We start from the raw sequence: 127,051 nt of genomic DNA, 5'->3' as shown, positions 1-127,051 counted from the left end.
GATTGCATCATTCACATGTAAACAAAGTACTTTATATGAGCATAAGAAATCACATGTTGATGAATTAATGAAAGAAAATGAAGCGCTTAAAAAGAAGAGCAATGAATTAAATGAGATTATCTTAAAATTTACAAATGGACAAAAGATGTTGGATAACTTTATTAATTCACAAAAACGTATGTTTGATAAAGGAGGACTTGGCTATAAGCCAAACTTGAAACCAAAGTATTATATGAACTACTTTGTAAAGAGTACATCTATTAACAATAAAGTTGTATGTCATTATTGCAATCAAAACGGTCACATGAAGCTTGGTTGTCCTGTTAAAAGAAAAGTATATTATGGAGTAAAATGTGTTTGGGTTCCAAAAGGAACCATTGCTAACACTCAAGGACCCAAGAATATTTGGGTACCAAGAAGCACAACTTGAAATGATGGAGAGTTTCTTGATGAAAGCTTGTGAAAATAATCATTCGATCATTATCTAAGAGTAAATGATGAGCAAGATAATTTAATTGCTTTGGTAACAATTCTTGCCATATTATTGTGTGTAATCATGATGCGTGGTTATATGTATATATATATGATGATAGCTTGTCAACTTATCATGATGGATTTGTTTGATTTTAATGATTATGAAATGCCTAAGCATGATAAATGAGTGATATGCTTGAATTCTCAATCTTTAAATGCTTACATATTTCATGATTGTATGATGTATATGCATGATAGATGAGTTATATGTTTGTTCTTGTATGCATTTATGTTTCATGTATTAAATAGCTTATTGAAAAGTTTTGAATCTCAAAATGGTTTAAAATTGATCAAATTTTTAAGTAAAAAATAAATTGGTGTGAATAATACAAGTCTAAGAGTTAACCAAATTTCAAAACTGTTTTCCAAAGCTTAACCGGTATATTACATCTACTCAACTAGTCAACTGGTTATGAAATTTGGAAAATCGGATTCAATTTGATGCTTGTTGGATAGAACCGGGCATCTAGTTATGAAATTCAGAAACCCTGATTTGGTTTTGGTATTTGCTAGAACGAACCAGTCTTCCGGTTATGGAATCCGGATAACCAGATTCACATTTGCTCTTCATTGGATTCAACCAAATAACTGGTTATGTAGATTTGGAAATCCATATTCAAGTTGCACACTTACTGGAATGCAACCGGATAACCAGTTAGGCACATTCGGATAGCCGGATTCGTATGTTTATAAGCTATTCATATTTTCTTCTTCATTTTTCACATATTCTTTCTCTTTCCAAAGTCGTGAGCTGCTCTCCTCTATTTTCATTCAATTTATCTTCATTTCTCACCCATTTTTATGCCAAAATCAATGATTCAAACTAATACCCATGCATTTCACTATCATTAAACACTTCCCAATCATTATTTCTTCACTTGTTCTTCATTATTTTATAATCATCTCTCACGTGTGAATAGTGCTTCTCCATTTTTCTCTCAAATTTCTTCATCTTCCACTCATTTTCTTATTAAAATCAATCATTCAAATCATTATTCATCCATTACTCCTTCAATTTTCACTCTCAAAACAACATTTCATCAACTCTCCACATAAAACCCAAAATCAAAAACCTAACTATACTCGTTTCTCTCTCTTCATTTTCAAGCTTCCTTTAGCCCATTTTTGATCTAATCTACATCATCTATTAGCTTCATTCATCTCTAGGATTGGTTTTTTTTGGCTCAAATACATCCATTTCACTCGAATTTTTAAAAACCCGAAATTGCATATTCAAGCTTGCTTTTATTTCAATAATGGTGGGTGGTGACTAGTCCAAGGGGAAACAAACGGCCAAGAAGTGCAAGGAAGATTATGGCGATTATTCGGAGTTTACATTGTCTCATTTTCCACGTTCCCTGCTTCGGAAACGATTTCTCGACAATTTCATGTCAATGTCGGTCATTCCTCCATATTTTGTCAATCTTAGTAATTTGGCATGAACTTGGGATGATGAAATTTATTAATATCTCTAATCATGTTATTAATAATATTAAAATTGATTTCTTGATGATTTTGATGATTAATGATTATATGTGTGTTGCTTGATGAATTGATGGAGTTGTTGGTTTGTTATAATTGTTTAAGTTTATATGGAAGTGTTTTTAACCATGTTGTGTATTTGAGGATTTGTTCATTTTTAAGGGGAAACTCTGCTGAAATGTATTTTGGGTAATATCTTCATCAAATTTTTTTTGATGATCTTGTTTCAATTGCTTCTATCTATCTTTTTTTAATGATAAAGAAGGAGATAAATATGATATTTTTTTTTTTGGATAAAATCATTTTGGTTAAAATTTTCAATTGGCCATATATTTAGGGGGAGCATACAATATGATTTTGGATAATATGCATTTTGAACATTTTTATTGTCCAAAGGAAGAGACAACGTAATATAGCATTTCAATGTTGTCAAAAGGAGGAGAAAAATATGCTTTTTGAGCATTTTTTTTATGGTTGATATGTGATGATGGTGATGATTTTGAGATATGATGATGATTTGATTACATGGTTTTTATATGATGATTTTATGTTATGAGTTGTTGATTTAGTAATTGATGAAATGATGGTTTATGATCTTTTTATGGTTAATTGGATGTTTGGTTATTATATGTTTCTTGATTAACCATTAACATATTATCAGTCTTAGCATGAGTTTCTAGTAATTTTGATGATGAAGGGGGAGAGATCATTTTTTTTTTAATACAGACTCATTTAATACGTAATTTGATCTTGAAGTATTTGTGCATGGTTTTGAAATATTAAGGGAGAGCTTACAAATTGATATAGACCATATATTTTGAGGGAGTTTTTACTCTTTTTGATGATGAAGGGGGAGATATGGTACATATGATTGTTATGAAAAATATTTATATGTATTTATGCACGGGGAGTCTTTTAAATCATTTTCAAATTAATTTTTAATCTTGCATTGATTAAAGGGGAGCTTTTCATAACTAAATCAAATTTTTATAATGTGCGTTGTCATCATCAAAAAGGGGGAGACTGTTAGCCTATAAGGCTATAAATGTTGATTTTGATGATAATAAACCACATGTTTTGGTTTAACAAAAATTTATGTATTGTGCTTTTATAATAAGAAAAGGATTTTATGGAGTTAAGTTGTTTTCAAGTTGTGGACTAAAATGAAAGAATTTTACAATCTTTGATTTTAATAAATATTATTTTCAATTTTAGATTTGGACATATTTGAAAATATTTAAATATTTTAGGCCTTTCTATAATTTCACATAGTTTGGGCGATATCATAATTTCAAAAAGTTTTGGGATTAACAAATATTACTTAGAAATTCCAAAATTAGACTTATCTGAAAAGATTCATAACATTTTGGGCCATAATACAGTTATACAAAGTTTTAGGGTCAAACTATAATTTTAAAAAAATAGTTCACTATAGCAGTAACTGTAACATCCGGCTAATCGAATTTGACAATTGGTAGACCGGATTCAGGCAATAAGCTTTTGGAACATAAATGGCTATCCGGATTTCAAAAGCGGCATACCGGATCTTCAAAATTCAAATATATTCTGTAACGGTAACATAAAAGCGGCTAACCGGATTCCATAAACGGTAAGCCAGTTATCACCAAAATGTGCATAATGGCTAGTTTTTGAGCTCAAACTATATAAACTCAAATTCAATTCATTTTTAGTAATCTTTGCAAGCATAAACAAGTGCACACAACATAGATTGAGCTTCAATTTTGTAGATCATTATTTATTGAATCATCTTTGTTCTTTAATTTGTATATCTACTCTTTGAGAGAGTTTTTGTTGTAATTTTCAATTTCTCATCAAATTTGTGAGTGTATAAGTGTGTGAGACACTTGAGTAAAGAGATTGGGAGATAATCTCTTTATTGTAAAGGTTCATTGACAACTTGAAAGTCAATTGTAAGCTTTTGAAGCCTTGGAAAGTTTAGATAGTGAAATCCTCAAGCTTGGGTTGCTTGGAGGTGTGGACGTAGGCGGGGGATAGCCGAACAACGTAAAAATCTTTGAGTTTGTTTTCTCTTCCCCTACTCATTTATTATTGTGCTTTTATTGAATTTATTGTTTTCGAATTTATTAAGGCATTAGATTGGATTGTGGTGTGATTTGATTAGGATAAGTTTTAAAAATCCAATTCACCCCCCTCTTAGGTTGCAAAACTTGTATTTCAATCCTAAGTTAAATTCTTCGGATTGCATAACATTCAAGAAGAGAAGCTTCACCTGGACTACTATATAAGACTCTAGGAAATCACTTCAACACTCTTCATAGTTCTATTTTGGTCTATAACACAATGATCATATTAAAAACTTAAAGTTTCTCCCACTTATGCTGAATTGTGGAGTTACAAATATGAAAATTGTTTTTCATTTTTTTACTTGGTAAATCCTGAATCAATATATATAGAAATTAAAGATTAAACTAAGTTTAATTGAATGAGTTGGGATGCATGACCATGAGCATTATGTGATTATTATGTAATTAAATAATCTTGCAAATATTTTCTTCATCTTTGCATAATGAGGTCTTAACCTTCCCAAGCACCAAGAACTGATGATTAATACTTTGATCAACCATGGGAAACAAAAGAAAAATGCTACAAAGTAGTATTTTTGAAAGGATCCAAAGTCATGCGATAGTATAAGAGTCAACAATTCAAGTTACAAAATGAGTGCATATATTGATAAAAAATAATTGATATAATTTTAAATTAAATATAACAAGAACTTATGATACCAACTCCAGAATCCAGAGAAAATTAATAATTACCCACAACAATGACAAAAAGAATCAAATCCAGAAAGAAAAAAATTGATTGTGGAACAATTTAAAAAATCAAACCCAAATATTAACCGGTTGATTGATGATTCGGTGGCAAAGTACAAGTGCACTAGTAGTGGAGCAGATGAGCCAAACATGTCCTATAGGTGCGCTTGTGCTTTGTATTGCATTATAATGTGACTATAATATAATGAACTGAAATGTATTGTATTATATTAAGAGGGTATTCAAATTAGTGCATCACTATGCTTGTATAACATGGACTGTAATACATTTGATTACTTTATATTATTATTTTATTCTTAAATGAATTAAGAATTTTAGTTATTATTAAGAAAATTAAAATCTGACAACCAACAACTAAAATTCATAGTCTACTGGCACCGACCATCACCCATCGGAGTCCATTGAACTCAAATTTAGTTTGCTAGAAAAAGTGTTATGAATTGTTGGCTGTTATTTATCTCCATATTTAAATAGCGGTGATATAAAAGTTGTTGTCACCATCATCCTCTTTAGTGTCCTTCACTCATCTTTCTGGTAGTGTTGATGTTTTTTAACTCGTCGTAGTTAAACAAAGGCAAGATATGGAAGCCAATAGATTTTTTACTTTTTCCAGTGAGTGAAATTTTTTTCAAGATAATACTTGTACACTTTTATAGATTTAGCAATGAAGATGCTAAGAGTACCAGATTTGTTCAATGAACTTTCATAATTGGTAGCTAGTGATTAGTACCCTAAAGGGTGTTTGGCTTTCACTACAAGAAAAAGTGCCTACTATGACAGTCCTTTGTGTGACGGTTTTTGGTCTGAAGGCCTGCAACAATAGAATCGTGATATATTTATTTTCTGTCATACACATATGAGATAATTGTGATAGAAATATCATTTATCAATAGATTATGATATATTAGTGATATAAATATCATATATAAAAAAAACTATGATAGACTAGTGATAAATTATTTAGCTATCAAGAATGAAAGACTGATTTTCTATGTTGACTTTAATTGCGCGGGTTTGAGTTAATTTTTAAAAATATTTTATTACTAAAAAAAGAAGTGAAACGATGTCGTTTCCGTTAAAGTAACAAATTTAAATTAAAAAACATTGTGTTTTGCAAGTGTTTGAGAAAAACCAGAAACGTAAATAACCAATAATAATAATAATAATAAAACGTTGTGTTTTGTAATGGGGGGAAACATTTTTGTGAATAAAGAGGCAAAATTTTTTCTAAGTGTTTAGAAAATTTTCAAGCGTCATTGTGGAATCTCAAAATCGATTAGCACACTTGCAGCAAACCCTCAAAGGCCGCTATAGCAAACTAACGACACCCAAACACCCATCATTTCAAAATTGTTCTGGTTGTTTCACTCAATCGTCTCTCTTAGCTGCGGTTGTCACTGAATATTGTCTCTCTTTGTTGGGATGAAGTCAGTGCCAATCGAAACCCAAATTGGAATGAGAACAACAGTCATGGTACCTTTATTGACTGAAATAAACCCAATCGCTTATCGTGAAAAAAGACTCAAATCGTTGATGCGGAAGTTAAAACCCTAGCCTTGACGGTAAATTGAAGCTTTACACTCACTGGTGAGTCATTGCTGCATTTGCATGTATTTAATTTTGACTATTCATTCTACTTTATGTAAAGTAGTAAATAATTTCTAAAAAATTGAAATGTATTTGCATGAATTGCATATATTTCGGTAATCAATTTACTAAACAATTTCCCACGAAGATAGTCTTTAAAAGTATTTTGAATTCTGTTTTGAGTTGTAATCGTGCATTGCATAATGTTGTTAATTTTTTTTATTCTCGGTAATTCTGATTTATATTCATGTCTATGTGTGGATTTTTTTTTCTAGCTAATTCTGATATTGAAGCTTCGTTAAGTTAAATGAGTGTTAGTGTATGAATTTTAGAGATAATCTGCAACTTATATATCTTTATGTTCTGATAATCGATTCTTTAAATATTGGCCTAAATTGTATATAACAAAACCTAAGGAGAGATTCTTAGTAAATGATTATGTTATGTAAAATTGAGAGATTCTCACCTCTCGTTGCCATCTACCTATGCATATGGTGTTGCGGTTATTTTGCATTTGCTGGTGCTGTTGTTGTTACTGTTGTTGTCTTCAGTTGTAACATTTTCTTGTCAAATATAAATAATTGCGATTGCTACATAAATGTGACAGTTCAGTGTTCTTGATTTGTTGAAGGCATTGTATTAAGGTACTTGAAGCTTTTCTTTGTGTTTGCTTTTATTTTTGTTCTACTGATGTATATTAGTTGAAGTTGTAGTTTATTATTTCTTCCTAGGCTTACTCATATGATTAATGTAATTTCTTGGTACTTTTTTAGCCCTCTTGAATCCAAGTTTTGGAATTCTATCAACTGATCATTCAAAATATATTTCAGTAATAAATATTTTTACTGGATTTGTACCTAGAATTAGATATAGCAGCAAATTGTTGTGTTTAATCTGGTAAATTCCATTTCTTATCCTCTATTATTTGACTTTTTGAAGTTGTTATACACTTTCTTAAAATTTACATATCTTTAAATTTATAATTATGATACTATGTAATGTGTTTGTTGTGGGGCTTTCTTATTTATTATATTTATATTATAATAGGAGAGTGGACTTTTGAAAAGTATGAGTTTCGGTTTATCAACTTTCTTGGTTGCTATATTTGTAATTTTTAAATTTGTTTATGGACCATGACTATACTTTTCTGTAAAGTTTGTTGTTTCTTTAATATAAAAAAGAAAACTATATGGGCCAAATCGTGTTTAATTTGAATGGCCTCATGTAGGTTTAACTTTGTTTATTTCACATGGTGCTGTAACATTAGACAAATATTCTAAGTATGTACGTTCTTTCTTTGCTTTATATATATGCCAGGAACATTAATTGTTAAACCAGAAATGGATAAATCTTGGATTCAATGTAATCGACTGTCGACAGAATATGAAGAGAGTGTCGAGAAATTTATAAATTTTGCTATAAAAAATGCTAGAGACAGTAGTGTCATTAGGTGTCCATGCCTTGATTGTGGAAATTTATCATTTAAAACACCTACAACTGTAAAAGATAATTTATATATGCATGGTTTTGATGTGAAATATGACAATTGGTTTTGGCACGGGGAAGAGATTCGTAAGAGTCATTTTCCTCGAAGAGAAAACCATTTTCAGTGACAAAATATAGAGTTTAACAATGGTAATGAGTTAGAAATGGTTAATGATGCTTATAAGGGTTGTTGTGGGGACCCTAAGACATTTAAAGAGTTGCTATAACAAGCTGAGAAACCCTTATACCTAGGATGCACAAAATTTACTAAGTTAGTTTTTTTAGTGAAATTGTTCAATGTGAATGGTAGATTTGGGTGGTCTGACAGTAGCTTTTCTGCATTGTTGAGTATTTTAGCAGATGGTTTCCTTCAAAATAACAAAATTTCAACCTTTATGTATGAGGCCAAAAAGACAATGTCAGCTTTGGGCTTAGAATATGTTAAAATTCATGCTTACCTAAATGATTGCATATTCTACAGAAAAGAGTATGGAGGTCTTTTTGAATGTCCTACTCGTAGTTTGAGATTTCTTCACTCGAGCAATCTGATGCCCATTTCGATGAGTTTTTAGATGAACAAAATGATGGATTTGTGGTGAGAAATCAGAGTATCATGAGGCACTTATCCGCTAAGGATATGATCCTGGAATGCCCCTGGCCGATCATGTCCCTGATCTTGATGAGTTTGGAGATGGTAATGAGGATGAACCTAAGAGAAGTAAGCAAAGCAGAGGTGGCACTGTTGGGTCAGAACAAAACAAGAAGAGAAAAAGAAGTGGAAAGTTTGTGGTCAAATACAACAGCCTTGGTGTTCCAGTTGGTGAAAAAACCATTGAGCTGGCTACGTATATTAGTGTTTTGGCTCGCACGTCAATTCCAATCATATACAACGATTGGCGTAGGGTTCCAGATGATACAAAGGAGCATCTATAAGAGTCTGTTGAGGTATAAAATAAAAAATTAAGAGGATATGTTTAGTTTTATTGTTGCTGGAAAAATTTGAAATTTGAAATAAACTTTATTTCATGATTGTAAATATTCCTCATTCTCACATTTTCATTTTGAAACTTGAAGGTGTAATTCGTTGTTCATCCTCAAAGTAGGAAGCAGGTACTACAAGCCATTAGAGTTGCATTTCAGAACTTTAAGTACACTCTAATGAGGAACTATGTTTTACCATTTGTTAATGACCGTAAAAGGCTTTTCAAGCCACCAGCACGGTACAACACTATTTATAAGGAAAGTTGGGTTAAGTTTGTGAAGGAAAGACTATCTGAAAAATTTCAAGTGAGTGTGTCTAATTCAAGTATTGATAATATATCAATGTTTATGACATTTTTCCTTATGTGTTTATCCACTGTTTGTTTGGTTGTTTTAAGTAGAAATTTAGTGATGTCAATAAACTTAGGGGGGCACAAAACAAGTTTAATCATTGCCTAAGTAGAAACGTTTACATTAGGTTAATGCAAGAAGTGGTATGTACAGTGAGTTAGTTGCTTACATTTTACTGTTGTTTATTAAAATTGTTTGGTTAATGTAAATAATGATTGTTACTAACATTTTATTTTGTGATTCACATTTGACAGTGGTCAGAAACATGCCTTACTGAAGAAAAAGTGGACAGGAGTATTCTTTGGAAAAGAGCTTGGTAAATGAAAAACAGAGGATACCACCCGATGTTGAACTAGTTATTAAAAAAATCGTAAAATTTTTTTTTGCTTACTACTGTAATTCTAGTTGTGATTACTTATACTTTGATAACATTAGCTTACTCAATTCGTTTATATGGTAGGATAAATTGGAGATGGAAGCTAAGAAAAGGAAGATGCGGTCATCTGAAAAAAATGATATTCTCGCACAATCTTTGGGAAAAACTCTAAGATGTGGTCATTTGCAAGGAGTGGGCAAGTTTGTAACCCCGTCTATGTATTTTCAAACTTTCTAGAGGCTTGCTGATAGAGAAAGGGAAAGAGAAGACCGTCTATAGAGGGAATCAATTAACAGTTGGTTGAAAGAAATGAGAAATGAACTGAGAAAAACACCTCACCATTTAGATATAGCAAGTTCCAGCTACCCTCGCATACCTGTTGAAAACAATAATACTGTTGGAGATGATGGCATAGACTCTGTTAAAGCTGAAGCAACTACTGAAACACCAAAGGTCAATTTGTTTAGTATTTTTACTTACTATTTTTTTATTTAGTTTTTTGCAATTTTATTTCTTCTACTTAACTGTATATACTTGTTGTTGCTGGATAAGGGTTGTTGTAGTTTAACTGTTCTTACATGTTGTTTGTAGATTTAGTTTGTTGTAAGTTTACTATTTATACATATGTTGTTTATGGATTTTCTTTGATATTGTTCACTACTTTGTAAGATAAATTTAGAGTATTTAGGATTTATTTATGCCAATCACACTGAACAATTATGTTTGCAACAACCTGATCGTTTGAAAAAAAAAAAAAAGCAAAGGACACCTAAAAACACAATATGAAGGAACCTGCCAATACAAAACTGTAAAAAAGAGACAGACATAGCAAACAAAAACAAGGATACACCTGCCAAAAGACTCTCTGTCATTCCAAGAAAGAGTCCAATATTGAACCCAACTGAAATCCCAATGGAAATGCCTGATGATTTGTTACAAAGAAAAAAAAGCATTCTTAAACATCAAGGCACAAAAAAACATTTGAACTTTGAATCAGCAAAACAACATAATGATATAATAGAGATAAGACATACAGAAGTTGTAAAACAGACCAAGGATGAGGGCAAAAAAGTTGCAGTGAAGCCTCTACCAGCAAGGAGGAACACAAGGCATGCAGAGGGGTACAACGGAATGGGATTTTGTTGCTGCAGTTGTTTGGCACAATGTGTGAAGCTAAGATATCAGACCAAGAATGGATTCCATATCTAATGAATGATAGTGTTTTCCAAATCGAAGAGATTAGAGCTCATATTGGGCGACATGATTGCAGTGCGGTTCTGTCAATGGATGCTATAGGAGTAAATGTAATCGAAGTCTATATTGCGTAAGTGATTTATAATTATTCTAGTTTTATGTGTACTTTTTATGGGAGTTCCAATTGATGGATTGTAACATTGTTTGTCTATTGTTTATCAGGATGTTGTATGCTTCCATTCTCCCTGGGAAAAGAGGTGTCAAACCATTTGGATTCGTTCGTTCGAGTCTGGTTTCACTAGGCAAAGAATGTAATCCTACTGCATCATTTGACCTTAGGGCACATGGAGTTTGAGATCGATTAAAAAAAGCAAAGAAGGGACAATTCATCTTTATGCCTTATAATCCACAGTATGCTCTTTTAATACTTTTCAACTCATATTAATTTCCCTTCTTGCCTTAATTTATTGAAATTGCTACCTTAATGTTCTTTCTTTTATTATAGTCATCATTGAGTGCTAGTCATCTTTGATGTGTTGAAAAAAGAAGTTTATTATCTTGATTCTTATGGGGGAAGTCCTGATAATGATTTAAAAGAGCTCACTAAAGTATATGTTCATTTTCTTTGATTACCATTATCAATATAAAATTACTTTTACATAGTTTACAAATACTTTGTTATAATTTATTTTTGTATACAGCTCTATGACAATGTTTATAGCACAAGAGGGTAAGGAGAAATGGAATTATAATAAGATGGTCATATTTGTAAAAGTATGAACTATTACCTTAACTATAATTATATATTGCCATGCTTAATCATTATTATAATGAACTGTGCAATTGCTAATTGTGAATATGTCTAATAGTGTCGTTAGGGTGTACCAAATTTAAAATCTTACTACTAATATAAATAACTAGTACAGAGCGAGTAAGGATCGATCCCACGAAGACTCTGCTAGTTGTATTTATTATCAACTCTAAGGCATGATTTAAAATAAAATAATAGTAGTAATAATAATATAAATTAATTTAACTAAAGAAAATGCCAATTATAAATAAAAATGGGGTTTTATGAATTTTTAAATAAATAGTAAAAATAAAGAAATTAAAAACTACCAATAATAATTTAATAAAAACTCTAATTAAAGGAGAAAGAAATAATAAGGATGAAAACCTTGGTTAAAGGATTATTTGCCACCACCAAACATGCACATAATATATCAATTCTATCACCAATTGTTATTGAAACTATCAACCGTAGACAACAATAAGCTCTGTTACTCTCAATCTTTCCTTAGTGTGTCGTTAGGCAAAATAAACTCTTCACCTAATATCTAACCATTAATAATTTAAAGCAAGCTCTTTAAATTTAAGATAATTGAAGTTTTAAGTAGAGAAAGATATTAGGTTGATCTAGGCAATAAACACACAAGCACATATTATTTAACCTAGGTTATGTTCTCCAATTGAAACCACTGATTCTAACCTACTACTAATGATTAAAATATCAAGACAATTACGAATCAAGAATTTTTATCTAGCAATAGAATTTAATCAAGTCCTATCTAATTGGCCACTCAAATAAAACAAGAATAAAATCATAAACATTAATTATAGAAGAACATAAACAATCTCAATTAAATAAATTGAATGATAGAAATTGAACAGTAATCATATGACATGTTTGGGGTTTTGAATTCACCCTCAACTAAATAGAAAATCTAGCCTAAGATAATTGAATTGGGAATAAAAGAGTTAATAAAACCAGTCATGGAGATTAATTCAAGAGGCTAACTCTGCGTCAATTCCTTTTGGCTTCTTCTTTCTTTTTCTTTTTCTTGCGGCTGCTCTCTTTTGAATCCCTCTTGGTTGCCGATTGTCCCCAAATCAAAAACCAGAAGTTGGCTTTTATAGTGCTTAAGATTGGCCGAATCCTTATTGGAGTTTCTTTCCAATTGAAAGGCAATTGATTTCCTTCCCTTAATTGCCATGCACATGCCGTCCACTTTGACAATTTCTTTTTTGTTCAATTTGCTCTCCATAATTAAATCCCATGCACGTGAACTTAAGCTTTGGCCAGACATACCTGCAATCTCTTTAAATTGGTCAAGTGAATCTTGCATGCACTTATAAAAACATGCACATTAAACAAGTTTTCATTTGATGCATGCTTGTTCCCAAAGTCTTTATTAATCTCCATGAAATTTCATATGCTTCCGAATGTGTATCAATTAATTAATTGGCTTCCAAAAATCTTCAGTTATTTCATTTTCTAATTCCTTCAAGTAGATTTCTTCTTAAATACTCCGATTTAATTTCTCTTTAATCCCATAATATACCTAAAATAACAAAAAAAAACTAAGATAAAAATTAACACAATAAAATATAATTTACTAAATTAAAAATTAACTAAAATAGCTAAAATATTTAAGACCAAAATAAGAAAGATATGGAGAAATTAATAGCAAAATATATGAAAAATATGCACTTATCAAATTCCCCCACACTTGCCCTTTGCTCATCCTCAAGTAAACCTAGAACCAAAATAAAAAATATATATAAACTAGTCCACTTTCGTAGGAAATCACGATTGTATTTAGCGTATGCAACAAGCCTTTAAACCCCTAGGCGGCCCTAGTGGACGAATTATAGTCTCGTGGGGCTTCAACGATGATACCCATAAACATCATTTCATTTTTTTTTCAGAAAAAGAACAAAAGAATTTAAAATAAAACTAGCCTCAAAGATTGCATACGTCATATAGCTCAAAGAAAATTTCAAATATTATTGAAGTTCTAACTTTAATTCAATAGTCAATCTCATCTCTCTTTTTATTCTAATAGTGTGTGTGTGAATCAATTCAATCAAAATCCATTCCTAAAATCCTCAATATCAATAGTCTTTGCCTTGAACAAAGAAAAGAGTAGGTCAAACTAATTTGATTATCTTGATCTCCAATTTCTTTTTTCACTCACAGGCATTTGTGTTCATTTTCTTTTGATTTTTCTCTTTTCTTTTTTTTCTTTTTTTTTCTTTTTTTCTTTTTTTTTTGTCTATACTCAGGAGCTTTCACTCTATCCTTTAAGGTAGCCTTCTTCTCATGGTAGATTATCATCTATATACTGGTGATATATAGGCCCAAATTACTCAAGGATAGCTTCGCTTTTAAGGGTTATAGGTAGCTATTTTTTACTATGGTGCCCGTGTATACTACACTGTATTGTGGAGATAAGAATCAGGACAAATAGTCATTTACTCAATTTAAAATTCTCAACTAAGGTTGCATCAATCTCAAATTTTAAGCCAAAACTATGAAAGAATTGATATTAGTGCTCATGGTTTAAAAAATCTCCATTAAGAGGAAATCAACACAAGAATCATGTATAAACTAAGGTAATATTCAACCATTTCTAAGAACCATAGTCATTGTCAATCAAATTCTTATCATTGGCTAATATTCAAAACAATGTTTTTTTTTGTTTTTTTTTGGGAAAAAGAAAAAGACAAAGCAACAAAAACTAAGTTCGAAATCCATCCCCCCACACTTAATTCTTACATTGTCCTCAATGTAAGCCTAAGCTAATAAAAGAAAGAATTAAACATAGGGAAATGAGACAAGGCACACAGACAAAAACAAACAAAATTCAATATAGGTGGATAAAGTAAATAAGAATGAGAGGGAGAAAGATCAAATCTGTTATGGCGTGCTCTCAAATTCTTTTCTCTAGCCATTGGGTTGCCTTCCAATAAACGCTTGGTTTATTGTCCTCAACCTGACATGGTTCTCAAGTTTCACTCATCAACGTACGCAGGTTCATAAAGTGGAGCCTCATCTACATTGAGTGTCTGAAAGTTTCATAGTAAGACTTCAACCTATGACCATTAACCTTGAAATCTATACCTGTCCTTAAGCTTTTAATCTCAACTGCACCATGAGGAAAAACATTAATAACAACAAAAAGTCCAACCCATTGAGAACGTAACTTACTTGGAAACAACTTAAGGCAAGAATGGAATAACAAAACTTTCTATCCGACTTCAAAATTCTTTCTCAAGGTCTGCTTATCATGAAAAGCCTTAGTCTTTTCCTTATAGATTTGTGAATTCTCATAGGCATCATTTCGAATTTCCTCTAATTCTTGCAATTGGAGCTTTTTGTGTTGGCTGGAAGATGACAAGTGTCATGTTACATTGTTTCACCGCCCACCATACTTTATGTTCAAGTTCCACTGGAAGATGATAAGTCTTACCATATACCAACCTGTAGGGTGACATACCAATAGGCGTTTTGTATGCGGTCCTATATGCCCAAAGTGCATCATCAAGTTCTAGGCTCCAGTCCTTTCTATTCGGATTAACTGTCTTTTCAAGGATTAATTTCACTTCCCTATTAGACACCTCAGCTTGCCCACTAGTTTGTGGACGGTAGGATGTAGACACCTTGTGAGTGATGTTGTATTTTTTAAAGAGGGCTTCTACTAACCTGTTACAAAAGCGAGTGCTTCTGTCGCTGATAATTGCTTTTGGTGTTCCAAACCTTGCAAAGATGTTACACTTTATAAAATCTACCACAATCTTAGAATTGTCAATTCGGGTGGCTTTTGCTTCCACCCATTTTGAAACATAATCAACCGCAAGAACAATATAGAGATTACCAACCAATGAAGGAAATAGCTCCTTGAAATCAATGCCCCAAATATAAAAAATCTCAACTATAAGAATGAGAGAATGTGGCATTTGATTTCTAGGCCCCAAATTACATGTTCTCTAATAACGATCACAAGATTTGCAAAACAAATATGCATTCTTAAATAGTAATGGCCAATAAAAATCACTCGCAAGTACTTTAAGGGCTGTTCTCTTTGGTCCAAAATGTCCTCCACAAGCTAGAGTATGACAAAAGGTGAGAATAAAAGTAAATTCAGTTTTGAGTACGCACCTTCTAATAACTTGATCATAACAATGCTTCTACAAGTATGGCTTATCCCACACATAGTACTTGGCATCACTCTTGATCTTAGCTTATTGTGCACGGGTTAGCTCTTCCGGTATTATCCTGGTAACCAAGTAATTTACAATATCTGCATACCAATGAGTAATTGTACCTACCTGTAATAACTGCTCATCTAGAAAGTTCTCATGCAGTGGAAGTGCATCTTCGTTATAGGTAAGTCAACTCAAGTGATCTGCTACCAAATTCTCAGAACCTCTCTTATCTAGAATTTCTAAGTCAAATTCTTGTAATAGAAGTATCCATCGAATAAGGCGTGGTTTGGCATCCTTTTTGGTGAGTAAGTGCCTAATAGCTACATGGTCAGAGCAAACAATAACCTTAGGTCCAATTAAATAAAAACAAAATTTCTCTAAGGCAAAGACAACTGCTAAAAGTTCTTTCTCTATGGTGGAGTAATTAAGTTGTGCATCATTCAATGTACGAGAGGCATAGTAGATGACATGAGAAGCTTGCCCACATACTGGCCCAATGCGGTTCCAACAACATAGTCACTGGCATCGCATATGATCTTAAATGGTAAATCCCAGTTCGGTGGTTGAATCATAAGAGCCGATGTCAAAACCTCTTTTAACTTCTCAAAGGCTCTTTGGCACTCTTCATTAAAGTCAAAAGTTGCATCCTTTTGAAGTAAGTTGCAGAGGGGTAATGTTATCTTGGAGAAGTCTTTGATAAACCTGCGATAAAAATTTACATGACCAAGAAAAGAACGAACATCCCTTACATTAATAGGAGGTGGTAAGGATCGAATAACATCTATCTTAGATTTATCAACTTCAATCCCCCTTTCAGTAATAACATGGCCTAGCACAATACCTTGATTAACCATAAAATGACATTTTTCTCAATTAAGCACAAGGTTAGCGTCAATGCATTGTTTAAGCACAAGTGTAAGATTATCTAAACATCTATCGAAAAAATCACCATAAACTGTAAAATTATCAATAAATACCTCAATGATGTCCTCCATATAATCAGAAAAAATAATCATCATACACCTTTGGAAGGTGGCAGGAGCGTTACAGAGACCAAATGGCATGCGTCGGTAAGCAAATGTGCCAAAGGGGCATGTGAAGGTTTTTTTCTCTTGGTCTTCCGGAGCGATAACGATCCGATTATAATCTAAATAACCATTAAGAAAACAATAATGAGAGTGACCATTTAACCTTTCAAGTATTTAATCAATGAATGGTAAAGGAAAATGATCCTTACGAGTGGTTGCATGCAGTTTACGATAATCAATGCAAACTCTCCACCCAGTTTGAACTCTAGCTGGCATAAACTCGTTTTCTTCATTCTTGACCATTGCAATGCCTGACTTTTTTAGAATTACCTGCACAAGACTCACCCATTTCTATCAGAAATCGGATAGATAACCCCCACATCAAGGAGTTTTAGTATATCCTTTTTTACGACTTCCATCATTGGTGGATTAAGGCGGTGTTGTGCATCTCTTGTTGGTTTAGACCCTTCCTCTAGCAAAATGTGATGCGTACACATGAAAGGACTAATTCCCTTACTGTCGGTAATGGTCCAACTGTTGTGCAAATTTTAATGTACTCGCAAGCGCACGAATCTATTGTAGTATAGACTAATGGTGATGAGTGTCGATCCCACGAGGAGGTGGATTTTAATTATATATAGAATTAATTTTGTAAATGGGTAGTTGGATTTATGGTGGAAATGATTTGGAATATGCTAATACTTAAATTAAAATGGCGAGAATAAATTCTAAAATTGGAATTGCAATGGAGAGAATAAATTGAAGAGAAAATCTATTAAATTGACGTACTTGGGTATCTGGATCCGTATCAACATGCATCATGGGCTAAATAATCCGTATTAATGCCAATTAAATCATGAGGGGGGAATCCACACCTCATGAACCACGCTCTAATCAATATGGTGCTAAGGGCTTATCGTGCCAAATAATAATAACCTTATACTAGAGAGCCGGTGTAACCAAGGCGGTATCTAGACAAGACTATTATTATTTGTCGACGAGAAGTCAAAACATCCACAAAACTTAAAGGGGAAGAGAAAATAAATTTACCAAATTAAGCCCATGACACATGTTGAGACTTCACCTTCAACCCAAGCTTGAAAGAAAATTAGCCACTCATAGTTGAACTAGGGGCAAAATGGGAATTTATTAAAATACGAAGAAAATACAAGATGGAGAGGGAATTACAGAAAATGGATCCCAAAAATGGATTCAGATATCAAATTAGGGGGGGGAGGCCCCCTTTTTATAGATACATGGAGTAAATCATGGCCATCGGATTAAAAACAGTTTGGACGCTCAGGATTGCGCCACGTCATCAGTCAACAGTCCACGGTTTGACCACGCGGATGAACAGTAACACGGTTTGACCCGACTTTGAACAGTAACGCGGTTTGACCCGGATGAACAGTAACGCGGTTTGGTTGAAAATAATCCTGTGTGATGCATGCACCGTACGCGAGATTTTTCGTCCACTGATATGCTGCCACGTCACCATCAACAGTGCATAAGAATTTTAGTCCAACAGGATCGTGACACCTCATCAGTCAATGCCACATCATCGGTCAATGCCACGTCATCATCCGTTTATGTGAACAGTGTCGTGAACAGTAACGTATACAGTACCGTACACGTGAATAGTACCGTACATGTGAATAGTGCCATTTTTCCTTTTATGCTCCTCCTAAGGTTTTCGACCGTCCTGAGTTCAAAAGTGATGTCCGTTTTGCCGTCTGATCTCTCCTTTATTGTGAAATGACTATAATGCCCCTAAAATACATAAAATACTTAATTAAAATAAAACACATGTAATTAAATCACAAGAAGGTTAAATATATAACAGTAAGGGTTGTTAGTAAGACTTAAAATGTAAAATGACGGTTTTCTCCTTTATAAATATGCATTTTCTAACACTCAACACACCCCCCAACCAGCTTATTGCTAGTCCCTAGCAAATAAAGCGAAAATAAAATTCAAATTCAAAATATATATATATATATATATTTTTAATAGAAACACTCGTATTTATTCCATCAGATTAATGATAGCAATCAAATAAAAGTATAAGCATTATCTCCAGTCTAAAGCAACATCACACCCACATCAACCATCCACATGAATTAGCCCAGTAGACTTTGTTTTAGCTACTCTCAAGAATGACATGTCAAACCCCAAAATCTCACTGGAAGTAGTGACACTTTCACAAATAAATTAATCCCAATAAAAATAGTCACTCCAATGAATGGTAATTGAGAGAGAAAATAATAAAGAAGTGATATCACATGCTCTCACCAAGATGAAATAAATATGCCCTCAGCTTAGAAATAATACGATCTCAAGTCAAATAAAATGTTAGTCAACCCACTTTATTTATCTTTTTTTTTTTTTTAATTATGCATCACTACATCTTTTTAGCCCATATAACTAGCTTCTACTTCGGACTATAGTTCCCTAAAATCAAGAAGGACTTTTATTAGGACGTAACGTAGGCTAGGGACATGGTTAACAAAGAAGGGAAATAAGGAAAACAAAGTGTATGTTTGAGAAAAATGCAGAGAATTTTTTTTTTTTTTTTTTTGGAAGTTGCAAGGTGGATTTCACCTATTTTTATTCTTTTGAAACAACAACTTTTGTTTTTGTTTTTTTTTTTTTTTTTTTTTTGCTTTTATTTGGCATAACTTCACTGAACAAAATAATTATTTACATTTTCTCAAACATAAATAGGTGATGGAACTTATAAGACATCGGGTAATACTCCAAATCGGAGTGGGTCAAGATGATAAGTTGACAAAGAAAATGTTTTTTTTTTTTTTTTAAAGGCTCAAAAGGGTTAACTATGGATATTTAATAAAAGGGATGGCTAGAAAGGCTCAAACGGATCAAAGATGGCCTTTCCATCGTCTTTTAGGGCTCTGAATAACCTTCCATATCTACTAGTTAGATGGGCCTCCAAATGTAGCAACACACTTTTTTTTTTTTTTATTAAGGGTTAACTCAAAAGAAATTTAGAGATCGTGTATACAATAATAAACTGTTAAGCTGTATAAAGAATGGGCAAAAGGGTTACTCTCCAAGAAAAATGATAGGCTCAAAAACTCACTTGGTACTTATTATGACATGTTCATTCCTTCAAGCAACTCATATATGTCTCCAAGATCAACATGTAGAGTAGCAAACATAATGTAACATCACTTAAGACCAAAGATAATACAAATACTAAAATTTAAATTAATCATGTCACCCAATGTTAAAACAAATCAAAAATTTTTTTTTTTTTAAAACATTCTACCCCCCAACCTATTCTAAACATAAAAAAAAAAAAATATATACATGCAGAAATGTGAAAATGATGTAGAAAAATTAATTTAGAAAAGTTACATTTAAAATGATAGAAAAGAAAATGATTTTTTTATTATTTTTTTTAAAGAAGATGCGTTTCTAGAGGAACTACACTCCATATTCAGCCATCTTCGACTCAAAAGTTGGAAAATGCATTTTTATAGAGGATAAATTAAAAAGAAGAAAAATAAACATAAACACATAATAAAGAAAAAAGAAAATGTCTTAAATTTTTTTTTTAAGTTTTTTTTTTTAATTTTTTTTTTAAACTATGAAGATGCGTTTCTAGAGTCACTACACTCCATATTCAGCCATCTTCAACACAAAAAGTTAGCAACAGTTAGTTTCTACAACAAAAAATTAGTAAAAACTTAACCAAAATTTCATAATTGTCGACTATTCCCTCCCCCCAACCAGAACGAAACATTGTCCTCAATGTTTGAAATGAAAGAAGTAGAGTTTAGAAGACATCACCTGGGTGGTGCAACACAGAAGAAAATATTTACAGGCGGAGAGTTAAATCTAATTTGTACTTCTTACTGCTGCTACTGTTACCATCATTATTTGGGCGCTCCAACACAAAGGTCCAGGGGTCTGGCTCCGGTTTATACGCTTGTAACAGATCAAGTAGCTCATTAGCAGTGTGAGCACAAATAAAGAGTTTTTTCACATTAGCGGGAATGAAATAGTTTTTTATTGCATGGTTAAGAAATGCGATAAAGCCATCATAAAAGTTATTGACATTTAACAAACCGATGGGTTTTTGGTGGATGTGCAGATGGGCCCAAGATGCTAGCGTGATAAGTGCCTCTAGTGTTGCAAGATCTCCTGGAAGGAAAATAAAAGCATCAGCATGATTAAGCATTTCAGTTATTCTTTCTTGCATACCTGAGACAACTAACTCTTCTCCAGTTGATGAGTCAGACGAACTGCCCAATGGTTTTAAGACTCTTGGGATGATGCCTAACACTTGACTTCCTCTGATAAAAGCTGCTTCTGAGACCATTTTTGATAACCCTCGATTACCTCCTCCATACACCAAGTGTAATTTTCTCGCTGCTATGCTTCGACCAAGATCTATGGCTGCCTCAACGAACTCTTTATGTTTGCCATAGGTAAATCCAGAAAGCACACAAATGTTCTTGAATTGTCTATTGGGAGTAGCTGCCATTGTGATACTTCTCGAAAACAATTTGTGAGTGCTTGACAAAAAAGAAATCACATTTAAGAGTCTTGGTGATAGTGGGTCATGGTTGTGTATGAGGTAATATGTCAGTGTCAAATAACGCGTAAAGCACGTGGCTCGCAAGTCAAAAAGAAAACAGTAAAAAGGAAAAAGCAAACAGTAATAAAATTATTAAAGACAATAATGCAAACAATAAGACAATAGTGAAATAAAATAACAATAAAGTAAAAGGATATTTACAGGTAGTTGCGACTGTGGCTCACATCTTCCTCTGGTTTTACGTCCAGAAACGGCTTGAACGCCCTCTATGGGTCGAGGATAGGCTTCCTATCCAGTTTTCTTATAAACTGGCAAACAGGGTCGTTTATAGTCAGATTCCCGAGACTATATCGTGCATGCTCTTTCTGGAATAACGGCCATAACTGGAGAATCGCTCCTTGCACATATCCACTGGGATGCGTTTCAAGAGACAAAAGGATATCATCCAATGACTCCTTATTCAAGCCATCCCTAATGAATTGAATCTTATCTTCCCTGTTATCAGACACCATTCCTAAAGAACATGGGTTTTTATTGCAACTCATTCTGGCACACTTATGACAAGCAACAGAAATTCTTCGAGCTTGTCGTTTTCTTGCATAATTTCCTTTACCACAACCAGGCATGTATGCAATAAATTTTGGAGGTAACTCACCTGCCGATCGTACTTTAGCCTCGATTAACCAACGGATGTCAGCAGGTATGTTATTCCTCATGAGTAATCGCATGCGTTCGGACCGAGCTTTATAGATCGTAAGGAGGGCATTCTGAGGAAGTGAAGGGAATCGCTTGTGAAGCTTCGCTAGAATCTCGTTTCTGTCCATACCTTCGCCTCAGAATATCAGTTATTATGGGAAACTGAAGTAACCGACTTGATTGTCACGGAGTACCGTTATCCGCCATTTCACCGGGGTAACAAACTAAAGCACACAAATAGAAAAACAAATTAAAACACACAAAGAAAATTAAAATCGTCCTCTTATTGAATTTACCTCAAGCTCCAACTGGATGTCGTAAACACTTCTCTCAATGTCTCTGAGTTGGTGTTCTAAACCCTCAACATAGGCTACTAACTCTGGTGGTTGTAGAGCCCAAATGCGATGTGTTTTACAAAATTGAATCTGTCTTTTGAGATGAGTTTTGACACGTTGAAGTGGTTTAAGAATGTTCAGGAGGAACGGTCTAAGTATGAGACTCATGATTAAAAATGATAAGAGAAAACTTAATGGTAAAATAAACACACTTATGCAAAAACAATTTCAATTAGCAAAAGAATAATAATAATAAGAAAGAAAGAAAAATCAAATCAACGAAAAGAAAAAAAAATCAATTCAAATTTGGTGGGTCACTCAAATTTATTTCGGTGTCTTCTTCATGTGGTTGGTACTCTAGATATGGCTTTAATCTTTGACCATTAACTTTAAACGTGACACCGTTCTTTGGGTCTTTAATTTCAATTGCCCCATGTGGAAAAACAGTATGAACAATAAATGGGCCAGACCATCGAGAGCGTAACTTACCTGGGAATAGGTGCAAGCGAGAATTGAATAAAAGCACTTTCTGACCTGGGGTGAAAGATTTTCTCATAATTTGCTTGTCATGGAAGACTTTCATTCGTTGCTTGTAAATCTTGGCATTTTCGTACGCGTCATTGCGAATTTCTTCAAGTTCTGCCAGCTGTAATCTTCTTTCTGAGCTGGCTTGCTGCATGTCAAAATTGAATTTCTTGATGGCCCAATACGCACGATGCTCGAGTTCCACAGGTAGGTGGCAAGCTTTTCCATACACTAGCCTGTAGGGTGACATCCCAATCGGGGTCTTGAAAGCCGTTCTATATGCCCATAATGCATCATCAAGTCTTAATGACCAATCTTTTCTGTCTGGCCTCACCGTTTTTTCTAATATGTGCTTTATTTCTCGATTGGAGATCTCAACTTGGCCACTGGTTTGCGGATGATACGGGGTCGCCACTTTGTGTGTGATTGAATACTTTGTCAAAAGAGCTTTGAATGCTTTGTTACAAAAGTGGGCACCACCATCACTGATTATTGCTCGAGGGAATCCAAAGCGTGAAACAATGTTGCTTTTCAAAAATGCTATCACCACCTTGTGATCATTGGTCCTACATGGAATTGCTTCTACCCATTTTGATACGTAGTCAACAGCAACCAATATGTATTGATGGCCAAAAGAAGGGGGAAAGGGTCCCATGAAGTCGATACCCCATACGTCAAAAATCTCAACCACTAAAATTGGATTTAGTGGCATCATGTTCCTTCGTGTAATGCTTCCCATTCGTTGACACCTATCACATGAAGAACAGAAAGTGTAAGCGTCTCGAAATATAGATGGCCAATAGAAACCACATTGTAAAACTTTAGTCGCTGTCTTCTTAGCACTGAAATGGCCTCCACAAGCTTGTTCATGGCAGAATGAAAGGATATTCTGAATTTCACTTTCTGGGACACATCGTCTAACAATTTGATCCGCACAATACTTGAACAAATACGGGTCATCCCAAAAGAAATTCTTTATCTCTGCAAAGAATTTAGCCTTGTCTTGCTTGGTCCAATGCTCTGGAAGTTTACCTGTAACAAGATAATTAACTATATCAGCATACCAAGGTAATACTTCCACACTCATTAATTGTTCATCTGGAAATGACTCATTTAATGGTAATTGTTCTATAATTGTGTCAAAATGGAGACGAGAGAGGTGGTCCGCCACAACATTTTCTATCCCTTTTTTATCTTTGAATTCCAAGTCAAATTCCTGCAAAAGTAACACCCAACGAATTAGTCTGGCTTTTGCATCTTTCTTTGTGAGAAGATATTTAAGAGCAGCATGATCTGTGAATATAATTATTTTACAACCAATGAGATATGATCGAAATTTTTCTAATGCAAACACTACTGCTAGCATTTCTTTTTCAGTAGTTGAATAGTTCAACTGTGCATCATTTAATGTCATACTAGCATAGTAAATAACATGGGGAATTCGATCAACTCTTTGTCCTAATACTGCTCCTACTGCATAATCAGATGCATCACACATTAGCTCAAATGGTAAGCTCCAGTTTGGGGCCTGAATGATGGGTGATGATGTCAACAAATACTTTAATTTTTCAAATGCCACAAGACATGAATCATTAAAGATAAAAGGTACATCCTTAGCAAGTAAATTGCATAAGGGTCTAGAAACTTTGCTAAAATCTTTAATGAAACGTCTATAGAAACCAGCATGCCCAAGGAAAGATCTTACTTCTCTGACTGTTTTGGGTGAAGGAAGATTAGAAATGAGATCCACCTTGGCTTTGTCCACCTCAATACCTTTGCTCGAAATGATGTGACCGAGGACAATACCTTGTTTTACCATAAAATGGCACTTCTCCCAATTTAAGACCAAATTCTTCTCGATACATCTCTGCAGAACTAGCGTTAGATGATGTAAACATTGATCAAACGAGTCACCAAAGACAGAAAAGTCATCCATAAAGACTTCAAGGAATCGTTCAACCATATCTGAAAAAATGATCAACATGCATCGTTGAAATATAGCAGGTGCATTACATAATCCAAATGGCATTCTCCTATATGCAAATGTGCCAAAAGGGCAAGTGAAAGTAGTTTTCTCTTGATCTTTTGGTGCTATGGGAATCTGATTATATCCTGAGTAACCATCTAGAAAGCAATAAAATTCGTGGCCTGCTAATCTATCAAGCATTTGATCGATAAATGGTAAAGGAAAATGATCTTTACGTGTGACAGAATTCAATTTTCTATAATCAATGCATACACGCCATCCTGTAGTTACTCTAGTTGGTATCAATTCATTATCAGCATTCGTAACTACTGTGACTCCTGACTTTTTGGGGACAACTTGTACAGGACTGACCCATGAACTATCAGAAATGGGGTAAATGATACCTGCATCTAATAGCTTAAGGACTTCAGTTCTAACCACTTCTTTCATATTAGGATTTAACCGACGTTGCATTTCCCTAGTAGATTTAGCATTTTCATCAAGGTGAATGTAATGCATGCAGTCTACTGGATTTATACCTTTTATGTCTGCTATGGTCCATCCTAATGCTCCTTTGTGCTCTTTTAAAACATCCAACAACTTACCTTTTTGTTCATCATTGAGGGATGATGAGATGATTACCGGCAGAGAACTTTCTTCTCCCAAAAATGCATATTCCAAAGTGTTGGGTAATGGTTTGAGCTCGAGTTTCGGTGGTGATTCTGATGATGGGATGAGTTTCTTCTCTGATGGTGCTAGTTGTTCAACTCTTGACTTCCATTTATTAGTGTCCATAGATGGTGCTGAGTCAAGTAGGGCATTGACCTCATCGACCGATCTGTCAACATCAAAATCCAAACCAAAGTGAGTTAAACATGTTTGTAAAGGATCATCACTAAGGTTTGAAAGAAAAGTATTATCAACTATTGTTTCTATTAAATCCACATCAACAATTCCATCATCTGCACTGTGAGGTTGTTTGGCAATGTTGAAGATGTTCAGCTCCATAGTCATGTTGCCGAAAGACAACTGCATATTTCCAGTCCTGCATTGAATGTGAGCATCCGCAGTTGCCAAGAAAGGTCGGCCTAGAATAATGGGGATGTGCTTCCTTGAATCCTGTATTGGTTGAGTGTCAATTACAATGAAATCAACAGGAAAATAAAACTTGTCTACCTGGATAAGCACGTCCTCCACAATACCACGAGGTATTTTTGTGGACCGATCTGCAAGTTGTAACACCACTGGAGTTGGGTGTAATTCTCCAAGTCCAAGTTTCACGAATACAGAGTAAGGCAAAAGATTTACACTAGCTCCTAAATCCAACAAAGCATTCTCAATTGTGTGGTTCCCTATACTACATGAGATAGTGGGGGAGCCTGGGTCTTTGCATTTTAAAGGAATTTTATGTTGGAGTATAGAACTAACGTTTTCTGTTAAAAATGCCTTCTTTTGAACATGCATGTTTCTCTTTTTAGTACAAAGGTCTTTAAGAAACTTGGCATAAGATGGAACTTATTTAATAGCATCAAGTAAAGGGATGTTAACACTTACCTGTTTGAAGATTTCGAGAATCTCACCTGTGGATTTTCCCTTCTTGCCTTTAGCTAACCTCTGGGGAAATGGAGCTTTCGGAACATATTCTCGTAGGTTAGTTTCTTCTTTCTCCTCCGGTGATGAGTCCTCAACATTCACAGGTACAATTTGATTTTCCTTTGTCACCGGCATTTCTACTTTGTTGTCGACTTCCTTTCCTTTTCGCAAGGTCATTACTGCTTTGACCTCTCCATGCTGCTGTGGTGAACTGGTACTTGCTTCATGTACTCCTTTAGGGTTAGGCACTGGTTGACTTGGAAACTTACCTTTTTCAACGGTCATTGCCAAGGTCTGAACTGAAGAAGCAAGTTGTCCCACCATCTTCTCGAGGCTTGAAACTGATTGGGCTTGTGAATTGAAGCCTGCTCTCAACTCATTTCGTAGTCCATCAATGGTGCGGTTCTGTTGCTCAATCGTGGAGTGAGTAAGATTCTTAAGATTCTGGAATGAATCCTCCCATGGTCTGGGCTGAGAGTAATTCTGGTTCTGATTGTATGGTCTAAATGGTGGCTGAGAGGCTTGAGGAGTTTGAGAAATTTGTTGCATTGGTGGAGCTGGAGCTGCTGGTCCATTCTGTTGGAATCCTTGAGACCATGAAAAATTGGGGTGGTCTCTCCATCCAGGGTTATATGTGTTGGAGTATGGGTTTTAATTTGATGGCTTTCTCATTACACCTATGGCATTGGCTTGATCTGAGTATGAGTCCTGGTCATGTGGTTCTGTTGATTTAGTAGTCGATAACGATGCTATTTGTCGAGCAAGACCTTCAACCATCTCCTTGACTTCTTTGATTCCTGAAGTTGATTCGCCAATTTGAACCTCATTCACTCCTTTAATTCTTCTAGTATTCCTGAGTGATCGACTCCGTTGTTGGGAATTATCCGCTTGTCGCTGAAAGAATTCCCAAATCTCGGATGCACTTTTTGACATTAGCTCTCCTCCACTTGTCGCCATTAGCCATTCTTGCACATTCGGCAATAATCCCTCCAAAAAGTATTGGCATTGGTGCCATTTCTCGTACCCATGATGTGGACACTTCAAGAGTAGCCCATTGAATCGCTCCCAAGTTTCGAAAAATTGCTCGTCTTCTCTCTGGGTAAACTCTGAGATTTCCCTGCGAATAGCATTGGTTTTATGCACTGGGAAATATTTATTCAAAAATTTTGTAACCATTTGTTCCCATGATGCAATGCTATTAGCAGGCAATGTATTAAGCCATGAACGAGCCCTATCCTTTAAAGAAAATGGGAATAGTCTAAGTTTAACATCATCGTCTGAAAAATTTTCATATTTAAAAGTTTGACAAATGGCATGAAAATCGTTCAGATGATTATATGGGTCCTCATTTTCTAGGCCATAAAATGTGGGGAGACAATTTAGCACACTAGGTTTTAATTCAAAACTCCTAGCAGCTACATTTGGGTATCTTATGCATGACGTGCTCAAATTAGCTAAGGGACTAAAATAGTCCTTAAATGGCCTCTCCTGTGGTGCTTGTAAATCCATTTTATTTTTAACGTGTTTGTGTGTGCGAAGTGTTTTTTCTAATTCAAGGTCTATAGGTTCAAGATTAGGTAATAATGACCTACGACCATGCATGCAAAATAAATAAAATAAAAATAAAGATGCAAACAAAACAAAAAACAAAGTGGGAACAAAACAAATAAAAATAAAGAAGAGTGAGAAATTACGATACTAACCTTATTGCGCTATTACAACCTTTCTATAAAAATACACAAAAATAAATACGTGAAAGAAATTAACTAAAAATTAAATTAATAAGATAAACAAAAAAAAATTACAAAGAAAAATAAATGGAAAATTAAATTACAAAATTTTAAAGAAGAGAAAAAGAAAAGAAATACTAACCTTTAAATGTAGATTCACTTTTTTTTCTTTTTTTTTAATAATAAAAAAAAATACAAGAAAACAAATAAAAGAAATTATTCACAAAAATTAATTCTATGAATTAAAATTACTTACCTCCCCGGCAACGGCGCCAAAAACTTGTTGTGCAAATTTTAATGTACTCGCAAGCGCACGAATCTATTGTAGTATAGACTAATGGTGACGAGTGTCGATCCCACGAGGAGGTGGATTTTAATTATATATAGAATTAATTTTGTAAATGGGTAGTTGGATTTATGGTGGAAATGATTTGGAATATGCTAATACTTAAATTAAAATGGCGAGAATAAATTCTAAAATTGGAATTGCAATGGAGAGAATAAATTGAAGAGAAAATCTATTAAATTGACGTACTTGGGTATCTGGATCCGTATCAACATGCATCATGGGCTAAATAATCCGTATTAATGCCAATTAAATCATGAGGGGGGAATCCACACCTCATGAACCACGCTCTAATCAATATGGTGCTAAGGGCTTATCGTGCCAAATAATAATAACCTTATACTAGAGAGCCGGTGTAACCAAGGCGGTATCTAGACAAGACTATTATTATTTGTCGACGAGAAGTCAAAACATCCACAAAACTTAAAGGGGAAGAGAAAATAAATTTACCAAATTAAGCCCATGACACATGTTGAGACTTCACCTTCAACCCAAGCTTGAAAGAAAATTAGCCACTCATAGTTGAACTAGGGGCAAAATGGGAATTTATTAAAATACGAAGAAAATACAAGATGGAGAGGGAATTACAGAAAATGGATCCCAAAAATGGATTCAGATATCAAATTAGGGGGGGGAGGCCCCCTTTTTATAGATACATGGAGTAAATCATGGCCATCGGATTAAAAACAGTTTGGACGCTCAGGATTGCGCCACGTCATCAGTCAACAGTCCACGGTTTGACCACGCGGATGAACAGTAACACGGTTTGACCCGACTTTGAACAGTAACGCGGTTTGACCCGGATGAACAGTAACGCGGTTTGGTTGAAAATAATCCTGTGTGATGCATGCACCGTACGCGAGATTTTTCGTCCACTGATATGCTGCCACGTCACCATCAACAGTGCATAAGAATTTTAGTCCAACAGGATCGTGACACCTCATCAGTCAATGCCACATCATCGGTCAATGCCACGTCATCATCCGTTTATGTGAACAGTGTCGTGAACAGTAATGTATACAGTACCGTACACGTGAATAGTACCGTACATGTGAATAGTGCCATTTTTCCTTTTATGCTCCTCCTAAGGTTTTCGACCGTCCTGAGTTCAAAAGTGATGTCCGTTTTGCCGTCTGATCTCTCCTTTATTGTGAAATGACTATAATGCCCCTAAAATACATAAAATACTTAATTAAAATAAAACACATGTAATTAAATCACAAGAAGGTTAAATATATAACAGTAAGGGTTGTTAGTAAGACTTAAAATGTAAAATGACGGTTTTCTCCTTTATAAATATGCATTTTCTAACACTCAACACCAACCAATCACCGTCTTGTGATCCCGAGCACCTTAATTAACTTTTCTTTTTGCACTAGAGTGAAGGTTTTAACAATTATGACTGGAAGTGTTTCATTTTCACCCAAGTAAATATATTGCAGGTGCTCTGGGAGTGGTTTAAGTTCTAAGGTAGGTGTCTGCATAACTGAAGGTAAAATTTTTTTTTAATAAAGGCAATTCAAAGTAAGAAACATTATACCCATTGGTGCGTAATGGGACTGTTCCATCTACGATAGCCATAGCTTCCTCTACCTCATCATCCAACTTTATCAAATTTACCTGTTCCTTAGAATTATGTTACGTAAGATTTTTGCTTATGGCAATTTCAAAACTGTCATTACCGGATAACTCAAAGAAATCATGCACCAAAGTACTAATATCATATATGAAAAAGACATAATGTACATCACTGGGATACCTCATTGCCTCAAAGATATTAAAACGGACCACTTCACCATCGAATTCCATTGTAAGGGTTCTATCTGAAATATAAGTGTGCAACCCAAGAGGGGGGGTGAATTGGAATTTTTAAAAATTATCCTAGCAAATCCACACAACAAGCAATCTAATGTCTTAATAAAAATTGAAAGCAATAATTTCAATAAAAGTACAATAACTAATGAGTAAGGGAGAAGAGAAACAAACATACAAATTTTTACGTGGTTCGGCAAACCCCGCCTACGTCCACGCCTCCAAGCAATCTAAGCTTGAAGATTTCACTATCCAAGCCTTTCCAAGGCTTCAACCGTTTACAATTGACTTCAAGGTGTCAATAAACCTTTACAATAAAGAGATTACCTCCCAATCTCTTCATTCAAGTGTCTCACACACTCAAACTCTTACAATTGAGATGAAGAAATGAAAGTTACAATGAAACTCACTCAATGAGTAGATATTTAAAAATAAAGAACAAGAAATGATTCAATGTTTTGTGTTTTGCAAGTTGAAGGCTCAAGATATCTAGTGTGCTTTTTGTTTATGCTTGTTGGAGAGCTTGAAAATGAGTTGGATTTTAGTTTATATAGTTTGAGCTAAAAAACTAGCCGTTACGCACATTTTGGTCATAACCGGCTTACCGTTTGTGAGGATCCGGTTAGCCGCTTTCAATTCGGATAGATTCTGCCCAAAATCTGGCTTGCTGGATTTTCACATCCGGTTAGCCGCTTGCTACAGTGACTGCTACAGTGAACTATTTTCTAAAATTATAATTTGACCCCAAAACTTTATAAAATTGTATTATGGCCCAAAATATTATGAAAGTTTGCAAATAGGTCTAATTTCAGAATTTTAAATAATGCTTTGTCAATCCCAAAACTTTCTGAAATTATGATTTCGCTCAAACTATGTTAAATTATAGAATGACCCAAAAATATTTAAATAGTTTCAAATAGGTCCAAATTCGAAATTTAAAATACTATCAAAGATTTTAAAATACTTTAATTTTAGTCCAAAATACTTTGATTTTATAACATCATTTTCTTATTATAAAAGTGCAATTCATAAATCTTTGCTTAATCAATACATGTAGTTTGTTATCATCAAAATCAATATTTATAGCCATATAGGCTAACAATCTCCCACTTTTTGATGATTACAAAATACATTATAAAAAATTTAATCTAGTTATGAAAAGCTCCCCTTTTAATCAATGCAAGGTTAAAAAATTGATTTGAAAATTATTTAAAACATACTCCCCCTGCATACATGCATACTCCCCCTGGATACATGCATATTTTTATAACACTTTTTATAACACATATTAAATTATTCTCCCCCTTCATCATCAAAAAGAATAAAAGAAAAAAAATAAAAGCTCCCCCTATCAATCATCAAAATCGCAATATAAGCACATTAGTTCAAAAATATAAGCATAAGGAAATCCATATAATTCATAACAAACAATCAAAACAAATCCATATTATCCAAAACAAAAACATAATCCAAAAGCATAATAACCATCCATAGAGTCAAAAATAAAATAACATAATGCAGTAAATGAAATGTAGGTGTGTCCAAATACAAGCATAAGAAAACTACTCAGGTGGTGAGGATGGAGGTGAAGGAGATGGATACGGATATGGAATGCCGAAGTGCTCAAAGAGAAGGCGTTGTCCATGAATAAGCTGCTGCTGCTGAAACTCAGTCTGCCACACCGAGAGTGTCCGCACCTCATCCATAAGCTGCTGAAGAGTAACATTTGCAGAGGTAAGAGGCTGTGAAGGTGATGAAACAGATGCAGAGACATCAGGAGCTGAAGCAATCACGGGAGGATCTCGGCGTCTACGCTACCCTCGAAATGAGAGTGAGAAAATGGGTAGCTGATCAGCTGGAACCACAGCATTAAGTGGCCGATCATCACTTAGAGCAAGGAAGGAAAACTTATTTTCAGTGTATTTGACCCAAGTGTCATTTTTCCACTCAAAGCCTAAGTCGAAAATAGCATCATCCCCGCTACCCTTAGACGGTTTACATGATGGTTCTTTAATCGGTACATCAAAAAATTTCAAGATTCAGGTTATGAAATGACCATATGGAAGAGAGCAGGTAATCAACTTAGGTATACTGAGCATGTTTCGGACAATGGTATATCCTAAGTTGACTGGACGATGTCTAAGAATACAATCAAGCAAGGCGACATCCATATGAGAGACCTCATCCAAATGGCTGGATCTAGGAAGGACAATACTCTGAATAAAACGAAGTAATATCCGGGTTTGAAGACAAAGACATTGGGTGCGAAAATGGACAATACAATCTTCATCGGAAAGGTCGACACGACGACATATATTCTTAACAACATCAATATAAACATAGTCATCAATGTCAGGAGGTTTCCTAGGTGAAAAAATTTCTAGGCCATCATCGGAAAATCCTAGGATGGAGTTCAACTCCAAATCATCAAACTCAATCAAAACTCCTCCAACTGTGGTGATTACTCGATTCTCTTTCTCCGCGGAACAATCCATATTCGAGTAAAACACTTTCACCAAGTCAAGATATACATTTTCCTCAACAACAAGTGCATTAAGCCAACCAACATCTTCCAACAATTGCAATAAAGTTCTATTGCTAATACTAAGATGATTTAACCAATCTGGTAAAACAAAAAGGGCTTGGAGTACCTCACGAGTCATGAACTGTTGGTGAAACCGTTTGGCTAGATGTTTCTTGTTCTGAAAGTGTGTGGACTCGAAATTGGATTGATCGGAGGTGCCCCCTGCTTGCCGTGACCGGTTGGTTGGTTGAACCGATTCTTTGTCTTTTCTTCGAACCGGCTAAGAGCTTGACATTGTGATTTGGAGTGATTTGAAGTGAAATGAGGAAATGAAAAGGAATGAAATGAAGATTGAAAGAGATTTTGAGAAGCAATTTGGATTAAAAATGACTTAAGGAGAAGAATGTTAGAGAGAGAAAATGTTCGGTTAAACCCTAGGTTGAGATTCGGATCTAAGGATTTAGATGTTGAAAATGAATTTTGAGTGTGATACCATGATTTTAGGCATAAGAACGGATGGGGATTAGGATTTATGGACTTATTTGCATCAAAACAGAGTTGAACTGGTGGATTTTGGAGTGAAAAATGAGAGAAAGGAACCGGTTTTTAGAGAGAGAACAAGAACCGGATTGCCGAATGAAGAAAGAAGAAGAACAGTGCCCTTTTAACCGCGAATCCGGCTTGCCGGATGTCACTAACCGGCTGACCAGTTAGTATCCAGAAGCTAGAAAGCTGAAAACGACTTGCCGGATGTATTTAACTGGAAATTTGGTTTTGTTCCAGCAAGTCCTTCACGCAAATCTGGTTTTCCGGATATCACGAATCGGCTTGCCGATTGGATCCAGAAAATAGCAAGTGAAAATCGGCTTATCGATTTTCCTTAACCTGTTGGCCGAATGAGTCCAGAATGCTGCCAAAGTGCAGCTCGAATCCGAATTTCTGGATTTACAGAACTGGCTATCCGGTTAAATCCAGTGAAGGCCATACGCGAATCCGGTTTTCCGGATTGATAATCCGGTTATCCGAATATTGACCCGAGAGCAACCAAAGATAATGCGGCTCACCGGTTTGGAAAATCTGGTGATCCGAAATTTGTCCCGAGAGAAATCAATAAGAAAAACAGTTTTTCGGATGAGAGGAAGTGGTATACCGGTTTAGTCATTGGAAATCTATTTGGCTCTAATTGATTTTTGGCAAGCTCTTATACTTGTATTACACACACCATTTTATTTTTGGCTTTAAAAAATGATTAATTTTAAATCATTTTGAGATTTAAAACCTTTTAATAAGCCATTTAATGCATGCAACATAAAATCATAAAATCATAAAATTACAAGCATATCAAGCTATCTAATTCATGAAGCATAAATCTATATAATAAACAGATCAAGCTATGTAGTAAAACATAGATTAAGATTCAACAATCATCATTCCAAGCTCATGTCTTATCTTTATAAAATGTTCTTCGCTAAGAGGTTTTGTAAAGATATCCGCAAGTTGATTTTCAGTGGAAACAAATTTAATTACATCTCCTTTTTGAACATGATCTCTAAGGAAATGATGTCTAATTTCTATATGCTTAGTCCTAGAATGTTGAATGGGATTCTTGGAAAGATTTATAGCACTAGTATTGTCACACAAGATGGGTATTTGATCAAGTTTAATGCCATAGTCTCTAAGGGTTTGTTTCATCCAAAGAATTTGTGCACAACAACTACCTGCGGTAATATATTCTGCCTCGGTGGTTGAAAGCGCAACCGAGTTTTGTTTCTTACTAAACCAAGAGACAAGAGAATGACCTAGGAAGTGACATGTTCCACTAGTACTTTTTCTATCAACCTTATATCCAGCAAAATCAGCATCCGAATAACAAGTTAGATCAATATGAGTTCCCCTAGGATACCAAAGCCCAAGATTAATGGTGCCAATCAAGTATCAAAAAATACATTTAACAGCAAGCATGTGTGACTCTTTAGGACAAGATTGAAATCTAGTACACAAGCATACACTGAACATAATATCAGGCCTACTAGCAGTCAAGTAGAGTAAGGATCCGATCATACCTCGATAAGTCTTGATATCAACTTCCTTACCTTTCTCGTCTTTGTCCAACTTGATGGTAGTACTCATAGGAGTGCTTTTTGCTGTTCCATTATCATAGCCAAATCTTTTGAGTAGATCTTTCACGTACTTGCCTTGATTTATGAAAATTCCTTCCTCGTTTTGTTTCATTTGAAGTCCAAGGAAGTACTTTAACTCTCCCATTATACTCATCTCAAATTCTTTGCTCATACATGATGAAAAATCTTTACATAACAACTTATTAGTAGAACCAAAAATAATATCATCAACATAAATTTGAACAATAAGTATATCTTGGTTCTTATGCTTAACAAATAGAGTTGTGTCCGCTTTTCCCATCGAAAAATCGTTATCCAACAAGAAGTTTTTAAGCCTATCATACCAAGCTCTAGGTGCTTGTTTTAGACTATACAAAGCCTTAGATAACTTATACACATGATCTAGAAATTTTTCATTTTCAAAGCCATGAGGTTGTTTCACATAAACTTCCTCCATAATATAACCATTTAAGAAAGCACTCTTGACATCCATTTGATATAAAATAAAATCCTTATGACATGCATATGCTAACAACATCCTAATGGATTCTAATCTTGCTACAGGCGCAAAAGTTTCATCAAAATCAATTCCTTCTTCTTAGTTGTAACCTTGAGTCACTAATCTAGCTTTATTTCTTACAACCACACCGGATTCATCCATTTTGTTTTTAAATACCCATTTAGTGCCTATAATGGATTGATGTTTTGGATTAGTAACTAATTCCCACACATTGTTTCTCTCAAATTAATTCAACTCCTCTTGCATTGCCATAATCTAAGATTCATCATTTTCCGCATCCGCAAAGGATTTTGGTTCAATTTGAGAAATAAATGCAGCATGCTCACATGTGTTCCTAAGAGATGATCTAGTGATAACACCTCGTGAGGGATCTCCTAAAATTACATCCTTAGGGTGAGAGGAAACATACCTCCACTCCTTGGGGAGTGTTTGAGAAGTACCTTCATTTTGCTCTACATTTGTTTCTTCATGATGTTCCTCTTGAATTCCATGTGGTGCGTCTTCTTGGTTGTCATTTGATGCTTCTTCTTGTTGTTCTTCTTCTGCATTATCATCAACAACGACTTTCTCCATAGAGGAGGGGTTAGACTCATCAAATGTAGCATGCATAGATTCTTCCATAATTAAAGTTCTTTTATTATAAACTCTATAAGCTTTGCTTGAATTTGAATAACCAAGAAAGATACCAACATCAGATTTTGGATCAAATTTACCAAGATTATCTTTTGTGTTCAAAACAAAACATTTGCATCCAAAAACTTTAAAATAACCAATGTTGGGTTTTCTATCTTTCCAAAGCTCATATGGAGTTTTATTAATATTAGGTCTAATCAACACATGATTTAAAACATAACAAGCGGTGTTGACGGCTTCGGCCCAAAAATACTTAGGCAAAGAGTTTTCATTCAACATGGTCCTAGCCATTTTTTGAATAGACCTATTCTTTCTCTCAACTACTCCATTTTGTTGTGGAGTCCTAGGTGATGAAAATTGATGTTCTATGCCAAAGTCGTTACAAAAATTTTCAAATGCATGATTTTCAAATTCTCCACCATGATCACTTCTAATACAAGAAATGGAATAATCTTTTTCATTTTGAACCTTTTTATAGAAAATTCGAAATGCATCAATGGCATCATCCTTATTGGCTAAGAACAATACCCATGTGTACCTAGAATAATCATCTACAATTACAAATGCATAAAATTTGCCACTTAAACTAGCATATCTAGAAGGACCAAACAAATCTCTGTGAAGTAATTGAAGTGGTTTTGAAGTAGAGATATGATTCTTGCTTTTGAAGGAAGTTTTGATTTATTTTCTAAATTGGCATGCTTCACAAATTCTATCTTTTTGAAAACTGATCTTTGGAAGACCTTTAACTAAATCATTTTTCATGATTTTTGAAGTCAAATCCATGCTTGCATGACCTAATCTTCTATGCCATAACCAACCATCATCATGCAATGCGGAGAGACATTTATCATTTGTTGATACACAATCTATATTAATGGTATAGACATTAACACATCTATTTCCTACAAACAAAACTTTCCCATCACATGTATTCTCAATAACACATTTTGATTCATCAAAGATAACTCTACATCCTTTATCACATCATTGACTAATACTAAGCAAGTTGTGTTTCAAGTTTTCAACCAAACACACATTTTCAATGAGAGTAGAGGATACATTACCAACATTTCCAATCCCAATGATTTTTCCTTTTGAATTATCTCCAAACGATACATCTCCACCATTTTCGATCTTAGAAAAACTTGAAAACTAAGAATAATCTCCTGTCATGTGTCTTGAACAACCGCTGTCCAAGTACCACTTATTCTTCTTCTTCTTCTTCTTCTTCAAGCCCTGTAAAGAAAATCTCAAGTTTTAGGTACCCAAACCTTTTTGGGTCCTTGAGAGTTAGCAATGGTTCCTTTCGGAACCCAAACACATTTCACACCATAATATGCATTTCTCTTCACTACACATCTATTTTTCATATGACCATCTTGATTACAATAATGACATACAATTTGATTGTTAATAGATGTATTCTTCACAAAATAACTCTTGTAAAATTTTTGTTTCAAATTTGGTTTATAACCAATGCCACTTTTGTCAAATACACATTTTTGTGAGTTTAGCAAATTGTCCAACATCTTTTACCCATTTGTGAATTTTAGCACAATTTCATTTAGTTCATTGCTCTTCTTTCTAAGCATCTCATTTTCATTTTTCAAGTAATTTATGTGTGACTCTAAGTGCTCATGTGGAGTGCTAGAATTCTCAAATAATGCAATGCTATTATGCAATGTTTTATTTTCTAATTCTAGGCATGTAATCTTTGCACTACATGACTCATTTTCATTTTTAAGCTCTATCATCTTCTTTTTAAGACATATATTCTTTTTACCAATCTTCATCAGCTCATCATGCAAATCCTTAAAGGCATCATGTAATTCATCATATGTAGAAAGAACACTTACCTCATCAAGTTCATCACATGATTCTTCCCTAACGGCCATGAGAGCTAAATTTGTCATTTCTTTTTGCTCATCATCATCACTTGTTTCCTCATCGCTATCATCCCATGTGACCACCATAGCTTTCTTCTTGAGTTTGTTGAGAAGAGGACATTCCGGTCGTATGTGTCCGGGCTTTTTACATTCATAACAAGTGATTGGCTCCATCTTCTCCTTCTTATTCTTGTAGCCTCTGAACTTTCTCTGCTCATTATTCTTTTTGTAGAATTTTCTGAATCTTCTAGCCAACATTGCCAACTCCTCATCATCCATTTCGCTTTCATCATCACTCTCACGTTTTGAAGCCTTGAGAGTAATATTTTTCTTCTTTTCCTCATGCCCTTTTTCAGCTGCCAAATCTTCTTCATATGAAATGAGAGAACCAATTAAATCATCAATAGGTAAAACATTTAAATCTTTATCTTCCTCAATGGCAGTCCTTTTTTGTCTCTATTCCTTAGGTAGCGACCTAATGATTTTCTTAACTTTCTCGCTATTTGAAAAAGGTTTTTCCTAGGGCTCCTAGAGTGTTTACTATGTCCGTAAATCTAGTATGCATAGAGTACACATTCTCATTTTGTTCCATTTTAACAATTCATATTGTTGAGTATACTTACTTATTTTAGATTCTTTCACTTGGTTCGTGCCTTCATAGACAACTTCAAGTTTGTGCCAAATCTCATTAGCACTTTCACAACTAGACACTCTATGAAACTCTTTCTTATCTAGTGCACAAAACAAGGCATTCATAGCCTTGGAATTTAGAGAAGCTTTTCTCTTTTCAAATTCATTCCATTCCCGTGAAGGTTTTGGAATATCTTCCCCGACTTCATTTTTAGTCAAAGGCATGAAAGGACCATCATTAACGATTTCCCAAATTTCATAATCTAAGGCTTGCAAGTAAATTATCATCCTAGTTTTTCAATATGGGTAATCGTTACCATCAAAGTAAGGTGGTCTAGTGGTGGACTGTCCTTCCCTAAATGTGGAATCATTTTGAGTTGTCATTGATCTTTAGCTCTGACAATTAGGTCTAAATAAGAGCACCTCGCTCTGATACCAAATGAAATATAAGTGTGCAACCCAAGAGGGGGGTGAATTGAAATTTTTAAAAATTATCCTAGCAAATCCACACAACAAGCAATCTAATGTCTTAATAAAAATTGAAAGCAATAATTTCAATAAAAGCACAATAACTAATGAGTAAGGGAGAAGAGAAACAAACACACGAATTTTTACGTGGTTCCGCAAACACCGCCTACGTCCACGCCTCCAAGCAATCCAAGCTTGAGGATTTCACTATCCAAGCCTTTCCAAGGCATCAACCGTTTACAATTGACTTCAAGGTGTCAATAAACCTTTACAACAAAGAGATTATCTCCCAATCTCTTCACTCAAGTGTCTCACACACTCAAACTCTTACAATTAAGATGAAGAAATGAAAGTTACAATGAAACTCACTAAATGAGTAGATATTCAAAAATGAAGAACAAGAAAATGATTCAATGTTTTGTGTTTTGTAAGTTGAAGGCTCAAGATATCTCATGTGCTTTTTGTTTATGCTTGTTGGAGAGCTTGAAAATGAGTTGGATTTGAGTTTATATAGTTTGAGCTCAAAAACTAGTCGTTATGCACATTTTGGTCATAACCGGCTTACCGTTTATAGACATCCGGTTAGCCGCTTAATTTTACCGTTATAGCCACAATTTTAAATTTTTGAACATCCGGTATGCCGCTTTGTGAAATTCGGATAGCCGTTTATGCTCCAAAAGCTCACTGCCCAACAACCGGATTACCGTTTGTCCGGATCCGATTAGCCACTTTCAATTCGGATAGATTCTGCCCAAAATCTGGCTTGTCGGATTTTCACATCCGGTTAGCCGCTTGCTACAGTGACTGCTACAGTGAACTATTTTCTAAAATTACAGTTTGACCTCAAAATTTTAGAAAACTGTATTATGGCCCAAAACGTTATGAAAGTTTACAAATATATCCAATTTTAGAATTTTAAATAATGCTTTGTCAATCCCAAAACTTTCTGAAATTATGATTTATCCCAAACTATGTAAAATTATAGAATGACCCAAAAATATTTAAATAGTTTCAAATAGGTCTAAATCTGAAATTTAAAATACTATCAAAGATTTTAAAATACTTTCATTTTAGTACAAAATACTTTAATTCTATAACATCATTTTCTTATTATAAAAGTGCAATTCATAAATCTTTGCTTAATCAATACATGTGGTTTGTTATCATTAAAATCAATATTTATAGCCATATAGGCTAACACTATCATGAACATCAATCTTGGTCCGGACTATCTTAAGGAATGGTCGCCCCAACAGAATAGGAGTGGAAATGGGGAACGACTCATTCTCCTTTTCAAGGATGTAAAAATCAATTGGAAAAACCAATTCGTTGACCTGCACAGGAACATCTTCCACAACCCCCTTCGGATAAGCATTAGATTTATCAGCCAATTGAATAATTGTACTAGTTTCTTCTATTGGACCTAAATTCAAGGAGTTATAAATCGAATATGGCATAACATTAATTGAGGCCCCTAAATCTAGCCTACATCTTTCGAACTGATATTGCCAATAATGCAAGGGATAGTAAACGTACTTGGATGATAGTAAATGTACTTGGATCCTTGCACTTAGGAGGAAGTTTTCTTTGAAGTACAACAGAAATATTTTCTCCTACACTTAACTTTGCGTTACCGCTCAACTTTCGCTTATTGCTGCATAATTCCTTCAAAAATTTTGCATAGTGCGGCAATTGTTTAATAACATTAAGTAAAGGAATATTTACATCTACTTTACGAAAGGTCTCAAGGATCTCCTTTTCTTACTCCTCTTTTTTGGATTGTTTAAACCTACTAGAAAATGGTGGAGGAATAGAAAGAGTCTTAATTCGAGGTAAGGGGGTACTTACTTGGCCAGATAGGTCAATTAGCAATGTAGAGTGGCAATCGTCTTTCCTTATTAAAGGAAGAGCCTCAAGGGAAGGATTGTTCACAGAGGGCAATGATGTTTTGGACACTTTTGATGGCTTAGCTAATAATGGTTCCAACTGCTTTCTGTTGTGCAAATTTTAATGTACTCGCAAGCGCACGAATCTGTTGTAGTATAGATTAATGGTGTTGAGTGTCGATCCCACGAGGAGGTGGATTTTAATTATGCGTATAGAATTAATTTTGTAAATGGGTTGTTGGATTTATGGTGGAAATGATTTGGAATATGCTAAGACTTAAATTAAAATGGCGAGAATAAATTCTAAAATTAGAATTGCAATGGAGAGAATAAATTGAAGAGAAAATCTATTAAATTGACGTACTTGGGTATCTGGATCCGTATCAACATGCATCATGGGCTAAATAATCCGTATTAATGCCAATTAAATCATGAGGGGGGAATCCACACCTCATGAACCACGCTCTAATCAATATGGTGCTAAGGGCTTATCGTGCCAAATAATAATAACCTTATACTAGAGAGCCGGTGTAACCAAAGCGGTATCTAGACAAGACTATTATTATTTGTCGACGAGAAGTCAAAACATCTACAAAAATTAGAGGGGAAGAGAAAATAAATTTACCAAATTAAGCCCATGACACATGTTGAGACTTCACCTTCAACCCAAGCTTGAAAGAAAATTAGCCACTCATAATTGAACTAGGGGCAAAATGGGAATTTATTAAAATATAAAGAAAATACAAGATGGAGAAGGAATTACAGAAAATGGATCCCAAAAATGGATTCAGAGATATCCAATTAGGGGGGAGAGGCCCCCTTTTTATAGATACATGGAGTAAATCATGGCCATCGGATTAAAAACAGTTTGGACACTCAGGATTGCGCCACGTCATCAGTCAACAGTCCACGGTTTGACCACGCGGATGAACAGTAACACGGTTTGACCCGACTTTGAACAGTAACGCTGTTTGACCCGAATGAACAGTAACGCGGTTTGGTTGAAAATAATCTAGTGTGATGCATGCACCGTACGCGAGATTTTTCGTCCACTGATATGCTGCCACGTCACCATCAATAGTACATAAGAATTTTAGTCCAACAGGATCGTGACACCTCATCAGTCAATGCCACATCATCGGTCAATGCCACGTCATCATCCGTCTATGTGAATAGTGTCGTGAACAGTAACGTATACAGTACCGTACACGTGAACAGTACCGTACATGTGAATAGTGCTATTTTTCCTTTTATGCTCCTCCTAAGGTTTTTGACCGTCCTGAGTTCAAAAGTGATGTCCGTTTTGCCGTCTGATTTCTCCTTTATTGTGAAATGACTATAATGCCCCTAAAATACATAAAATACTTAATTAAAATAAAACACATGTAATTAAATCACAAGAAGGTTAAATACATAAAAGTAAGGGTTGTTAGTAAGACTTGAAATGTAAAATGACGATTTTCTCCTTTATAAATATGCATTTTCTAACACTCAACACACCCCCCAACCAGCTTATTGCTAGTTCCTAGCAAATGAAGTGAAAATAAAATTCAAATCCAAAATGATTTTTTTTTTTAAATTCAGAAACACTTGTGTTTATTCAATCAGATTAATGATAGCAATCAAATAAAAGTATAAGCATTATCTCCAGTCTAAAGTAACATCACACCCACATCAACCATCCACATGAATCAACCCAGTAGACTTTGTTATAGCTACTTTCAAGAATGACATGTCAAACCCCAAAATCTCACTGGAAGTAGTGACACTCTCACAAAGAAATTAAACCCAATAAAAATAGTCACTCCAATGAATGATAATTGAGAGAAAATAATGAAGAAGTGATATCACATGCTCTCACCAAGATAAAATAAATATGCCCTCAGCTTAAAAATAATACGATCTCAAGTCAAATAAAAACTGTTAGTCAACCCAATTTATTTATTTATTTTTTTTATATGCACCACTACATCTTTTTAGCCCATATAACTAGCTTCTACTTCAGATTATAGTTCCCTAAAATCAGGAAGGACTTTTATTAGGATGTAACGTAGGCTAGGGACATGGTTAACAAAGAAAGGAAATAAGGAAAACAAAGTGTATGTTTGAGAAAAATGCAGAGAATTTTTTTTTTTTTTTGGAAGTTGCAAGGTGGATTTCACCTATTATTGTTATTTTTATTCTTTTGAAACAACAACTTTTGTTTTTGTTTTTGTTTTGTTTTTTTTTTTTGGCATAACTTCACTGAACAACATAATTATTTACATTTTCTCAAACATAAATAGGTGATGGAACTTATAAGACATCGGGTAATACTCCAAATCGGAGTGGGTCAAGATGATAAGTGAACAAAGAAAATGTTTTTTTTTTTAAAGGCTCAAAAGAGTTAACTATGAATATTTAATAAAAGGGATGGCTAGAAAGGCTCAAACGGATCAAAGATGGCCTTTCCATCGTCTTTTAGGGCTCTGAATAACCTTCCATATCTACTAGTTAGATGGGCCTCCAAATGTAGCAACACACTTTTTTTTTCTTTTTATTTTTATTTTTATTAAGGGTTAACTCAAAAGAAATTTAGAGATCGTGTATACAATAATAAACTGTTAAGCTGTATAAAGAATGGGCAAAAGGGTTACTCTCCAAGAAAAATGATAGGCTCAAAAACTCACTTGGTACTTATTATGACATGTTCATTCCTTCAAGCAACTCATATATGTCTCCGACATCAACATGTAGAGTAGCAAACATAATGTAACATCACTTAAGACCAAAGATAATACAAATACTAAAATTTAAAATTAATCATGTCACCCAATGTTAAAACAAATCACACAAAATTTTTTTTTTTTTTAAACAACATTCTACCCCCCAACCTATTCTAAACATGAAAGGAAAATATGCATGCATAAATGTGAAAATGATGCATAAAAACTAATTTAGAAAAGTTACACATAAAATGATAGAAAACGAAAATAATTTTTTATTTTTTTTAAAGAAGATACGTTTCTAGAGGAACTACACTCCATATTCAGCCATCTTCGACTCAAAAGTTGGAAAATGTATATTGATAGAGGAGAAATTAAAAAGAAGAACAATAAACATAAACACATAATAAAGAAAAAGAAAATGTCTGAAATTTTTTTTTTAGTTTTTTAATTTTTTTTTTTTACGATGAAGATGCGTTTCTAGAGTCACTACACTCCATATTCAGCCATCTTCGACACAAAAAGTTAGCAACAGTTAGTTTCTACAACAAAAATTAGTAAAAACTTAACCAAAATTCCACAATTGTCGACTATTCCCTCCCCCCAACCAGAACGAAACATTGTCCTCAATGTTTGAAAGGAAAGAAGTAGAGTTTAGAAGACATCACCTGGGTGGTGCAACACAGAAAACAATATTTACAAGCGGAGAGTTAAATCTAATTTGTACTTCTTACTGCGGCTACTGTTACCATCATTATTTGGGCGCTCAAACACAAAGGTCCAGGGGTCTGGCTCCGGTTTATAAGCTTGTAACAGATCAAGTAGCTCATTAGCAGTGTGAGCACAAATAAAGAGTTTTTTCACATTAGCGGGAATGAAATAGTTTTTTATTGTATGGTTAAGAAATGCGATAAAGCCATCATAAAAGTTATTGACATTTAACAAACCGATGAGTTTTTGGTGGATGTGCAGATGGGCCCAAGATGCTAGCGTGATAAGTGCCTCTAGTGTTGCAAGATCTCCTGGAAGGAAAATAAAAGCATCAGCATGATTAAGCATTTCAGTTATTCTTTCTTGCATACCTGAGACGACTAACTCTTCTCCAGTTGATGAGTCAGACGAACTGCCCAATGGTTTTAAGACTCTTGGGATGATGCCTAACACTTGACTTCCTCTGATAAAAGCTGCTTCTGAGACCATTTTTGATAACCCTCGATTACCTCCTCCATACACCAAGTGTAATTTTCTCGCTGCTACGCTTCGACCAAGATCTATGGCTGCCTCAACGAACTCTTTATGTTTGCCATATGTAAATCCAGAAAGCACACAAATGTTCTTGAATTGTCTATTGGGAGTAGCTGACATTGTGATACTTCTCAAAAACAATTTGTGAGTGCTTGACAAAAAAGAAATCACATTTAAGAGTCTTGGTGATAGTGGGTCATGGTTGTGTATGAGGTAATATGTCAGTGTCAAATAACGCGTAAAGCACGTGGCTCGCAAGTCAAAAAGAAAACAGTAAAAAGGAAAAAGCAAACAGTAATAAAATTACTAAAGACAATAATGCAAACAATAAGACAATAGTGAAATAAAATAACAATAAAATAAAAGGATATTTACAGGTAGTTGCGACTGTGGCTCACATCTTCTTCTGGTTTTACGTCCAGAAACGGCTTGAACGCCCTCTATGGGTCGAGGATAGGCTTCCTATCCAGTTTTCTTATAAACTGGCAAACAGGGTCGTTTATAGTCAGATTCCCGAGACTATATCGTGCATGCTCTTTCTGGAATAATGGCCATAACTGGAGAATCGCTCCTTGCACATATCCACTGGGATGCGTTTCAAGAGACAAAAGGATATCATCCAATGACTCCTTATTCAAGCCATCCCTAATGAATTGAATCTTATCTTCCCTGTTATTAGACACCATTCCTAAAGAACATGGGTTTTTATTGCAACTCATTCTGGCACACTTATGACAAGCAACAGAAATTCTTCGAGCTCGTCGTTTTCTTGCATAATTTCCTTTACCACAACCAGGCATGAATGCAATAAATTTTGGAGGTAACTCACCTGCCGATCGTACTTTAGCCTCGATTAACCAACGGATGTCAGCAGGTATGTTATTCCTCATGAGTAATCGCATGCGTTCGGACCGAGCTTTATAGATCGTAAGGAGGGCATTCTGAGGAAGTGAAGGGAATCGCTTGTGAAGCTTCGCTAGAATCTCGTTTCTGTCCATACCTTCGCCTCAGAATATCAGTTATTATGGGAAACTGAAGTAACCGACTTGATTGTCACGGAATACCGTTATCCGCCACTTCACCGGGGTAACAAACTAAAGCACACAAATAGAAAAACAAATTAAAACACACAAGAAAATTAAAATCGTCCTCTTATTAAATTTACAAATCGTCCTCTTATTGAATTTACCTCAAGCTCCAACTGGATGTCGTAAACACTTCTCTCAATTTCTCTGAGTTGGCGTTCTAAACCCTCAATATAGGCTACTAACTCTGGTGGTTGTAGAGCCCAAATGCGTTGTGTTTTACAAAATTGAATCTGCATTTTGAGATGAGTTTTGACACGTTGAAGTGGTTTAAGAATGTTCAGGAGGAACGATCTAAGTATGAGACTCATGATTAAAAATGATAAGAGAAAATTTAATGGTAAAATAAACACACTTATGCAAAAACAATTTCAATTAGCAAAAGAATAATAATAAAAAGAAAGAAAGAAAAATCAAATCAACGAAAAGAAAAAAAAAATCAATTCAAATTTGGTGGGTCACTCAAATTTATTTCGGTGTCTTCTTCATGTGGTTGGTACTCTAGATATGGCTTTAATCTTTGACCATTAACTTTAAACGTGACACCATTCTTTGGGTCTTTAATTTCAATTGCCCCATGTGGAAAAACAGTATGAACAATAAATGGGCCAGACCAATGAGAGCGTAACTTACCTGGGAATAGGTGCAAGCGAGAATTGAATAAAAGCACTTTCTGACCTGGAGTGAACGATTTTCTCATAATTTGCTTATCATGGAAGACTTTCATTCGTTGCTTGTAAATCTTGGCATTTTCGTACTCGTCATTGCGAATTTCTTCAAGTTCTGCCAGCTGTAATCTTCTTTCTGAGCTGGCTTGCTGCATGTCAAAATTGAATTTCTTGATGGCCCAATATGCACGATGCTCGAGTTCCACAGGTAGGTGGCAAGCTTTTCCATACACTAGCCTGTAGGGTGACATCCCAATCGGGGTCTTGAAAGCCGTTCTATATGCCCATAAGGCATCATCAAGTCTTAATGACCAATCTTTTCTGTCTGGCCTCACCGTCTTTTCTAATATGTGCTTTATTTCTCGATTGGAGATCTCAACTTGGCCACTGGTTTGCGGATGATACGGGGTCGCCACTTTGTGTGTGATTGAATACTTTGTCAAAAGAGCTTTGAATGCTTTGTTACAAAAGTGGGCACCACCATCACTGATTATTGCTCGAGGGAATCCAAAGCGTGAAACAATGTTGCTTTTTAAAAATGTTATCACCACCTTGTGATCATTGGTCCTACATGGAATTGCTTCTACCCATTTTGATACGTAGTCAACAGCAACCAATATGTATTGATGGCCAAAAGAAGGGGGAAAGGGTCCCATGAAGTCGATACCCCATACGTCAAAAATCTCAACCACTAAAATTGGATTTAGTGGCATCATGTTCCTTCGTGTAATGCTTCCCATTCGTTGACACCTATCACATGAAGAACAGAAAGTGTAAGCATCTCGAAATATAGATGGCCAATAGAAACCACATTGTAAAACTTTAGTCGCTGTTTTCTTAGCGCTGAAATGGCCTCCACAAGCTTGTTCATGGCAGAATGAAAGGATATTCTAAATTTCATTTTCTGGGACACATCGTCTAACAATTTGGTCTGCACAATACTTGAACAAATACGGGTCATCCCAAAAGAAATTCTTTATCTCTGCAAAGAATTTAGCCTTGTCTTGCTTGGTCCAATGCTCTGGAAGTTTACCTGTAACAAGATAATTAACTATATCAGCATACCAAGGTAATACTTCCACACTCATTAATTGTTCATCTGGAAATGACTCATTTAATGGTAATTGTTCTATAATTGTGTCAAAATGGAGACGAGAGAGGTGGTCCGCCACAACATTTTCTGTCCCTTTTTTATCTTTGAATTCCAAGTCAAATTCCTGCAAAAGTAACACCCAACGAATTAGTCTGACTTTTGCATCTTTCTTTGTGAGAAGATATTTAAGAGCAGCATGATCTGTGAATATAATTATTTTACAACCAATGAGATATGATCGAAATTTTTCCAATGCAAACACTACTGCTAGCATTTCTTTTTCAGTAGTTGAATAGTTCAACTGTGCATCATTCAATGTCATACTAGCATAGTAAATAACATGCGGAATTAGATCAACTCTTTGTCCTAATACTGCTCCTACTGCATAGTCAGATGCATCACACATTAGCTCAAATGGTAAGCTCCAGTTTGGGGCCTGAATGATGGGTGATGATGTCAACAAATGCTTTAATTTTTCAAACATAACAAGACATGAATCATCAAAGACAAAAGGTACATCCTTAGCAAGTAGATTGCATAAGGGTCTAGAAACTTTGCTAAAATCTTTAATGAAACGTCTATAAAAACCAGCATGCCCAAGGAAAGATCTTACTTCTCTGATTGTTTTAGGTGGAGGAAGATTAGAAATGAGATCCACCTTGGCTTTGTTAACCTCAATACCATTGCTCGAAATGATGTGACCGAGAACAATACCTTGTTTTACCATAAAATGGCATTTCTCCCAATTTAAGATCAAGTTCTTCTCGATACATCTCTGCAGAACTAGTGTTAGATGATGTAAACATTGATCAAACGAGTCACCAAAGACAGAAAAGTCATCTATAAAGACTTCAAGGAATCGTTCAACCATATCAGAAAAAATGCTCAACATGCATCGTTGAAATGTAGCAGGTGCATTACATAATCCAAATGGCATTCTCCTATATGCAAATGTGCCAAAAGGGCAAGTGAAAGTAGTTTTCTCTTGATTTTTTGGTGCTATGGGAATCTGATTATATCCTGAGTAACCATCTAGAAAGCAATAAAATTCATGGCCTGCTAATCTATCAAGCATTTGATCAATAAATGGTAAAGGAAAATTGTCTTTATGTGTGACAGAATTCAACTTTCTATAATCAATGCATACACGCCATCCTGTAGTTACTCTAGTGGGTATCAATTCATTATCAGCATTGGTAACTACTGTGACTCCTGACTTTTTGGGGACAACTTGTACAGGACTAACCCATGAACTATCAGAAATGGGGTAAATGATACCAGCATCTAATAGCTTAAGGACTTCTGTTCTAACAACTTCTTTCATATTAGGATTTAACCGACGTTGCATTTCCCTAGTAGATTTAGCATTTTCATCAAGGTGAATGTAATGCATGCAGTCTACTGGGTTTATACCTTTGATGTCTGCTATGGTCCATCCTAATGCCCCTTTATGCTCTTTTAAAACATCCAACAACTTACCTTTTTGTTCGTCATTTAGGGATGATGAAATGATTACCGGCAGAGTACTTTCTTCTCCCAAAAATGCATATTCCAATGTGTTGGGCAATGGTTTGAGCTCGAGTTTCGGTGGTGATTCTGATGATGGGATGAGTTTCTTCTCTGATAGTGCTAGTTGTTCAACTCTTGACTTCCATTTATTAGTGTCCATGGATGGTGCTGAGTCAAGTAGGGCGTTGACCTCATCGACCGATCTGTCAATATCAAAATCAAAACCAAAGTGAGTTAAACATGTTTGTAAAGGATCATCACTAAGGTTTGAAACAAAAGTATCATCAACTAATGCTTCAATTAAATCCACATCAACAATTCCATCATCTGCACTGTGAGGTTGTTTGGCAATGTTGAAGATGTTCAGCTCCATAGTCATGTTGCCGAAGGAAAACTGCATATTTCCGGTCCCGCATTGAATGTGAGCATCCGCAGTTGCCAAGAAAGGTCGGCCTAGAATAATGGGGATGTGCTTCCTTGAATCCTGTATTGGTTGAGTGTCAATTACAATGAAATCAACAGGAAAATAAAACTTGTCTACCTGGATAAGCACGTCCTCCACAATACCACGAGGTATTTTCGTGGACCGATCTGCAAGCTGTAACACCACTGGAGTTGGGTGTAATTCTCCCAGTCCAAGTTTCACGAATACAGAGTAAGGCAACAAATTTACACTAGCTCTTAAATCCAACAAAGCATTCTCAATTGTGTGGTTCCCTATACTACATGAGATAGTGGGGGAGCCTGGATCTTTGCATTTTAAAGGAACTTTATGTTGGAGTATAGAACTAACGTTTTCTGTTAAAAATGCCTTCTTTTGAACATGCATATTTCTCTTTTCAGTACAAAGGTCTTTAAGAAACTTGGCATAAGATGGAACTTGTTTAATAGCATCAAGCAAAGGGATGTTAACACTTACCTGTTTGAAGATTTCAAGAATCTCACCTGTGGATTTTCCCTTTTTTCCTTTAGCTAACCTCTGAGGAAATAGAGCTTTGGGAATGTATTCTCGTGGGTTGGTTTCTTGTTTCTCCTCCGGTGATGAGTCGTCAACATTTACAGGTACAATTTGATTTTCTTTTGTCGCCGGCATCTCCACTTTGTTGTCGACTTCTTTTTCTTTTCGCAAGGTCATGACTGCTTTGACTTCTCCATGTTGCTGTGGTGAACTGGTACTTGCTTCATGCACTCCTTTAGGGTTAGGCACTGGTTGACTTGGAAACTTACCTTTCTCAACGGTCATTGCCAAGGTCTGAACTGAAGAAGCAAGTTGTCCCACCATCTTCTCGAGGCTTGAAACTGATTGGGTTTGTGAGATGAAGCCCGCTCTCAACTCATTTCGTAGTCCATCAATGGTGCGGTTCTGTTGTTCAATCGTGGAGTGAGTAACATTCCTGAAATTCTGGAATGCATCCTCCCATGGTCTAGGTTAAGAGTGGTTCTGGTTCTGATTGTATGGTCTAAATAGTGGCTGAGAGGCTTGAGGATTTTGTGGAATTGGTGGAGCTGGAGCTGCTGGTCCGTTCTGTTGGAATCCTTGAGACCATGAAAAATTGGGGTGGTCTCTCCATCCAGGGTTATATGTGTTGGAGTATGGGTTGTAATTCGATGGTTTTCTCATTACACCTATGGTATTGGCTTGATCTGAGTATGAGTTATGGTCATGTGGCTCTGTTGATTTAGCAGTCGATAATGATGCTATTTGTCGAGAGAGACCTTCAATTATCGCTTTGACTTCTTTAATTTCTGAACTTGATTCGCCAATGTGAACCTCATTTACTCCCTTAATTCTTCTAGTATTCCTGAGTGATCGACTCCGTTGTTGGGAATTATCCGCTTGTCGCTGGAAGAATTCCCAAATCTCTGATGCACTTTTTGACATTAGCTCTCCTCCACTTGTTGCCATTAGCCATTCTTGCACATTTGGTAGTAATCCCTCCAAAAAGTATTGACATTGGTGCCATTTCTCGTACCCATGATGTGGACACTTCAAGAGTAGCCCATTGAATCGCTCCCAAGTTTCGAAAAATTGCTCGTCTTCTCTCTGGGTAAACTCTGAGATTTCCCTGCGAATAGCATTGGTTTTATGCACTGGGAAATATTTATTCAAAAATTTCGTTACCATTTGTTCCCATGATGAAATGCTATTGGCAGGCAATGTATTAAGCCATGAACGAGCTCTATCCTTTAAAGAAAATGGGAATAATCTGAGTTTAACATCATCGTCTGAAAATTTTTCATATTTAAAAGTTTGACAAATGGCATGAAAATCATTCAGATGATTATATGGATCCTCATTTTCTAAGCCACAAAATGTGGGGAGACAATTTAGCACACTAGGTTTTAATTCAAAACTCCTAGCAGCTACATTTGGGTATCTTATACATGATGTGCTCAAATTTGCTAAAGGACTGAAATAATCTTTAAATGGCCTCTCCTGTGGTTGCAAATCCATTTTATTTTTTACTTGTTTGTGTGTGCGAAGTGTTTTCTCAAGTTCAAGGTCTATAGGTTCAAGATTGGGTAATAATGACCTTCGACCATGCATGCAAAATAAATAAAATAAAAAAATAAAGATGGGAACAAAATAAATAAAAATAAAGAAGAGGGAGAAATTACGATACTAACCTTATTGCGCTATTAAAACCTTTCTATAAAAATATACAAAAACAAATACGTGAAATAAATTAACTAAAAATAAATTAATAAGATAAACAAAAAAAATTACAAAGAAAAATAAATTGAAAATTAAATTACAGAATTTTAAAGAAGAGAAAGAGAAAAGAAATACTAACCTTTAAATGTAGATTCACTTTTTTTTTTCTTTTTCTTTTTTTTAATAAAAAAATACAAGAAAAAAAATAAAAGAAATTATTCACAAAAATTAATTCTATGAATTAAAATTACTTACCTCCCCGGCAACGGCGCCAAAAACTTGTTGTGCAAATTTTAATGTACTCGCAAGCGCACGAATCTGTTGTAGTATAGATTAATGGTGTTGAGTGTCGATCCCACGAGGAGGTGGATTTTAATTATGCGTATAGAATTAATTTTGTAAATGGGTTGTTGGATTTATGGTGGAAATGATTTGGAATATGCTAAGACTTAAATTAAAATGGCGAGAATAAATTCTAAAATTGGAATTGTAATGGAGAGAATAAATTGAAGAGAAAATCTATTAAATTGACGTACTTGGGTATCTGGATCCGTATCAACATGCATCATGGGCTAAATAATCCGTATTAATGCCAATAAAATCATGAGGGGGGAATCCACACCTCATGAACCACGCTCTAATCAATATGGTGCTAAGGGCTTATCGTGCCAAATAATAATAACCTTATACTAGAGAGCCGGTGTAACCAAGGCGGTATCTAGACAAGACTATTATTATTTGTCGACGAGAAGTCAAAACATCCGCAAAAATTAGAGGGGAAGAGAAAATAAATTTACCAAATTAAGCCCATGACACATGTTGAGACTTCACCTTCAACCCAAGCTTGAAAGAAAATTAGCCACTCATAATTGAACTAGGGGCAAAATGGGAATTTATTAAAATATAAAGAAAATACAAGATGGAGAAGGAATTACAGAAAATGGATCCCAAAAATGGATTCAGAGATATCCAATTAGGGGGGAGAGGCCCCCTTTTTATAGATACATGGAGTAAATCATGGCCATCGGATTAAAAACAGTTTGGACACTCAGGATTGCGCCACGTCATCAGTCAACAGTCCACGGTTTGACCACACGGATGAACAGTAACACAGTTTGACCCGACTTTGAACAGTAACGCTGTTTGACCCGGATGAACAGTAACGCGGTTTGGTTGAAAATAATCCAGTGTGATGCATGCACCGTACGCGAGATTTTTCGTCCACTGATATGCTGCCACGTCACCATCAACAGTGCATAAGAATTTTAGTCCAACAGGATCGTGACACCTCATCAGTCAATGCCACATCATCGGTCAATGCCACGTCATCATCCGTTTATGTGAACAGTGTCGTGAACAGTAACGTATACAGTACCGTACACGTGAATAGTACCGTACATGTGAATAGTGCCATTTTTCCTTTTATGCTCCTCCTAAGGTTTTTGACCGTCCTGAGTTCAAAAGTGATGTCCGTTTTGCCGTCTGATTTCTCCTTTATTGTGAAATGACTATAATGCCCCTAAAATACATAAAATACTTAATTAAAATAAAACACATGTAATTAAATCACAAGAAGGTTAAATACATAAAAGTAAGGGTTGTTAGTAAGACTTGAAATGTAAAATGACGATTTTCTCCTTTATAAATATGCATTTTCTAACACTCAACACTTTCCACTTCTAAGAGACATAGCACTAGTATTCTCCTTTGGATTAATTTCCAGTTGAGAAGGTAATTTTCCTAAAGTTCTAGATCATACTGATAGATGTGGCCAGTTGGCCAATTTGTTTATTTAAATGTTAGAGTTGTGTCTGTGTAGTCTATTGGAACTGTATAGAGTTAGTAGCGAGAGTTTTTACAAAATCTTCCAAAGACGTACCTTGATTTTGAGGAGGTGGAGGTGGCCAAACTTGGTAAGGTTGTTGCACCCACTGTTGGGGGTAGCCCAGTGGTCGAGACGATGCCACATTAGGAATGCCTTGTTGTTGGTTCCCATACCTAAAATTAGGGTGATCCTTCCACCCTTCATTGTAAAAATTAGAGTAGGGATCCTACATATCAGTCACATGCCCGATGGAACATACACCACACGATTTCACTTATTGCCCTAGGGCTAACTGTTGCACCAAAGAAGTAAGATTGCAAACTTGTTGTTCGAAGGAAATAGTACTTACCTCATTGACTCGCTTAGGTGGTGGCAGTAGATCGTTACTGACACAACTTAAAAGTAAATTTTAACTCCCAAGTATAAGAGTGTCTTGTTGTATTATAACTCGGTGAATCCGAGGTCGATCCACAAAGAAAAGATTTAATTAGTTTATTTTATTTTATCTAAAAATTGAAATTAAAACTTGAATATAAACAACTTAATTTAAATGAAACTATAGAATTGAACTAGTTAGGGTTATGAATCCACTCTTAGAAATAAATAAAACTTAATAAATTCTTTTTGCCAATTTGTTTTAGATTTATTACCCAAAAGATTAATTATAAAAATTATTATTATTTTCCCTTTAAATTTATGATGGATTAAGTATTTATTGTGCCAAAATTTAATTTGTCTACAATAAGTCAAAATACCATTTCACCATGTCTTATATTAAGATCTTAAGAATTTATTGTGCCAAATTCATTTGTTTGTCTACAATAAATCAAATTTTCAAAATATAAAACATGTATAAAATTAAATAGAAAATAATTTAATTTATAAAATTAAACATAGAATTTGATTAAATCATATTTATTTCTTAAGAGTTTCACATTCCCCTAACTAATATTATTTAGTTAAGCATAATTAAAATAAAAAGAAGTAGTAAAATTGAATTACTTGCAATTAAAAGTAATAAAAACAACTAAAATTAGAAATAAAACTAATTTTATTTATCAAAATAATTATACAAAATATGAAAAACACACCTGGAAATCAAGATTACAAGGAGATGGAGAGAATTTGAGAAGAAGAGAGTTGTAGAGAGATGATTAAAACATAAAAATGAGGCTCTATTTATAGAAAAATAAATTCATAATCCAGTGCTTTGCGGTTCATCATAGGCTTCATGCATGTGCTCCTCACAACCCTTAGATCAAGATCCAATGGCTGTCAAACTTCAAAAGTCAACATCACACATGGCATCATTTGACTCGTCCGATTTGCCCAAAAAACGGTTGAGATTTGGCGGGTTAATGGGTGGATCGGGTCGACCCGAATACAAAGATTCGGATCCTCCAACTTGCTTCACCAACCATTGCCACGTGGCACAATCATGGCCATTGAATCATGAACGGTTGAGATTTGGTCAAGATTGCCAGCTATCCCATGCATTCATATCTATTGTAAGCTCATTTCATCATCCAATCAGTGCTCGGTCAACAGGAAAAGTCAATTTCTTTTACACAAGCCCAATTTTAAGCCGATCTTGACTGATCTTAAGGTTTTCGGACCTCCAGAATCCAAATTTGACCTCCGTTTATCTGTTTGGAGCCTCGAAGTACGTGAAATTAATATTTTTCCTAATAAACACATAAAAATACACAAAATTAAATATATTTAAAACATAATTCATAATTCATAATATATTACATAAACACAAATATAAATTATAACATAAGCATAAAATAACATATTATCGCTTGATAATTAAATAATTTTTAATACTAATCACACCCCCCAACCAGCTTATTGCTAGCCCTCTAGCAATTAAAGCGTTATATTAAATTAAGATTTATAAAATTCACATGCAAGTTAATAGTTGTTCATCTATCCTCTAAATTACCAAATAAATGAACTCTCCCAAATTCCTTTACCACATTGATGTTAACTCATTATTCAGAATATCATCAAACCTTCTTTTGTGCTCAGGTAATTAACACAATACTTATGGGGCTTAATTAAAAGAAAAACAACATTTTCGTTCCAAAATTCATTAGAAATTATATCTTTAGGCAATAGATTATTCACACATATTTTTTTTTAAATATTACATTTCTAACCCGTGTAGCGAGTTTTAGGTCAGTGACTCCCAGACCAGTTGGTCTTAGGGCACTAGGTGTTGAAACACCCCTGCGGACTTAATTACTCGGGTTTCTAATAAACAAACAATATATCTATTACCCATGTAGTGAGCGTTAGGCCAGTGACTCCCAGACCAGTTGACCTTAGGGCACTAGGTGTTGAAACACCCCTACGGACTTAATTACTCGGGTTTCTAGATATAACAAAATTAAAAACATTTTTCTTCTTTTTTTATTTTTTATTTTTTTTAGAAATATACACTTTCTACTACCTTAGATACTATTTCTAATAAATCAAAAGAACTAAATGCTGTAAAACTTTAACTTACAACCCACTCGTATGTGTCATAGTGTGTGTGTGAAGAATGATTCAATAATACCTGTTAAATGAGTAAACAATTAAATAACTTAATAACCAAGTGGAGAGTTCACAAATTTGAGTAATTCAAAGAAAATGGAACAAAAACAACGTACTATGAATCTCAAAATCAAAATTTAATACAACAAGACTATTAGGATGCGTCTCAAAAGTCGTGACTCTTTACACGGCCATCCTAGACAAAAAAAATAATTTTTTTTGTTTTTTTTAACAAAGAAAAGAAAAGAGAAAAGAGAAAAACAACACACATATTTAAAACATACGTAAATTATCCCCACCCCACAACGTAATCTAAACATTATCTTAATATTTTATAATTTTACAGATATGCAAAAAGAAAAAAAAATAAAAGAAGAAGAAGAGGAGATCTCACATGAACTTGATGCAGAAACTTAAAAGCAGATAACAAAGATGAAGAAAAAGCCATTTTTTTTTTAACAACACCCTTAAGATTAAGAAGATGTGTTTCTAGAGAGACTACATTCTTTATATTCTGCCATCTTCGACTCAAATTTGTCCTAAGTTAGTCTTTACAGAAAAAAAAAATTGTTTTGTTTTTGTTTTTGTTTTTGTTTTTTTTGTAAACACATAACCAGGACTAAAGCATTCTACAATTATCAACTATTCTCTTCCCCCAACCTGAAAAAAACATTGTCCTCAATGTTTTAAAAGGAAAGAGAAAGAGTGTAGAAGACATCACATGAACACTACAACAGAAAATATTTACAAACGGAGAGTTAAATCTAAATCGCATTTCTTATTACTGCTACTGTTATCGTTACCATCATTAGTCGACCAATTCAGTGCAACAGTCTGTGGATCTGGCTCTGGTGTATAAGCTTGTAAAAGATCAAGTAACTCATTAGCAGTAGAAGCAGAGATAAAGAGTTTTTTTACAGAATGTGGAACAAAATGATTCTTTATTGCATGGTTAATAAAAGTTAGCAAGCCGTCATAAAAATTATTAACATTTAACAAACCGATGGGTTTTTGATGAATGTTCAAGTAGGCCCAAGATGCAAATGTAATTAGTGCCTCAAAAGTTGCAAGATCTCCTGGCAAGAAAATAAAAGCATCAGCACGATTCATCATTTCAGATATTCTCTCTTGCATACTTGATACCACTAATTCTTCTCCAATTGGTGGGCCAGACATGCACACTAGCGGTTTCATGGGTTTTGGGATAATGCCGAGTACTTGGCTTCCTCTGGTAAAAACAGCTTCTGAGACAAGTCTTGATAACCCTCGTTCACCTCTTCCATATACAAGATGCAGTTTCCTCTCTGCTATGACACGACCAAGACCTACAGCTGCCTGAACGAACTCTTTGTACTTTTCATAGTAAAACCCAAAAAGCACACAAATATTTTTAAATTGTTTACTCGAAGATGCTGCCATTGGACTAATTTTTCAAAAACAAGTTGTGAGTGTTCGAAAAACGAGCTCATATTTAAAGATCTTGGTGACATAAATAATGAGAAACAGCTGTAAATGGGTTGGCATATTTGTCAAATGACGAGGAAAGCTCGTGGCTCAAGATTGCCAGCTATCCCATGCACTCATATCTATTGTAAGCTTATTTCATCATCCAATCAGTGCTCAGTCAACAGGAAAAGTCAATTTTTTTTACACAAGCCCAATTTTAAGCTGATCTTGACTGATCTTAAGGTTTTCAGACCTCCGGAATCCAAATTTGACCTCCGTTTATCTGTTTGGAGCCTCGAAGTACGTGAAATTAATATTTTTCCTAATAAACACATAAAAATACACAAAATTAAATATATTTAAAACATAATTAATAATTCATAATATATTACATAAACACAAATATAAATTATAACATAAGCATAAAATAGCATATTATCGCTTGATAATTAAACAATTTTTAATACTAATCAGTTACTAGTGTTGAACTGTTGGGAATTAGCAGCCATGTTAGCAATGAGATTTCAGGCTGCTTCTGGTGTCTTATCCACGAGTGTGCCTCCACTAGCGGCATCAATCATACTCATATCCATATTCAGTAAACCCTCATAAAAGTATTGAATAAGGAGTTGATCACTTATCTGATGGTGGGGGCAGCTGGCACATAACTTTTTGAATCGTTCCCAATAGTCGTAGAGTGACTCTCCATTATATTGTCAGATTCCAATAATTTCTTTTCAAATGCTGCCCGCTTTTGATGCTAGGAAATATTTCTCCAAAAATAGCAGACACATCTCATTCCATGTAGTGACAGTACCGAAGGGAAGATAGTACAACCATTCCTTAGTTGAATCTGCCAAAGAGAATGGGAAGGCCATTAACTTAACTTGCTCTTCAGAAACTCCGGCTGGTTTCATTATGGAGCATACCACATGGAACTCCTTCAAGTGCTTATTTGGGTCCTCTCCTGAAAGACCATGAAATGTAAGAAGAAGATGAATCATCCCAGACTTGAGTTCAAAGTTTACCTGAGGATTTGAATTCTCAATGCATAAGGGTTGTTGGTCAAAGTTAGGACCTGCCAACTCTTTAAGTGTTCGATTGTTATTCTGAGCCATTGGTTCAGGTTCTAGGTTGCCTAGCTCTGTCTTCGAGAGTGGAATGTGGATGGCAAAATCGAGTTCTGAATATGATGAGGTTGCTCTAAGTTGTTCAAGTTTCAGTCGAATGTCTTCTATGCTCATGAAAATCTAAATATAGAAAGAAAATAATTAATTAAAGTAAATAAATAAAATGAAAAAAAATAAAATAAAATGAGTGATAATAAACAAACTAGACGCTAGTCCCTGGCAACGGTGCCAAAAATTTGGTAGTGTCGTTCGGGTGCACCAAATTTAAAACCTTACTACTAAAATAATTAATTAAAGTAAATAAATAAAATGAAAAAAAATAAAATAAAATGAGTGATAATAAACAAACTAGACGCTAATCCCTGGCAACGGCGCCAAAAATTTGGTAGTGTCGTTCGGGTGCACCAAATTTAAAACCTTACTACTAATATAAATAACTAGTACAAAGTGAGTAAAGATCGACCCCACGAAGACTATACTAATTGTATTTATTATCAACTCTAAGGCAGGATTTAAAATAAAATAATAGTAGTAATAATAATATAAATTAATCTAACTAAAAAATCCAATTATAAATAAAAATGGGGGTTTATGAATTTTTAAATAAATAGCAAAAAATAAAGAAATTAAAAACTACCAACAATAATTTAATAAAAACTCTAATTAAAAGGAGAAAGAAATAATTGGGATGAAAACTTTAGTTAAAGGCTCATTCGCCACCACCAAACATGCACATAATATATCAATTCTATCACCAGTTATTGTTGAAACTATCAACCATAGACAACAATAAGCTCTGTTACTCTCAATCTTTTCTTAGTGTGTCGTTAGGCAAAACAAGTTTTTCATCTAATCTCTAACCATTAAATAATTTAAAACAAGCTCTTTAAATTTAAGATAATAGAAGCATTAAGTAGAAAAAGATATTAGGTTGATCTAGGCAATAAACACATAAGCTCGGATTATTTAACCTATGTTATGTTCTCCAATTGAAATCATTGATTCTACCCTGCTACAAAAATTAACACAATAAAATATAATTTACTCAATTAAAAATTAACTAAAATAACTAGAATATTTAAGACTAAAATAAGAAAGAGATTGAGAAATTAATAACAAAATATATGAAAAATATGCACTTATCAAGGTCCCACAACCAGCAAGTTCAGTCGTGTGTGGATTTTACGTCTTGAGATTCATAAAAGACTTTATTAATGACTTCTCTTTACTAATGAACAATGTGAGTTCCTTGATCATAATTTGCTTCATAAAAAAGAACGTCCTGTATCGAAATTTCACTACATAATTTTTTTTTCATAAATAGTTCAAAATTTAAGGGGTTAGTGATCTTCCTCGTAATATTAAAAGAAAATATGACCTAGTCCTTGTTAGAGTCATGACCGTATATTGCATATAGAAATCAGAGAAGTAAAAACAATAAATCAACTTATTAGTAGTATAAATCAATGATAATTTCAATTTTTTTTAATTTTTTGAGTTATCGGAATTTAAATATGCCTTTTAATTATAAAATTCATAATAATAAACAATTCCCCCCCCCCCCCGGAAAAAAAAAGTCAGCTTACACATCGACTTAGCGCACACATGGCTTTGCCAATAACTTTAATGCATAATCCAAGGTCCCATGGACTGGTGGTCTATGATTCCTGGTGTCAAGTTCTTGTTGTCTATTACATGGTCTCTTGAACTTGTGATTTGTGGTCCTCTGATGAATAGTTCTACCATCTCTTTTTTGCTTATTCATGGATCCATTAATTTATTATTTCACCTTCCACTCACACCGTCCACATTTTTCTGACTTTTCAAATTCCTTGCTATAATGATAATAGTCATCAAGCTTCTAAATCAATTTGAGCACTTTCTTTAATTAGTTAGAACAATGACTTTCCCATTAAAGTATTCCTAACTAATGACAACTAAGAGTTAGTTTGGTGATATTTTTGCTTTTAAAAGAATTGTTATTAGTTATGTTGTATAAATAATCAGTTGTGAAGAGAATTAATTAAATATTTAATAAAATTTATTTCTAAAAGTGTTGTGAGTTTTAAAAGAATTCATATATATTTAATAAATCTGATTGTTAAACTGTTGTAAGAATATAGTAACTAAAATAGATATAATATTAAATAAATTTAAGGAATATTATTATTTTACTATCAAAGTTATTCTGACATATCACGTCAGTACCATGATTTGCCGAAAAGTGCATTTGACTACCAAACATTTGCGTCGTTATCAATTCACTACTATTCCGTTTAGAAAACGTTAATGTTTAACAGAAATTGAGTTAAAAATCAATTTTACCCCCAAGAGTTTAAAAGAAAAATTTACCCGTTGTAATTTGAGCATTATATGTCAAAATAACTTTGGTAGTAAAATGATAATTCCCCTAAAAACTTAGTAGTAAAATGATAATTTATCTATCAAATTAACAGACAATTTTACTCTTACAGTTAGAAATGTCTTTGACGCCCTTATGATATTAGTAAGACATCAGAAAATTTTTAACGTTCTTAACGATATAGTAGTGAATTCATAACGGTGCAAACTTTTGGTAATAAAATGTACTTTTCAGCAAACCATAATACTGACATGATATATCAGAATAACTTTGGTAGTAAAATGATAATATCTCTAAATTTTATTTGTATATTTATAAACAAGTATATATACTATTTTTTATTGTGCATATATAACAATTTGTTATGAAAATAAATATTTTTATTAACTTTATCTTTTTATTCTGTTACTTTAATAACATTCGCAATAATATAAATCTCTGTAAATTTATTAATTTTATTTCTCAATTGAATAACAATAATTTTGGATTTGTATTATGTTTTTGGACTATGAACTTTGAAGTTTGATAGATACTAGTCATTTGCTCTTTTTTTTTATTAAATCAATTGTTTTAACTTTGCATTAATATTTAATGAACAAAAAAATAATTAGAATTAACCCAACTTGCGCTTGTGCGAATTGAATTGAGTTGGGTTGGATTTTTTTTTTTTTTTTGGTAACTCTCACTCTATACACACACGCATGCACGCGCACACATAAATTGAGTTGATTGACACCATATCCAACCCATACCTACCTTAATTGTTTGGAAAACAAAATAATTAAACCCATATAAATGCCTAAAGTTAGTTAAATGTCAACTTTATTAATCATTTTTCTTTACAAAGGTATTGATAATTTATTTAAGTTAATTTAGTTAGATTATGAGTCGCATCATTGGAACGACAAGCATGTTGAATCTAATAGTGATGACAAGGCTATTATTTTAACAATTTTACTTCATTTATCTCCGCACAAGTAACTTTTAGAAACTTCTTCACACTTTTTTTAACTTTTTTTTTTCTACAAATAGACAGGGCTGCGAATCCATTCCCAAAATATTGAGAGTCCATATGTGTATTTGGACAAATCTTAAAGGTTGGGTCATTTTTCCACAAAATTATTGTTATTTTTATTTTTATCATTAATTTCTTTAATTATTATAAGAAAAGGTACTTTGTTATTAATTTTTAAAATGTATAAAGATGGGAAAATTCCAAACCAATAACAACATTAATAAAAAGCGAGAATGTCGGAGAGCTCTGAAAACCCTGAACCCTACGAAAACCCTAGCTTACTGAAAACGATTCCACCGTCGTTACCTGAAGATCGTTCCACCAAAAAGGCTCAGTTTCGTAGCCATGAAGCGGACACAGATAATCCACCCCCCCTCTCTTTCAAGGATGCGCTTGTGCCCCCCAACCAATACAGACAATCTAATGATACTAAGATGGAAGAAGAATGGGACTTTGAACCTGGCGATGTAACAGTAGGCGATGATGGCACCATGCCTGCTATCAAATTCTCTAAACAACTCCAGGATAAATTGATTAAACCTTGGCAGAACTCTGTAGTGGTGAAGCTGCTGGGGAGAAACATTGGATATAAAGTCTTGTGTAATCGGCTGAAGGTTATATGGCATTAGATTCATGATATTTCAATGATTGATCTTGAAAATAATTATTTTCTAATTCGCCTCAAATCACCAGAGGATGCTGTCTATGCATTAACCAAGGGGCCATGGGTTATCTTTGGGCACTATTTAACAGTACAGCCTTGGACGCCTCAGTTTGATAGCAACATTACTGATCTTGACTCTGCCATTGTTTGGATTCGGCTACCCGGCATGGCTTTTCACTTATATGATAAGAGAATTTTACGGAAGATTGGCCAGCTTGTGGGTACCATTATCAAAATTGATTACCTTACTGAACTGCGGGAGAGGGGAAAGTTTGCAAGGATTGCTATCCACATCTCTCTTTCTCAGCCTCTGCTATCTCAGTTTAATCTAGACGAGAAGATCCAGAAGGTTTAATACGAAGGGTTGCCAATCATATGCTATCAATGTGGAAAATATGTCCATAATAGTATTGTTTGTCCTAGCAAGCAAAAAATGAATGAGGCCAATAATGTTACTTCTGAGAACACTATACCACGTCATACGGCAGGTGAAAAGGATGGTGCTTTGGCTATTAATACCAAAAATAGTGAGAGGTTTGGACCATGGATAATTGTGGCAAAGAAAGGGAAGCCTAAGTTCGTAGTGGAAAAGGAGAACATTACTGCTACAGAGGGGAATCAGCGAAATGATATTCCTATTACCTCTCATTTTGATGCTTTATCTGAGGATTCGGATACAAATACTATGGTAGAGGTTGCTGCAAAGATCCCTAACCTTGAACCCCCACAACGACAACCTAAATCCATCACCGACCACTTCTACACTCGGAAGAACCTGACTCTGAAAACTCCTAGCATTCTAAAACCTCAAAACCAACTCTCCAAAGGCAAGCAAGTGGCCAAATCACAGCACCCAATATTAAAACAGCAGAATCTCACAGTTTCCACCTCCAAGCATGCAAACATACGTCCCCACAATACAAAAATTTTATCCCCCATTGCAAATGTTCCCATCCTGAATCCTGCAAGCTTTTTACCTAGCTTCCCCGGAGAACCTACTTTTACTTTAACAACCTTAGATCCTCAAAATCATACTGCAATAACCTTTTCCAGAAAAAAAATGAGACCGTAGGCAACCCACCAGGTTTCCCACGTAAACAAGCTTCGGTCAACTCTGAACAGCAACCTCCCCCAACACAAATAAATGATCCTCCCGATGACAAGGAGGAAGGGGATATAAAATTAATGGCTGACTATGCTGGTGATCCTCAACTTACATTCGGTAATAAAGAGGATGACACTATGTCTGATGATGAAAACTCTTTCATCAATGAAACCTCGGAAATGCATGTAGAAGTAGATCTGGAGCTTCGTGCGTAAGTCTTTCACGCTCACCCTCCTTATTATATGCTCTTCATGACGATTTCAATATTATTTTAGAATGTACAAGGGGCGGGGTCCCCATCTTTTCGATGAGTTTTTGCTACCTTAGTTAAAAGCTACAACCCTACTATTGTTGTGATCCTAGAACCAAGAATCAGCATCAGTGGTAAGAAAGCAGATGACTTCATCAAAAAAAGTGTTTTGATCGTTCTCACCATGTGGAGGCTACTGGTTTTTCGGGGGGTATTTGGATATTGTGGAGGAATTTTTTTGACGTTGAGATTGCTTTCAATCATACTCAGTTTATTCACTTAAAAATCAGTGTCCAGAACGTCATCCAATCTTGGGTAACTGCATCTATGAGAGCCCAAATTCAGCTGGACGTTGTGCTCTTTGGTATCATTTCAATAGCATTACGAAGTCGATGCATGATCCCTAGATTGTGGGGGGAGATTTTAATTCCATCTTGTATGCTGAGGAAAAACGTGGGGGTTCGTCTTTGAGCATGGGTATTTGCCCTAACTTTAACTCATAGTTTCATGCTAATCACATTTGTTGACTTGCAGTTCAGTGGACCTAGATACACATGGACTCGCAGGAATCTTTCGAAGCATCTGAACGGTGCTATGAGCAACCAGGAGTGGCTTCTAAAATTTGATAATTATTCGGTTACTCACTTACCACGAGTTGAATCTGATCACATGCCGATTTTGGTCCGTTTTGAGCGTCAGAATGGTTGTATGGGGAGTGCTAAGCCTTTTCGATTTTTAGCTGCTTGGATGACTGATAACTGTTTTGGGGAATTTATGCAGGATAGTTGGCATAAAAATCTTCCTTACTCGCAAGCAACTTCTATTTTTACTAGCAAGGTGGTTAGCTGGAATAGAGAAATTTTTGGCAACATATTCAAATGGAAAAAGCAGTTGCTAGCTCGTCTTGGTGGGGTTCAGAAGGCCTTAGAGAGTCAACCCCTCCGTAGCTTGTACTATCTCGAGGCAAAGTTGAAAAAGAAGTTAGAAGAAATCCTATCTCAAGAGGAATTATTGTGGTATCAAAAATCTCAAAGAGATTGGATCAATTATGGGGATCGGAATACCTCTTTTTTTCATCAGAAAACTATCACAAGGAGGGCTCGAAATCGTATAAATGCTATTAAGGATGATAGAGGTATTTGACTTTATAACACCCATGACATTAAGTCCCATGCTGTGTCTTTTTTCTCCATTTTATATAAATCTGATCAAGACTTTCACCGGCCGTATCATGTGCAAGGGTGTTTTCCTCGAATTGATTACACTCATTTGTCAATTCTTGCTAGCTCGATTGACAACGAGGAAATTCGTTGGGCGGTCTATTGTGCAAACTTTAATGTACTCGCAAGCGCACGAATCTATTGTAGTATAGACTAATGGTGACGAGTGTCGATCTCACGAGGAGGTGGATTTTAATTATGTGTAGAATTAGTTTTGTAAATGGATGGTTGGATTTGTGGTGGAAATGATTTAGAATATGCTAAAACTTAAATTAAAATGGCAAGAATAAATTCTAAAATTGGAATTGAAATGATAAATTCTAAAATTGGAATTGAAATGACAAGAATAAATTGAAGAGAATTCTATTGAGATGACGTACTTGAGTATTTGGATCCGTATCAACATGCATCATGGGCTAAATAATCCGTATTAATGCCAATTAAATCATGAGGGGGGAATCCACACCTCATGAACCACACTCTAATCAATATGGTGCTAAGGGTTTATCGTGCCAAATAATAATAACCTTGTACTAGAGGGCCGGTGAAACCAAGGCGATACTAGACAAGATTAGTATTATTTGTCGACGAGAAGTCAAAACATCCACAAAAACTAGAGGGGAAGAGAAAATAAATTTACCAAATTAAGCCCATGACACATGTTGAGACTTCACCTTCAACCCAAGCTTGAAAGAAAATTAGCCACTCATAATTGAACTAGAGGCAAAATGGAAATTTATTAAAATATGAAGAAAATACAAGATGGAGAGGGAATTACAGAAAACAGAGTCCAAAAATAGATTCAGAGGTATCAAATTAGGGGGTAGAGGCCCTCTTTTTATAGATATATGGAGTAAATCATGGCCATCTGATTAAAAACAATTTGGACGCTCAGGATTACACCACGTCATCAGTCAACAGTACGCGGTTTGACCACGCGGATGAACAGTAACACGGTTTGACCCAGATGAATAGTAACGCAGTTTGACCCGGATGAACAGTAACGCGGTTTGGTTGAAAATAATCCTGTGTGATGCATGTACCGTACGCGAGATTTTTCGTCCATTAATATGCTGCCACGTCACCATCAACAGTATATAAGAATTTTAGCCCAACAGGATCGTGACACCTCATCAGTCAATGCCACATCATCGGTCAATGCCACGTCATCGTCCGTCTATGTGAATAGTATCGTGAACAGTAACGTATACAGTACCGTACACGTGAATAGTACTGTACATGTGAACAGTGCTATTTTTCCTTTTATGCTCCTCCTAAGGTTTTTGACCGTCCTGAGTTCAAAAGTGATGTCCGTTTTGCCATCTGATCTCTCGTTTATTGTGAAATGACTATGATGCCCCTAAAATATATAAAATACTTAATTAAAATAAAACAAACAGAATTAAATCAAAAGAAGGTTAAATTTATAAAAGTAAAGGTGTTAGTAAGACTTGAAATGTAAAATGACGGTTTTCTCTTTTATAAATATGCATTTTCTAACACTCAACACACCCCCCAACCAGCTTATTGCTAGTCCCTAGCAAATGAAGCGAAAATAAAATTCAAATTCAAATTCAAAATGATTTTTTAAAAAAATTTAGAAACACTCGTGTTTATTCAATCAGATTAATAATAGCAATCAAATAAAAGTATAAGCATTATCTCCAGTCTAAAGCAACATCACACTCACATCAACCATCCACATGAATTAGCCCAGTAGACTTTGTTATATCTACTTTCAAGAATGACATGTCAAACCCCAAAATATCACTGGAAGTAGTGACACTCTCACAAATAAATTAAACCCACTAAAAATAGTCACTCTAATGAATGGTAATTGAGAGAGAAAATAATAAAGAAGTGATATCACATGCTCTAACCAAGATGAAATAAATATGCCCTTAGCTTAGAAATAATACGATCTCAAGTCAAACAAAAATGCTAGTCAACCCACTTTATTTATCTTTTTTTTTATTATGCATCACTACATCTTTTTAGCCCATATAACTAGCTTCTACTTCAAACTATAGTTCCCTAAACTCAAGAAGGACTTTTATTAGGACGTAACGTAGGATGGGGACATGGCTAACAAAGAAGGAAAATAAGGAAAACAAAGTGTATGTTTATGAAAAAGGCAGAGAATTTTTTTTTTTTTTTGGAAGTTGCAAGGTGGATTTCACCTATTATTTTTATTTTTATTCTTTTGAAACAACAACTTTTGTTTTTTTTTTTTTTGGCATAACTTCACTGAGCAAAATAATTATTTACATTTTTCTCAAACATAAATAGATGATGGAACTTATAAGACATTGGATAATACTCCAAATCGGAGTGGGTCAAGATGATAAGTTGACAAAGAAAATATATATATTTTTTTTAAAAGGCTCAAAAGGGTTAACTATGGATATTTAATAAAAGGGATGGCTAAAAAGGCTCAAACAGATCGAAGATTGCCTTTCCATCGTCTTTTAAGGCTCTAAATAATCATCCATATCTACTAGTTAGTTGGGCCTCCCAATGTAACAACACACATTTTTTTCTTTTTTTCTTTTTTTTTATTTTACAATTTTTTTAAGGGTTAACTCAAAAGCAATTTAGAGATCGTGTGTAAAATAATAAACTGCTAAACTGTATAAAGAGTGGGCAAAAGGGTTATTCTCCAAGAAAAAAAATAGGCTCAAAAACTCACTTGGTACTTATGATGACATGTTCATTCTTTCAAGCAACTCACATTTGTCTCCGACATCAACATGTAGAGTAGCAAACATAACGTAACATCACTTAAGACCAAAGATAATACAAATACTAAAATTTGAAATTAATCATGTCATCCAATGTTAAAACAAATCACACAAAAATTATTTTTTTTTTCAAACAACATTCTACCCCCAATTTATTCTAAGCATGAAAGGAAAATATGCATGTAGAAATGTGAAAATGATGCATAAAAACTAATTAGAAAAGTTACACGTAAAATGATAGAAAACGAAAATGATTTTTTTTATAAAAAAAAAAAAGATGCGTTTCTAGAGGAACTATACTCCATATTCAGCCATCTTCAACACAAAAAGTTAGCAATAGTTAGTTTCTACAACGAAAAAATTAGTAAAAACTTAACCAAACTTCCACAATTGTCGACTATTCCCTCCCCCCAACCAGAATGAAACATTGTCCTCAATATTTGAAAGGAAAGAAGTAGAGTTTAGAAAACATCACCTGGGTGGTGCAACACAAAAGAAAATATTTACAAGCGGAGAGTTAAATCTAATTTATACTTCTTACTGCGGCTACTGTTACCATAATTATTTGGGCGCTCCAACACAAAGGTCCAGGGGTCTGGCTCCGATTTATAAGCTTGTAACAGATCAAGTAGCTCATTAGCAGTGTGAGCACAAATAAAAAGTTTTTTCACATTAGAAGGAATGAAATAGTTTTTTATTGCATGGTTAAGAAATGCGATAAAGCCATCATAAAAGTTATTGACATTTAACAAACCGATGGGTTTCTGGTGGATGTGCAGATGGGCCCAAGATGCTAGTGTGATAGGTGTCTCTAGTATTGCAAGATCTCCTGGAAGGAAAATAAAAGCATCAGCATGATTAAGCATTTCAGTTATTCTTTCTTGCATACCTGAGACGACTAACTCTTCTCCAGTTGATGAGTCAGACGAACTGCCCTATGGTTTTAAGACTCTGGGGATGATGCCTAACACTAGACTTCCTCTGATAAAAGCTACTTCTGAGACCATTTTTTATAACCCTCGGTTACCTCCTCCATACACCAAGTGTAATTTTCTCTCTGTTATATTTCGACCAAGATCGATGGCTGCCTCAACGAACTCTTTATGTTTGCCATAGGTAAATCCAGAAAGCACACAAATGTTCTTGAATTGTCTATTTGGAGTAGCTGCCATTGTGATACTTCTCAAAAAATAACTTATGAGTGCTTGACAAAAAAAAAATCACATTTAAGAGTCTTGGTGACAGTGGGTCACAGTTGTGTATGAGGTAACATGTCAGTGTCAAATAACACGTAAAGCACGTGGCTCACGAGTAAAAAAGGAAACAGTAAAAAGAAAAAAGCAAACAGTAATAAGGAAAAAGCAAACAGTAATAAAATTATTAAAGACAATAATACACATAATAAAACAATAGTGAAATAAAATAACAGTAAAGTGAAAGGATATTTACAGGTAGTTGCGACTGTGGCTCACATCTTCCTCTGGTTTTACGTCCAGAAACGGCTTGAACGCCCTCTATGGGTCAAGGATAGGCTTCCTATCCAGTTTTCTTATAAACTGGCAAATAAGGTCGTTTATAGTCAGATTCCCGAGACTATATCGTGCATGCTCTTTCTGGAATAATGGCCATAACTGGAGAATCGCTCCTTGCACATATCCACTAGGATGCGTTTCAAGAGACAAAAGGATATCATCCAATGACTCCTTATTCAAGCCATCCCTAATGAATTGAATCTTATCTTCCCTGTTATCAGACACCATTCCTAAAGAACATGGATTTTTATTGCAACTTATTCTGGCACACTTATGACAAGCAACAGAAATTCTTCGAGCTCATCGTTTTCTTATATAATTTCCTTTACCACAACCAGGCATGTATGCAATACATTTTGGAGGTAACTCACCTGCCAATCGTACTTTTGCCTCAATTAACCAACGGATATCAGCAGGTATGTTATTGCTCATGAGCAATCGCATGCGTTCGGACCGAGTTTTATAGATCGTAAGGAGGGCATTCTGAGGAAGTGAAGGGAATCGCTTGTGAAGCTTCGCTAGAATATCGTTTTTGTCCATACCTTCCCCTCAGAATATCAGTTATTATGGGAAACTGAAGTAACCGACTTGATTGTCACGGAGTACCGTTATCCGCTACTTCACCGGGATAACAAACTAAAGCACACAAACAGAAAAACAATTAAAACACACAAAGAAAATTAAAATCGTCCTCTTATTCAATTTACCTCAAGCTCCAACTGGATGTCGTAAACACTTCTCTCAATGTCTCTGAGTTGGCGTTCTAAACCCTCAACATAGGCTACTAACTCTGGTGGTTGTAGAGCCCAAATGCGATGTGTTTTACAAAATTGAATCTTCCTTTTGAGATGAGTTTTGACACGTTGAAGTGGTTTAAAAATGTTCAAGAGGAACGGTCTAAGTAAGGTACTCATGATTAAAAGTGATAAAAGAAAACTTAATAGTTAAACAAACACACTTATGCAAAAATAATTTAAATTAGCAGAAGAATAATATAAAGTAAGAAAAAAAATCAAATTAACGAAAAGAAAAAAAAAATCAATTCAAATATAGTGGGTCACTCAAAATTAATTTCGGTGTCTTCTCCATGTGGTTGGTACTCTAGATATGGCTTTAATCTTTGACCATTAACTTTAAATGTGACACCGTTCTTTGGGTCCTTAATTTCAATTGCCCCATGTGAAAAAACAGTATGTACAATAAATGGGCCAGACCAACGAGAGCATAACTTACCTGGGAATAGATGCAAGCGAGAATTTAATAAAAGCACTTTCTAACCTGAAGTGAAAGATTTTCTCATAATTTGCTTGTCATTGAAGACTTTCATTCGTTGCTTGTAAATCTTGGCATTTTCGTATGCGTCATTGCGAATTTCTTCAAGTTCTGCCAGCTGTAATCTTCTTTCTAAGCTGGCTTGCTGCATGTCAAAATTGAATTTCTTGACGGCCCAATATGCACGATGCTCGAGTTCCACAGGTAGGTGGCAAGCTTTTCCATACACTAGCCTGTAGGGTGACATCCCAATCGGGGTCTTGAAAGCCGTTTTATATGCCCATAATGCATCATCAAGTCTTAATGACCAATCTTTTCTGTCCGGCCTCACCGTTTTTTCTAATATGTGCTTTATTACTCGATTGGAGATCTCAACTTGGCCACTGGTTCGCGGATGATATGGGGTCGCCACTTTGTGAGTGATGGAATACTTTGTCAAAAGAGCTTTGAATGCTTTGTTACAAAAGTGGGCACCACCATCACTGATTATTGCTCGAGGGAATCCAAAGCGTGAAACAATGTTGCTTTTCAAAAATGCTATCACCACCTTGTGATCATTGGTCCTACATGGAATTGCTTCTACCCATTTTGATACATAGTCAACAGCAACCAATATGTATTGATGGCCAAAAGATGGGGCAAAGGGTCCCATGAAGTCAATACCCCATACGTCAAAAATCTCAACCACTAAAATTGGATTTAATGGCATCATGTTCCTTCGTGTAATGCTCCCCATTCGTTGACACCTATCACATGAAGAACAGAATGTGTAAGCATCTCGAAATATAGTTGGCCAATAGAAACCACATCGTAAAACTTTAGTTGCTGTTTTCTTAGCACTGAAATGACCTCCACAAGCTTGTTCATGGCAGAATGAAAGAATATTCTGAATTTCATTTTCTGGGACACATCGTCTAACAATTTGATCTGCACAATACTTGAACAAATACGGGTCATCCAAAAGAAATTCTTTATTTCTGCAAAGAATTTAGCCTTGTCTTGCTTGGTCCAATGCTCTGGAAGTTTACCTGTAACAAGATAATTAACTATAACAGCATACCATGGTAATACTTCCACACTCATTAATTGTTCATCTGGAAATGACTCATTCAATATTAATGGCTCTGTAATTGTGTTAAAATGGAGACGAGAGAGGTGGTCCGCCACAACATTTTCTGTCCCTTTCTTATCTTTGAATTCCAAGTCAAATTCCTGTAAAAGTAACACCCAACGAATTAGTCGAGCTTTTGCATCTTTTTTTGTGAGAAGATATTTAAGAGCAACATGATCTGTGATTATAATTATTTTACAACCAATGAGATAGGATCGAAATTTTTCCAATGCAAACACTACTGCTAGCATTTCTTTTTCAGTAGTTGAATAGTTCAACTGTGCATCATTCAATGTCATACTAGCATAGTAAATAATGTGGGGAATTCGATCAACTCTTTGTCCTAAAACTGCTCCTACTGCATAATCAGATGCATCACACATTAGCTCAAATGGTAAGCTCCAGTTTGGGGCCTGAATGATGGGTGATGATGTCAACAATTGCTTTAGTTTTTCAAACGCCATAAGACATGAATCAGTAAAGATAAAAGGTACATCCTTAGCAAGTAGATTGCATAAGGGTCTAGAAACTTTGCTAAAATCTTTAATAAAACGTCTATAGAAACCAGCATGCCCAAGGAAAGATCTTACTTCTCTGACTGTTTTGGGTGGAGGAAGATTAGAAATGAGATCCACCTTGGCTTTGTCAACCTCAATACCTTTGCTCGAAATGATGTGACCAAGAACAATACCTTGTTTTACCATAAAATGGCATTTCTCTTAATTTAAGACCAAGTTCTTCTCGAAACATCTCTGCAGAACTAGTGTTAGATGATGTAAACATTGATCAAACGAATCACCAAAGACAGAAAAGTCATCCATAAAGACTTCAAGAAATCGTTCAACCATATCAGAAAAAATGCTCAACATGCATCGTTGAAATGTAGCAGGTGCATTACATAATCCAAATGGCATTCTCCTATATGCAAATGTGCCAAAAGGGTAAGTGAAAGTAGTTTTCTCCTGATCTTTTGGTGCTATGGGAATCTGATTATATCCTGAGTAGCCATCTAGAAAGCAATAAAATTCATGGCCTACTAATCTATCAAGCATTTGATCAATAAATGGTAAAGGAAAATGGTCTTTACGTGTGACAGAATTCAACTTTCTATAATCAATGCATACACGCCATCCTATAGTTACTCTAGTGGGTATCAATTCATTATCAGCATTCGTAACTACTGTGACTCCTGACGTTTTGAGGACAACTTGCACAGGACTGACCCATGAACTATCAGAAATTGGGTAAATGATACCTGCATCTAATAGCTCAAGGACTTCAGTTCTAACAACTTCTTTCATGTTAGGATTTAACCAACGTTGCATCTCCCTAGTAGTTTTAGCATTTTCATCAAGGTGAATGTAATGCATGCAGTCTACTGGATTTATACCTTTAATGTCTGCTATGGTCCATCCTAATGCTCCTTTGTGCTCTTTCAAAACATCCAACAACTTACCTTTTTGTTCGTCATGATACCTGCATCTAATAGCTTAAGGACTTCAGTTCTAACAACTTCTTTCATGTTAGGATTTAACCGATGTTGCATCTCCCTAGTAGTTTTAGCATTTTCATCAAGGTGAATGTAATGCATGCAGTCTACTGGGTTTATACCTTTAATGTCTGCTATGGTCCATCCTAATACTCCTTTGTGCTCTTTCAAAACATCCAACAACTTACCTTTTTGTTCGTCATTTAGGGATGATGATATGATTACCGGCAGAGTACTTTCTTCTCCCAAAAATGCATATTCCAGAGTGTTGGGTAATGGTTTGAGCTCGAGTTTCGGCGGTGATTCTGATGATGGGATGAGTTTCTTCTCTGATGGTGCTAGTTGTTCAACTATTGACTTCTATTTATTAGTGTCCATGGATGGTGCTGAGTCAAGTAGGGCGTTGACCTCATCGACCAATCTGTCAATATCAAAATCCAAACCAAAGTGAGTTAAACATGTTTGTAAAGGATCATCACTAAGGTTTGAAAGAAAAGTGTTATCAACTATTGTTTCAATTAAATCCACATCAACAATTCCATCATCTGCATTGTAAGGTTGCTTGGTAATGTTGAAGATGTTCAGCACCATAGTCATGTTGCCGAAGGACAATTGCATATTTCCAGTCCTGCATTGAATGTGAGCATCCGCAGTTGCCAAGAAATGTCGGCCTAGGATAATGGGGATGTGCTTCCTTAAATCCTGTATTGGTTGAGTGTCAATTACAATGAAATCAACAGGAAAATAGAACTTGTCTACCTAGATAAGCACGTCCTCCACAATACCACGTGGTATTTTTGTGGACCGATCTACAAGTTGTAACACCACTGGAGTTGGGTGTAATTCTCCCAGTCCAAGTTTCACGAATACTAAATAAGGCAACAGATTTACACTAGCTCCTAAATCCAACAAAGCATTCTCAATTGTGTGGTTCCCTATACTACATGAGATAGTGGGGGAGCCTGGGTCTTTGCATTTTAAAGGAATTTTACGTTGGAGTATAGAACTAACGTTTTCTGTTAAAAATGCCTTCTTTTGAACATGCATATTTCTTTTTTTAGTACAAAGGTCTTTAAGAAACTTGGCATAAGATGGAACTTGTTTAATAGCATCAAACAAAGGGATGTTAATACTTACCTGTTCAAAGATTTCAAGAATCTCACCTGTGGATTTTCCCTTTTTTCCTTTAGCTAACCTCTGAGGAAATGGAGCCTTGGGAACATATTCTTGTGGGTTGGTTTCTTCTTTCTCCTTCGGTGATGAGTCGTCAACATTTACAGGTACAATTTGATTTTCTTTTGTCACCGGCATCTCCACTTTGTTGTCGACTTCTTTTCCTTTTCACAAGGTCATGACTGCTTTGACCTCTCCATGCTGCTGTGGTGAACTAGTACTTGCTTCATGTACTCCTTTAGGATTAGGCACTGGTTGACTTGGAAATTTTCCTTTCTCAACAGTCATTGCCAAGGTCTGAACTGAAGAAGCAAGCTGTCCCACCATCTTCTCGAGGCTTGAAACTGATTGGGCTTGTGAGTTGAAGCCTGCTCTCAACTCATTTCGTAGTCCATCAATGGTGCGGTTCTGTTGCTCAATCGTGGAGTGAGTAACATTCTTGAAATTCTGGAATGCATCCTCCCATGGTCTGGGTTGAGAGTAGCTCGGATTCTGATTGTATGGTCTAAATGGGGGCTGAGAGGCTTGAGGATTTTGAGGAATTGATGGAGCTGGAGCTGCTGGTCCGTTCTGTTGGAATCCTTGAGACCATGAAAAATTGGGGTGGTCTCTCCATCCAGGGTTATATGTGTTGGAGTATGGGTTGTAATTTGATGGCTTTCTCATTACGCCTATGGCATTGGCTTGATCTGGATATGAGTCAGGGTCATATGGCTCTGTTGATTTAGCAGTCGATAACGATGCTATTTGTCGAGCAAGACCTTCAACCATCTCCTTGACTTCTTTGATTTCCGAAGTTGACTCGCCAATTTGAACCTCATTTACTCCCTTAATTCTTCTAGTATTCCGGAGTGATCGACTCCGTTGTTGGGAATTATCCGTTTGTCGCTGAAAGAATTCCCAAATCTCTGATGCGCTTTTTGACATTAGCTCTCATCCACTTGTTGCCATTAGCCATTCTTGCACATTCGGCAATAATCCCTCCAAAAAGTATTAGCATTGGTGCCATTTCTCATACCCATGATGTGGACACTTCAAGAGTAGCCCATTGAATCGCTCCCATATTTCAAAAAACTGCTCGTCCTCTCTCTGGGTAAACTCCAAGATTTTCCTGCGAATAGCGTTGGTTTTATGCACTGGGAAATATTTATTCAAAAAATTTGTTACCATTTGTTCCCATGATGAAATGCTATTAGCAGGTAAAGTATTTAACCATGAACGAGCTCTATCCTTTAAAGAAAATGGGAATAATCTGAGTTTAACATCATCATCTGAAAAATTTTCATATTTAAAAGTTTGACAAATTACATGAAAATCATTCAGATGATTATATGGGTCCTCATTTTCTAGGCCATAAAATGTTGGGAGACAATTTAGCATACTGGGTTTTAATTCAAAACTCCTAACAACTACATTTGGGTATCTTATGCATGATATGCTCAAAATAGCTAAGGGACTAAAATAGTCCTTAAATGGCCTCTCATATGGTGCTTATAAATCCATTTTATTTTTAACGTTCTTGTGCGTGCGAAGTGTTTTTTCTAGTTCAAGGTCTATAGGTTCAAGATTAGGTAATAATGACCTACGACCATGCATGCAAAATAAAAAAAAATAAAGATGGGAACAAAACAAATAAAAATAAAGAAGAGGGAGAAATTACGATACTAACCTTATTGCGCTATTACAACCTTTCTATAAAAATACACAAAAACAAATACGTGAAATTAACTAAAAATTAAATTAAAACTTAATAAAGAAAATTAAATTAAGATAAACAGAAATTACAAAGAAAAATAACTTAAAAATTAAATTGCATAATTGTAAAGAATAGAGAAAGAAAAGAAATACTAACCTCTAAATGCAGATTCATTTTTTTTTCTTTTCTTTTTTAAAAAATACAAGACAATAATTTAAAAGAAATTATTCACACAAATTAATTCTATGAATTAAAATTACTTACCTCCTCGGCAACGGCGCCAAAAAACTTGTTGTGCAAATTTTAATGTACTCGCAAGCGCACGAATCTATTGTAGTATAGAATAATGGTGACGAGTGTCGATCCCACGAGGAGGTAGATTTTAATTATGTGTAGAATTAGTTTTGTAAATGGGTGGTTGGATTTGTGGTGGAAATGATTTGGAATATGCTAAAACTTAAATTAAAATGGCGAGAATAAATTCTAAAATTGGAATTGAAATGACAAGAATAAATTGAAGAGAATTCTATTGAGATGACGTACTTGGGTATCTGGATCCGTATCAACAGGCATCATAGGCTAAATAATCCGTATTAATGCCAATTAAATCATGAGGGGGGAATCCACACCTCATGAACCACGTTCTAATCAATATGGTGCTAAGGGTTTATCGTGCCAAATAATAATAACCTTGTACTAGAGGGCCGGTGAAACCAAGGCGGTACTAGACAAGATTAGTATTATTTGTCGACAAGAAGTCAAAACATCCACAAAAACTAGAGGGGAAGAGAAAATAAATTTACCAAATTAAGCCCATGACACATGTTGAGACTTCACCTTCAACCCAAGCTTGAAAGAAAATTAGCCACTCATAATTGAACTAGGGGTAAAATGGGAATTTATTAAAATACGAAGAAAATACAAGATGGAGAGGGAATTACAGAAAACAAAGTCCAAAAATGGATTCAGAGGTATCAAATTAGGGGGGAGAGGCCCCCTTTTTATAGATACATGGAGTAAATCATGGCCATCGGATTAAAAATAGTTTGGACGCTCAGGATTGCGCCACGTCATCAGTCAACAGTACGCGGTTTGACCACGCGGATGAACAGTAACACGGTTTGACCCAGATGAATAGTAATGCGGTTTGACCCGGATGAACAGTAACGCGGTTTGGTTGAAAATAATCCTGTGTGATGCATGTACCGTACGCGAGATTTTTCGTCCATTAATATGCTGCCACGTCACCATCAACAGTATATAAGAATTTTAGCCCAACAGGATCGTGACACCTCATCAGTCAATGCCACATCATCGGTCAATGCCACGTCATCGTCCGTCTATGTGAATAGTATCGTGAACAGTAACGTATACAGTACCGTACACGTGAATAGTACTGTACATGTGAACAGTGCTATTTTTCCTTTTATGCTCCTCCTAAGGTTTTTGACCGTCCTGAGTTCAAAAGTGATGTCCGTTTTGCCATCTGATCTCTCGTTTATTGTGAAATGACTATGATGCCCCTAAAATACATAAAATACTTAATTAAAATAAAACAAACGGAATTAAATCAAAAGAAGGTTAAATTCATAAAAGTAAAGGTGTTAGTAAGACTTGAAATGTAAAATAACGGTTTCTCCTTTATAAATATGCATTTTCTAACACTCAACACGGTCTTTCAGATGAGCCCATTCAAAGCGCCTGGAATTAATGGCTTCCATGCTGGATTTTATCAAACCCAATGGCATATAGTTGGAGATTCTTTCTGGTCTGGCATAAAGGATATTTTCAACTCCCATGGTATTCCTAATGAAGTAAATAAAACCCTCCTTGTCCTCATTCCAAAGACTGAGCATCCCACTTCCTTTAAGATGTATCACCCTATCAGCCTTTGCACCGTATTTTACAAAACAATCACTAAGATTATTGTCAATAAACTGCAAACTATACTCCCTGATCTAATTGGTCCCCATCAAACAAGTTTTGTCCATGGCCGGCATATCACTGAAAACATCATCATTGCTCAAGAAGTGGTCCATTCCATGCAACGAAAGATGGGCAAAAAAGGTTTCATGGCTATTAAGGTTGATTTGGAAAAAGCTTATAATAGATTGAGCTGGAATTTTATCTATGAGACCTTAACGGAGCTAGCCCTGCCTTTGGATCTTGTTCGCTTAATAATGGAGTGTATTACTTCTAATAGTATGAGTATTTTATGGCATGGTGAATTAACGGATGATTTCTCTCCCAGTAGAGGTGTAAGACAAGGTGATCCTTTGTCTCCTTATATTTTTGTTCTCTGTATTGAAAGATTGAGTCATAGGATTTATCACTCAATTCAACAAGATCATTGGAAGCCTATCTGCTTATCTCGGCTGGGTACTCCCTTAAGCCACCTTTTTTTCGCGGATGATCTTCTCTTATTTGCCGAGGCTACTAGTGGGCAAGCTCATTTCATCAATTCAGCCTTAGAAGATTTTTGTTTGAGCTCTGGCACAAAGGTCAATCAATCTAAGACACATGTTTATTTTTCTAAAAATGTCCCAGAGGCTGTTGCCAGTAGACTAGGGTGAGATTTGGGGTATACAGTCACGAAGGACTTGGACAAGTACTTGGGCATGCCTTTGCTGCACAATCGTGTTTCTAAGCAAACCTATCAGGGGATTCTAGATAAAATGGATCAAAAGCTTTCGGGTTGGGCAGCCTCTCAGCTTTCTCTTGCAGGGCGTATCACTCTCACCCAATCTGTCCTTCAAGCAGTTCCTATTTATGCTATGCAGACTACAAACTTGCCGGGTAGTATCAAGGCTAAACTTGATCAACTTTGTAGACGTTTCTTGTGGAGTGGGAATGATGATCTACGGAAAATAAGCTTAATTAGTTGGCACAACATTTGCCAACCAAAAATGGCGAGTGGTCTCGGTTTTAAAAGGTTGGATATCATGAATGAAGCGCTGCTGTTGAAGGTTGCGTGGCATTTAATCACCGAGCCTAACAAATTTTGTGTCTAAGTGTTATCCACAAAATATGTAGTTTCTCCATCGGATATTCCTCATGCCCTCCCTACTCGGTATGACTCCTATTTGTGGAAATCTGTGGGTCGAGTTTGGGATTATGCTAAGCATGGATTACGCTGGAATATTGGTAATGGGCTAAAAGTCAAATTTTGGTGGGACTGTTGGGCAACAACACCTCATCCTCTTACGGAGCTAGTCTTACAGCCGATACCTCCTGACCTTTGTGATTTGTATGTTGCTGATTTTGTTTCTATAGATGGCTCTTGGAATTGGCCAAAGTTTAGTCATATCTTGCCCCATCATGCAGTGATGTGAATTGCTTCAATCCACCCCCCATCAGCTTGTAATGGTGTTGATCAAGTTTACTGGGCAGCTTCTTCACAAGGAAACTTCACAGTTAAATCAGCATATGACCTTTTGGATCACTCTCATGTGCAGTAAAAGGCCACTTACTGGAGGTTAGCATGGTCATGGAAGGGCCCGCAGAGTATCAAGATTTTTATTTGGCTGGTGCTTCACAATAGGTTGAAGACTTGGGTAGAGCTAGCAGCACGACACTTGAACATTGATCCATCTTGTGAGAGGTGTGGTGCTGATTTGGAGAATACGATTCATGTACTCTGTGACTGTCCTTATTCGAGAGCGGTTTGGCTACGGCTTATTCGAGGAAACAATCAGCATCATTTCTTCGAGTCTAGCCTTGCAGACTGGATGTCCGAGAACTTGCAGTCCCATAGCACCTCCCTAGGTAATAAACTTTGGTGAGTCATCTTTGGCGTTGCTATTTGGCGGCTTTGGTTTTGACGAAATCGGTTTATTTTCACCGAGGATTATTGGGAGAGCAATAATATAGCAATGGATATAAAAGTCAGGGCAGCTGAAATTCAAAGATGTAATTCTTTCCTTATTGTCGCTGGCAAGAACCGTATTAAAAAGTGGATTCGTTGGATTGCTCCTACTTGGCCTTGGGTTAAGTTAAATACTGACGGTGCAAAGAAGTCTTCAGGCCATGCAGGAGCTGGTGGTCTAATTCGTGACTACAGAGGAGTTTGGCAGACAGGATATAATGCTAACTTAGGCGCTTGTTCAGTAACATCTGCTGAACTTTGGGGTTTATTTCATGGGTTATCTATAGCTTGGCTATATGGTTTTCGTAGGGTGATAGTGGAAGTGGACAGCAAGTGTGTCTTGCAGTTAGTCTCTACTTCAAGCTCCATCATCAATTAGCATCTTTCTCTAATTCAAGCCATCCAAGAGCTTCTCCGACGTGATTGGTTGATTCAAATGAACCATATCTATCGGGAAACAAGTGCAGCAGCAGATTTCCTTGCTACTTATAGCTTTTCTTTTCCTCTAGGTTTACATTACTTTTAATCTTTTCTTTTAAACATGCTTAGCATATTAAACAATGATGTTTCTGGGGTTGCACACTCCCGTTTAGTGTTACCTTAGCTCTTTTAAGAGCCATTTGTTGATAAAAAATAAAATAAAATTGAACTTTGATATATATATATATATATATATGTGTGTGTGTGTGTGTGTGAGAATTCTTTTGAATTATATGAGACTATTACTTAGATTATAACTCATATTACATAAGATTAATACTGATATATTTAGAATCATACAATTATTGAGATTAGTTTTACATTAAATTTTTATATTAAATCATATACAACATTGTCTAAATTTTAATTTTTTCTAATATTTGAAGGAAGTTTATTCCACTCATATAAAATTATTAAAAGCTCCAAATAACTCTTCAAATAAGATTTTTCAAATAAAATAGTGTTTTTCTTTCTTTAATATTAAAGAGTAACTTCTTCCTCTTTAATTAAGATTATTTTTCATATCCTCATTATTAAATAAGTACTTTTCAAATGAGAAGTGCCATAACTGTTTTTTTTTTTTTTTTGAGGAAAATATTTCATTAAAATAATTTTAACTTGTTTATATTTGAAGAGTACTTTGAAAGAGAGTTTATCTTTTCATTCTCTTATTTACAATATAAATAAGTAAATATGCATTTAGAAAGTAAAATTAGAAAAAAAAATTTATGATACTTTTAACTGATCAACTAAATAAAATTATTTAAAATTTACTATAACAATTTTTTCAATAATACCAGGAGTTCCAATATTTAAAATCTCGATTTATTTGATAGTTTGTGTAATTGCTATGTTATTTGTAACATTAATAACTAATCCATTTGTGATAATTATGTATAAGAAGCTACGAGAGACGGGAGGTAAATGGAGCATTAATATATTTGCTTATTCAAACCATTTTCTTTTTCAATTGTTAAGAATTTTCGAACTGATTTTTGCAGAAAAGATGAGGATTGAGGCAATTCTTGAATTAAACATGCAAGTTGAAACATATGCGTTGAAACATATGTATTGAAACATTTTAAATTAAAAGAAAAAAGGAAAAAATGTTATGAATTTAAAAAGAAAAAAATGGTTGAAGAACGATGAGTCAAGTTTGAGCTTAGAAATATCTCTAATAAAAGGACAGCGTTACACAATTTTATTTCGTTGGACATCTCATTCTCGGCAATTGTGGATCCCTTCTCTACCCCTTTTGTTCTTTCTTCTTCTCTCTCTCCCCGCTGAGAATATAAAATATCTAAAGTCTCCCTTACACTGCATTCACCCAATTTTGTTCTTATAAATAGAAAGAGCATGGTAATGGCGTCATGTAGTTGCAGTGTAGCATTAGTGACATTTTCACCTTCACCTTCACCTTCACCTTCTAAGGTATGCAAAAAAACTTCTGTTTCTTGTGTCTCCAGTTCTACTAGCAATAATACCAGTGCCGAGCAAATCAATAGTAATACTAGTAATACGCATAATTTTAGCTATAGTAGAGCCTCACCATCCGTACGATGGCCTCACCTCAAGCTTAATGAACTTTACCCTCCCCCTCAAACCCAGTTCACCCATGTGGGTTTGCCTTCGGAGCTCAAAAGTGAATCCCAGAATGTTGATTCTGTTGAACCATTCCAATCAAATGATGAAAGTCAAGTAGCTGTAGAGAGAGTTAGTAAGACCAAGGCTAAGAAAATGACTAAATTGGCTCTCAAGAGAGCTAAAGATTGGAGGGAGAGAGTTAAATTTTTGACTGATAAGATTTTGGGACTCAGAGAAAATCAATTTGTTGCAGATGTGTTGGATGAAAGATCTGTGCAGATGACACCAACTGATTATTGCTTTGTTGTTAAATGGGTAGGCCAGGTGAGCTGGCAACGCGCATTGGAGGTCTATGAATGGCTCAATTTGCGCCATTGGTATTCACCCAATGCCCGTATGCTCGCCACGATATTGGCCGTTCTAGGGAAGGCCAATCAGGAGAATTTAGCTGTTGAAACATTCATGCGTGCCGAATCTGCAGTTGATGATACTGTCCAAGTGTATAATGCTATGATGGGCATCTATGCTCGTAATGGTAGATTTCAGAAGGTGCAAGAACTGCTTGATTTAATGCGCAAGAGAGGATGTGAACCTGACCTTGTGAGTTTCAATACTTTGATAAATGCACGATTGAGATCGGGTGCTATGGTGCCCAATTTGGGAGTTGACCTTTTAAATGAGGTTAGGAGGTCAGGGCTTAGACCAGATATAATCACTTATAATACTATTATTAGTGCTTGTTCACGCGAATCAAATTTGGAGGAGGCTATGAAGGTTTATGGTGATTTGGAGGCACATAATTGTCAACCTGATTTATGGACTTATAACGCGATGATATCTGTTTATGGAAGATGTGGACTCTTTGAAAAAGCAGAGCAGCTTTTTAAAGAACTGGAATCCAAAGGGTTTTTTCCCGATGCTGTCACGTATAACTCTTTGTTGTATGCTTTTGCAAGAGAAGGGAATGTGGAGAAGGTGAAAGAGATTTCTGAAAATATGCTGAAAATGGGGTTTGGTAAAGATGAAATGACATATAATACTATAATCCACATGTATGGGAAGCAGGGGCAGCATGATGTGGCATTGCAGCTGTACAGGGACATGAAATTGTCAGGTAGAAATCCTGATGTTGTTACGTACACTGTACTGATTGATTCACTTGGGAAAGCAAATAAGATATCAGAGGCTGCCAATGTGATGTCAGAGATGTTGGATGCAAGTGTTAAACCTACTTTGCGGACTTATAGTGCTTTAATTTGTGGGTACGCCAAGGCCGGGAAGCGACTGGAGGCTGAAAAAACATTTGAGTGCATGCGAAGATCTGGGATTAGACCTGATCATCTAGCATATTCGGTTATGTTGGATATCTTTCTCAGGTTCAATGAGACGAACAAGGCAATGATGTTGTATCAAGAAATGGTTAGTAATGGTTTCACCCTGGATCAGGCCCTTTACGAGATCATGATTGGAGTCCTTGGAAGAGAAAACAAAGGGGAAGAGATTAGAAAAGTGGTCAGGGATATGAAAGAACTGTCTGGTATAAACATGCAAGAAATTTCATCTATTCTTGTCAAGGGTGAATGTTACGACCATGCTGCTGAGATTTTAAGATTGGCCATCCGTAATGGCATTGAACTGGACCATGAGAAGTTACTATCTATTTTGAGCTCGTATAATGTGTCTGGCAGGCACTTAGAAGCATGTGAGTTGATTGAATTCGTGAAACAACATGCTTCAGAATCAACTCCACCATTAACTCAAGCTTTCATCATCATGCTTTGCAAGGCTCAGAAACTGGATGCTGCTTTGGAAGAATACAGTAACGCTTGGGGATTTGGTTTTTTCTGTAAGAGTAAAACAATGTATGAGTCCTTAATTCACTCCTGTGAATATAATGAACGCTTTGCTGAAGCTTCTCAGTTGTTTTCTGACATGAGATTCTATAATATCGAACCCTCTGAAGATCTCTACCGAAGTATGGTAGTTGCATACTGTAAGATGGACTTCCCAGAGACAGCACATTTTGTTGCTGATCAGGCCGAAAAGAAAGGAATTCCTTTTGAAGATCTTTCTATTTATGTCGATATAATTGATGCATATGGGAGACTGAAACTATGGCAAAAAGCTGAAAGTTTGGTGGGGTGCTTACGACAAAGATGTGCACCTGTTGATAGAAAGGTCTGGAATGCTTTAATAAAGGCGTATGCTGCAAGTGGCTGCTATGAGCGAGCTAGGGCTGTTTTTAACACGATGATGAGAGATGGTCCTTCCCCAACTGTAGATTCCATCAATGGTCTCTTGCAAGCTCTGATTGTTGATGGGAGATTGAATGAACTTTATGTGGTGATCCAGGAGTTGCAAGATATGGATTTTAAGATTAGCAAAAGTTCCATTCTTTTGATGCTTGATGCTTTTGCACGATCTGGAAATATATTTGAGGTGAAGAAAATATACCATGGAATGAAGGCTGCGGGCTATTTTCCTACCATGTATCTTTACAGAGTTATGATTGGATTGTTCTGCAAAGGAAAGCGAGTGAGGGATGTTGAAGCCATGGTTTCTGAGATGAAAGAAGCGGGATTTAAGCCTGATCTTTCTATATGGAATTCTATGCTCAAGCTGTACACAGGAATTGAGGATTTTAAGAAAACTATTCAAGTTTACCAGGAGATTCAAGAAGCTGACCTGCAACCAGATGAGGACACTTTCAATACTTTAATTATAATGTACTGCAGGGATTGTAGGCCAGAAGAAGGATTATCGTTGATGCAGGAAATGAGAAAGTTGGGCTTAGAACCTAAATTGGATACCTACAAAAGCCTGATTTCAGCTTTTGGTAAGCAGCAGCAGCTGGAACAAGCAGAGGAACTTTTCGAAGAGCTGAGATCCAAAAGGTGTAAATTGGATCGGTCTTTTTATCACACGATGATGAAAATTTATAGAAATTCTGGTTATCATTCAAAATCTGAAAATCTATTAAATATGATGAAAGAGTCCGGAGTGGAACCCACCATTGCCACAATGCACTTGCTGATGGTCTCTTATAGCAGCTCTGGACAGCCACAAGAAGCTGAAAAAGTTCTTAGCAATTTAAAGGGAACAAGTTTAAATCTCAGTACACTACCATATAGTTCAGTTATTGCTGCATATCTCAGAAATGGAGATTCTGCTGTTGGAATTCAAAAGCTCATAGAAATGAAGGAAGAGGGTATCGAGCCAGACCACAGAATATGGACTTGCTTTGTCAGGGCTGCAAGTTTATCCCAGTGTAGTAGTGAAGCTATTATCCTCCTCAATGCAATCCGAGATGCTGGCTTTGATCTTCCAATCAGGTACTTGGTTACTTTCAGAGTGAGTCCATGATCTCCTGGACATATGCTTTTGGGTTTTCTTTCTTTATGTTTTCAGTTTGTCCTTTGAATAAGTAATCGTTTGTGATTTTTGTTTCTTAGGCTTCTGACAGAAAAGTCTGAGACACTGGTTGCAGAGGTAGACCATTGTCTAGAAAAACTAAAACCCATGGAAGACAATGCCGCTTTTAACTTTGTCAATGCTTTGGAGGACCTATTGTGGGCATTTGAACTGCGAGCCACTGCCTCATGGGTTTTCCAATTGGCTATCAAAATGGGCATATATCACCATGATGTCTTCAGGTAGGTTTGAGTGGTTTCAGGTTTAAACGATTTGTGCTGTTCTCCATCAAGCTGAAAAATTAACTAATTAACTAATACTAAAAAAGAAGAGATTAGAACTTTTTCTTCACCAAGATATGTTAAGGCATAAGGGCAGTTTGTGAGTTATCAATTGTGTTGTAAAGGCTAAAAGGATCATTTAATGATAATATGCACATAGATAGACCTAAGATGTACTACTAACTTGTAGTGTGTCCTGCATCAGCAAAGCTTGTTAAAAATAGTAAACAAAAAAGAGAGGTTTGAAGGACGCTTGCCATTATTTTACGAACATCAATTTTTTTACCTAAATTTGTTGGATTAATATAATTTAAATGGCACTTGCTGTTGTTTTACAAACATTACTTGTCATTTTTCAAAAATGAAAATGCCAAAAGCTTGTCTGGTTAGCTTTTTTATGAATTGTTCTACTGTTTTATGAATACATGTGAGAAACTACAAATAGTTGTTCTCTAAGAAATACTGGGTAATTGTTATTTAGTTTATTTTTTTATTAAATTATATTAATCAAACAAACTTAGGTAAAAAATTTAGCAATATACATATTGAACAATGCAATTTATTGAAAAATAACTTTAGCAATTAATTCTCCAAAAGGTATATTTACTGGATAATTTTCAGATATTGTTGTCAAGGCACACTACCATTTGGAAAACAATACCAGACGTGCCTTGAGGGGTTGATGGCTATTTTGTAACTCATTGACACTGTACTGTTCAAGCCTGTGAACAGTAGTGCATCATGTTGAAGATCAGACAATAGTTCTCCCGTACTTTATGTTTTTGGGTTTATACCTTGAAGTCTTTGTGCTGCAGGGTAGCTGACAAGGATTGGGGGGCTGATTTTAGGAAACTGTCAGGTGGTGCGGCTCTTGTCGGTCTTACCCTTTGGCTAGATCATATGCAGGTGAGTTTGTTTTCTATTTTACTCTCCTCTTGATTTGCATTTATTATGAAGATGTCCTGTCAGAAATTGAAAATTTCTTCGGCAAAACTTCACTGTCTTGTTTGTATTTGTGGGTGGACAGTAGTACTAACTACAATTATTGACTGTTGTTTATGTTGTTTATTGCTATAAACATTTTACAGTATTTTGATCTCCATAAACCTTGAGCTGTTGCCCAGTTTGTAGGACGTTTGCAGCTTGAGCGGTTCTTAACATCAGTGTACTAATTTCAGTGTATTTGATAGTGTTGATTTGTGTCTCCCATTGGCTGGTAAAAAGGAGTCACTTGGCTTATAAGAAGCATAGGTCCGCACAATAGGCTAGTCTTTTGGGTTAAATACCTAGACATACTAGGCTCAGCTTCCCCAGCAATTGGTATTAAAGCCAAAAACTAATAGCTAGAATGTGGTGGATTGGTATTAAAGCCAAACACTAATAGCTAGAATGTGGTGGAACAAGTCAAGTGTGTCAGATGAAGGGCTGGGGCTGGTATATTCTCTCCACCACAGGTGGTTTTGCCGGTTGTTGGTTGAGTTGTGTGCCACATTAGCTAGTAAAGAGGAATCACTTGGACTTATACTGGTCCCTCTACCCAACAAGCTTGTCTTTTGAGTTGGATACCCAGATGATTTAGGGCTGGTTCCCTCAACAGATATTGTTTCTGTAAATGACTTCCAAGTCTCATATTACTTGAGCATCTGGGACTACTGAATTGCAACAAAAGCACACGTTTGGCTGCCATGCCAAAAATACCAGAGCTTCTTCCATGTGACTAAATCCAATCTTTTCTTTTTCCTATGATTGCTCACTTATTTCTTAATAAATATAAATATGTAAGTGTTAGTTATTTATGTGCTATAGTTATTTAGAGACAGCAACATAAGATCTAGATCGAAGTTTAATCGGAATCTTGTCTGTTCATGTTTGATTTTATGTAGAAAAAGAATTACTAATTCAAATTTGACCCAAAACATCAAAAATATGCATCAAAAACCAGAGAAATATGATAAAGATTGAAAAACATACCGTAGTCTCCAGATAAGAAACAAGAAACATGATGACAATAAAACCTTCACCCGTACTAGTAACTGAGTACAACTACTAAAATATAGCTATGACTCACATTACTTCAACTCATAAACTTGGTTAACTATAACTCATTATTTCAACTCGTAAAGATGACTTGGTCAACTGCAACTCATAAAGATGACTCAGTCTACACAAACCCTTGACTCAGTTATAACACAAATGTTTTGTCAGTGAACTAAGCCACTCAAATAAACAAGCATGATAGAATGAAAAGTGGAGCCTTTGGCAACAAAATCCATTACTTCATTTAGATTATAATTCAAAACATATTTTTCATTGTACGTATTTATTGGTTGGTTGTTGGATGCCCTTTTGGAATTTGTGGAGTGAAATAGATATGGCACCAATCAATCAGTGAGAAAGCAAGCTTCACTCTCAATCATATCCAATTTTAGATCTCTATTCACTAATTTCCAAATTCTTTAATTCATATCTCAAATGTCAAATCCTTCACACCTGCTGAAGGAACAAAAAGAGGGTTATGTTTATATCTTGGCTGTTCCTTGCCTTTGGAATTAGCATGAAGATATAGCTGATGCCTGGGGAATTAAGGATTTTTCAGTTTGAACTGATAAAATTTGAAAGAATACTCTTAAGTCACAGCTTATTATCATTTGGATTTTGAACTGATGGCTGCATATGAGTCTTGGCCAAGTGGAGGTGAGCCAGAGGACACAATTCCAGTGTTACTATACTAGCCTCTTAAAGAGACTTTCCCTGAGCAAAATCAATGGGGCCATCTAATCCCTGGTATCTGTCATGCAGCATCAAAATCTCAGATGTTTTATTTGTGTTATGTAATATTCTGGTTTTAGAAAATTTGAATGTGAGTGCATATAAGGATCTGCTATAAAAGGTCCTCTTTCAGCATCCTTCACTAAGACTTTTTAAATATAATTTTGTTTTTCTAACGTAAAAAATACCTTTCATGGGCAGGATGCATCTTTGCAGGGCTGTCCTGAGTCTCCGAAATCAGTTGTTCTTATAACAGGGACGGCAGAATACAACATGGTTTCCCTAAACAGTACCTTAAAGGCTTGCCTTTGGGAGATGGGATCCCCTTTTCTTCCTTGCAAAACAAGGAGTGGACTTCTTGTAGCCAAAGCTCACTCCCTCAGAATGTGGCTAAAGGACTCCCCATTTTGCTTGGACCTTGAGTTGAAAGATGCTCCATCTCTCCCGGAATCAAACTCAATGCAGCTCATTGGAGGATGTTTCATAAGACGTGGGCTTGTGCCTGCGTTCAAGGACATTACTGAGAGACTTGGAATAGTGAGACCGAAGAAATTTGCTAGGTTAGCTTTACTGCCGGATGACAGAAGGGTCAAGGCTATCCAAGCTGATATTGAAGGGCGGAAAGGAAAATTTGAAAAGATGAAGAAAAGGGTTCAGCTTAAAAGCACAAGAAATATGAAACTTGGAACAAGAAGATATGTTCGAACAGCCTTTACATCAAAGAGATGAGAGTAGATGAAAAAAATTGCAATTAATCTGATCAAGAATGGCAGGAGCACTTGTAGTTTAACTTAGCCTCTTGCCTTCAGAGCATGGTACTGTGTGGCTTGAGTAGCTGCTTATATGTATAGCTGTGTTCTCCACAAAAATGTCACACAGAAACATTTCTTTCAAATATTTCTCCAGGTAATAGTGTGACATTGTCTCAATTCCTTTTATTGCAAGCCATCAATGCATTTTTTTTTCTTTTTTTTTCACGTTTCTTGAGTTTATTAGACCCATAATTTCTTTTTCAGTTTTCTTTCTCGTCATTGTTATTTCCTTTGTTATGGCATCAATTGTACGTTTTCAAGAGCAGCAAAACAACAAGATGCAATTTTCTTTTCATTTTTTTCCCTGCAGTAATCACTGTTGGAACAAAGAAGATGGAACTAGCCTCTTACCTTCAGAGCATGTTACTGTGTGGCTGAGTAGCTGCTTATATGTATAGCTGTGTTCTCCACAAAAATGTTGCACAGACACATTTCTTCCAATATTTCTGCAGGTAATAGTGTGACATTGTCTCAATTCCTTTTATTGCAAGCCATCAATGCATTTTTTTTCTTTTTTCTTTTTTTCACGTTTCTTGAGTTTATAGACCCGTAATTTCTTTTTCAGTTTTCTTTCTCGTCATTGTTATTTCCTTTATTATGGCATCAATTGTACTTTGTCAAGAGCAGCAAAATAACAAGATGCAATTTTCTTTTCATTTTTTCCCTGCAGTAACTGTTGGAACAAAGAAGATGGAACTCTTCTTCTTTCATTGGACCTGAGCAAAAGGTTTCACAATTTCAATGATCTTAAATTCTTCCTTGATTATGGGAGAGAAAAGGTTGCAAATTTCACGCTTCTTCCAGTGTATCGGCTTCATTTCAGAAAACATCAAAAAGTGAAGGTGTTATCCAAAAGCTGTGCCAACATTTTTCCATGGAGTTCCTTTAGTGGAGCACTAGCTTTATGTCGAGCATTGAAGTTCCATTTGGAGGTAGTTTTCTTTGTCTTGCTGTCTTCATGAAATGTAGTTTGCCCATTATGTTTTCACCGATCAAGCCATAATATCTGGAAAAATAAGCTTGTGAACTTGAATATATCTATATTGATCTGGATAAAGTAAATAATTATCTGTTCTTTTTTAACTTGGCTGAAGACTGGCTATGCGCAGATGGATGAATGAGGTTTATTTGTAGGTAAGGTTTTACTATTATGCCTTAGTCGAGAAGGTGCCTCAATGGGATGGTTATCCTTTATAACAAGAATTGATTACACAAAACTTTAAATGCCTTTTCTGTGTCTTTTGCGGTTTGCACATTTATAATGCAGTAAAATGTCCCAGATACTTGGTATAGAATTTGTACACTTGGCTGATACTGGATTGGAATTACTGTAATTTGCTCTTCAAGACAATACTAGCCACCTGGCTTGGAAAAGGCTAAAATGGTGTTTGCTAGAAGTTCGATCAACAATCGACAAGCCGTCCAGCATTCCTGTATAGACACAAATTTCTGTATGTTTGGCATCACTAGGTTGACAATAGCGGATAGCCTGGCTGCTCAAGTAGAAAGATGATGCTGTTTTTTCTTTGGATTACTTGAAACTAAAAGCTATAATTATAAGTGAAAGGGAAATTACCATATTTGAATTACAAGTTTAATTTCACGAGGAGTCGAGGATTGTACAAAACCTCAGTCATCACACAAGGCGGAAAACTTAGGGATTATACCAAAAAACCCAAAAAAAAACAAGACAAGTACCTACATGCCCATTACTCTTGAGAAGCCTACTGTTGAGCTTGTTAATGTTACTCAAGATATGAAGTCCTTCAATGCTTACGACAAGCTTTGTATCAAGCGCATAAATGAGCTTCATATCGGCACCAGGATGAGGAAGGCTGCAGAAGCTGAAAAGGAAGAGAAGAAGTAACAATTCTTTTTTACTTTTTGTTTATGCAACTTTTGGAACATGGGACTTATATTTTTCACTTCATTTTTGAATCTGTTTTCTACAGTTATTGTAAACTGATAGTTTTAGTCTTCAAGTTGTTGGTTGGATTTATGAGCATCAAGATACTTGCTTATGTTTTTTTGGCCTGTCTTGTTTTTAAATCATTTGATGAACGAAGCAGATTCTTGATCCTGGCTACAGCTTTTGCCTAAGAGTTGGTTAATATTTTATCTTGCATTGTCGCAATGCAATGTGTTCTAGCAATACTTCATTTGGAGGGCAGCTAATTGTGGCTGCTCTTTTTCATGAAAATCGGGAACCAACTCCGAAGCCACAAAAGTTAAGATAATAGTAAAGTTACCCCAAATTTTTTTATTAATGATAAATTTACCCTAAAACTTTGTCGGGTGCAAATTATTTTTCTTCCATCAAAAGTCAAAAAAAAAAAAAGGAATGAAAGAGAAAGAAGAAGAAGGGATATTTTTGGAATGTGACTCCATCATTCGTTAATTGAGTTAAGGTTGTGGTTGAACATCAAAAATAGCTTCTGCTTCACGTTGTTGAAAATCAGTGCTTTATGAGCGGTTTCCATGGTGTTTCAACAGAAGCTCGTTGAAGCTTCCAGGTCACTTGGCAATGGTCCGAACCAGGCTTGGGTTTAGCTAAATCCCAACCCGAACTTATGATTAAAATAAAGGATCTTAGTCCTTAAAAAAAGTCCGATACTTCAAATTAAGGGCTAGGCTCAGGCTTTAATTGAGCATATCTATATATATCTATATTTTTTTTTGGTACTCTATTTTTTCATTCTTTATTACTAATATTGTATTACTTTTGTTCTATTTTTATGTTGAATTTGATTATGAAAATTTTATTAAATTATTTTTATTTAGCTTTAACAACAATACAACATGTAACAATCTAGCAAAATTAATAAGTAAATAAATTAAATACAAAATAAAAATAAATATTAGTGGAGCGAGTTGTGAGCATGTACATGGGGTGTGTATGTTTTACTTTCAACTATCAAATTTTTTTCAGTTTAAAGATTAATTTAAGGGTCAAGGTTCTGGTTAGGTTAGGATTTTTAGGTAAGACTAGGGATGGCAATGGGCACCGCCCGCAGCGGGTTTGCCATTACCAAACCCAAACCCGCACAAAATTGAAATTACCAAACCCACCCGCAGCGGGTTTTAACAATTACCAAACCCGCAATGGTATCCGGCGGATTTTTTGCGGGTTTCCGTATTTAAAATCACAAGTGTTTAATATATAAATTTATAATAATAACCTCAAATTCCATATAACATACTCAATTTTATATTTAAACAATGTAAATGAAAAATTAAAATTTCCACATCAATTCAACATAAATTCTCAAATTTAAGTATAAATTACACAAATCTATTTAAAAAACACAAACTAGTATCTAAAAATAATAATTACATTTCATATTATCATTTAAAACAAGCTCCAAGAGAAGATATTCATTTCATTCACCACCATAAGCACCCATCCAACACAATGCCTATAATAATAATTAAAATTAATATTTTCAAATACTAATTCGAAGGGAAATGTCTTTAGTTTTTTTTAGGTTATGACTTTAGAATAGGAGATGGGCCACATACACACATACACAACTTTGAACCTTTGGCTATTTGGTAATTTGATTAATGACATTATTTTCTTTATACATTTATAGATTAAAATTAAATTAAAAATATTTAGAAAAAATATTGCGAGTTTGGTGGATATCCATGCGGGTATCCACCGGATATAAGGTTAATACCAAACCCACCCGCATCCATATGCGGGTTTTAATTTATAATACTAAATCCGCCCGCAACGGGTAAAATTACCCACAACGGGCGGGTTTTGGCGGGTGGGTTTGGACAGGTTTATGAGTTTGCGGGTACAATTGCCATCCCTAGGTAAGACCCTGATCTTTGAATGGAATCCGACCCGATTTTTTTAGCTCAACCCTTTATCCTCTAATTTCGGACCACAGCCCTAAAAAATTATAATCGGTTCAATAGGACCAAGAGTTGGTCGGGCCTTTTTGGCATAGCTGATTGATGAAATGTTTAGTGCCCCGTGAGTGTTCTAGAGACTACTTTCTTTGTAAATTAGCAACCTATAATTTCATGGAATGCATCTTTTAAAAGCTTTTTTTTTTTTTTTGATATATTACAATCTGACCTCTACTGATATTTACAATTATAAATCAATTGAGACTCTCATGAGTAATCTTATTATAGCACAGTCCGAATATCAATACTCACTTAAAATTAGAGGGAAGTTTATCCTCACTATTAATATTGGAGGGAAATCGATCATACCCCAATATAAATAGACAACTAACCCTCATTATACAGGAGAGTTAAGTCCCAACGCTGTGCAAGCGCTGGGACTTGAACTCATGCCCTCAATAGACTATGAGCCCATTGGCCTCAAAAACTCTTTCTACTTGTAAAAAGATCAAATGAACTTGTAAATTTTTGCTTCAAAACTATCAATTACCATTATACTTAAAATTTATAGATAATTTTAAGAAATCTCATTAACTTTGAAAAAAGTAAGTCTTTTTTAAAATTATACTATAAATACTATTCATAGATTTAATAATCCTTGTTAATAAGATAAAAATACCATTTGTAATTTCTAATAAAATAAAATTTACATAATTTAAAATCATGAAAATTTGGCATTACAATATCAACATTCATTCTTTTTTATTAAATAGGAATGAAATTAGATTATCTAGTCCTAACATAACAGACTCTTGCGGATGCCTCGTAGCTGCTGGAGACCCACAAATTTTTTTGCTACCCCTAAAAATTAATTATTTAAATGAAGTTAAAAATCAAATGGAAATGGAAAAGATCACTGATGAAAAACTGACAGCCTAAAGATAAAGAATTTTATTTTACATTACATATAAAACTTCTTTAATAGGTAAATAAAATATATTAAAAAAAAGGTGAAGGCATTTAAGTGATAGACTTAAAATAAAAATGATTTTGATTGATGGAGTGATTATCCAAACTATTCCCTGTGGGGGACTCTGCTGGGCTTGTTGCAGTTACAGATGCTGTTAGGGTCATGGTCATGGTCCTCATGGACACCTCCAAGAACAAGTCCAACACAACCGAGCTTGAGCAGCATCAATAAAAGATCATTTTGTAATTACGATGGAGGATATAGTGTTCAAGTAGATTTGGCTCAACGTTTTCACCACAAACTCAAGTGTTCTATTAACCAGGGAGGAGCAGGTGAAAATTTCCCAGATGACCAACTAAATTTACAGGTATATCGTCAAGATGAACATAAACATTATGTTATTATTACCATTATTGGGTTAAACTTGATTTGATGCAATTTTATTTACTATTTAAATTTGATGGCTTGAATGAGCAGAGAAAGGGATTCTGGAACTGGGATAAATGGAAGGTGAGAGCGCTGTCTCTTTTCGTTTTTTCTGAGTTATGAAATAAATGATGTATGAGTTATGAAATAAATCATGTATGAGTCAATTCATTATTAGTAATTAATTGATATTACTTTCTAACTTCGCGGCTGGACCAGGCTAATTCGGATGAAATGAAGTCCAAGCTTGCAAAGCTTGGACTTGCAGCAGTGTTGGCTTATGGGTTATTTGATGCCGTTACCTATACCTCCTTTTTTGTCCTTGCTTTCCTTGGATATGAGAAGAGCACCGGCAAGAATCCTGCTGCTAATCTTCAAGCTCTTTTTGGGGTAAGAAACTGACAACTGCTGAGGACATTTTTAGTTTAGTGATAAAAACATTTGAAAACAAACTCACCAAGCATTTATAAGTGTGCGATTGAGAGGATATGCAGTGCTAAATCTTGCTGAAATGCTGTTAGTTCCTTTATTTTATAGTCAAATGATTTCCTAGTTAACTTGGTTAATGTTTGCGTTTCAAGGGACTAATTTGAATCCATGCATATGCACACAAACAGCTTTTTCTAATGGATTATTTTGGTGCAAAAATATTTCAATTGTATTTGAGGATCTATTGATGCTGAGAGACATCGCATTGTCATTGCCCTAATGTTATCATGCCACGATTCTTTATATTCATGCAAGGTTCTATTAGTAGTGTAAAGTGTTTTCTAGTTTAGATTAATTTGTTGAATGCTTGCTAATACATGAAGATGGTGTTCATATAGCAGACGAGAGGAGGTCACACACCTTTTTCCCAAGTTACAATTAAACACTAAATAAAATTACTACTGTTGAAAAATCTTTATTTTGGTACAAGTTTAAAAGAGATGGTGCATTATTATCCATGGTGGGCTATGCTTAAAAGCCTCTGACGATTGTTTTCTTTCAAATTTTATTTATTTATTTATTATTATTATTATTATTTTGGTTTGAAAGCAGTAGTGAGCTCTAGCCACTTAGAGAAAGCAGAGTGATAATGAAAAATATGAAATATATACTGACAGAGTAAGTTATGAAGTGTGGGAAGAAATATAAAAACATCTAAAATGTTAATAAATACTAGAACACTTCAGGAAGGCTAAGTGGTTGAGATCCATTTTAAAGCCAAATGGTGCTTCTGATATTGTATGTTATCATCCTGAAACATACAGGATGGAGGAGTGGGCACCGTTCGACATAGTAAAAAGTATTAAATAATTGTTAACTCAGTTCAGATTGTCCTTGTGATGAACAAAGAGAATCATATTAAGCTAAATATTTGAAGCAAGTTACATTGCAGAGACTTGTTTATATTAAAACCAGTGTTGTGCACCCAAGCTTGATAATTGTCATGTCTACTCATAAAGCAGAGTGGGAATATAGAGCATCAAATAATTAAAGAAAATGAATGAGACCCGCTTTCTGCTACCTTCAGACTAGACCCATGTTAGAAAAGCTTTCAGTATTAGATGTGATCTTGGGGGAATGGGGGGAAATGGCTTTGAGTAATCAACCATAAATGTGTGTTGGTGACCATGGACTGATCATTAATCTTGAACAGGAAGTGGTGAATGAAAAAAGCTCATCAAAAGATCATGAGTTTTCGTCATGATTTACTTGGTTTCTGTATCAATCCATCTCTTTCATAGAGGTTTTGTCGACCTCTTATCCACTTAAGTTTTTATAATAAATATTTCTTGATGTTTTCCAAATATATGCAATGAAATTCTTTGTTAATATATATTTTTTTAATTTCCATTTTTGTCTATCCACTTTGTAGCTTTTCTTTATATATTTAGCTAACATTGGTTCTGGAAAATTCCTAGATTGTTATTTTGATGTGGACTGGGAACAACATAACGAGGCCATTTCGAGTGGCTGGAGCAGCAGCACTGGCACCTTTTATCGACAAAGGATTAAAGAAGATCCAGAACCATTTCAAGTTTCCAAATCTTGGGTATGCATTTGCACTTGTTGTTTCAGTAGTGGCTGCTTCATGTTTAATCGTTGTTGGCTTGCTTATCCTATCGAGATGGTGAAAATGAGTTGAGCAATTGTTATGACAATTTGTGATGTCTGCTTGAACTATACATTGTTGAGGCCTCCATGAAATCTTGATGCTATATTGAAGGAGTATCTTGATGTTGTCTTGATGGACTCTGGGAGTCCTAATTGCGTCTTGATGTAATCTTCAAATTGTTGCCTTAAAGTGATGATTTCCAACTGCCTTCGGATTGAAAGCTAAGTCTCCAAATTGCAGTATTCAAGTTACACCGCTAGGCACTAGCTGTGTTATTTTGCTCAACAATGTTGTCTTCCTTTGTTGGCTTTATACACAAATATGCTTGGAACTGATTGATAATTTGCTTACTTTTGGGGTTAGAACAAAACATCACAACTGATCTTGTGAATGTATTTTAGTTTGAATTGGATTTCAGAACTGAAAAACCAAACTTAGATTAATTAGCATTAATTTTTAGTACAATGTTAAAAATGGAAAGGAAAAGTAGTCTCTTTGTTTTCAATTTAATATTATCAAGTACTTAAAAATGGAGATGTCAAAATTAAAATGATTCATGCTATAATGTTTGTATATATCCGTCAAGGACAAAATTAAAACGCTATAGTTTCTATTTATCTGAAATCGATAATATGCATATTGTCCAATTGCTTAGCAAATACTTAAAAAGTGGTGATATGCAAGGAACCTTGATGTACAAAAAGAATTATCCTTTTTTTTTTCCTTTTCAAGCAGTGTCGTGTATTTTCCTTTTTAGAAACTTTTAAAAAAATTATTACAGAGTACCATAATGTGAAATTTATCCAAATATTTTTAGATATGAATCACAAGACAATATTTAATAATATAGAATCATCAATCAAAATGAGCATTATGCTTTTTCAATGTTTTTCATCTACTACATAATTTCTCTTTATGCTATCATTTTTTTCCCAAATTTACATTCAATTTCTTTAAGACAACTACAAGAAATAAAAACTATCCAACAGAAAACAGGTATCACTTGACCCAAAATAATAATAATAATAATAATAATTGCGATGAAACCAAACTCCCAATTCATTAAAAAAAAAAGAAAGAAATTTCTTAAAAGGAAAAACAATTCTGAATTCTTCATGGCAATGTTGACATCTACATTAACAATAAGCTGATATTTGAATCATAATAAAAATAGGAGACTATAATATGTCCGGAGGAGTATAAATTTGTTCAGACTCAACCATGTAGGTCTTATTTAGTATTGAGGTGTTGTACCCATAGTTAATGTTAAAAGAAAAAGATAGTAATTATAAATAAAAGTTGATAGTATATAATAAAAATGACTTTTAGATAATAATTTTTACAAAAATAATAAAGATTTATAATTTTTTTAATCATTCAAGTATATTATTAAATCAACTTAATTTTTAAACTACAACAACTAATTTTGCCCAAACACTTTAATAAAAGCTACAATTATCCATCTTCAATTCCACATAGTGCCTTAGGCTCTGTTTGATACAACTTTTCAAATATAACTTATTTAAGTAGAGTTTTTATAAATAGAGTTTATACCAAAAAAAAAAATTAGTTGTTTGTTTGCTAATAAGAGCTTTTATTAAAAATTTATGAAATTACTTGGCAAGCTTTTTAAAGTTGTGTTATGAAAAGAATAAAATAATATTATCAAATAAATAGATGATATTTTAGATATTTTAATATTTTAAAAAAACTTTTTAACCTCCACTTTCAAAAGCTTGAAATTTGACATTTTACTAGTACAGGCAAAATAGCTTATTTAATCTTCAAAAGCTTTATTAGAAAAATAACTAAACAACAACAAAAATTATTATAAGAACTTATGAGATTAAATAAACACTTATGAATATTAAATAAGTCATACCAAACAGGCACTAATTACATGGGCGTTTGGTACAACACCTTAAACATGAAAATCTATAAATATATCTAAACAAAAGAAGAAAGATGTTCACTATTTCAAATATACAATACCCGAACGGGATGTTTGGTACCACTAATTACACGGGTTGCATTGCTGTAGCCACTTGCTACATTAGCTATATTCGACTCTCAATCGAGTTTAACTAATACGACAACTGCTGCATTTTTTTTTTACTTTATAATAATATTAATAATAAATATAACCTTTTAATTGAATATAATATCATATAATATTAAACTTGTTTTCTTTTATTTTTATATTATAATTATTAATATAAATTAATAAATTTGTTATTTCTTATTCAATAATATTGCATTATATTTTAATTTTTAGTTATATTAAAAATAAAACTAAACAATATATTATTCAATTATATTTTAATAATTAATATCAATACCAGTATAATAACTATTATTTAAGAGGTAAACTATCAATATCAGTAATATTATAGCACTCAATTTCGTTAGGAATTCAGAATGGAACCTCTTGTATTATATGGTTACCGCACTAGAACATCTACAATAAACTAGAGTCTTGCGTTGGTGAAAGTCTGAAATGAGAAATAGATGCACACTATTTACAGTTTAAAGGAAGTTTGGATGCACCTAAACAGAATTTGACTACGGTTTATGGCCAAAAGATATTACTAATAGCCATCAAAATCAGCACAAATACATCATTTTATTTCTACTTTCAAAGTCCTTTGATGATTCAAATGGACCAACTATTGGGAGGTTGGCATGGAATGACCGAGACTACAAACCTCATAAAATCACACCTGAAGAATAATCATAGTACATGATTATCCTAAGGAGCATAATTCTAAAATTTACCCTGTTGACTAATCTGAAACTTCAATTTCAAGCGATGGAAATCTACGAAAACGAGCCGAGTATCGGAGATATGACTTTTCGTTTTTATTTGAGGACTTTGATCTCCTTCGCGTGGCCATAAAACCTTTCCTTGAAAGTGAATCAAACAAGGTTCCCATATCCATTGCCTTTCGAATGCCACTACTCTTATCCACAAAGCTGAAAAGTTACCCAGAAAACAAGATAAGTACAATATAATGTATGTTTACGGCAATCGGTAAAAGAAAAAGGAGAAGGTTAAATGGTGTATGTATCGAATAGCTGAAAAAGCATCCAATCTACATCTTCATATTGTAAGATATAAAAAGATTTGACGTCTGCTCTCTCTCTCTCTCTCAACTTGATCGGTGGCACAAGTCAGAGAACATGATTTTAGGTCAAGGAGAAATATTGTTGAAGAGAAGAAAAGAAATTAAGTTGAGAAATTGTACAAAGAAATCTTCCAGCTGTTTTTGAGTGCACTTCAACCATAAGATAAGAAACATAATTTTTTCAATTCGAAATAACTCCATTGATTAAAATAAGAATGCATCACCTTTTAGGGAAGAGGATATACATCCAAACACCAGTAATTGCATCATATGCTACTCAAAATCACCAGTAATTGCATCATATACTACTCAAAATTAATTTATTAATTGTAGGCCAAGAGATATAGATAAGGAAAACACTTCCAGTGAATACATATCTCAGGTCTAGAAATGACATTAAGAGGGAAAATTATGATTCTAAACCACGAGGAGGAGGTGTAAAAGCCAAAAGAAAAGGAAAATAACCATGATAGGCCACACATACCGTTCCCTTATGATTTTGAAAGCTTCTTTGGTTGCATAAGGTAGTCCTGTCTTTGGATCACGATACCTATGATAATAAATGACAATTTAAACAAGAACCACCATGAAGGAAACTTTCACTCTATAGTAGATAGACCTCTATAATACACATAGCACAGAAAGAAGAGAAAGTACCAAAAGCATTAGTGTAAGATACACGCTTGCAAACACGCACACATACCCACAATAGAAAGAAGGGGGTGGGGGGGGGGGGGGGGGGGAAGCACCAGGAGCATTAAAACATGATGTAGACTTGTACATAACACACCCCCAAAGTGCATAAAGCGTGAGGGAGAGAGAGCACCGAAAGAGTTAAAGTGCTAAATTCATACATTCATACATGCATACATATACACAATGATAAGGGGAAGAGAGAGCACCAAAAGCATTAAAATGTCCATTCACACACATTATTTCAATCAATCGTTTAACAAACAAACAGATCGAAGTAATTTATTTCAGACAACAAATCCATTCTCTTAAAACAATACAGCAACCTCATAAATGATATTCCATTTATCCTCCGAAGGCAATCCAAACAATCATTTGGAACAACCTCATAAATCATTGCGCTCCACATATATTTACATTTCTTTGAGGCTAGGTTTGTTTATGAAAGTATAGATATATGTCAACTAATAGCTCTTACCTCATAGATCTCTTCTATTTATTCTCCTACACCAATTTGAAGTAGGTTGCTTACAGTCATTGTCCACAACAGGATAAATTCTTCTGTGGCAATAGTTGTTCTTTTCATAGTATTCCTAGAAGTGTGTATTTCAATAATTATCACTACATCATAACAAACTCAGTGAAAGTATCATCAAGCAGACAATTCTTCATTGCCAATTGTAGGTTCTTCAAATAAAAAATCCAGCAAGCAATTTATATACTGTCTCAGCAAGACTTGGCAAAAGCCATAAATGAAAGCATCCTCTTACTTGGCAGGCAATCCAGTAACTGCGCAAACGGCCCTCTCTGGATCTGGAAAGAGATAGATAAAGGAAATAAATAACAAAAAAAAATTAAACAAGTCAACCCCAGTGCACACAAGAACATCAAGCTCATCTAAATGTGTTCTTAGAAGAATATGTTGTGAGCAAACAGAATGATAAGGAATAGCAAACAGAATGATAAGGGATAACAAACAACTTCAAATGAGTGTTCCAAGCTTTTCTCTCAGTAACTGCAACATCAACCTTGGGAAAAAACTGCAAACTATAGAATATGCATTTGGTTTCTAAGACAAAAGCAAGGTCAAAGGATTATCAAGGTATCAGTTAACTATAGGGACAAGTGGAATCTCTCGGAAAATTGGGTAAAAGACATATGCACCCCAAACTTTCATTTAAAGGACAAATGCACCCCCTCATCTCCAGAATGGATATACGCACCCCCATCTGTTAACTTTTACCCTTGCATGGATTATTTCAATAGTTTTGACCTGTACAGTGATCTTCATACCCTCAATTGACAATTTTTTATTAAAAGTAGATATCAAGTCTGATCAAAAAGTTCATTTAAGGATAAAAATTAACTGATGAGGTGCATAAGTCCACTCCCGAAAATGAGGGGGTTTATTTGTCCTTTTAGCAAAAGTTTGGAGGTCTTTATGTCTTTTATTCCGGAAGATTATACGCTTTATAAAATTACACAAATTGTTGGTCCAAATGCATTAAATGATAATTGGCCACAGCAATCAAACAGAAGTTGGGAAAATGGAAAAAGTGCGAAACAGCTGAGCAGGCATCCTAGTTTTACACAATGGTATCATCTCATTCAAATAATAAGTTGGTACCTAAATGCCACGTCAAATACAACAGAAATAATTGCCATGCACATCCAAACTGCAACAAATTATATCATTACACCCCAGGTTATGAAGGGTCAACCCATTACTGAGGAAAGTCACCAATAATGTAAAGGGGTCAGAGGTTAAATGCTCAGCAGGATGCAGAACCTAATGGTGTCGAACCATCAGAAAGAAGAAAAGGGAGGATAATTCAGAGAAAACCAGAATAATATAGGAGACAATCAACTCGGTGTTATCAACTTTATTCATGTAATCTCAGACAAAAGAAACTGAATAGAGAGCTCTTACTTATAGCGGCCATAATCCTGAAAGAAATTAATCTGTCTAGAATTAGCAAATGAAGTATTCCTTCAAAAGGGCAAAAAAACTTTCTCCATAAGGGAAAGTAGACCCTACTCAAGGAAAAGAAAATGATCCTCTAAAACCAGGAAACCAAATAAATCAAAATATGCATTCACCTTTGGATGTCCCAACTTCACAAAATTACTTCAGAATGCTAAAAGCAATCACAGGGATAACACTAACATAATTTAGAAAAAGTTCAATGAGCACTAACAAAACAACAGAAAATAATTTGTCATTAAGCACATTTTCACTGGATGCTACATCAGCTTTATTAGCAAAAACTCACTCATATCCACCTTAGATACAGTCAACTTACATGGAACAGATGTGGTAGACAGCTCTGACTGAAAGGACACTCCCTTACTGAATTCCAGATATGAATAACCTACAAAAAAAACATAGATCAGCATGATCTGGTCCTAATACTGACCGAGGGAACAGCCAAAGTCAATGGTTGCGGAAATTTTTCTGGAGTCTAAGATAGATCATAGATCAATAACCAACAAGCAAACACTTACCATCCTTTGACAAATATCGTAGTTGTGGCCCAGTATAGACAGCTTTATGCACTATTGCTCTTTTCTTAACTTCTTCCTCCCTAGCTAAAACACGTTCTAGGTTCCTCAAGTTCATGATTTCTACAAAAACAGGAAGTACAGTGACATACTTAAAGTTGAGATCATGTAGGAAATGGTCTGCAACAAGATTTTCATAAATTCATAGATGATATTTTCTTCCATTAACTGTTTATAACTAACCTGTTTGTGCTGCTTCTAGGAGCATCTCTTCCTGAGTCATCCTCTTCTCCTCACCTTCCTTCTTCCTTTTTATTGGCTACAAAGATAATAGAGTACAACAAGAAGCATTACAGCAACAAATCGGAAAATAATACTATCATCATAAGAATATTCTAAATACCCATCATTAACAGGAATATGCTTTATCTAAAACATGAATAAGATGAATTTATCAACAGCCCTTATAACACTCCACTGGTCAAGTTGAGTAGTCTACCCAACTGATTGAGTAAATAGACATTTATAGACACCAATTTAAGAGTTATTGTCTTTAAATAAACATGAGGGTTTTACAGACAGGCTCATATGCAAATAACGACATTCCTTTCACAATTTTCTCAAGTATTTTCTCTCCAGTTCAGATGTCCAAAACTCTCAAAGGACCGAAAGATGTAGTATTCACATGGGCTTAAGCAGCCAAGTTCTGTAGGACTCATCCAGTCCATGCAGTTTGTACAGTTCCTATCAAAATAATATCCCAAAATAAGCATAACATAACTATCAAGGATGTGAACCTTATTAGTAAATGATTATCTGATATCTAAAATGAACTCTCTTTTAGATAAATAATAAACATTTAAAGTGAGCTTACAGCCAAAAAGATTCCAAAAGCTAATAAAGCATGTATCAGCTTGTGTATAACAGTTATCTTACTTTTTCTTTGTAAATGTTGTATTTACATAGAAAATTGAAAGGCTGCCATTTTTGAGAGTTCGATTGTCGCTGTAATGGGTTGCACATAGTAACAGCAAATCAAGTTCTCAGACAAATGAAACTGGCATGATGGTTAGTTCTCTACAGACCTTCCCGACTACCCAGTCTCAATTTCCCCAAGATTCACTTTTTCTGACAAAAGTTTCAGTTGAAAAACCTCTCTATTTAACACCTCAAAAGGCAAATGTGGCTTCCTCTTCCATCTGACGAATCTGTCAAATCGAGACCAATCCGAAGGAACATTTAATGTATGATGTATCCTAGAAAGAATATGCTTATATATACTCAAACACCTTGCCCCATTTAGTTTTCTGAGTGTCCAATCCTAAAGAGTTATCAAACAAAGCACATGAAAGAGAAGGAATTACATGAAATCATTAAAAAACTTAAAGCACATTAAGCTGAGGGGAAGTTACGCCGTTCTTAAATTAAACCCAACACTTTAAATTCACAACTACTAGAAAACTATTAATGTGTTTACATCTACCTCGATCATTTCTATCAAGTTTAATATTGCCAAACTTTCAAAAAATACACAGACAGGCACACGTGATTGCCATGCTATAATCATTTCTACAAAGACAATTCAAGAAAGCTTCAAAAGAACATGGTCAAACTATGAATGCAACGAAATCTTCCCCAAGTATTAGCAATAAAAAAAAAATGTATAAACAAGTAATGTTTCGACTCTAAAACAAAGAACATCCCAATAGAGAACTAACCTTCATTGTTGCTTGTAGAGCTGCACGTATAGCATCCCTCTCGGCTTGTCTAACCACCACAGCAGTTCTGGTGGACTTTCTTATTATTCTCTCACCTTCCACATCGTTAGGGACATCATGATTTTCAGGGAGGATAGACTGTTCATTTGATTTAACATCTTTGTCAGGACTATCTAATTTTGAAAGAATCTTTTTTTTCTTTTTCTTCTTTGTCAAAGGCTTTCCAGGAAATATTAGTCGTTTCTTCGTCCACACCCTAAAAGAAAACACATAACTCTCAAGAACAGACCCAAAAAAAATGATATTTTAAAATCATTCATTTCGCTTAGCTAAGAGAAGCTAAACCTTTCATCTACTTCATTTTCCACTTCTTCATCAGGCTCAGGCTCCTAATACCAGCAAAATCAAATCAAATTAGACCATAGATACAAAAATTGTAAAATTAGAACACAAAAGACATGTAAGAATCTTAGTATAACGGCACAATTACTCACATCTTCATCAAAGTCACTATCAAACTCATCAGCAATCTCCTGCTCTTCTTCATAATTATCATCGTTCTCTTCCTGATAAAACATAAGAAAAAATGGGACAAGCAGTGAGACATTTAAAGGATACCCTTCTTATATAGATCAAAAACAATTATTCAGAGAATGGTGAAGAAGGGTGCATTTCAAAGTGCAATTGACACAGCCAAAAAAGTTTAGTAAATATTTAATTTTCTTCCAGAAACATAACTCTAGCTGCTGAAGTCTACTTCACTCACAAAAAATGATAAAAATTAAATATTTGCACAGCAAAAAGTTGATAATGTAAAAAAAAAAAAAAGTACAATGAGAAAGCAAACGAACGAGTGATCAAATACCTCTTTAAGAGCATCCTGATTCCAGAACGCCTCATCCTCTTCATTTTCATCATCAAGCAACTTGTTCATCCTGAAACAATTTCATTTTATTTTATTTTATTTATCTGTCTTAAAAAAGAAAAGGGGGAGTTGCAAAAACATAATAACTTCAAAATTTGAAAAATGAACCTTTTTCCTCTGGTTACTCGACTACTGCGGTCGAGAAAAACAGGCGCATCTTCTTTGCTTGAGGTTCCCGTTTCCATGGCCACCGGATGTAGCTACCACGCCACTTGCCTGCAAAATTTCTCCCTTTATTTATTTTTTTTGGTTGATTTAATTATCAAGTTTTAATGGACATGAATATCGTCGGTAATAAAAGCCCCTATAGTCGAGCTAGGGTTTAAGGTTTTAATCGACAACAGGAGGTGAAGAATGGCGGTTGTAATGGCGGAGTAGTTTGGCTGCCTACTTTTTTTTTTTATTTCTTAAAAACTTTTTCAAGTTAAACTGTCAAGCCGATAGGATGGAAAATTGTGATTATGAGAGTCTATCTCAAGATTCTCAACATCTAAATTTTAATTTGAATTTTAAGTAATGCGTCAATTACACTTAAAAGTTATAAAAAATTTTACCTTTAAATTTTATAATTTATCATCTAATATATGGGTGCCTCTAAGTTACGTTAAGCGTAACTTACGTTTTTTGTCTTTTTTCTTCTGGCGAATTTCACACGAGTCCTTATATTCTTTATGTTTATGGATGTATTTGCCTTCTTTTATCAATTATACATCTATTTTTCATTCTTTCCAATGTTCTTTTTATTTTTTTAAATAATAACATACGATTATCAAATGGCCAAACCTAGGTTACGTGTAACGCAACATACATTCAAGAAGTGAAATATCTATTGGCACCCTTGAATTTTATGGAAACTACATTAATTGAATTAAAATGGTAAATTAAAATATCAAATGGTATCTATTAATCAGAATTAATCAGAGTATATGTTGATAATGCCCTTTAATCAGAATTAATTCTTAGGAATGATTTTAACGGTAATTCTGAAAGCTATTGCATGTTAATTTTGAAGTCTGTCATGTATATTTTTTATATTTTTTATATAATTTCTCTTTAATTTAATTATATAATTAAATTACATGCAATAAACCTACAATTCAAGACTAGGATTAATAAATTTAGGACCAGAAGTTTATTCTGAATTTATAGATTTGTATGAATTTGATAATCATTTAATAATGTTTAAAGAAATAAATAAAACTTTAGAGAAAATAAAAAAATCGATAGGAGGGATGGAAGAATAATCAGAATTAATTCTTAGGAATGATTTTAACGGTAATTCTGAAAGCTATTGCATGTTAATTTTGAAGTCTGTCATGTATATTTTTTATATTTTTTATATAATTTCTCTTTAATTTAATTATATAATTAAATTACATGCAATAAACCTACAATTCAAGACTAGGATTAATAAATTTAGGATCAGAAGTTTATTCTGAATTTATAGATTTGTATGAATTTGATAATCATTTAATAATGTTTAAAGAAATAAATAAAACTTTAGAGAAAATAAAAAAATCGATAGGAGGGATGGAAGAAGACAAATACATCCACAGTTGTAAAAATTGAAAATAAAAAGAATTAGGAGGGCTCATATGATATTTGCCAAAAAGAAAAAGACAAAGAACGTAAGGTACATTGATTGTAACTTAGGCGTTCCCCAAATGTATAAGTAACATGTGGTGCTAAAACTTAAATTTAAATTTAAATATTAAAATTTCTAATATTATTATTATATGATACTTGTTTTGTAATGATGGGGATAATTTTTTTTTTTTAAGATAGAGATATTTGAATCCCTTAAGCTCACTCATTTTTCTTTATAAGAAAAAAAATCTTTCATTCAATAGTACAAAGTAAAAGGCATTACATTAGTTAGAAAATTATCCAGTCATGTGATCGAATCAGAACTTGTCAAAACTCTTTTAGCAAGAGAATGAGCAATTTTTTTACACGATCTTAAGATATGTTGCACTATTACTGATTGGAAGTTTGCCTTGCTGCTTTGAATATCTGAAATTGTCAAAGCAATATCTTTTCTTTCGTTAGTTCTGTCATTGGCCACATTAACCACTTCAATGCAATTAGTTTTAATGATCGCCGTGTTAATCTTGCATCTATTGCCATCTCCATCCCTTGTTTGACAGCCTCAACTTCTGCTATAGATAGATTCTCTTGAAATCTTGCACTTTTAATCGCTGCAGCTATTACTTGGCCCTTTGAATCTCTGATCGTCTACATTGACTTTATAATGGCCTATAGGTGGTGAACACCATCGTTCTTGCTTGCTGACTTCACTCCTAAAACTCATCTGTTCTTTCCCAAGCATTCTTTGAAAAGCATCCATAGCTGCTTTAGCCTTTGCAATTAAGATTAAGGGGTTCAATTTCTTCTCCTAAAAAATGAAGCTACCACAAATTCTAGCTCACTCTTGGCCATTTTTCTCCTCAAATTTGGCATGACACTCAATATATCTTCTTTAACAACTTCCTGTATTTTAGCATTTACACGAGTGTACTTCTAGAGCTTTCTAACCATCTTACATTTTATAACAACATGAAACACATCTTGAACTAGAGACGGCCAATGGGCGGGACGCCACGTGGCACGAGCACGACACGTATCCCTACAATACTGCACGACACGAGCATGTTTCGGTGGAGCACGCGGCATGGTACGGCACGAACGTGGGCCATGCAAGGCTTAGAATTTTAGGCACGCGGGCCTTAAAAGCACGGCACGATTAAAGACGGGCTAAACATGCACGATAAAAAAGCTCATAATAAGAATGTTTTATTTTTTAATGAAAGTAAACTTAAAATTTTATAATTTTACAAATAACTTGAAATTGATTTTTTTTAAATTCATTTAAAATTTAAAATAAGCATGTTTTATTTTTTTATTTTCCTATAAATGAATCTCTAGTCATGGTAGACATATCATCATATTCTTCAATAGCCAAAATTTTAGGATGATATCGAGGATTGACAGATCTTAAGATTTTTCTATAAATTTCTTCTTCAAAAAAAAGTTTTCCAAGAGCAAAAAAGTCATTAACCATAGTAAGAATCCTAGAATTAAATTAAGATATGGTTTCATGTTCATACATTTTCAAGTTTTCAAAATCATATGTAAGTTTATGAAGTTTAGAATGTTTTACCGTATTGTTGCCTTCAGAAGTACTTTAGAGTATATCACAAGCAGCTGTAGATGTCTTGCATGTAGAAATTAGTTGGTGTTGAAACACATCAACTCCATTGACAATAGCATTAAGTTCTTTTGCATTATATCCAGATGCATTGAGTTCATCATTAGTTCATTCTCTGACTGGCTTCGGAGATTCAACACCATTTTCGTTAGTTCTGGTGGGTGGAGTATATCCAATAAGTACGTATTGCTAAACTCTTTCATCATTTGCTTCCAATAAGCATAATTCGTCCCGTCTAGCACATGTGGACTAGCCAAAGAGTCTCCCTCTCTTTGGAAACTCATACCTACAAAATAGACACATGTTCCAAGATTCTCACTAAATAAACGGTTAATGTCTTGCTCTGATTCCAATTGTAGGGAATTTAGATCTACTGCAAATATATATAGGACATTAAAATCCTAAAATTAAAAATTTAATTAATTTTCAAAAATATTGTTCATTGTTAGTGTTCACAGTTACTGTTTATCCGTATAAAAAATATTAATTTTTTAAAACACAATAAATTGAAGAAATTAAATGACAGGAAAATTTTTACGTGGTTTGAATTAATCAATCCTACATCCACGAGGGCACACCTAGATGAAAAGTAATTCATTAAGATGAAATGTTACAACCTATGGATTTACCAAACTTAAGACTCTCACTTACAATTTACTACCATACAACTTACTCAACCTTAGACTGAATCTGCTTCTCTTGAATAATTACTACCCCTCTTAATCCACCATCTTCAAGGTACTTCGCAAAGTGATCAATCACAATTCTTCAATGTCTAGTGATCTAAGATCCACATAAAATTTCCACAGAAATAAAAAGAAGATTAGAAAATAAATCAACACAACATTATGCGCCAAATTCAGATTCTCTAGGGAGAAGGCCGAATTTTGCTTCTCTATTTTATGGTTTGTGTTGCACCTTTCCAAATAAGAGTTTCTCTTCTCTTATAATTCGTATGAATCTGAATATGAATAAATCTAACCTTCTTGCCTTGTTTGTCTCCTAAAAAATATCTAGAGTATTTAATAAACACGTGTTTGAACTAATTTTTTGCTCTAAATAGTTCTTATGCACCAATTATAGAATCTCATCATTAATTGACTTGCTAAATTAGATATCTAATTAAATTAGGATACAAATATTCATAATAAATTGAAATCTCACTAAATTAAGAAATTAATAAACTAATCTCTATTACAAGATGTGGAATAATCTAATTTAACTAAACTTGTCATAAGATGCCAACTCTATAAATAATGAACTTCACAATTTGAACTCATTTTTAACTTGCAAAATCCCACAAAATTGGTTCAAGTGTCCGCAACCATTGGGTGCCCAAAACAACGTCATATCCTTCCAAATCACGCAAATTAAAATCCACTATCACCGATACTCCTTGCAAAATTAAATTGACATTAGTGCATTTTCTTGTACTATAAAATTGTTCACCTGAGGGAAAAAGGGCTTCGAACCTTACTATGTTCTCTTGTTATAAGCTCACTTTCTTAGCAAAAATATCACTCATGAAATTGCGTGTGCTTCCTGAATCAACCAAAACAATGGGTGAGATATTTCCAATCCTTCCATTGATTCTCATGGTTTCAGAAGCTCTTGCACCTGAGATTACGCGTAATGAAATTTCTAGCATTTTGGTGGAATTCTGCCAGCATCTTCATCCACTTCCATGATGACATCGCCATCTTCCTCTTTGACGCAAGATTCCATTAAAAAACAACTTCTTTCACCGATGTCCCGGGGTAAACTTTTCGTTGCAATTGTAGCACAGACCTTGGCACACCTTTCTTGTAATTCAGTTCGTGACAATCTCCGAACCGGTATGGAAGAGTTTCTATAGGTGGTCTGGTTGGTTGTTGGCATAGATCATCGTTGGGATAGATGCGAGCTTTATACGAGTAAGCTAACCGGATTGATGAAGATAATGTTGTTGGACAAGAGTCTGCCTTGATTGAGTCATATAACCGGTTAATAAAATAACTAACTTGTCGATTTTGAGGGAAATCTTAAAATTTTGGGCGGATGTCACACACTGACCACAAAAAGTTGAACTAAGAGCCAGCATTGTCTTAGTATTGAGTTATCCCCTTCTTCTACACCTGCTTGTGCAGTTACCTGAATATAACGTTTGTATTACAGCTAGAGGAGCGTTCCTCTTGGCCAATTTTGTCTAGTCTGTTTTATAATATGATGATGTTGTATTAGTTATTTCTCAAGAATTACTGTTCTTTTATTATTTACGAAGATGTTATATGGTAATATAACACAGAAAAATTGTTGAGAAGTAAATGCAAAGATTTTTCATTCTTGATTTGATGTTTGAGAATATATGCATCATCAACTCATAGGCTACACATAAGAGGCATGATAGATTTTGAAGGTTGTATCTTGGCAGTGGCTTGGTCATGCTAAAATATAAAAGTTTTGTTTTACACCTGGTGAAGTCCAACTTCACACTAGTGCAGTTGTGATCGTGGTCGAACTTGAATGCCTGGACCTGTCTCGTGTCTATTGAAAATTATATATTTCTCTTTCCTTTTTGGTTCAGGCATCTATTTTAGGTTTTAGGTTGTAGTTTAAAGGTAACTTGATATAGTCACTTAAGTTGGCCGATCTTTCATGTTTAAGAAACTGACGTTTTTTTCCTTTTACTTTCTTGTTTGATTTAGATCAGTAGTGCAGGTTTGTGGTCATGAAATGATTCTGATTCTAATGTTGTAGATGTCCCTAGTGTGGATAATGTAGAGGTGTCCTACCTTTGCTAATAATCTCTCAAATTGAATTTGATACTCACCGATTGACTCAACCTATCTGAGTTTGATCAACTCTCCAATAGCTTAATACCTTTGATTCAAGCCCTCTTGAAATTCTTGTCAGGTCATCACATCTTTTTTTTTTCCCCTTTTCTAGCTCAAGTAGTGGATACCGCAACTAAGCATTATCTTTTAGATGAACTGATGCTAGTGCCACACGATCTTCTCGTGTTGTATAATTGAAGTCAAAATATTGCTCCACTCTGCAGAACTAACTCGTTGTGTCTTCTTCTTTGCTAAAGCAAGGGAAGTTAATTTTCACAAGTCAGAGTGTATCGTGAGCCATTTTGGTGTGCCCCATCAGCATTGCCGGATCATCTTGTTGGATTCTAAAATGGTACCATTGAATTTTCTCCTTCCTAATCAAGGTGTGTGTTCGTCCATGTAGTAAGTTGCAAGAAGAGCTCATTGAGTTTCTCTAAGGTCTGTTATTGATCTACGGTAAGAGAGTCAACATAATTTTCGAACTTCTCCACTCATGAATCCATTCCATTGCTCTGATACCATTGTGGCATGTTTGGGGATTGGATCTCTTGTTTTTGCAAGAACATATAATATATGAAGGGAATTAAAATTAAATGTTTAAGGTTAACTGAGGAACCTTGTCCTCAACAACATAAGTTGATTTAATTTGAGATAATTGAATAATTCATCATCCATGTCTTGGATAGCTTATATTGTTAGCTTAATAATAATATATATATAAATATATTATATACTATAAACTTAAAAAAGTTACGTGTTTCCACTTCAACTATTGATGTTCAAGTTAAATTTGAAGAGTACTTAAAATTTTTTAACCCATTTCTAAGGGTGGTAAAAATACCCGCTCGGTCCAGACCCGGACCGCACCTAGGTGTTTTGGGTCGAGTATTACCCGGCCCGGGTATGAAGCCGGGCCGGTCTTGGACACCATTTGATAAACCCGGAGCCTAAATTTTATTAAAAAAATTATAAAATATATATTATTTTAAATATTTATATTTATTTTACTCATTTATTACACATATATAAAGTTTTAAACACTTAAAGTTCATATTTTCATGTCAAATTTTATTAAAATAAATTTAAAACTTATAAAATTACAAAAAAATAAAAAAAATACACATATAATATTAAAAAATATAAATCTGGGTACCCGGATTAAAGCCCGGTACAACCCGGCCCAGACATCTATTACGATACTCAGACCCGGCCTGGAGTTTTGCCAACCCTACCTATTCCTCTATATAGTCTTTAGTTTGATGGGTAATTCACAAGCAAAGTTATTTTTGACTAGGTTAGGGACCCTTAATACATATAATGGACTTCATTCACTTTTTTCCATTAAGAAACATAGTAAATTATTCTTATATTAATCTTTTAAAAATATGGAGTAATTATTCTCATCGTTATTTGTTCATAAAAATGTAAGCAGTTTTAATTTATCTCAATTCATGAATGTCAGCCACAATAAGAACATGCATGTGACACATATTGTGAGATTAATATATGTATTAATTTTACAAAAAAGATTGAAAAAAAAGGAAGGATTAGCTTTTAAAAATCTAATTTTGAGCATTAGTTTTATAGTTAATACAATTCCATATATATCATCATATGTAATATAAAATTTTAAAATTATCCCTATCAATTAGGAATTAAAATAATTTACTTTAAAGAAATTATTATTGTTGCCAATCATATTGAGATAACAAAATAAATAATAAAATTGATAATATATGCACAATAAAAAGATATTTTATATACATGGTTATAAATATATAAATTAATTTTACTTAACATTATGTTTAATTCAATTATTTATATTCTTACATCAATTTAAGAAAAGATTTACTAAATACATATAACTGCTTTTAAAACTCACAGAATTTTTAAAAATAAATTATATTAAATCTTTAACTAATTCGCTTCACAACTAATTATTTCTACAACATAACTAATAGTTATTATTTTAAAAGTTACAGTATTATCAAATTAGCCATTAGTATTACGCAAAAATTAGTTGAGATGCATTAGGGATGACAGTCCCACGAGCTTTGACCTAGACCTCCCACATGAGGCCCTGGACCCCAAGCCCCCTATTTAAAAAAAATTATAAATTAAAATTATAAATTAAAATTTAAAAAATAATGGAAAAAAAGAAAGCTTAAATCCCTAATTTACATATCAATAATGAATAAAAAAACTTAAAATCATAATACTAAATTCTCTTTTAAGTGTTAATTAATTAAGAGAGTGTATGAATTAAATAATTCAATACTAAAAAAATTAAATATCTAACTTTTATTTGCTTTATTTTGAAATATTTATTTTTTTTAATTTATGTTAATTATAATAACTTAATTATTATTAACTCATTTTAAATTTACAATAATTAAAAAAAAAGAAAGTAAAGGCCCAAGCCCAGCCCATGCTCAACCCTTGCACATCTATTCTAATAGGCTTAGGGCATGGGCTTGAGAAAGCTTAAGCTAAACTCTTTGATTTGCCAAACCTAATACAAAATAATGATTGAAATCTTAGCAGTTGAGCCACAACTTAAACTCCATCAACTATTATCTATGAATTAGATAATAGATTTTATAATTGATAAAATTAGTATCATATCATCTAATAAATAAATCTTATATTAGTTGAAATTCAACAATTGAGATCTTTAGTACCATTCAACTCGAAAATTTAGTTAATATTACGCAGTGTACTCTGGTATATAATTGAGGAGTTCGGCATGGTTATGGCTACTTAGCTAATAGCTAGGGACTTAGTTGATAAAAATGATAAAAGTGTAGGTCCTAATTACAAAAACAGAAATATTTAGTGACGTATCGTGGAGTTAGATGTTATTGTTCGTTACTTTTGCCGGTTCCGGATTTGTCTAGAGAAACAGAGAAAGCTCTTTCAATTGAAGAATTATAAAACCACTTGGTTTGTGAGAATTGAGAACCAGTAAGAAAACTCAGAGCGAAAAGTGAAAAAGAGAAGGAAAGATTATGAACAGTAATTACAATTACAACAACGCACCGGCGAAGATGAAGATGATGAAGAGGAAAGAGTTTGATGTTGATGATGTCAGCGATGAGTTGCATGATTTCTCTCTTACTTCTCCAGCTCGAAAGTTTCGCCGACTGGTAAGTATTGTATATTCCTATAAATGTCTTCAATTGAGCTTTCCATATTTGTATTTGTTCTCAGAGATGTGAAATTTACTCAAGTGGGTTTTGTTTATATTCTTGAATTAATTAATGTATATAGAATGCACAATTGCCGCCCATTATGGAAGAGGAAAGGGAGCAAGCAATTTTACCTGTACCTGTAGCTGTTGAATCGTCAGATTCAGATGCTGACAAGGCTAAGGCTATTGTCCTCTATAAGCCTCCGTTCCAAACACAGTCTTCCCCCAATCTCTCTGTGTCCTTGGACTTAGTTTCTGGCTTTAAAAGTGAGTGAGCTATCTCTATCTCTTATCTCTATCTCTATATCTCTCTTTATGTCTATCTTTATGCATGCTTTACTTTTACATTTCACATGTCAAATGCTCAATTGCATAAGATTGATTTATCCACCGCTATACTTGCTGAACTCAGTTTGTTGATTATTCTATAACCAAGTTCATATAACTGTCTTGAAATTGTTTAAGTTTAGTGTAATGATAGCGTCACGACCGCTTTGTACAAATAAGTGTGTGAAAATTGATGTGGCATGCGGACATTGGTTGTATAAAACTATTATGGGCTCACATAAGGAGAAAATTAACTGTTATTATTTTTCAGTCAATTTCTTTATGTTACATGAGATTGTACACACTAGTTTTTACAAAATTATTTGTGGCTCTATTATTATTGTTAGGCTTATACTATTATTAGGAGCATTAGCATCATAGCTCTGGTTTTGGGTGTAAGTGATGAATCATGGTGTAAGTGATAAATCATGGTGAGTGTGAAGAGCTTTGGTTTTGTTTGACTGTAAGAGTTGGGGAGGGGCTGATGATGTTGTAGAAGCTGCTTGTTTCGTATTCATATATCTTTAGGATGGCTGTTGTAGAGCTTCCAGAGTTTAGTAATAGTGAAGCCATAACCAATCATTTGAGTGCATGGGCTTTATCAGCTTGAACCCACTTTTTTTCTGGTCCATACAGCCTTTTGATCCTCTTTAACTTACCTCCCCTTGAATTCCCCTTTTTGGTGGTTAAGAAGAGTTCCCTTTCTATGTCAATTTTGATGTGTGATGCTACAGAATGCTATAGGATAGGCCTTGTTTTACCCTTTTATGTGTTTCACATGAGATTGATTGTTCTTCTTTGGTGGTTGTATTTCTCCTAATTCTGTTTGCATGCTCTACAGATCAATTTCTCCGGACGAGCCAATCTGGGAATGTGAAGTTGGATGAGGATGAAGAATTGCCAGAGAAGAATGATGCATTGAAAAACAGCAGTCTAGCTGTTGTTCCCTGGGTTCCTTCTCAGTTCCAGCTTCTTCCTACCTCAGGAATGGACACTCCGCAGACACAGGCTACAGAGTTGATGGAGGCTGATGATATGGGAGAAGCAACAATGGATATTGAAGAAAACAATAACCCTAGCATCGGGCAAGGTAATGCATATGAATTTGGTGGAATGAGGGAAAATGATGGGTTAAATCAATGGCAGCAACAGCACTGCATGATACCCCAGCTTCCGCAAACCACATCCACTCCCATAACATGGTTCCAGTAAGCTGTCCTAGTTGGTTCCACTTTGTAATATTGTTATGCTGTGGAGTGTGTAGGAGGATTGGACTGTTAATCCATCGAATGAAAATGGCAATTAGGAATATGGTGTTTAATTGGCGCTTTTGGAGGGGAAGTTACTTGTACAAAGTAATTCTATAAGTGTAGTAGAAGAAGTTTTTGTTATGTGTACCCAAGAAGGAAATGTATCGGTGCGGATGTCAAGCAATGAAGGAATTATTTTTTGCCCATTGGCTTGTGTTCTCTGTTAATTTTTTCATGTTTGTTGCTGAAAAGCTTATTGATTTGATATGATCTGTGTTCAACATACTTGTTGCTTGTTGTGCTAGGTATTTAGCAGCAAATGTTTTTGGCACAACTATATATAATTTGACTTTATGATTTTGTCAATTTAACTGTGTCAAATGCTTAGAGATTTGTGCATTGTTCTGGTAGCCGTTCGACATGAAATGTTCTATAACTTGAGTCTGTTACTTGTAATCGACCCTGTCAAGCCCTTAGAAATTTACAGCAACTTTGAATAAACAGAGTCCATGCGGTAGCTCTGGATCCAAGTACTCGAATGAAATAGTTTATCATCTATAAAAGCTCTGATCTTTGGGTACCCGCATTTTTTTTTTTTTTTTTTTTTTTTTTTTTTTTTTTTTTTAACTTGGTTGAGAAATGCTTGGTTAAGTGATAAATGCTTGCTTGAGAAATGCTTAATTAAGTAATAAATGCTCGACTGAGAAAGGCATTATTCATCTGTACAAGAATTTGTCAACCATATTACACTGATTCTTAATAAATTTGTTTGACGTAGGTCTTGTCGAGAGTTGAGGTATTTTTAAGCTACAATTGTTGCAGAAAAAAATTATAATTATCAAATAAAAGTTAATATTATATAGTAAATATAATTTTTAAATAATAATTTTAATAAGATTAGAAAATATATAATATATTTTTCATAATACAAATGTAAAATTAATTCAACTTAACTTTTAAGTTACAATAATTAGTGTTTATCAAATATTTTAGTATTGTAGCTTGACTTATAGAGTCTATAATCATTTCTGGCTCGGATTTCATCGTGGGATCACTCGATCGAATTAGGTTAAGAGGCAGCACTAGGGACTTTTTTGCTATAACTTTTTGAATAGTGCTTGTTTAAGTGGACTTTTTATGAGTGCAACATTCACCAAAAAAAAAAAAAAATTACAATTGTTTGGTTGTCAATAAATTTTTTTATTAAAAATTATAAAATTATGTTAATAAACAGGTTATTAAAGTTATATTATGAAAGAAATGAAATAGGATCATGAAATAAATAAATGATATTTTAGATATTTTGACATTTTAAAAATTTCATGTTGGATTCTAATTGATTGTTGGATTTTTAATCCAATGTTAGGCTTATATGTAAATAATTATGCGTTGGGAACTGTCATATAAGGTTAAACCTAATTAAAAATGATCTATTAAGGTTTTTGATAATTTGGACTTAAATGCATCTAATAAGGTATGAGCTTTTAATGTGTAGAGGCTTAAGAGTAATTTTTATTTCTATGATGGGTTAAAATAGAAATATCTAATAATAATAAGAAAAATTATCTATATAAGTGGCTATGGTCTTTAAGTCATACGTAACAATTTATTTCTTTTAACATCCCATCATTAGAGAGTGCAATGAGAAGGCTAAAGAATTATCTAGGATAACGTGTTAATCTGGAAGGCAAATCACACAACTCCATAGAGCAATTAAGTATTATGGAATCAGGTATACTTTCGTATATTCAATTATTAATTCTTGGTGATACAACATGAATGTTTCTAAATTATAAGTGATGATTTTCACCAAAGGATTTATCATTCTAACAAGTGGTATCAGAGCCTCTTCATGTTGAATCATTAAGAATCAAATTTATTTTCAATTAATGATTAAAGTTTTGCTTTCTTTTAAGGATTAATAAAAAATAAAATACGCATCTGGTATAAGTTTGTGGCTGATGGCAATGGCAGTCGCTAGTGATGGAGTTGCTGGCCGGGCAAGGCGCGGCCCGTGCACGCGAGCTGTAGCCTGCTTGAGGGAAAAGCAATAACTATGGCCACTGCATGAAGAACTAAAAAGAAGAGCGAGATCAGATTTTCAGGTCATTGGGCTACGCCACCTAGGCGGCGGCCAGTGAAAAGCCAAAATCTTGATTGATTATTGTGTTTAAATTCTTTAGACCAAGTTTCTGATTGTAGGTATTTTTCTTGTTTTGCTTTGTTTAATTACTATGATTTTGAGAAATGTAATAATTTTTTTCATTTATAGTTAGCTTAATGAGTTTGTCCAGATAATAAACTTCTCTTCAATGCATTAGCTCCCAATTAAGTTAACTAAAACTATTCAACATTGCATTATCTTGCTTCTTAAGAACATCAATTGTCCTTTTATGGACTTAAGTGATGAATGCAAAACCTATGCACATGAAACAACGTCATTTTCATACTCTTTTGTCAGCTCTTGGTCATGAGGCAGAACATGTAAGATAAACATATTAAACAACCCAAAACGACAAAATGCAGAGTCGTTTTACTTTTAAGCTTAAGTAGCTCTTGGTCATGAGGCAGAACATGTAAGATAAACATATTAAACAACCCAAAACGACAAAATGCAGAGTCGTTTTACTTTTAAGCTTAAGTAACACACATGATGAAGCATGTGAGCAGGGAATCAAAGCTGCTATAAGCTGTTATCCACGCGTCAAAATCTAATGCATTTTGGGTTTGTGATCAGTTGTTATATAAGCTGATCAACAGGGCTGGTTTGATCATCATCTTAGAGGATTCTATAAAGGATTTGAAGAGAGAGAAAGTATTTTCATGTTCTTTATAATCCTCTCTAAAAAAGCTCTGTAATTTTGACTTGAATCATCAATAAATATCATTCTAGTGTAGGGTGGCAAAAATCCTCACGGGGACGGGGACCCTTGAGGGATTTTCCCTATTCGAAGAGGGTATAAGGATAATTTTATACCCAATTTCTTATTCAGGGAAGGGACGGGGACGATTTTTGACCCAAATTTTTATTCGGGGAAGTGACGGGGATGAGATGGAATCCCCATCCCCTACCCATTTCCCCATTTCCTCATATTAATTTTTTATTTTGATTTTATTTTTTAGAATTATTAATAAATGAATAATAAAATTTAAATTATAAAATGTTAAATATTAGTATCAATAACAAATATCAAAATATTTATACGCATCTACTATAAAAATTTCAAGCCTGGTTAACTAGTTGTAGTCCTAAATTATTATTTGATCGTACCTTATTTCAAAGGTCTTGACTCAAAACTATTTTAGATTATGAGTCATATTGCTTATATTATTTTTATTGTTTTAGATTTGAAACCTGATGCTATCTCTCAATTTCCAACATTCTTCGAGGAAGAATATGATGAGTATGAGATACAAGAGTAAATGCTTTTATTAAAAATATTAATTTCAATATCTATACTCATTTTATTTATTTCATTATTGATATAAGAGTAATTTCTTTTTATTATAGGATTATAAAGGTTGAGGAAGATAATTATTCTAATTATTTGTATTTTGTAGTGTAATTTTTGTATTGAATTAATGTTAATCTAAGATATATTGTCAAACCTTACCTTTGTTTAAATTTTTATTTTAATATGATTAAATTAAGTTCAGAAATACAGTCTATACCTAAATAAAGTGCTCAACTTTATTTATCAACTGCAAACTAAATTTATTTAATCATAAGATAACTTGTATTTATGTCTTCTGTGAATCCACATGGTGATCACATAAATACATATAATATGATTAAATGGACTTTAATATAAATATTAATGCAATTAAGATATTTGAATAAAATACCTCATTTATTTTATTAATAAGAAAAATTGTTTATTACAATTAAATAAACGCATATGCTTTTAAAGAGCATATTTTCCCAACACCCCGTCCCCTCCCCGAATAATCAGAGAGGATCCCCAAGGGGTCCCCGATCTCCGAATAACTGATACATTTTTTATGTAATAACTGTCAGATTTATTAAATCTCATAGGCGTTGATTTTACTGTAATCTTAATCTTGAGTTAATTATGATTTCATGATTGTAATTGTTATTTCATTTGAGTTACCAATGGGCACGACACATCCTTGTGGTCAAGATTACCCGGTATCTTGGTGGGAACAATTATGAGTATTGGAGTTATGGATTAACAATATAGAATTTGTACAACACATCTCTTGATAGGTTTTCGGTATTTGATCATAGAATTCTCTGGCCAGGGTGTGTCAACATATTTAGTATGTTGAAAATGATCATTAGAGAAAACCAGTAAGGATCAAGGAATAAGATGTTATTAAATTGATTGGACAGTTGAGATATTAATTTAATTAACGATGTGATACAAAGGATTACGCAGTAAAGAAATCAATGTGGCTTGGGACGAATTATTATTCGAGCATATAATTATGGAAGTCAATTCCAATCTTTTAGTGGAGTAGATTTGGAATTAAATAATTGGGCTAGTTTAATTACAGGCCTAATTATTGTAGCCACTATTGTATGTTTCCAAATAATCCCCGGGTTAGCTCATTTAATTGACTGCACCACTACTGGACTAATAAGTAAGATAACTAGCTATTTGGGTCAAAAGCCTAAATATATCATTTAGTGGGAGGCTCCATTTAATTAGCTTTTGTGTAAGGGGCCTTATGTTATTTTACAAGGTGGGTCCCCTATTGAAAAAGCAAATAACGTGGGTTTTTTTTTTGATTATTTGGAGCCTAGGGTTTTCACTAAAGGGTGATATAAAATGCTTATTTTCTCTAAAGAAAAGAGGGCAGCCACTTTATACAGATCGGAGAATAAGATTTTTCTCTCTATTGTTGAGAGAAAAATTTTTTCGTGCTAGTTGCTTTGGTAGTGATAAAGGCGCCCACACGTCAAGTGCAAATCGAACCTGAGTCATAACCTGGAAGATCATTGGTGATAGTTCGTGATCTAACAAGCGTAGTGATGACGGATCGTGATCTAACAGAAGTGGTGGTGGCGGATCGTGATCTAGGGGCCTAAATCACTTCAGCGGAAAAAGCCAACTCGGATTTTCAAGGTACGATTTCTAAAATACAAATTCTTATATATTATATGAGAGCGATCTTCAAAAGGTTTTATAAAAAAAATTAAAAACCTAATTTTTCTCCAACACGGGGATCCCCTCAAGCAATTCTGATGGGGACGGGGAGGGGACAGGGATATATGAAGAGCATCGGGGATGGGTACGGGGATGTCGGTCCCCTCCCCTCCCCTCCCCATTGCCATCCCTATTCTAGTGGCTTCTCTTGTGGATGTAGATTGTGGCTTCTTGCACCATGTAAATTTATTTTCTTTGTTTGGTGATTTCTTGCTTCTTAGTACAGTTTATCACTTATGATCTCAATCTTCATTACTTTTCTCACTCAGGGTTGTTAATCATTGATTCATTAGATTGGTTTAAGTGATATTAGCATCTTGTTTTGATCTTAATCTAGATCTTGGACAGTGGTTGAATTACTTAGAGATCTTAAAGGCATTCAATTCACTTCAATTGGTATCAAAGCAAGGTTTATAGATTAAGATCCAAGTATGGCTACAACAAAAATTGATCTTGAAAAGCTTAATGGAAAAAATGACTTTAATATGCGGAAGGTGAAAATAGAGGCATTGCTAGTTACTGAAGGCCTTAGGGATGCTATTCAATCAGTGACCAAGAAGGAAAGTAAAGAAGTTTCTTCATCATAGGCTCTTGCACAGGCTGTTGAGATTGATAGGAAGGCTAGAAACACAATTATCTTGAGCATTGTAGATTCAGTGATAAAGGAAGTTGCAAAAGAACCCATTGTTGTTGACTTATTGGCCAAATTAGATAGTATACACATGAAGAAGTCTCTTGTATAAAAAATAGGATGTTTACTTTGAGGATGTTATAAGGCTTATCCTTGATGATCATTTTGATGAGTTTAACAAAGTGTGTATTTTTGAAATCATTAATGCATCCTTAAGTGATGAGAATAAAGCTCTATTGTTAATATGCTCCCTACCCAAGTCATATGAGCACTTTAGAAATCATTAATCCAGTTTATCCTTAAGTAATGAGGATAAAGCTCTACTATTAATAAGCCCCCTGCCCAAGTCATATGAGCACTTCGGAGACCATTAATGCAACCTTAAGTGATGAGGATAAAGCTTTACTGTCAATAAGCTCCCTGCCCAAGTCAAATGAACACTTTGTTGATACCTTGATGTATGGAAGGCAGACATTGTCTCTAGATGAAGTCAAGTCATCTGTTAACACTGGGGAACTACAAAGGAAACAAGAAAATCTAGGAAATAGCTCTAGTAAAGGCTTAACAGTAAAAGTAAGATCTGAATGGAAGAAAAAAAAGGAAGGAAATAACAAAGAGAAACCTAAGAACTTGAAGTGCTTTTTATGTAAAAAAAAAAGGTGCTTTAAGAAAGATTGTCCAAAAAGGAAACTCAAGAAAAAAGGGTAAAATACAGATGCAGCTGTAGTGAAGAAGAAGGTTATGAGTATGCTGGAGTGCGTATTGCAACAGACAGTAAAGAAAAAGGTAAATGGGTTTTAGAATCAGGCTGTACCTTTCACATTTGTCCATTCAAGTGTTACTTTACTGATTTTCATGACTTTAATGGTGGTAGAGTAATAAAGCAAAATAATTTTGTGTATAAGATCATAGGAATTGGCAATATTAACCTCAAACTATATGATGGTACCATTAGAAAGTTAAAACATGCTAGATATGTGCTTAACCTGAAAATGAATTTAATTTCCTTAGGTATGCTTGATCAAATGGGATGTAATGTTAGGATAGAATCTGGTGTGATGAAAATTGTCAAGGGCACAGTGGTCATTATGAAGGGTAATAGAAAGAATGGTATGTTTATCTTATATGAAGAGGTAGTTAATGGTGAAGTTGGCATAACTTCAAATGTTGTCATTGACAAAACAAAATTATGGCATCTAAGGTTAGGACACATAAGTAAAGGGGTATTAAGGAACTAGAAAAGCAAAGTGTATTTGGAAGTGATAAGATCGGAAACTTGGAGTTTTGTGAGGATTGTGTTCTAAGCAAATCAACTAGGGCTAGTTTTAACATATCAGTTCATAAGTCAAAGGACAAATTGAATTCTATTCATTCTAATTTGTAGGGGCCTGCATAGTAAGTATTTTTAAGAGGTAATAGCTACTTCTTATTAATCATTGATGACTTTTCAAGGAAGGTATGTGTTTATATCTTGAAAAGAAAAGAACAAGTGTTTGATAAGTTTAGAGAATGGAAGAGTTTGGTTGAGAATCAGACTAAAAAGAGAGTTAAGAAACTAAGAGCAAATAATAGAAAGTTTGACAACTATTGTGTAGAATAGGGAATTCTAAGACACAAACAGTGAGGTTGATACCTTAATAGAATGAGTTGACTGAAAGGATGAACAGAACTCTTATGGATAAAGTAAGGTGCATGCTTGCTCAATCAAAACTTCCCAAGACCTTATGTGTAGAAACACTTTTACAGCCCGCTTTTTGGTTAACCTAAGTCCATCTATAACTATTGATTTCAAGACACCTCATGAGATGTGGATAGGTCAACTAGCAAACTATGGAGTTTTGAAGGCCTTTGGCTGTTCCATTTATGCTCATATAAGCCAATGAAAGCTAACTCAAAGAGCTATAAAGGGCATTTTTATAGGATGTCCAGAAGGGGATAAGGGTTACAAAATCTAATTTATAGATTTTAGTCCTCCAAAATGCATAATTAACATAGATTAGATATTCAATGAAGAAGAATTGCTAAGTAAGAAATCTGTTTAGGGGACACCTGAGGATGATTCTAAAGGCCCAGATAAGCATCATCTTAAGGTGGAGTTATTCAATTATGATGATACACATGAAGCTGGAGATTTAAGTAATATCATTGACAAGTCAGAAGATCATGAAACTTCTTAACAAGAATAAGAATCATAGTTACATAATTAAGGTTGTCAGCTGACTAGAGATAGATCTTACAGGCAAATCAAACCATCAAGAAGATATAGATATGTAGATCTTATTGCCTATGCTTGGTAACTGTACATGAAATTGACGATAAAGAGCCAAAAACGTTCCAAAAAGTAATCCAAAGTAAGTTTAAATCAGAATGGAAGAAAGCTATAAATGAAGAAATGTCATCTTAGCACAATAATGATACTTGGAAACTTGTTGAAATAACTGCAAACAGAACAATTATGGGTTGTAAGTCGATTTTCAAAATGAAAGAGGGCTTGATAGGCTCAGAACCAAGGAGATTTAAAGCAAACCTTGTGGAAAAGGGCTAAACACAGAAAGAGGGGTTGATTTTAAGGAAGTGTTCTCTTTTGTAGTCAGGCATGCGTCAATAAGAGTGCTTTTGTCACCAATAGCAATTCAAGGCATGGAGCTTGATCGACTTGATGTCAAGACTGCATTTTTACATGGAAGACTCTAAGAAGAGACATTCATGATTCAACCTGAAGGGTATGAAGATCCTAACAAGCCTCGACATGTTTGCTTGCTGAAAAAATCTCTTTATGGACTAAAACAGTCCCTAAGGCAGTGGTACCTCAGATTTGAAGAATTCATGATTACACATGGATTTATGAGATACAACTATGATTGTTGTGTGTATTACAAGTTGTTAAGGGATAATCTTTACATATATCTCTTTCTATATGTAGATGACATGTTAATAGCCTGTAAAGAAAGAAATGATATTGAGGAATTAAAGCTAATTTTGAACTCAAAGTTTGATATGAAGAACTTGGAAGGAAGATTTTGGGTGTAGAAAGTGAGAGAAACAGAACCAAAGGTCTCATGTCTCTATCACAAAAGAAATATCTAACTGGGGTACTTGATATGTATAAGATGTTGAACTCCAAACCTACACAGACTCTCCTAGCAACTCATTTCAGGCTGAGTAAATTACAATGCCTAAAAACAGATGATGAAAAGTATGAGATGGAGAATGTGCTTTATGCAAATGTAGTAGAATGCCTTATGTATGCAATGGTGTTAACAATGCCATATATATCACATGCAGTAAGTGTTGTGAGTAGATATATGGCCTCTTCAGGTAGAGAATACTCGAAAGCAGTACAATAGATTTTGAGGTATCTAAGTGGCACATTGAGCTGTGGTTTGATTTATGGCAAAACTAAAAAAATATATGAAGGTTTACTGAATATATAGACTTAGATTATGCTGAAGACTTCGATAGAAGAAAATCTTTAACAAGGTATATGTTCGTGTTTAATGGGTGCCTCATTAATTGGAAAGCTACTTTACAACATATGGTTGCACTCTCAACTACAGATGCATAATACACATGAAATTTAGGGATTGATAGGTGAATTAGGTGTGAACAGAAGATTGTAATAGTCCATTGTGATACTCTAGTGCCTTTCATTTGTGTAAGTATCCTGCACATCATGAAAGGACTAAACACATAGGCATAAAATTTCATTTCATAAAAAATGAAGTGGCCAAAAACGTTGTTAAGATGTACAAGGTGCATATGGATGAGAACTCTGTAGATATGCTTACCAAAGTGGTTTCTACAGCTAAGTTCAAAGTTTGTTTGCACCTAATTGGCTTGAATAATTGTTAATTGCTTGAGGTTTGAAGAAGGAGAATAATTCAAGTGGAGAAATGTGGACTTAAGTGATGAATGTAACACTTATGCACATGAGACGACAAAGTTTTCGTACTCTATTTTTAGATCTTGGTCACAAGGAAGCACATGTGAGTTAGTTAAACACAATAAACAACCTAAAATGACACAATGCCAAGTTGTTTAGTCTTAAGCTTAAGTAACACACGTGATAAAGCATTTGAGGAGGGAATCAAAGTTGTTATAAGTCGTTATCCACGCGTCAAAATTTGGTGCATTCTAGGTTTGTTATCAACTGATATATTAGCTAAATCAACGAGGCTAGTTTGATCATCATCTGAGAGCATTCTAGAGAGGATTTAAAGAGAGAGAAAGTGTTATCTTGTTCTTTGTAATCTTCTGAAAAAGCTCTATAATTTTGACTTGAATCATCAATAAATCTCATTCTAATTGCTTCTCCCACGGATGTAGTTTGTGCATTCTTACA

At 34.6% G+C, this 127,051-nt stretch overlaps 4 protein-coding genes and 1 pseudogene across 11 annotated transcripts; 3 read left to right on the top strand and 2 right to left on the bottom strand.

Annotated features, from left to right (window-relative positions):
• Nucleotides 1-14,642: 14,642 nt before the first annotated feature.
• LOC112495897 (uncharacterized) lies at nucleotides 14,643-75,215 on the bottom strand (annotated as a pseudogene).
• Nucleotides 75,216-82,120: 6,905 nt separating this feature from the next.
• LOC102628968 (pentatricopeptide repeat-containing protein At3g18110, chloroplastic) lies at nucleotides 82,121-91,807 on the top strand. Of its 7 annotated transcripts, none has more exons than XM_006491747.4 (7): nucleotides 82,128-85,857; nucleotides 85,978-86,178; nucleotides 87,033-87,123; nucleotides 89,188-89,892; nucleotides 90,109-90,250; nucleotides 90,469-90,730; nucleotides 91,146-91,807. In XM_006491747.4, the coding sequence occupies exons 1-4, from the start codon at nucleotides 82,298-82,300 to the stop codon at nucleotides 89,713-89,715; spliced, it is 4,380 nt and encodes a 1,459-aa protein (XP_006491810.1). In that variant the 5' UTR covers nucleotides 82,128-82,297; the 3' UTR covers nucleotides 89,716-89,892; nucleotides 90,109-90,250; nucleotides 90,469-90,730; nucleotides 91,146-91,807. The 7 variants fall into 7 exon arrangements, with proteins under 7 accessions (XP_006491812.1, XP_006491810.1, XP_052299144.1 ...); XM_052443184.1 differs by having other exon boundaries at nucleotides 91,079-91,807; XM_052443183.1 differs by having other exon boundaries at nucleotides 91,066-91,807.
• Nucleotides 91,808-94,700: 2,893 nt separating this feature from the next.
• Nucleotides 94,701-97,381, top strand: LOC102628698 (uncharacterized). Its single transcript, XM_006491743.4, has 4 exons — nucleotides 94,701-94,996; nucleotides 95,107-95,139; nucleotides 95,275-95,445; nucleotides 96,963-97,381. The coding sequence occupies exons 1-4, from the start codon at nucleotides 94,778-94,780 to the stop codon at nucleotides 97,173-97,175; spliced, it is 636 nt and encodes a 211-aa protein (XP_006491806.1). The 5' UTR covers nucleotides 94,701-94,777; the 3' UTR covers nucleotides 97,176-97,381.
• A 2,273-nt stretch (nucleotides 97,382-99,654) lies between these two features.
• LOC102628304 (SWR1 complex subunit 2) lies at nucleotides 99,655-106,608 on the bottom strand. 2 transcript variants are annotated; one of them, XR_372153.4, is made up of 12 exons: nucleotides 106,228-106,608; nucleotides 106,060-106,129; nucleotides 105,689-105,760; nucleotides 105,540-105,583; nucleotides 105,195-105,450; nucleotides 103,720-103,795; nucleotides 103,480-103,599; nucleotides 103,278-103,346; nucleotides 101,745-101,787; nucleotides 101,453-101,567; nucleotides 100,766-100,831; nucleotides 100,045-100,129 (listed from the first exon to the last, which is right to left on the bottom strand). XR_372153.4 is itself a non-coding variant. In XM_006491742.4 (11 exons), exons 1-11 carry the CDS (start codon nucleotides 106,302-106,304, stop codon nucleotides 99,940-99,942), a joined length of 1,083 nt encoding a protein of 360 aa, XP_006491805.1. In that variant the 5' UTR covers nucleotides 106,305-106,606; the 3' UTR covers nucleotides 99,655-99,939. The 2 variants fall into 2 exon arrangements, 1 of the variants encoding a protein (XP_006491805.1); XM_006491742.4 differs by lacking the exon at nucleotides 101,453-101,567 and having other exon boundaries at nucleotides 99,655-100,129; nucleotides 106,228-106,606.
• An 8,440-nt stretch (nucleotides 106,609-115,048) lies between these two features.
• LOC102628014 (uncharacterized) lies at nucleotides 115,049-117,113 on the top strand. The gene is made up of 3 exons (XM_006491741.4): nucleotides 115,049-115,286; nucleotides 115,411-115,597; nucleotides 116,499-117,113. Exons 1-3 carry the CDS (start codon nucleotides 115,149-115,151, stop codon nucleotides 116,867-116,869), a joined length of 696 nt encoding a protein of 231 aa, XP_006491804.1. The 5' UTR covers nucleotides 115,049-115,148; the 3' UTR covers nucleotides 116,870-117,113.
• The last annotated feature ends 9,938 nt before the right edge of the window (nucleotides 117,114-127,051 follow it).

Source organism: Citrus sinensis, chromosome 6 (genome assembly GCF_022201045.2).
Source record: "Citrus sinensis cultivar Valencia sweet orange chromosome 6, DVS_A1.0, whole genome shotgun sequence".
In the NCBI taxonomy this organism is placed as follows: Eukaryota; Viridiplantae; Streptophyta; class Magnoliopsida; order Sapindales; family Rutaceae; genus Citrus; species Citrus sinensis.
This window is presented reverse-complemented; position numbering and strand designations above follow the sequence as displayed.

Excerpts from the sequence above, each read along its gene's own strand:
- LOC102628698 (XM_006491743.4), top strand. The coding sequence starts at position 94,778 with ATGCTGTTAGGGTCATGGTCATGGTCCTCATGGACACCTCCAAGAACA. Across the intron at positions 94,997-95,106 it reads ATGACCAACTAAATTTACAG|AGAAAGGGATTCTGGAACTG; the intron begins GTATATCGTCAA and ends TTGAATGAGCAG. Across the intron at positions 95,446-96,962 it reads ATCTTCAAGCTCTTTTTGGG|ATTGTTATTTTGATGTGGAC; the intron begins GTAAGAAACTGA and ends GAAAATTCCTAG.
- LOC102628014 (XM_006491741.4), top strand. The coding sequence starts at position 115,149 with ATGAACAGTAATTACAATTACAACAACGCACCGGCGAAGATGAAGATG. Across the intron at positions 115,287-115,410 it reads CTCGAAAGTTTCGCCGACTG|AATGCACAATTGCCGCCCAT; the intron begins GTAAGTATTGTA and ends TAATGTATATAG. Across the intron at positions 115,598-116,498 it reads CTTAGTTTCTGGCTTTAAAA|ATCAATTTCTCCGGACGAGC; the intron begins GTGAGTGAGCTA and ends CATGCTCTACAG.
- LOC102628968 (XM_006491748.4), top strand. The coding sequence starts at position 82,298 with ATGGTAATGGCGTCATGTAGTTGCAGTGTAGCATTAGTGACATTTTCA. Across the intron at positions 85,858-85,977 it reads GGCTTTGATCTTCCAATCAG|GCTTCTGACAGAAAAGTCTG; the intron begins GTACTTGGTTAC and ends TTTGTTTCTTAG. Across the intron at positions 86,179-87,032 it reads TATCACCATGATGTCTTCAG|GGTAGCTGACAAGGATTGGG; the intron begins GTAGGTTTGAGT and ends TTTGTGCTGCAG.
- LOC102628304 (XM_006491742.4), bottom strand. The coding sequence starts at position 106,304 with ATGGAAACGGGAACCTCAAGCAAAGAAGATGCGCCTGTTTTTCTCGAC. Across the intron at positions 106,130-106,227 it reads CGAGTAACCAGAGGAAAAAG|GATGAACAAGTTGCTTGATG; the intron begins GTTCATTTTTCA and ends AAATTGTTTCAG. Across the intron at positions 105,584-105,688 it reads ATAGTGACTTTGATGAAGAT|GAGCCTGAGCCTGATGAAGA; the intron begins GTGAGTAATTGT and ends TGCTGGTATTAG.